Below are 140,207 nucleotides of genomic sequence, written 5' to 3' on the forward strand. Positions count from 1 at the left end.
TGTGAAGCGCGTGTCCGCGATATTCTCCCACATGTCGGGAACGTCGTGAATTAACCTGCAACACGTCAGCTGTTTGGGAATTCTTCAGCGCGTGTGCAGAAGATAACACGTTTGCAATACGCAACACCTGCAAGGAGAAAGTAGGGTTTGGAGGGACGACACCAAAAACCAAAATCAAATTTTTTTTAGTGGATGTGAAAAGCGTCACCCGGATCGTTGCTCTGATTGGTTGAAGGACTATCCAATGCGCCCAGAGGCATTTGAGTGGCGTCCGTTGGTGACGCCCCTCTGGAAATGAAATGTCAATGAACCTTTCCCAGACCCACTCTCAGTTACAGCTGAGAAGGGTCTGGTGTCAACCAGGCTAGATGATGTTATGAACAGCAAGCTGTCTCTTTTTACTTTTTTCCTCCCTCCCTCCACCACTGTTGATTTCAGGTGTGTACTAAGCATTACAGGAGGCCCAGTGTCCATCTGATGTCTAGAAGTACATCTGTTATAAATAGGTCATTTAATCAAAATTAGTTTTTATCTTACATCACTGCCCTACGACCTACGGTATACATCTACAGTATGTCGAGTTCACAATAGGCTACAGCCCGTCCTCACTGCCAGGTCAATGTGTAACAAGATGATTTGTTTCTGAATAAAGTGCCGATCACAACATCATACTCTCAAAAACTGAATTAAAATTAAACAAATTTGGAAAAGGTTTTGCTCTCTTTTTTATTTCTTAAGAGCCCTGTGAATGATAACTTTAGCTGAGACTCAACCTATTCAGTCGGTGTACATTAATATAATATATAACACTCACAAGTTGAAGCCTTTCCACTAGCATCACCATAACATTTTACACATTCATGATGCCCAAGACAAGGCCCAAGGGCAAACTCATTCCATTGAGTTGACTCCGTGAGCTTTCCTCTAGCGCCATCCTCTGGCCGATTTCTCAGCGTTGTCCCCAAGAAACCTCATGATCTAAAACAGCAGATTCAGCACATTAAACTCCCACGACTATAAACTTTAAGAAATCCATGCTCTTTAAGCCTCTACGCCATATTTTATTTTCATGCCCTGATACCAATCTACCCTTAAACTTAATTTCTGAGAATTTATTACTATAATTTCATAAATTTTTTTCTCTTTGCCTCAATGGATGTACAGTATGTTTGTGTACAGTGTGTATGCATACCTGCCTCGGAGTACAGATAGACAGACAGATAGAGACTGTGATTGTTTAGAGCGATGAGCTGCTAACAAAATGTGCACTATGTAGATTTCTGCAGCTGCAGTGTTTTGTATGAGCCTGCCTGTCTTTATAAAAATGTGCAAGTATAAAATACTTCTCTGGCACAACATTACTTTAACTATTTGTTGTCTTGGGGCAAAAGGCATACCTGTTTAAACTGGCGAGGTATGTAGGTTGGAGGAATCTTTGCAATGTGGCATGTATCTGCTTGCACCTGACTGCTTCCATCTAATGAACACTAATTCATCTCCTCATCATCATCACTCCTGGATTCATATTTGGAGCTGTGCAGCAGACATAACATCCTGCAGAAAGTCGAGAACTCACACACAAAAGTGACAATAAGATCAGAATTACAGGCAAACCTGATTGTATTGGAAAAGTAAAAGTAGTGGCATCAAAATATACTAAAGTATCAAAAGTAAACATACTCATTATGCAGAATGGCATGGGGCTACTTTAAACTACTCTATATACTGCTGGGTAATTTCATCTATAATAATACATCATAATATATGTGTTATGTAGTATGTATGTAGTATATTTTGTATCAATAATCTGAATCTCCAAAGTAAATAAAGCTTTAAGATAAATATAGTGAAGTACAAAGTACAATATTTCTCTGAGGTGTAGTGGGGTTGAAGTATAAAGTAGCAGAACATGGAAATACCCAAGTAAAGTACAAGTACCACAAAAATGTACTTAAATACAATACTTGAGTAAATGTACTTCGCTGCTTCCCACCAACAGCTAGGCCCATAGGTGAGATGTGAGGTTGTTGATGTTTGAAACTTAATGCGAAAGCAGTTTTCTTATTTCCTGTGAGGGAGCTGCGAGCTGCACACAGAACACATCATTATTTTCTTTCATGTCCGTAACTCATGTCATTTTAAAGACCCTAAAGTTTCCCAGGAAAGCATTTCAATTCACCCCATAGTGATGCATGATTAGGAATCCAATCATGCATTTGTGTTGTCTCTGTGTTATACTATCACAACTGCTGACGGATGACTTTGATTCTGTGGTCTCTGCCACAGAAAGCACTGGAGAGCAGCCGCTGCCTTGTTTACCACTTTTGGTTACTGTGTTTTTACTGCTTAATGCTCACAAACGGGAGGCTTTAAAATGAAATAGCTTTATCACATAAGGCAATTTCTTTCCAACTTTACAGTAACCATGTAATAGGGAGGATATAATGTCAAACCCACTTCTTTTTCAGGTTATGTAGTTTCTCTCCTGCTAGCTCTCTACTGTCATGTGTTCCCTCTCTCACATGGTTGATTGAATTCTGCCCTGGCAGGACTAAAAGCTTACTTTGTGGCTGTGAAACAGACTTTTTTTTACGTGTTTGAACCCATCCCAGCTCCAGGGTTTGTGTGTGTGTGTGTGTGTGTGTGTGAGGGAAAGGGTAAACTCACTCTCCACTATATAAAGGGTTGTCAGCAGAACTTCAACAACAGATCTTCATCCACATTCTCTTCCATCGTCGTTCCCGCAACTAACTGATCCTGCTCCTCAGTAGCTATGACTTTACTGCTGCCAGTGCTGGGAGCCGTGCTCTGCTCCTTGACGGTTTCTTCTGAAGTCGTTCCCCAGGCAGACTTCAATATACAGGGGGTAAGACACATAACTGAGTGAATTATCAACAGTATTTTATCTTCGTCACAATATTGATTTATAGTGCCTCTATGCATTTGTTAAATTCCTCCCCACAACGGACTTATCTGGTGGAACAAAGGATTCTGCAGGCAATTGCCACGTGTCGATTATTAAATTGGAAGTTATTTGAAGGCATGCATAAGATTAGACAATGAGTATATGACTTTGTCTGGTGTTGTATATACTTCTTGGATATTTGTAAAAAATATCAGCTGTGTACTTGAATTTGTTGTGTATTTGCCACATTTTTGCAATAAGTAAGGTGACGTTTAGGGAACAATATATGTTAGGAACCATATTTTCTAAACTTGCCATCACATTCATGTGCACTAATGGACAAATGTGTGTATATTCTGAACTTGTTCGCTAGGTAATGGATGAACACACTTAAAAATAAATTTTAACTTCAATGTGCAACTTGCTATTACTTAAAACATACCTTTTAATGTTTAAATGCAGGCCACAGTGTTACTGTAAGTATGGCTGTTATGTTTGCCTTGTGTGTGTCCGCAGATGGCAGGGAAGTGGTACCTGATTGGATTTGCCACTAACGCCCAGTGGTTTATCAACCATAGAGCCAGCATGAAGATGGGCATGGCCATGTTGACCCCAACTGCTGATGGGGACCTGGAGATATCCTACGCCAGTCTCAAGTGAGTGTGAGAGGAGGGAGAGAAAGAAGGAGGTTAAAAATCATTGGTGTTAATAATGTTTCAATGGTGTTCTTCTTTGCAGCTCTGATGGCTCTTGTTGGAGAATGAACAACCTGGCCAAGAAGACTGATGTGCCTGGAAAGTTCACGTACACAAGTGAGCGTGAGTACCCCCCAGCAAAAACACACACACACACACACACAAATACGAAACAAAAACAGGCATGCATGCATTATCAACAATTAAACCACCCACAGCATTTCTGCTTTCATATGATCTCTTTTTCCGTCCTCCCTTTATCAGACTGGGGGAATAAAAACGACATGTGCATGGTTGATGTGAAGTATGACGAGTACGCCCTGACTCACACCATTAAGAACAAGGGGAGTCTTACCACCGTTGTCAACAAACTATATGGTAAAGCTCTCACTAGCCATGATGCTACCCTCTGTCCTATGAATCTAATCTTCAGTACAGTAATGAATACTGTAGCAGATTAACATAATGTGGTCCGACAGGCCGTGGAGTGGACCTCAGCGCTGATCTGATGGAGAAGTTCAGGCAGTTCTCCTTGGAGACTGGCATCCTACCGGAAAATATTGCTTTCCTTCCCAAAAATGGTACGTTTCCTGTCAGTGGAAAGGTTGTATGTAAAAAGAACCTGTGATTAAGCGTGATGTTATGCACTACTCACCTTACTTTGTTCTTTTTAATCCTTCTTTAGCGGAGTGCCCAGCTGCCTAGTTTTCTGCACCGGCCATTGTATGTCAACAATGCTGTCTGAAGACTTAAATGTTTATTATTTTACATCTATTGAAGAGCCATGAACTCAATTCAGGTTGTTTACTCTGCTCTTTCAAACGTATTAAACACAGTTCCTAAAAGCACTAAACATGATGTGAAGTCTGGTTTCAATACACACTTTGCTTTTATCTACCAAAATGATGCTTGTACGTACTCCTACTAAAAGATCTTCTTAACACAATGTGTTTTAACGAGTAACACTGACTGTAAACATAACTTTTGTTTACAAGAAAACTACCAAGGGCACCTTTAAAGTCAGATTTTGGGTGACCAAATGTTAAACTTAAAATTACTTTGGAAAAAGCGGTCTACTGTGAAAAACTGCACAATATCCAAGTGAACTAACAATAAGCAAAATATGTTTGAGTAGTAGGGGGCTTGAACAGTGAGGGTAAATAGAAGACAAAACAGCTAAAATACTTTGCTTTTATTAACTTTTTTAACAAATACGTTGAGTACATCCATAACAACACAGTTCAGATTTTCTTTTTATCAAGTGTTCACATCTACACGCTTTGTACAGATTTGTATACAAAACAATAATTTACGTCCCATAGAAGTCTAGTTACACTTAACTATACAACAACTTGTAAATGAAATAAATATAAAAACAGAATAATCACAGGTGATAACAAAAATGTAAAAAGCCACAGTACACCACCAGCACCTGTCTTCTGAAGTTGCATCTAAAAAGATAAACACTTTCCCTTCTTACTGGCAAAAGTACATCTGTGAGGGCGAAAACAAAGAGTTCAGTCCATAGTTTCATAACAGCCGCACCAGTTACACTGTAGGATTCCTATTTTGGCCAGACCATTATATTGGGACACTGAACTTTTTCTTTAACCCAGCCTAATATGAGTACTAATTTCATCCTGATACTTGCAGATTATGTTTTTTCTGCGATTTAAAAGATGCGTCAATTAATGAGAAACAAGTTTGTTTATAGAAAAAGAAAATGTGAAAACATACATTTCCCTCATCTATCTGCTTTTTTTTTTTTTTTTTTTTTTTAATTAATGGGATTTTGCTCTCCAGGTAGCATTAATGGATTAAAATTACAGTCAGGGCTTCATCTTTACTGCTTTGGGCACTTGTTCTGAACAATTTATAGGACACTTACTGACTTGAAACTGAAATATCATAGGTGTATGATAATCAAGTGATGGGGTAATGATCGCATTGTGATATACAGTATGTGCATATGTGAACCTTTAGTCAATACCATGACAACCATTTTTTTTACTGTGTACTGTGTGTTAATTCAATGATTGATGACCACTGTGTACAAAGCTAAGAATTAATGTTTCTTTTCTCTGAGTGCTGTACACAGCCAGCCTTGTGTTTTTAACAACAACAAAAAACACTGTTACAGAGTGGTGGGGTCGGAGCACCTGGAAGCACAATAGACACCGTTTGTCATTTACTCTTCCTCTCTCTCTCTCTCTCTCTCTCTCTCGCTCTCTCACACACGTTCTCAAAAATTCATAACACACATGACTTGATTACTGCATTCATCATGATCTTTACCAAGATGGCAAGTGCTACTGGAAACAGGTTGCTAATCTATACTGCTGTGTTTAGTAAATTTTAACAAAATGATGCAAAAGATTAGCAAATTACACTTCAGTTTGAGACAAATAATTAGGACCATTGTGATTGACGACTGATTTCTGCCTGCAAAATTAAAAATGTATATCTACAAAGAGACATCTGCACAATCTGCCATGCACACTGTTACCAGCAAAGGGACATGCAGTTAAAAGTGCAAGTCTACGGAGGGGTTCTGTTGCCAACTTGGACAAAGCATTAATGTTATGTACATGTGTATACATTTCTGAACAAACATTAGGATGAGGATCAAAAAAGAGCAAAACAGAACAGACTAAGTGCAGCACGTCACATTATTTCAATATGACTGGTGTTGTGCCGAGGGTGCAGAGAATGGGGTGTGATGGTTGCTTTAACATTGTTCTTTGTTGTGGCACAGGATTTGGCTCGGTCAGAGTCAATCTGCCTGCACCACGTCCTTGTGGTGGCGCATGATATGCTGGTTCTTCTCCGAGGGTCGTCGGAACCCTTTCGAACAGATCTCGCAGCGGTGCGGATAGTCTTTTGTGTGAATGGAAATCACGTGTCGCTTGAAACCCGATGCGTCGCCGGTGCTGTAGTCACAGTACTGGCACTGGTAAATTCTCCTCTCTTTTTGTCCTTTGCCAATAACGACAGTGACACTGCTGGCTAAGCTGGCTGCACTGACTCTGCCAGGCGGGCCAGAGGCGCTGGACGCGCTAGGTGCAGACTTTTTAGGTGTCACAACGGGAGCATGCGTCTCTGTCCTCTTAGACTCACTCTTTTCAGGAGAGGCCTGTTGCTCCTTTGTGTGGACAGACAAGATATGGCGACTGAGAACAAAAGGGTCTGCAATTTTGAAGTTGCAGTGCCGGCATTGATGGAGTTTCTTGGTGCGGTGGGATACAGAGTGCTTCTTTAGTTCAGACGGCCGGTGGAAGCCTTTACCACAGATGGCACATTTGTGTGGATAGTCCTTGGTGTGAACAGATATGATATGGCGTTTCAGGTCACTGGAGTTGGAACTTTTGTGATCACAGTGGGCACAATGGTGGGTCTTATTCTCCTCGTGTGTTAGTCCGTGCTGCATTAACTCCTCCTCCTCTGCAAAGGTCTGGAAACAGCGCTCACATTTGTATGGCATCTCTTTGCTATGCTTAGTCTTGATGTGCGTCTTGAGATTAGAGGAATCGGCCGACTTGTAGTCGCAGTACAGGCAGGAGTAGGGCTTCTCGCCCGTGTGCGTGCGCATGTGTTTCTTCAATTCTGAAGGGTGTCGAAAGCCTTTTCCACATTCCACGCAGATGTGGGGGAAGCTTTTACTGTGAACTGCCAACAAGTGCCGATTGAGCAGTCCTTGCTCAGCTGTTTCATAGTCACAGAACTTGCATTTATGCATCTTGTTGGGCGTTGGAGGCGGCTGGCTCTTGGGCTCTCGGTGGTGGTGCTGCAGTCTGTGAGAGAACAGCGCCGCCTGCTGGTGGAACTCCTTGCCACACATTTCACACTCAAAAGGGGCCTTGCTGCTCAGAGCGTGCACCTCCATGTGGTTGTGGAGGCTAGCTTTCTTGTTGGTGGTGAAGTCACAGTCTGTACATTGGTACTTTTTCCTTGTCAGAACATCCTGGTGATGATTCTTGGTGTGGCGTTTCAGGAAGCCTCGTGACTTGAACTTTTTACCACATAGCATGCAGGGGTAAACGGTCAGAGGCTGACCATATGGACCGATGATGATAGCTGGAGAGAAAAATGACAAGAGGGAGACGGAAATGACAACATGCCCATAATCTTGTTTCTAAACTTTTGGTCACCTTCCATTTTGGTGTTGAAAAGGTGCAATATGTAATACTGACAGCTAGTGTTTAAAATAGTTACTGCAGTAGAAATTCAAAATACTGGAGAGAGTTGTCTCCCCCGCCCCCTCCTCCCCAGATTCGAAGTTCACGGAGGTTGCCAGGCAGCATCCACAACAATGTTGCTAGATGCTTGTCTCACATAGCCAGACATTACTTCACAGCACAGCGGAGTAGCTAACGTTAGATGCTGGCTATATTGACAGTCATAAAAGCCCATGCTCACGCGGAACTCTGTGACAGACACTTCCTCGGCTTAGAATTATGGTAGGAACCGCTTAAAATAATACTACCTTGCCATCCTCTCCACTGGCTGGAAAAACTTTATTGGCTTAGAATTATGGCAATAATTCCATCCCGATTTACAGCCCCCCCTCTCTTGGCTTAAAATAACCCACCATTGTTGGCTACGGTCACTGAAAAGGTTACATGTTGTAAACAGCCATGGCTGACTTGCCTGGTCCTCTGGTATCATTAGCAGTTAGCAGGGTTAGCAAGGCCACGTTAGCCAGGACCGGTCTGGATCACTTTACTGGCTGTGTCTCAATTGTTTTTGCGAGTAACCAACTCGGGTACTCTAGCTAATTCAATGTGAGTACACGAATGTGGAAATGACAAAATGCCTGTCCCTTGTAGCTGTGATAACTTAGCCTGAAGCTAATGCTTAGCTACCTGTTCAGGAGGAAATTAGCCAACTCTGCGTCCTTTTGGGCTCTAAGCTGTCTCCATCTTTCAAATACATCTCCAATATTTACCCAGGGTTTGTAACGTATCGGTTAGAAATATGCCGTTTTTTTAGGTCGGGTAGAATCTATCACCGTTGATCCCGTTCATTTCTTTGCTGCTTTCATAGCTGTACTACAGCTGCAGCGTGCTGGGTTTACGTTTTTACAGGTATATCTGGCAACCCGGCCTGGCTGTCAAACTGGGCAGTTGTTACCAACACACAGGCCAAAACACAAAGACATTCCGTCACAGAACGGAAATTTCAAAAAGAAGAAAATACTGGCATTAGCATTGTTGTCAGAAAAGATAGTATTTCAACTTAGCATGTTTCCTTGATCCCTGATGATGCATTGAGGTCATTTTTGGATTTATTACAGTACATATTACATATTGGACAATTAAATCCATATAAACTCAAAAAAACATTTATTTAAATAAAATTGTTATATCAATGAGTTTGATTTTAATGTATGGGGAAGAAAATTATAAATAAAATAAGCAGCATCATTATTGGTGCGTACATAATCTTTGAGGTTGTTCAAACAAGTGGGACTGCAGATATGAAAGATTACCATCTGGAATCGGGGAGGAAAGAAAATTGAAAACCAAGGAAACATTTGTTCCTCGGGAGTGTTTTAATCAACATCGTACCGACTTCCTCGCCATTTGTTCTCGGCTAAACGCCGTAGCTGTATCCCTTCTAGCCACAACTGTGAATAAGACGGACTCCTGTGCCACATTGTTATTTTAAAGCAGGGCCATCTGCACAATATTTTTCTGAATAATCAATAGGATGAAGTAGTGGACGGCATCCGTAGGGCAGGGAAGGCAAATGACCAACAAATAAGCCCCTTAAACTTTGGTTGGACTGACTGGAGTCGTGCTAAAGTCACAAATTGCCACCCACAACAAATGCAATGTGTTGCTTTCTTTTCTTTTTCCTATCAATTTAAAATTCAATATGTTGGAGTTTTGACTGATGCTTAGACTGCAAATTTAAAATCACTGGGTTCTGATGACAGGCATCTTGCATTTGTTACTGATCAGTTACATCAAATATTAGCAACTTAATAATGAAAATAATGCAGTTGGATCTTTCATTCTTAATAAACAGCTCCACTGTAGCATTTATGATCTAAAGGGCTTCTTCATGGAGCGATGAGAGAAACATGAATTGGAATTGCTCTTACCTGTCTGCACCTGGCGAGGCTCCGACCGCCTCCTGCTCTTGTTACGTTGTCTATTGATTTCATCAACCCCGTCAGATTCATCGATGTGCAGCAGTGCGCTGGCTGCACCGTTTCTGTTTTCACAACTCTCGCTATCCTCCGCACCTGTGAGACCGACAGAATGTCTTTAACACAAAAATAAACAAAACCAGCATCTGTAAAGCTTAAGCCAAGACACTCAGAGACGTGGTTGATGCACAGGCTTCCAGTGTTGTTTTAAAAGCAATTTAATAGACAGGGGGGGCTGACCATAAGCAGCTGCCCAGGCCACAGGCATGAAGTCCTTGCTTAGAGACACGCTGTCATACGAGCGGTCTTGAGTTACTGGCTCTTCGCCTCCTACCACCACCTCCATATAAACCTCATCAGTCACCTTGGACCCACCTGTAGATGAGCCCAACATGTACAAAACCAAAAAAAAACTAGTGATGTTTAGTTTCATGACAGCCATCCCCGCTCGTCAGATCCGAACGACTCACCATGGTTTCCTTGATTGTGATGAGAGTCTCCGACAGACATGTAAACCATCTTCTCTCTGAGTGTTTGGCCTGAAGATTCCGTTAACGCCACACTCTCCGTGTCTCCATCGCTGATGTCAACTGATTCTGCTGCAGAATTAAAACATTTTAAATCTTCCACTTTTTGGCAAATGTGTCACAAATTCTTTGTCAACCTGTGGGAAACTGAGCCCTTAAAACTTGTTCCACGGCTTCTGCAGGGTTTTACCAAGTTACATTTAAAACTGATACCTTCTTAATAGTATCTTTTAAAACTTGTTTCACAATCATATCAGCCAAAAGTTAGTTAAGTTAGTCTTAAGACTATCTAAAAACTTTTAGAGGGCCCCTTTCTGGACCTGAATTTTTAAAACATTTTAAGATACACAAGAACAGAAAACAATACATTTGGCCAATAACCTCCAAAATTAAGGTTTTTGCAAAACAAAGAAATATTCCATATAATTATTTATTGTTTTTTTTCAAAGAATGTTCTAAGTCAATATGAAAGCCCTTTCAGGAACAACACCTATTTATTATTGTGTTTTGTGGCAATCACTAGGACTCAGGCTATAATTGCACTCTTCATTATTCCTAACAGAGGTTTAAGCTCAACTGTTACTCACCCATGTCATCCTCCCCAGAATCAGCCTTGAAGATGTACACCTTTATTACTTCCTGCCCATCCTCATCCTTCTCCACTTCCTGGTCCTCAACAGCTCCCTCCACCGTTACCTCCGTTCCATCCTCAGACACCATTTTGCCAGCTTCATCCACTAGTGAAGGGGACACACATCACAATTCATTAAAGACGTGCAAGTGTGGGGCACCCTGGTAGCTCACCTGATCAAGCGTGCACCCCATGTACTAAGGATCAGTCCTTACTGCAGCCCTGGTTTGATTCCAACCTGCATCCCTTTGCTTTAGGTCATCCCCCCCCCACCCCTCTCTTTCCCACTTTCCTGTCTTCAGCTGTCCTATCCAATAAAAGGCAAAAAAGCCCACACATAATCTTTAAAAAAATAAACAGGACGTGCAAGTGTGTGCGGCCTGCCAGCCATTAGCTGGTGACAGACAAAAAAAAAAAAAAATCTTATTTATGTTTTGTGAAGATGAAGCTCAGATATAGTTTCACCATTTCAGTACATCTATAAAATCCATTTAATTTAACACAATTAATACTATTTCCATGCTTGTACATGCTCAACACTACAGAAAATCTAAACTTAGTTTAAAGTCTACTATTTCTGTCATCTCACCTGTCTGCATGTCCACTAACACACTAAATTCAGATGAAATCCTGACACTTAATGGCAATGACATACCCATCTTTAGACTGTGAACTAAGTGCCACTTACAGTGGGGGCAGTCAGCTCTTCATAATTGCTGCAATTATTGCAGAATCAAAAGGAAACTGGCTGCTTGCGCTATGCATTTCAAACTATCTTCAAAGTTGGTATAAGCAATCACATTTTTAATCCGTCTTGAATGCTTCTTGGATGCATTTACACTTTGCTTTTTTGAGATCAGATAACCATCTCAGGGTCTAAGTAGGCTTTCCAGAGGAGCAATGACACATTTAAATCCAACCTCAGCACAGCAGAGATGTAAACTTACGGGATATCATGAGATAATCTCCACAACCGTCTTGGTCGTCGTCCTCCTGCTGCTCTGGGTCCAGCCCATCTTCAGGGATGTCTCCCATGGCAACACCTTCCTCCTCACCTTCAAGAGCCATCACGCAGGTTTCTACTGCAACATCGTCATCGTCATCCTCGTCTTCATCGCAGTGCACATACTCAGAAACCACATCTTCAACAGCATCCTGGATGACTAGCTCGTCTGGGGCAAATCTGTGAACTGCCATGCCTTCCCCCTCGCCTTCTGACACCAACACAGTCTCTTGAAGCTCCACAACAAACTCCTGTCCGCCGGCACCACCCTCATCTGGAAGAAGCAGGATTACCCAGTTAATCAATTATTGTGTATGAATGTTTTAAATGGCAAATTAAATTTCCTTATTTCCTACTGACATCATGCAACAATAATATTGTTTCAAACACGTTAGTTAAGTCATTTAAATATTTCAGGGCTACCATGTTTATCAGAACTCTCCCATACCCAAAAACATACTTTGTGTAAATAAAAACACACTAATTTAAGCATGGCTAATTACCCGATCCGTGTAATATTATTTTAGGCTCTTCAGAATGTATTGCAAGCCTGGTGACATCCTCATCCATTGTCCTCGCACTGCATTTGTTACTGGACAGCTGAAATAAAATGATATCAAGTTTAGATATTTTGTGACCAAAACTGTTGGAAACAAAAGAACCATGCAAACCCCATTAATCTAAACGATTGATAAGTTATTAATGATGCTGTTACTCAACAAAGTAACTTAAATCAGTCTGTAACTACATCCTCACATATTATTTCATACATGTACAGTAATTCTTTTTCAGTATGATGCTCACCTAGGATGCTGGATAAAGCCCTGCAGGTCACCCAAGTAAAAAAATATAGAATATGTATTTAAAACAAACAGTCTTGAAAAGGTTTTGTTTTTCCTTGCGCTGTGTGCTAGAACTATGAATCTCAAGCAATTGCATCTACACTCACACACAAAAATCATGCATGTTCATGGTCATTAATGTGATTTGAAATTACTTGAAATTTTCCAATGAAAATGAGAAAAACAGATTATGCAGGCCATCAACATGATTCTAACGGCGTGTGTTAACCTTAATTAGAGATGGTCTGGTATCGGTATCGGCTCCGATACTGCCTAAAACGGTGGTATCGGGAAGTACTGGAGTTTATGCACCGATCCGATACCACGTAATAAAGCCCTAAAGAAAATCTACATTAAAGTAGTTTATTTATGTTCTTTTTCCGTTATAACTGACTGTCAAACTGGATAATAAAAGAAAGTTCTGTGGCATTCATTGTTTCTGTTTGTTTATGTTTCACAAAGAGTTTAACCTGAGGCAGACAGACAACAAAGCTAGAAATAATATCACATCCATACAGGAATAGTAGTATATAGTTAGTAAACATAATAAAATATATGACACACTGGTAACGCAAGTTCAGGTATCAGAATCGGTAAGCAAAAAATGATATTGGGCCATCTCTAACCTTAATAGAATCAAGTCATGTCTTTTCCAGATGTGGCCAGGAAAAATTACAATAAGCTTGTCATACTTTGCTTGTAAAAGAAAAACATAGGCTAGTGTTTGCGTGTTAATTTTACATTTTAATGTGCTTCACATGATAGTAGAGCTGAAACGATTCCTTGAGTAACTTCAATAATTTGATTACTAAATATCCTCGATGCAAAATGATTTGCCTCGAAGCTTCGTTTAATTAATGTTACCAACGTTGTATTGCTCACGGCGTTTCCCACACGGAGGATTATTACCGTCGCACACCAGGCTGACGCTGCTGGCAACACGCCATGAAGACAGACGGCAGCGTAAATATTGAGGGGCTAAGAGAAGAGACAGGCTGTAGAAAACGACAGAACGTGTCCAAAGTTTGGAATCAGTTCAAACATAATTAAAACCAAAACTCTGTACAGTGTGTCTACTGCAAAACTGAACTAGCTTACCACAATAACAGCACGACGTCAGTGCTTCAGCATCAACAGAAAACATGAGTCTAACTTAATCATCGATTCCACGAAGCGGACCCGACAAAAGTAAATCAGTCGTATGGTAGGGCTGGGAATCACCGGAGGCCTCACGATACGATATCATCCCGATACTTACGTCGCGATACGATATTATTGCGATTTTAAACATATTACAATATTCTGCGATATATTGCAATTTATTACCTTTTTTTATAAGTTTTTCCCAATTTCAAATGATGTCCCTAAAGGACAATTTTGTCAACATCCGTTTTATCTAAAAAGATACATTTCTGTTTGTTTATCTCACTTCAATTGTATTGCTGCAAAATCAGATTGTCAAGCAGACAGAATGACCAACACATATAATAATAATAATAAAAAAATCGATACTTGGCGTCTGTATCGATACAGTATTGCCACGAAAAATATCGCAATACTATATCGATTTTTTCCCCCACCCCTATCGTATGGACGATGAAACTACATCAAACAACTAACAAAATTAAAGACAAGAAAATACATAGTGGTGACCACAATTTGACTAAAGAGCCAGAAAAACAGCTAATTGTTGGGCACCATTTTCTCTCGCTCTCTCTCTTCACGGAGAAACAGCTGATCAACGATTTACTAGCATAAGTGTAACAGAGCTGTGTAGCATTGTAATCAAATATATAAATGAAAATAGGTTGAGTATTACTAATATTTACATATAGGCCTATATACAGATCAGTCTCCGGTTGAAACTTGTAGTTGTGAAAGTTAAGTTGCACAACTTAAGGTAATGTTTATGTATATTTAATGCATGCCTTAGTTTGATGTTATTGCATTTCAGAAAATGTTTTCTTTAAAAACAATGTAATATGGCACTTAAATGCACTTAATGTTTAGTTTTTTGAGAGATGATATTGTAAGCAATGTAGGCAATAAAAATGTAGATTTTTCCAAAAACTATTATAAACCAAACTATTGTATATTATTGCTCTTCAATAAAACAAAAGTATTTATCCGATTACTCGATTAAGTGATTGAATAATCTGTAGAATACTCAATTACTAACATAATCGATAGCTGCAGCCCTACATGATTGATGACTACTGGCCTGTTGTTGCACAATTATTGCAGCCTGAGCATCGCCCTTACAGCTAATAGGCCTACATTCCAATCCTTAAAAGACTTGTTGAGTAATTTTGCAGTAAATACTGTATTGTATTAGGGGTGTGAATCACCAGAGGCCTCACGATACGATATCATCCTGATACTTCACCACGATACAATTTTATTGTGATTTTAAACATATTGCAATATTCTGCGATATTGCAATTTATTACCTTTTTTCCAACTTCAACATTTTTTCCCAATTTCAAATTATATGCCCAAAAGGAAACTTTGTCAACATCTGTTTAATCTAAAAAGATCAATTTCACGTTCATCTCACTTCAATTTTATTGCTGCAAAATGGGATTGTCAGGTAAACAAACGCATATAATAAAAGATAGATACTTGTCGTCTGTATCCACACAGTATCGCAATACTATGCAGTATCAATTTTTTCCCCCACCCCTAGTATGTATGTGGTAACCTTGTGAGACCGTTCTGATCTCGTGAGCTCCAGTTTTCCACTCGCAGATCAGTCTGGCATCTTGAGATATAGAAAATTTGGAGCCGTTCGCCAAACGATCGACCAATCAGCGCTGGTTTTGAGGCGGGTTTAGGTGTGACGCAACGAGAAGCGTCTATCACCAACATAGGTGGTGATAGATGGTTTATCCAATCAGCTAACCAGTATTTTCAGACAGCGGTAGCCCTAATTCTGTTAGCTGCTCGCTAATGCTTTTTTTTTTTTTGGATCCTTCTTTTGGAATATGAACCGGGAACCTGAAATGGTGCCTTTTATTTCGTAAATTCTCATTACACAAACGGCAAATATCCTTTACTGACATGTTGCTTGCTTGCTGAGCTAATGAGCTATGCTTTGCCTGCAGCAGCAGGGGAAGCCTGGCTTGTGGTTGTATTTTCATACACTTTGTTGATCTGGCCCGTCTATCAACATAGGTGGCGATAGACATATGGTTTATCCAATCAGCTAACCAGTATTTTTGCCCCTTCCCAAATTAGGTTCTTCAACGGTAAGTTCCCAGATGGATATGCCGAGCAAATACGAAGCAATCTATCTGGCCGAGTCAGGTTACGTATGTGGTTTCATTTGGGCTTGATAAACATTGTGCACACGTGATATTTTCTATTAGAAACAGGGCTGTGTTACAAACCTCAATACATTTGGTAGCGATCAAAATATGTCCAACTCTGCAGCACCATGTATTGGAAACTGGCATTGAAGGATTCATTTTTAATTTGCTCTTTGCAGTACTTAACTGATTCAGCACTAGGGCTGTCAACGAATATTCTAAATTCGAATATATATTCGAATAGTTTTTAAAAAACAAATTTCGAAGGTTAATATTCGAATAAAAAAAAAAAGTGGAAAAAAAAACTTGCGGTAGCAGAGGTTGTCTGGCTGTCTGCTTTGCGAGTGGACAGCACAGACAAAGCAGACTGAAATATCGGTTTCTAAATGTTTATGCCTGTACAACAGGTAGGTGGGTATACTGATAAGTATTGACTAATTAACTAATCATTGAGGGTTTATTGTAGGCTAGCCTACTTACAGTAACGAGTGTAGCGTTAGTTTATCTGCGCCAGCCGAAGTAAATAATGTATAATCTGTAGCTATCGTTTCAAATCAGTTGCATGTGCTGCGTGAAGTAACGCACACACATCGGCTCTGCTGTGTGTGTGTGTGTGTGGCCTCACAGACAAATTGAGTAAATGTTTAAGCGAATCGGTTAAATTACTAATAAGAAGATAAGTTTTGCAGTGTTAGCTTGTGTCTGCGGCAAAGGACAGCAAGTGAACCGACCAGTGGCATAATTGCCATGACTGCATCACTATCTCAGCTACAAAAAACTAAACAAATCTCACATTACAATATGCAGTATCTTCATCATGGAGATGAAGGTGAGGTAATGCGCGAAAAAAATATCTCCCTGTCACACACACACGGTGATGCAGAGATGTAAACAGTGGTGTGGACGATGCAGCCGGGGTGTACTTTCCACTAAATGTACCATCCCCCACTTCCAGGTGGAAAATGATGACAACGGTGTGTGGAGAGTGGCGCACAACAGTGCATGAGTGTGCTGAATGATGCTGCAAACACATTAAAACCTTCCAGGATGATGATCGGACTAACTTAGCTACTCATTCATACCAGACTAAACACAGTGTAAACCCCCGATGAGGGGATTAACGTTAACGGTAATGTCTTCAACTGACCACTGGAGCAGCGTTAGCACTGATTACACACGCAAAGTGCCGACTGGCACGGCCAAAACACACATTTAAGAACAGAAGATTGTACCGACATGCATGCAACAAGACAAAACTACGAAATAAAGTAGTATGGTTATGTTAGGTATACACTGATGCCACTCTGTAGTAGCCAGCTAGCGAGAGGAGGGCTAAACACACACACAAACAAACACACATTCTACAACCGATTTTGTAATCACACTAGCGTCCGCCATTTTGTTAGCTTGATGTCTGGACAAATGCTACCTTTAACACTAATTGAAAATACGCATTGGCGACGAGAACGTGTTAATTGCGCTTCTGTTGAATGCTATAATGCATATTAACGGTTATATTAAATCACAAATAACGTCAGCCGACGAGGAGTAGCGACTACAAAATCCCTCTCATTTTAGCAAGCTAGCTAGCTAACTGGATAGGCCTGAATTACCAATAACGGCCTCTATTGAGGCCCGGGCCTGAGAAGAAAAGGCCCAGCCCTTTGCGGCCTCTCAGGGACAATGAAGAAATAAATTAAAATAACACATGCATGCAAAAACAAAGAGACACGGACGCGCACAGATACAAGCATAGCTATGCAAACAGGCGCCCAAGAGCAAAAATGACCCGCGTACCAGATTTATGCTGCAGGGATGGCCTCCGTCCGTACCTCGGCTTCCCAGGCCGCCTGGTTCCCCCAGACTCGGGCAGGATTCAGTCGGGAATTTTGTGTTATTTGGGCGGGCCGGAGAGGAGCGGAGAAGGAGGGGTTAGGGGTTGTTTCTGGAGCTCCGGTGAAAGCAAAGCAGGACGTCTGGAGCCAGATCTTGTCATACTACAGCCCCCCGCTCCTCCAGCTCCGAGGCCGCCGTCAGCACGACACGTCACAGCCCGAGAGCAGCAGGAAAATGCGGAAGGGTTGTGGTGGAAATCACACCGACAGGCACCAAACAGGCCATAAGCTGATGACCGTTGTTCAAACGGGTCATGTCAAAACGTGCACTGTAGTGTTAATTTTAATTAGTTTATGCCCTGAGGTTGGTGTAGATAGTAATGGGCTAAGGACAGCTTCGGTTCCACACACAGTAGACTTGTTGTATGCAGCGGAGAGGTTGACAACAAAAAGTGATTTTAACGATGACCTCCACACGGAGAGCATCTAACATTTAAACAAACCGCTGACTAGTTTCCAATAAGAACCCCATGTCACAGTATCGTTTCATCCCGAGTGTAAATAGTCTATGGTATAAACCCAATTGTTTATTCACAAAAACCTCAACCTGCTGGTCAAAAATAAAAAAAAATAGTGGACTGTAACAATTTAAGCAGTGGTAGAATATAATTACTCAATCGTGTAATTTAATTTGATGTAGGCTACTAGAATAATTTGGGGGTTTTGATCTTGCTATTTTTACTTAAATGATCTCAAAACTTCCACCACTGATTTTAAACTACATATGGCACATAATGATTATGGTCTTGTAACATGGTATATTATGGTATATAACCAAAAGTTAATTCCTGGGTACCCTTTTTGGATTTATTGAAATAGCAGTACAAAAAAATATATATTATTATATATATTTAGAATATGCAAAACTAAAACACTCTCTCTGCAAATTAGGCTACTCCAGTGCTCCCAACCTGCAGGGCCCAACAAAGAGTCTCAACATGAAACGGAAGTCTCGAGATGATTGATACAATGGGAAAAAAGAAATGCTTATACACAAAATCATGTTTATTATTTGTGACCTTTCTCAAATCTTTAGAGAATTTCACCATTACAGGCCTTAGTAGTTGGCATAGTTATTCCCAAACTTCCGTGCTTTTTTCACTAATCAGCAGGTCTTTCTAAATTTCAGATTAACTAAAATAAGCAGAACCAATTTATTATCAAAGATAACAGTTTTTTGTATTTATTAAGATTGTGCCAAATCAAACAAAACATGAGTATTGCTATCACCAACAGCACTCAATAAACAGTAAACTCTATTTGGCAGTCATTTTCAGCAGATCCTCCTTTTCAATCTCAAAAAGACGCCAGCCCTCTTCAGATGACAGATCAGATGCTCCTCTTCGCTTGTAGAACTCAATAGACTTTGTGTTGTTTTCTGCTACGATGAAGTGCATGCTGCTACAGCGAGTCTTTACTGCCGTCTATATGGGGAAGAAAACACAAGGACATACTGTGTATAAAGCGGAAAGTATTGAATACAGATGAAATTAAGCTGTATATCTGTCACCAAAGAATCTTTAACTGTACATTTGGTACCATACCTCACTCAGAACCTTCAGAATTTGTGAACCGATGCCCAAACCTGGTGAAAGATGAAATAGTACAATTAACAGTTAGTTCATGAGAGTGTGTGTGAAAAGGTTCCTCAGGACTTTCTCTGTAACTTATTAACCTTTACCACCATCATATAACAGCACTTGTACACAATCTTACCACGAAACCCCTGCATGACATAGAAGTCTTCCAAGTAGAGCAACTTCCCAATCCAAGGGTCATATGTGAAGTAGTACATGGCAAAGCCAATCACAGTGTACCCTTGAAGAAAACACCACAAGTTAGGGGTTACATTTTAAGGGTTGAACTATTTCTTTTAAGGAATAGAACTCTTAAATTGTAAAGACATGTTTTTACCTTCTGAACTCTGCTCTTTTGGGACTTCAGCAACTAAACAGTGGTAGAATGGATGATCTCCAAAGCCGTCATTAAGTAGATCTACAAGTGGGACATTGACTTTATAAGAATGTATGAAGATTGACAAAACATTTTTTTCCTGGTAAATATTTTTACAAAATGTACGCTTATAGTTTAACATCAAGTGGGTTAAAGCACCTTTCTCGGTCAGCATGACCTTCTCTTCCATCTCCTCAAATTTAGCAAGTTCCTAAAAGGCAAAAAAAAGAAACAAGAAAGCGAATAAATTAGGCTTTTAACAAGAACTACAATTAATAAACAGATATAATGCATTTGCGATCAAATGGCCCAAATGCCCTATTAGTTGTTAAAATATTAGACTTTGGCTTACCTTTATGAGTCGCAGGATATCGGACACATCATTGGGTTCAGCTTTCCGTAATATAAAACTGGCCATTTTCTCTTTTTCCCCTTTTTCCCTTTCCTTACTAATCCTCTGAATGTGAATAAAAGCAAAATTTGTTTCGTCATTCGCTCCTCAGGAGTTCATCCCCCGGCAAAGAATTTAGAAACACAGAATACATTGGTTGTGTCACATGAGTGGTACAGCAGCTTCAGTGACTCCCCTTTTATATATCCCTGGCCTGGAGGAGGTAAACCTGTTCAATAATCCGTATATGGTCAAACACTCCTTTGCATCCTGTTTCTTTTTTTCCTGATGACTCCTTATCTTTGTGTTGATTACTGTACTTCTTTTGAATGTTGTTTAAAAGGTAAAAATTAACCAGACCTGGAAAAAAAACAAGACCAGCGCACATAATGTCTCTAGAGCTGAGTAATGAATAACCCATGTGTAAAAATCAATTGTCAAATCTGTACCAATAGAGTTGTTGTTCTGTAAGTCACACTTTCTTTCGTTCAGACACACAGTCAAACAATGATATGCTTTGCTGAGATCAGAATTTTTTTTTTTTATTGATCTAACCATGGTCCCATTTATATAATATGTTGTTAATGGGTTTTACCGCCAATAAAAAGGAAAATGTGTTGGGACATTTGAGGTTATTAACAGCCAGGAATGAGCAGGTGACAGATTAATTCTTTACGTGGTCGCATAGAAACAATATTTTGATGTGGTGACATCTTTTGTGTGATGATTAACCCGGAAAGCATCTTTAAGTCAAAGTTTTACGACTTTGTATTGATACTCCAGACGGCCTCACACAGTGCCTTTTGGAAAGACAAGAATATGCTAGCTTCCCACAAGATGATATTCTCTGGTGACAATCATAGACATACTGGCCCTTCAGCGTTTGGTGTATCAGGCTTGATGCAATTGTGTTTGGTTGACTTGCTTAAGAGCAATGTTTCTGCTACTACGAACAAACCACAAACCATATCACAAACATGACATTTCAGTTACAAGGCCTGTCATGTTCTTTTAAAATGTTAGGTCATTTCTTATTTGCACTATTCTAAAATGTAGTGCACCTGTACTTAACATCCAGTTCTTTAACTTTGCAAAATACCACACAATGCTATTTTTTTCCCCCAAGCTATCTTAGCCATTAGTCAGCCACATGCAAAAACTCAGCATGGGCATGTTCTTTGATACATTTCACACTACACTTTAATTCTCCTGTTTCTTTATGATTTAGGACAAAGCAGTAACGTGCTGTTGTTGGCCAACTCAGTTTCTCTTGAGGTGATGTGAAGTATGTCGTTTACCCAGAATTTGCATTTTCCCCCGAAGACCATTACCAATGTACTTATTGAATCCTTTGGGTAAATGCTGGAAGTTGTCTTAACTAACTGAGCCTGGGGATACTTTCCAAGGCAAGTGTGAAGGCTGCTGTGTTTACCGCACATTTACATTCTAGCAAATACAAAACATACACCATAACTGGTACATTAAGTATGCTAATGTCTCTGATGACTCTTTGTAATCAGTTGCAAGTAAACATCTGGCAGCCACTCGGTGAATTCACATCAATAGACAGCTGTTCATTCCCAGATTCCCAGTGTGAACAGAGCTAAAACTGCCATTGTGTGTGGTCACTCAGTCAGATGAATCTTAAAGAGCAGCCAGACAGCATTTTATGAAAACGCATTTTATTTGGATTTTCAGTAAGTGCAGGATGTCACAGACTGGGACAACAGGAACACAGATCAATTGAGTTTATCAAAATACTTCAGCTTGCCTGAAGGGTCGGGAATGATCTGTGGGAGAGAATTAATCAAATTAGTGCACAATAAGTATTTATCATAATAAGAAATACACTAGATGATAGAAATATACCAGAAAATGCTGTAAACCAGCCTGTGACTTATGCAAATCTTTGACAACAAAGTAGTCTGCTTGGGTGTATCCTCTATTCTGTCCTGTATCCTGTATTTATTATGTTCCCTGTATTGCTTGGTTTCCAACTTCACAATAAAAAAATTAACTCTAACAATATGTGTTATTACACTAGCTGGATGCAGACAGACTGATTAGTAAATACATATCTATCATAGAACAAGTGACCAAGGATCCAAATCAGTCGTTGCCCCAGTGATACTCACTGTGTCACTGCCTGGCTTCCACCCTGCTGGACACACTGTAGAAAAAAAAAGACATAATTTCAGTCAGTAAAAGAAAAACAGCTCAAAGAATCTACTCTATCTACTCTCACTTATTAGTTTTCCGGTACTGCAGTATAAATTAACTCTTCGTACCTTCTCCGTGTTTGTCAGTGTACTGGAAGGCCTGCACAAGCCGCAGAGTCTCATCCACAGATCTTCCCACCGGAAGATCGTTCATGGTGATCTGCCTCAGGATGCCCTTGTCATCTATGATGAAGAGTCCTCTGAGAGAGACACGGACAGACAAGTGAGATTCAAACATGACTTACTGTTAAACTTCTACATAGTTGTTAAAATAACCAGCTAGTTATGACTTTTAAACGGTATAAAGCACATTATAGAAGCATCAAATGGAATTTGTATGCATTTTACTGCTCCACGTCTTTTGTTTACTCCTAAAGCACCTCATAGTTGCATAATAGTGTTGATTGCCTATAAAACTTTGATAACGTTTGATAATGGCCATTAATGTAAATGTGAAAGTGTACCTTAGTGTGTGTCCCTGGTCCTCCAGGTAGACTCCGTAGTCTTTTGAAATCTGGTGAGTGAGGTCAGACAACAGAGGGATTTTCATTTGTCCAAGTCCACCCTGCTTCCTGGGCGTATTGATCCTGTAAATAACAAGAAGTGTGAGGTAAACACAATGCTCGGAGTGTACTGTTAGCAAAATGATTCACACTCTTAAGAAAATATGTTGCAAAAGGAAAATTTAAGTAGAGATCTAGGGCACAAAATAACAAATTGTCAATGTGGGTAAAACATAATACAAAAAACACCCACTCCCCATATAACACTTCAGTCAGTCTACTAAAGTGTCGATTATTGGATGTCTGTTAGGTTTTGTCTTAACTAGGCCATTCAAGTCTGAGAGCATCTTGTGGGTGAAATGGGGACAGCGATCTTACCAGGCCAGGTGGGTAAACTGGGAGTCGACAGAACAAGCGACCAATTCTGTATTGATGGCTTGAAACTCATGCACACGATCGCTGAATGCAATGATCTCAGTGGGGCAGACAAATGTGCTGCAAAGGAAAAAACACATTTACATAAGAATAGACTCGGTTGTGCAGCAACACAAATGTAGCGATTATGTAATGTGTGTCTCAAATGTTACTCACAAGTCCAGTGGATAGAAGAAAAAGACAAGATATTTGCCTTTGTAGTCGGACAGCTTCACCTCCTTGAATTCACCGTTAATGACGGCTGTTCCTTCCCAGTGTGGCGCGGGCTTTGAAACTTATGTAGGAAGAAAAATACATGGATTGATGTCCCATATTGCTCCGCATTTCATATCCCATATTCTGTTTGCACTTGAATTACTATTCTATTTACTATAATACACTAAAATGCTCTTTGTTTTTATTATTTTACTATGCCTACATGTGCTCTTTGAAATGTTTGTATTATTTTTCTTTTTGTTTATATATTTTTCTCTATTCTATATACCAGTCTATGGAGATGATAAATATTTAAATCTTTACAACCCCTGTTCATGCACACCTGACATAATATACCGTCAGTAATATGCCATCAGTATTCTTCTCACAAGTGGAGCAGAGCCCATGTGTGCTGGTGCACAAACACTGTCGGGGACTGTGGCATGGGGTATAGTCTCACTCAAAAGTGATGACGACACATGGCATACAGAGACAAACAGGGGCCATAAGTATAATTATATTTGCTTACAAGACTACATATTACTCATAGATGCCCACGTGAGTTTTATGGCCATGCCTCTGATAGTTTCTAAGTGTTTCTGTTATTTTGTCTAACCCCTGTTGTTATTATAAGGAGTCATGTGTCTAAGGGGTGGAGGGAGGAACACGCAATCAAATAAATTTCATGCAATGACGTGTCCTACAACCCCCCCCCCCCCTCCCCCACCCAACATCTGATTAAAAGTTCGGCCTCATGTGTTATTGACACAAACATCTAAAACGGTTAACTGTCTGACTTAAACCATAAGACACAGCATATTGTGAGCACAAGCTGCAGGCGGCCACTGTCAGTTTGTTTCTATTGTCCTGACAGCAGGATCACCCATAGACAGTATGGGATCACCGTGCTGAAGCTGCAGCAGCTGCTGCGTTTGTCAGGAAGAAAAAAAACAATATCACTGCGCACGTTCAGTATGCAAAATACTAACTTGCCACCTCTGGATGAACTCAGGAGAGAAACTCACTCTTGGCTTTGCTGAGGTGCAGGGAATGGTCAGACACAGGCACGCGGAAAGCCTCTCCAGGATAGACGTTTCCTCCCGCGTAGTTGTGACACTGGGTGCTTTTTACATTAGCGCCTTCCTCTGCAGATGTTGTGAAGAGGAAGAGGAGAGCGGTGCAGAGCGCACGGAAAAGCTCCTTTTTTATATTGGTGTGCAAGAGAAACTCCATTGTAGCGTCCCTTTTGAGAGCACCCAACCACTGCCTGGCGACGGCAATGTGTTTCAGCCTTTAGGCAGGATTTTAGGAGCCAGCCTTCGTCCTCTTCTTCTTCTTCCTCCTCCGCTTCTTCTTCTTCATTTACATGTTGCTCCAGCTGGCATCCTTATTGTTGCATTACTGCCATCTTCTGGAGATAATTAGCTCCTGACGCCCACTCCACTCACCACATTCTTTCCTCTTTAACACAGTTTCCTTAATAAAATAGAAATACCGCTACCTTGCCATAATTCAACATACCCTTTCTTTCTTAGCTACATGTATGTCTCCATCAAGCCGACCTGATCTACTTTGAAATTCTTGACGTTCAGCCTGGGTTGCTAAGTACTGTAGGAGTTTAACATTTGGAAGCATCTTTGAAATCATAAAATTGTTTCCACCCCCAAAGAAGTTATCTCTTCTTCACTCTGCACCCCTCCACAGCACATCATCCAGCATAACATGCCTCCACACAAGACACCTATATTGTAAAGATTTATGAAGGCAAAGTCATAAGCATTAAAAGTCACACCTTATTGAATGTACAGACCATTCATGGATTTTCCTGAATAAAGCTTATTTTTTAATAATGAAAATGTGACAGAAAAGTTTATAATCTACAAATTTCCTTTTCGTCAGGTTCATCTGGTTCTTTGTCGGAATCAATTTGCACATTTATTTGCAGTGTTAGATCAAACTTTTCATCCCACAAGCAAACAACTTGATTTGCTTCACTATTGTCTCTAAAAGAAATGCCTTGACTAGTGACTTTACCATTTATCAAATTCCCTTGACATGGGACTAAATACTCTCCCTAAAAGCAAATATTTAGACTATCAAAAAAGAGCCAGTGCTACCTCTACTGGTACAGTCCTACAAAATGAAAAGGTATTCATTTGAAAGACACGCCCTATTGCATTTATAAACCAATAATTACTTTGCTATAAAAAGTAACAGGAGTATGTTTCACTGAAGTACAAGCTCACAGTTTGGGAGAATTAATCCACATACATACAAAGAGGAGTACACAAATACAGTATCTTAGTCTTTTTATTGCAGTGGCGCACACATAAAAACAATGTTTCCATGGAGCGCTTCTCTGCATCATCTGTCACCCTCAATGTAACAGTTTATTACAACAAATACTCACACTGTGTGGGTTGTATTAAGACAGGTATTGACATTTAAAATTTTAGTCCGTCTTCTTATTTGACTAAACAATTTTCACGTTACAGAGACAAGGCCCTTCCCTTCTGGTACCCATTAAAGGGTTACAAGCTCTTGTTACAATATTTAGGAATACCAATGACTGAAAACTAACATGGTAGCTCGCTGCTAGCAGTCTTGATATGCAAGTTTTTATTTTCCTACCTAGTGTAGTCATTTTCCTTTTTAACAATAATGTGTTCATGTATGTAAAAACAGACTGAAATTTAAAATGTCCATGTAAACCTGTACATCTGAGCCAATAATGTACCACTGCTGAAGTGTTTAAATAGCACTAAACACCTTCTGAGCAAAACATACAAGTAGCACACAAAGCTACTGAATCAACAATACTTTACTCTTGGGAATACGAAGTTTAGCTGATGAATGCACTCTGACTATAAGTCATCATGTTAACATTCAGAGTTGTTTCCGCAATAGATGTTTCAGCTTGTGGTCATTTTTGAGTGTAAATATTTACACACCTGTACATCAAAAATTGAATAAAACCTTTCCAAATACATGAAAATGAGCGGTTTATGTTTTTGTCATGAAACTCGAAGAAGGCACCTGAGCACCAGAATATCGGCAAAATAAACACATGAAAGTTAACCCACTGTGAACCCGTCTTCAACCATCTGACTTTTAGACGTGTTAGCATCAGCTGCTCAGCTCGGAGTGACACAAACATGAGACGACACATCCATCCTCTAAACAACATGAGACCTGCCAGGCACCTTTGGTTTGGCAAGATAAATTAAAATATTTCAAACCTTTCCATTGGTATTCTTCACCCTCTCTTACATTATATTAAAAGAAAAACATTGTCTATATATTGAGGAGGTTGATAGTAACAACAGACTTTACCCTGCTGCCTCTTATGGTTCTTTGTAACAGGTTAAATAAAAAAAGAAAAAAAGACTAAAATTGAAAACTGAATTGATATATCATTCTCTTAATGAGATGAACAGCGATGGATGGACATTTGCTTTCTTACACCTCAACAGTGACCCAAGATCATCATCAATCAAGCAAATTTAGAATCTAGTAAATATTGGGGGGGTGGGGAGTGTACTATATATTATTGGAGGGTGGAGGACGTGATGAAAAAGAGGGCATGAAAATACTTTAGCTAACAGACTTCAGCTTGGCCCATGGGTTTGTACCGCGCACCTCCAGGGCTGGATTGTTGTAAAAGATGTGATTGCACAATTCTTCCAGTGGGGGTTCAGGATCTGTGGTGGCAAACTGAGCAGCGTCTTCAATTTCCTTCCTCACCGCCACATCAATCTCCTACAGACACAGCACAGGTAAGACAGAAGGTTATACTAGTTTAGAAATAATTAGAAAATTATTTAGAAAAAAATACATATATAAAATCATATATATAAAATTTTAATACATTGGACGATAAAGTGTGTTCAGGAATATTTTCAATCGGTCTTAATCACTGAGGCACCTGTAACAGATAACATACATTATACAGCAGACAAATGTGTCTTACTAAAAACAAATATTGTATTTTTGCCATTTTCTTAATGAACGGAACTAAACTAAAAACACTTCCAAATGGTGCTCTGCACTTCGAGTCCTCTGTTTGCCTGAGGCCAGCTTGTCATCTACAGTATTTGTGCTGTGGTGACTTCAGCTGGGATCACAAAGGACCAGTGAGACTAGCCCTCTCGTGTTCAAACAATGCACTGCAGCGTTGTGTGTGAATGCTTAATCAATATCCCTAAACTCCATGTTAATGTCATTTTTTTTAAATGCAAAATTCTGTCACACACGTATATTCACTACTCCCAACCAGTGCATACAAACAGCTGAAGGCATGGTATTGTGCACTTGACTCTATAAAACTGAATCTATTGCTATAATATTGTATTGCTTGTGTTTTCTAGATGCATGCTATGTAGATGTCTTGCACCTATATGTTGTTAATGTGGTTAGATGCATTCATGTCCACCTCAGAATGTTCGGTTTATTGGTTTGGTAATTTGTGGTTTCAATCTCATTACCCCAAACACACATTAGTTCCAGCCATCTTCACAATAAAATATGCTTCTTTCCCTTCGTGTTAGTCTTCTTTTACAAATCAACAACCGTGTTGAAAACACATGGTGGGACTCTTGGATTAATTACGCTTTCAAAATCTAAACTAAAAACAATATTTAAAAAAGTGCTATGGATGATACATATATGTGAATTTATCAGTAAACAACTCTCTGTAGCAGCATTCTTTTCACTTTAAAAACTGAAAATATTTGCTACCTTGAGCTCCTCTACGCTGGCCATGTTGTTGCTGAGCATGCGGTCCTTCAGCATGGAGATAGGGTCACTCTTACCGCGGACCTCCTGGATCTCCTCACGTGTGCGGTAGCTGAGAAGGGAGAGATTGGTGCAGGGATGTTGTAGGGATGCACTAATACAATCTTCTTTTTTAGAGCCGACACCAAATCCAAGTGCTACAACTTAAGTATTTATAAATCTAGATTACCAGCAATACATTCCTTTTACTAACCACTATCAATATGAAGATAATTGATTTGGGGTCATTGCAAATAACCATAATAATCCCCTTAATACTGGTGGAGGGATCTGGTATTTTTGTTTCAACAGAACAAAATTCAGCTAACTTGGCTCTGATTTGTGGTTTGTTTACATTTCTCATCCTGTATTATTGAAGCCAGGCATTCGTTTGCTACAGACAATAGCAATATTAGAGTCTGTATTCAGCCCATCCCTAGGCTGTGGTCTGGGCATTGCAAGGCCACTACAGCAGGAAGGAGGGTACATAAAGACTACTGTGGGACAGTGGCAGAAGCAAGGGGCATCGGCACAGTGGGGATAACATTTTTACGTCAAATTATTATTAATACATGAATAAAATGATTTTTATTCAACTAAGAAATGTGCTTTAAAGATAATATATGTATAGCAATCAGTTACAGCAAACATTTAAATTGTAATGAAGTAAAGTTTAAAAAGATCAGGAGCTGTGATATATTTTACCTGACACCAGGATCGCTCATACTGTGTCCGTGATAGCGGTAGGTCTGAAGCTCCATGAGCATGGGACCCTGATTAAAAGGTAGAACAAAAATAACTTAGCTGAGAAACTGACAACCACATTTCCTGCCATTCATATTCAGTGTTTTTGACTCACCTTCCCAGATCGGCAGTGATCAGCTGCAAACTTGGTTGCTTCCCGAACACACAGAACATCCATTCCATCCACCTGGACGCAAAAAAAAAAAAAAAATACCCCAAATTTAATTTATCATGTGCCTCTTTCAAGAAATACATTATAGGAATTTCTACTGAACTGATCATATGGACAGCAAAAGGACAACACTCACTAGCAACACCTTTTTATCAAGTTTCACATTACAACAAAAATTGCTGTTGACTAAATACATGAGCAGGGCTACTGAGTATATGGGGTACTGTATTGTATATCAAGGTTTGAGTGATACTAGGTATGCATCATATTACATTACATTACATTTATTTGGCATATACTTGTTCTCACCACAGATATTTTGCTAAAGCTGTGCAAACATATAGAAATAACATATGAATTCTATTGTATAGTGTGTTTAATCAGTGGGGGGAAAAAAGGTTCAAAGACATGAGTAAGGACAGTACCCTGAGACCAGGAATGAAGTCTCCTCTCTTGTAGTAGTCTGTGCTGGCTGCAGCACGCTCCACTGACGTGCCCATGCCATACCTGTTGTTCTCACAGATGAAGATGGCGGGCAGCTTCCAAAGCGCTGCCATATTGTAGGATTCAAAAATCTGACCCTGTGAAGTTCACAAAGGATTTCTTTTAACGTGGCAAAAAGATATGACTGTTCTTTTTGTTAGGTTACAATAGAAGTATAGAGCAAAGTAAATATTATACAAGTCTGTTTATGTAAACAGCTTGGGAAGTGTCTTATTTCCTTTCAGTTAACAGCAGCCTAGGTTAGCTCAGTTACAGGATGTCTATAGGATCAGTAGCAGCTCTGATTCAAAAGTAGAGAAACAGACTATTAGGGCCCTCACAAGTAGACTTTATATTTCACAATTATTGTTTTTCGTTTATAGATCTCTACATTTCTGACCACACTTGAAGGCAGCTTCATTTTATGGCGAAAGAGAGAAAAAAAAAAAAAAAAAAAAGAGACTGTGAATGTGTTTTGTTGTTTGGAAAACAGTCAGCTGTTCCACAAACTCCTGGCCAGTTAAGTGCTTGTGTTTTGTTTTTACCCTCATAGGGTTATAAAACTTTCTTGCGGCATCAATAGAGGCAGTGATGTTTCCTGTTTACTGTACGGGACTCTCACACCGCCTCAAAACGGACTGACAAGTTGTTACATGATTGGCCACCGCAGGGTGACGTTGGGTTGTGTTTCTCCAATAGTTGAATATCTGGTTTTTTTCCGCCTCCGCCCTGCAGCCCCCACTGCTGCATGGATAGATATTTATGAAGTATAGTAGCAGTAGTTAATAAAGTACAATAGTATAAAACCTTCATTATTGGAGAAATACTGTCCCCTACTTTGAGGACGACGTCACACAAATGGCCCGTTTCATTTACACTCCGACCCGCTGAAAATCACCGGATCACTTTTCTTGTTGTGGATACCCACTAAAACCTCAGGGATTTCTGGACTATACCTGATTGGCAGCACCATCACCATAGAGACTGACACAAAGCTCGTTGTTGCCAAGATACTTGCAGGCCAGAGCAACACCAGCACCCAGGGGAACCTGAGGAGAATTCAGAGATGTCTGGGGTTACATTATATTAATCTTGATGTATAAAGCGCTTGTTTAAACAACATAACAAGAAGCTAGTCACAAAGTGGAGTCTTATGTTGTTACGATTTGTTTGGCACTGACACAATGTCATTAGTCCGGAGTTCAGCGACAACTTATGGCTCGAGAAATCAGATAATATCAATAATTGCTTGTTCTTCTTGGTTTCTTGCCATAATATTTCCAGCAAAACGGCAGCACAAGCCACGCCGTCATGGAATATGCAGGCAAACATAAGTATGCTTGTGACCAATGTCACCTTTCTTTAGATCCACTATATCAGACCCACCATGCCTTTTAAGACATATCACAAGTACATCAAACTGACAGCATACTGGTAGGATTTATGTTTACACCCATAGCATGTGAATCGATTTGGTACGTTCCAATTTCATCATCACTCCAGCTCAGAGAGCATGTGACACAAAGAAACAATGATAAACAAATCAGCTTGCTAATGGACTTCACTAATATACCTGAGCTCCGACAATTCCATTTCCTCCATAGAAGTGTTTAGTGTACATGTGCATAGAGCCTCCTTTGCCCTTTGCAATACCACCTCTTCTGCCTGTAAATTAAAAAACAAAAAAACATGCTGGGGTAAGAAAGCTGAGGTGAAAGATAAACAGAAATATTTGCATCTCAAAATCAACTGTGATTGGAGCTCAAAATTATCTTGTGACGGAAAATGTCACAATGTGTCAGCATTGCAGACTCACCGGTGAGCTCAGCCATGATCTCCTTCACAGTCCCTCCTCTGGTGTAAGTGTAGCCGTGGGCACGGTACGCAGTGATCAGGTGGTCTGTCAAATTAATTCCCGCTTCGATTCCAACTGCACAGGCCTCCTACAAGGAGAAAAAAAAAACAGCTTGAAATGGTTTTTGGAATGCATTAGATTGATAGATTTAAAAAGGTTTTGCCGTCAGTAGAGTTTTAAAGTAATGAATGATATCCGGTTGTATTAGAAGCCAGACTTTACTTTATGTCATTTGATATTTTTTTCCACAGCAGCAAACTCATTACTATAACATTGAAGTGAAACTCTTTCTATATTTTTACTATAGTTTAGGAAAACATATAGTGCACTCAACCTGGCCGTCATACAAGTGGCAGAATCCTCTGATGATCTTCTGCTTATACAACTGATCTGCTTTCAGCTCCATACGCCTTATGGTCTGCATGGTGCGGTAGTACTGCAGGCCCTCCTCACGAGTCATAACCACCTGAGTGGCCGGGGCCTCGTCCAGCTTGTGGATGTCACATTTCTAGAGAGAAGAAAATACCCACAATAACGCTCAAGCTGCCATATGCATTGATCGGTTTCGTACAAAATTCAACTTGGTGTTTGAAGCTTACCTTTATTTCAAAGGTAGCCTCGGCTGTGAAGTCAGCATATGTGCGTGCTGACACGACTGACGCAGCTCCCTGGTGGGAGACAAGATATAAAAAGAAATAAATAAAGACAAATCTGCTACGGTTTGAAAATGTTCAATACAACACCTGAGTTTCAGTAGCAATACCAAAGCAATATTTTTTTTCTTTCTTTAAAAAAATACAGGCATGTTTTTCAACAAAACACTTTTTTTTTCCATTTAACAAAATAAGCCAGAAGTTATTGATATTAATTATATTAATGGTTGTCTAAAACACAACCTGCTGTCCTAGTGTGAAAGTATTTTGTTTTCGCCGCATAGTGTACTCTGCTCTCCGGCTTGAAAGTGGTGTGACCTATGTTGACACCACTTGTGCTATTTCATTTAGATTATTTTCCATTGGATATAGAAGTGCATAAGTGTTTTGGCATGCCTGGTCGAGTAGCACTATATCCATGGTATTGGAAGGGGGACTTAATTCTTGCATGTTTTGTTTTGTTGTACATGATCAAAAAACTAAACTGACATAACTAACCTTAATTGTTTTAAGTAGGAAACATATAACGTTATATCAAAGTTGACCACAAGTATTACACATTTTAGGGATCTCATTCTGTTTAGCAAGAAAACTAATCAGAATAGATAATGTACAGCTCCTGAACCCATATAGAGAACAAAAGAGTTCAACTACGTCAAATATAACGTTATACACTGCATATTGTGCAGATGTTAGCTGAGTTAGCCAAAGACAGCGAAATTCAGGAGTTAGCCAAACAAGCTATCATTCGGCCCTACAAGGTCAGAACAACGATGACAGTCTTGTTTTGGGTAAACGTTGGATGTCTTAGAGGGAGACTGTAATGCTATGTTTGGCTAAGAGCGTCCATAGTTTAAATTTAATATACTTACATTTCTCTGAGCACAAGCCCGCAGCACATTAGAGATATTGGTCAGCATCCTTAGCTAGCTCACGGTTCCGTCCTTCTGCTAGGCTCTGTCCTTCCGGCTCCGCTCGCTCTTCTTCTTCTTCTCTGTCTTCAATAACGGCCGAAAGTACTCTGCTGCCACCATTTCTCCTCTGGTCTGTATGTGGTAACACATGTTTGAAATAATATTTTTTGGATTAAATAAATAAACAATGATAATACCTACGTATTAGTATTACCGTTACAATAATTTTTATTTTTATTTACATATTTTGACCTAATTAAAACCGAGTATGTAGGAAAGTATTGAAGTGATCATCCTTCCTTTGCCGCAAACTAAGCTCACACAGTGATGATGGTGACAAGACACATAAATGACCATAAAGCATTGCTATTACACTAAATAAGGAAACATGTCACGTTTTATATGTTTTATAGGCAATGCATGAACAAATTATATTTTGGTTTGCCAAACTCTATGCTTTCCATGGGGACTTTACTTACTTACTTACTTACTTACTTACTTACTTACTTACTTACTTACTTACTTATGTTGTTGTTGTTGTTGTTGTTGTTGTTGTTGTTGTTCTTCTTCTTCTTCTTCTTTTATTGTTTGCTATCTAGACTAAGGGATTTACAAGTGAGATGTAAGAGTGAGGGGACATTTTTGTCAGCCCCTGAAGTCTGAACATGCTATGTGATAGGTTATCAATGGTTAACCTTTTGTGCATTATGATAAAATCAAGTAGGAAACAGTTAGGCTAATTGTTGCATTAATATAGGCTATGGGTGCAAACTCGGCTTTCTGCTTCTGCGTGTTGTCCTTCTGCCTGTCATTGCATTAGAGCCAGCTAAATTTGGTTAGGACCTGGCTGAGCTGTGTGCAGAGAGGAAATCTCCCCCATCTACCGGCAATGTGTTGATATCAGGGCGGGCTTACGCTGCGACGCACAGTGTGGTCGGTCGGTATAAACTCGATTGTGTGCGCATCATCATCTCCGCTCCAGCCCCAGCATCTCTCTCCTCCATCCATCCATCCACAAAAGACTCTCCTGTCCTGCCTGTCATTGCCTGTCCTGCCTATCTCTCCAGCCTTCATAATGACCTTCTAATTGAATAGTGTGTGTTGTTGTTGTTTTTGTCCGCTGTGGCTGCGCTTATTGCTGCTGACGTGAAGGGAAACGGATAGGCTACCTGTGCTGCATTGGCATCACCGCAGAGTGTTTTGGGTGACAGCACGTCCATACATTTGGGGGTTTTGTGCCTGTGACATCTACCATGGCGAAAACAGTCACATCGTCCAGTCCAATAACAGGTAAGCTTGATGTAACGTTTGTTAGGCTTAGTTTAATCACGCTTTCGGGCTCTGTTCAATGTGTTTGCGCCGCGATTTAAAGCAGCATCATGAATGACGCAATTGACATTCCCAGTGCTTTATGTGCTGCTGGATGTGCGGTCATGATCGGGCTTCACTGTTTTGTTTATTCGGGGAGGCTCACTGGTCTGTTTGTTTTTAATAGGGTATATGCATGTCTATAAGGTGCACATTTTTTATTTTCTTTCAAATTAACCCAAATCACCAGGCCTTATGGTTTTTATTACGGGTGAAAGTGTGACAAAACTGGTGTGCCTCTTTTGTGTGCTTTGCTTCTGTCATTGTATTACACTTTCTCTTACATATTTAATAAGTGTCCCGTCAAAGCTAAATCAGACGTGTAGCCTTTGTTTTTGTTTTTTTTGAGTGATGACGCCACTCAATCAGATAAAAGGGTTCAATTGGGTGTTGAGTGAGGACACTGGATTGCTGCCTCTGACACTGGAGGACAGACCCATGGATTATAGGCTACTGTGTACTTTTTATGAGCATCAAACCATTTCCTCCACTCCCTAAAAGAAGGAAAATCTTCCTGCATGTCCATACATTTGACACAATTTATAGAGTGACTCTATACTATTCTAGAGAAGAGAAACATACTTTCCCCTGTCACATTAGTTCACTGCTTCATTTCACTTTCTCATATCTATATGGCAGCATCATTGTTTTGTTTCTGCAGCTTGTATTTTTACAATCACGTTGGATGTTACAGACTAATGTCTGCAGCACTAATAAGACATAGCATATGGGCGGTATTCCCCTCAGAGCCATAAAAGCTAAATACACCCAGTTCATTTGAGGTAGACTACCAGTGTGGCCACTGAAGAAATCAATGCAGTGTTAGCATGGAAAATGATAAATGTTACAAGTTAAGCATGATGGATGTGTACAGTAATATGTTTCGTTAATAACATAAAAGCCTAGGTCAAGTGAGAAAGTAGCTCTCCTGTCTGATATCAGCCAGACTACATTTAAGAGGGCCTCAGGGTTGTCTGCCAGGTTTCAGTATTCACAATGAAAGCCCTGACTGGAAACAGGGTAATTAATTTGATCAAGTGAAGCGACTGACTTTGTTGGCAGTTTAGCCGACAATGCATATATTGATCAGTGAATTTGTGGAATTAAACGTTTTTTTTTTTACTTCTGGTTCACTTGGATTGAGAGGCATGTTCAAGATGTAGTTATTTGGAGACTGTTATCAACTGATATCCATATTACATAATATATTTATCTAATCATTATTTATTAATTTTTTTATTTTAAATATACTGATATATTACATCTGCTTAATATTAGTAGGCCTACAACAAAAAAAGGTATCACATTTAAAATATTTACCCCAATTTAGGTGCCTATACTATATTACTCTATTGAGCCTGTGACTGTGGTTTCTTTCAAAGAATAATAATAAGAAGAAGAAGAAGAAGAAAGAATAATCTTTCTCTTCTCCATTCAAACTTTTTACAACCATTGTGATAGTGATGTGAGAATAGCAGCTTGCTGTTTAGATCAATGCTCTATGTATCTTTTTATTTGTTTTGTGCGTTAGGTGTAAAGATGGCACCACCGTCCATCACTCTACTTCCTGACAAGAGATCTCCGACAAATGGTCACAGCTCTCCAGCCCGAGCTGGAAAAACTAGTGAGTAATACTATCTGGCTTCTGTTACATGATGCCCTCTTTCCTTCCAAGTGGTTTCATCCAGATAAAAATCACTGACAATGATTAGAAATATTGCACAATAAGAAACATTATAGAATGCATGATATGAGTAGACCCATACATGTTAGGAAAATGTGTTTCAGGGCTGCTCTGTTATTAGCAGCAACTACCAAAAGTGGCATTCAGCATGTGTGGAGTGACTATCCATCAAGGACAGCCTCCTCCCCTCTCCTGCATATTGCTGCAGTTTGCCCTTGGCATGGGCTGCTTGGCCTTTTTTTGCAACACAATGCATTTAACACAGAGCAGCCCCAAACAGAGCTGAAGACATGTTTCCCTCTGCTGGTAACAAAGCAGCACTGCAGGTCAGTAGTGTGATGCTGATGGTATTCCTCTTTAGAGAAGTGTGCTCTCTTTCCTTCTGTCATGGTGATCCCAGCTCCATCTAACACAGAGAAGAAGCCACAAATAAATGGACACGCATCCCCTTCACACTTAGCAGCTAACATCACTAACAACAATGCAGGTAAACAAAGTAAGTATCTACGTTTAATTCTATTAAATGGCTTTTTCTCTCTGCTCTCACTGTCTTTTTTGTTCTCTGACATCTTCATTCATCTTACAGATGTGGAGGGTTATATGAAGACGGACGACAGGATGCGATTAGCCAAAGAGAGACGTGAGGAGAGGGAGAAAAGCCTCGGTAAGTGATGTCCTTTTCTTTTTGCACAAGTGCAAACAAAGAGGTTGATTTTTGTAAACTGAGAAGCTCTAAAATGTCTGCAAGTTCCTACTGAAATTATTTGTCAGTGCAGTTTCCCTGCAAAGTTTTTTCGTCATGACCTTTTTCTCTCCACAGTATAATTGGGTATGGAAGGGCTTTGCTAGCCAGTAGAAGTGGAGTTCACTGGATATTTGATATGATGAGCTATGTCACTTGAGACAATGTGACAGTAACATAGAATTTTCCAGAAGTAGGTCAGTTAATCATGCAGCTCCTGCAGTTGCCTCGTGATGACAAAGAATTCTATCTTCATGATAGTCTCCAGTGTGGATTGACGGATACAAATTCACATAGAAGTTCACGTAATACTAAAAGATTTTGTAAGTGTGTAGTTACATGAAAAGTACACTATGTGTATATATTCTGAACTCTACGCGACCAGCTAAGTAGTAAAAAGCCACCGGCAACAACATTGGTCCATTAACTCAGATTTTTGTCCATGGAACCTGGAGCAGAATTTGTCTTGTCTCTTTCAGCGGCCCGAGAGCAGCTGATCAGGGAGAAGGAGCGCAGAGCTCGGCTGCAGTACGAACGCACAGTGGAGGAACGCTGGAGGCGGCTGGAGGAGCAGAGGCAGAAAGAGGAGCTCCGCAGAAATGCAGTGGGAGAGAAGAGGAGGCACCAGCTCGAGGAGGACAGGGTCAGCTGATTAAACAAACAAAAAATCATAATCAATATCTGTCCAATCTAAGAATGCATCTAATTTGTGGTTGTGTGTGTGTGTGTGTGTGTGTGTGTGTGTGTGTGTGTGTGTGTGTGTGTGTGTGTGTGTGTGTGTGTGTGCGCGTTCAAGATACATACAATATGCATTCATGTGACTTATCCCTGGCAGTGTGTAAAAATGACAAAGAAACAAACCAGTAGAGGGTTGACAGAAGTGAGGTGACAGTGTTAAATTAAAGATTAGCTCTGCTGTGTTGCATTTAGGAGCGACTTGAGGCTCTGATGAAACGCTCTCTGGAGCGAAGCCTTCAGCTGGAGCAGAGGACCAAACGCTGGAGCAGAGGCTGCTCTACAGGACCAGGTAAGAACACAGCCTGCAGATGGTTTTGAATATGAGAAGCATGGATGCAATGCGTGAATTATCTGAAACTGAGAAGTTGTAGGATATGGAAGAAAAGTTTTTCCTTTTCCAGAAGGATTGCATTTTGCTGTATTTCTGTGAGACATCATGACACAGTACAGGTTTGTGTGTGTGTGTGTGTGTGTGTGTGTGTGTGTGTGTGTGTGTGTGTGTGTGTGTGTGTGTGTGTGTGTGTGTGTGTGTGTGTGTGTAAAAGAGAGCCTTTCTCTTAAACTGATCATTGCCGACAGCCTGGCTGCTGAAGTACGCATGAGCAGAAATGTGTTCCTGGTTTCCCAACAGAGATAGCATGAAGTTACATATCTGCACTGGAGTCCGTGTAGCAATAAATCACACCTTTTTAAACTTCTGTGGATGATTGAAATAATGGAAATGTGAAAATATGACAGAAATTATGTGTGCGCATGGCTGTCTGCCACAGTGGCATTTTTGATCACAAATGGGAAGTCACCACAGTCTGAAATTTTCATAACCTACACATAATGGCTTTAAATCAGACAAACAAATAAATGCCTGTTTTGGTTCAATTACATCAGGACATTCCTGCTGGTATGTTAACTTCCATCCAGGTCTCTACAGTTGGATAAGGAATTGCTGAGATAAACTGTTCATAATGCTATGTCTGCTCTGCTCTGCTCCGCCCGCTGCCTATAGGTGACAGTGAGAATGCCCCACTCCCTTTCTCTGCTGCCTCCGCCTTTTCCCATGGCATTGCCTCCCCCCTTCCTGCTGTCAGCGAATCTGGTAAAGTTAAGCCCCCCTTGCCCTCCCAAATGTATCACCCCTCCTGTTCATCCAACAGTTACCCTGTCTGTGTTTGTTTGCCTTTTGGCGAGCTGAAACATCAACTCAAACCAAACGCAAACGTGTTCCTCCTCTGATGCATGCTTGTTAAGCTGCTCTGTTGTTGAACCTCTGTGCAAATGTGATAAAATATACGTCTGCAAAGTAATCTGTATGTTCTCTGTAGGCTTTGGTATGTTTGCTGTGTTGTGCTTTGCTGCAGTGGCTTTCCTCTTTGAGTTACCGTCACAAAAGCCAATGTGGAAGCGCAACACTGTGGAGACGGGCTTCAGGGGTGCAAATTAGCAGGAAGATGTTATCAGTGCGGCAGCATTTCCTGGCATATATCCAAACTGGTCTTATTATTATTTAACCTAATTTTCAGGTAGAACAAAGCTGAAACATTTCCATCCTCCTAATGTTCTCGAGGGACTTTCATTCTTTCCTCTCTTGTAGAGGCAAACTGCAGTATGACAGCAAACGGACCACCATGCAGGAAAAAAAGAGGACAATAAGAAAATGCACCAGCATCAGCTATTTCATAGACTGTATAAATATTGTTTTCCTCCATTAATACGTCCCTTTCAGCCCAGTATTCCTATGTGCCACATTTGTTTTAAGGTCCCATATTATAAAAAATGGGTTTTTCATTTCTTTTTGGATTATGAAGCAGGTCGAGGTGCTACAGCAGATGCAGAAGACCCAGGTTAAACCCATCTTAAAGAGACAGGTGCTAAAATGAAGCGTTTGTTACAGTGTGTCAATACAGGTATAATCAGACAGACAGTATGAGAAAAATAATATGTTCTAGTGGAAACCCCAAAAACAAGCATGAACCTGAAAATGTGCAACATAGGTCCCCTTTAAGTAAACATGTGTTTAGTATGTACAGTTCTCTTTTATATTTCCCTAGAAACCAACCTACGGATTAGTTTTCCCAGAGTAGTAACCTCTCAGTAATTACAAACAGGCTAAAGGATACTGGATCAGAATGACTTAAAAATCTCAACGATCTTAAACACTAGAGGTATTATTTTCACAGTTTGTAGATGAGTTAGACGTATTTGTTTTGATAACATGGCTTTCAAAATGAAAGCAGCTAAGTGGTGCTGACTTTAGGTCCCTAGGTTAGACTGTATTGGAGATTAATTGCACATGACCTAGAATAGAAATAAAATAGTCTGAGAGAGCTGCACAGAGATTACTCTACAGATGGTGACAGATGGATGAGAAGTTACAAGAGATGGCAAGAAGGCAGCTTCTGGTGTTGTTGGATGTGTTCGATGTGTAGGGTCTTTGCTTTTGTGATTGTGAGTTTGCACATAGTCCGTGTGTGTTTTCATTTGCTGTCATTGTTTTGGGAGCGGCAAAGAGAGAAATGTTGGGAATTGGGTTCGAGATTATTTTTCACAGCCACTATGCTGGCATGTGTGTGCTTGTGTCACACTGCATAGTAGCATACAGACTCAGGATTAACAGTGGCATTAACACACCATATTATGTCTGACTCTTGGCTGCATCAGTCACACAGGCAGTTGAAAGACAAAGGCGCGTTCAATATCGTACCCTCAGTCAGGTCAAAATCTAATTTGGGGAAATCAATAGCCTCTTTTTGGCAGAAACAGAAAAAGAATGTCCAATAGGACAGAAGTGCTGACTGGGATGCTGAGAAATATTTTATTGTTTTGTAAATTTGCAGGTTTTCTATCCAAACAAAAAACTGATTACCACAACTTCAACCAGAGAAGAAAAACATATCATTCAGTGAAACATGGATGCCATAAATCCCTAATACATTTATATCTTGTGGCTTAAAACGCAACAGACCTGCCAACTGACTTTGGCTGCAAAAATGAGTCTGTAAGCTCTAACTGGGTGCAGCATACAGTGTCCGGTCAAGCCCTCCCCTGGCAACTGTATTAAAAAACCCGGTTGTCACTTGTAGTTTGCCATAATTTAATTTGATACGCATGGTGTTTGTCATTATGTAGCACCCTGCAGCCCTCACAGGTCACCTTTCCGCGGCTCGCTAAACCCTGCGGATCACAACAGAGCTGGACTTCAGGGTGGCTCTCAGTCCACTCCCAATACCCCTAAGGTCAGAACTCGTACATACTCATGTGCTGTACCTTGACATTAAGTATACTTACATAACATCTGCCAGAATCAAACATTAATGGATACAGCAATCTTTTGTCTTAAATCACACTGCTTACAGAAAGAGCGGCTGCGCAGGGAGAGAAGAACTGCATCTCCAGGTTGTGGATCCCCTGTGAGAAGATCGGAATCCCCTGCAAGTGTCACAAGGCACTTGGCTTCCCCTTCTACTTCTAAGTGAGATTATTTGTTTGGTGAATGGTGGGCAAATGTGGCTGTCAACAGGGACCATTAGCTTGTTCACACAGCATTATTTAAAAAAAAATTTCATTCTTTAGGGAGACACTATTGGCTAGACAGTTTTTTAATGCACTGTTCAATTTTGAGGTTTTGGTTATTTTGCATCCATAACATGTCTTCTTTCAGACTAGTGAAAAATACACATCCAAAATACACATTTAGGTGTTTATTTAACTTAAGTTAGCTTAACTAACACTTCTATCTACTTCTAGCTAACTATCTATTTGTGCCTGTAGATTTTTCCCAAACTCACCAAAAGTGAGCATTAGATAATGCCTCATTTGCATATTTAGAAATTAAATTTCAGAAAACTTCTAATACAAAAAAGAATTGTCTTAATGTAAATAATCAACTGGGTAAATTTCACGGTGATATCTCTTGGTTACATTTTATAGCCCTATTCACCTGTAATGTCCTGCAAAATGTTGCTATATATTTTTACAATAATCTTTAAAGACCTGAGACCTTGAGATCTTTTCTCATACTCTGAGCCAGAAATCTCCATTTCAGTAGCACTTACATACACCAAATGTAATATTTTCATTTCTATCTATATTCTGAAGGTTTTTACAGAGGAGTTTGATCATATATCATAGCCTTTACATTTATATTACTAGGGAATTTTCATGGTGCTATCTATTAGTTAAAATCTTTACCCTGTTCACCTGTAATGTCTCCCCTTAAGCCAAACATCTCTATCTGTGTGCAGGCTGGCATCTAAAATGCGTGCCCAGTCTCCCAGCAATGCACATCAGTACCATAACTCTCCTACAAGACATCGTCCAAACCTGTCACCTGATGATAGGAAAGCAGAAGACAAGAAGGTGGAGAAACCCAGTGAACAATCCAAAGCAGAGAAAAAGAATACCGACATCAACAGCACAAATCCATCTTCACAAGATGAGAAGAATGTGGTCAACACTGAAATCATTAAACCCAGATCTTCTAAAGGTGAAACCTTGGATAGACATTTCAAAGGTGACACATCTGAAAAAAATCAGTCCCCTGACAGAAAGGACCACATGTCCCCCAAAGTGGATTCCTCAGAGAAGAAGACGCAGAGCAATGCTCAGGATGGAGACAAGAAAAAAGGTGGACTTTATAGAAATGACTGTATTTGTAATCTTACACTAAATCAAGTTTTAGTAGTGCACTGATCTTACACCAGTCTTTCTGTGTGTTTGACAGAATCAGCACCATGCTCGTCCACAGGGAAGGTAGCAGCTGGCACAACGAATGCAGAGGAGGCTACCAGGTTGCTGGCAGAGCGTAGGCGTCAGGCTCGGGCTCAGAAAGAAGTGGAAAAGAAAAAGCGTGAACAAGAGGAAGAAGAACGGTGAGTTCATTGAATAAATCATGAATTAAAGACTGCACTGAAAAGTCTGTGGGATTTAAGTCTTGAAATGGTTTTAATAAGTGTACGCACCTGCCGATCAGACTAAGGAAAGAGCAGCTGAGGAAGCAACTCGCACAGGAGCAGCGACAACAGGAGGCAAAGGCTCAGCAAGTGAAGCAAAATGGGAAAAATGAGGAAGATCTTCACAGGTTGAAACAAGAAGAAGACAAACAAAAGAAGGAGGAGCAGGAGCTACAGACCCAGATGAACAAAGAGGTGAAAGTTCTTTATAATGTGACAGGCAGTTGTTTTTGCCCTGTTGTTATAAGTATTGGATTTAGATTTTTGGTAAATTTCTTGTGAATTTCAGGAGAATTTTTGGCATGTTGTGTAAATTGTGCTCGGTCTTAACAGAGAGAAAAAGTCCAAGTCGAGGCTCAGGTCGACACAGCGCGTCAGCGGCAAGACAGAGAACTGCAGAAGCAACAAGAAGAAGAGGAGAGGCAACTGAGGAAAAAGGTTATTTTAAATAGACTCAGAACAAACACGTTTGCATGCTGACTGCATGTTGCACTTGGAATATTTTAAACTCTGAATTCTGGAAAATGTACACAGTGATTGAATGTTGACATGTTTTTTTGCAGAGAATTGAAGAGATCATGAAGAGAACTAGGAAGGGTGAAGCTGACTTGAAGGTACTGTAAGAGACGTCCCCCGTTCTCGTACAGTAGTCCCGCCGCCTTTAAGCACCTGCTGATTATGTGATTTTTCTACTTTAATTTATTAAACCTCTGACTTTCGGTTGTTTTTATCTTTATTAAATTTTATTGTTGGTGATACTATGGTTTTATGTCCTGATTACCACAAATGTTGACTTGATCGTCTCTGTTCTGCATTGAATCAGAAGGAGGAGCAGGTGGAGACAAAGCCAGTCTCACCACCAGGTTAGTACTGTATGTTATACAGTCGCTCTGCAAAGACTTACGTTTGCTTGCTGCCCCTGCTTACTCTACCCCTCTCGGTATGCCTTGCAGCTGTAAAAATGCAAACAGGGCATGCATAGTTTATGATGTGATTCATTTATTATCTTATTTGAGCATGCGCAGCGGTAATGTTCATTTTTATGAGTGGGCTTGTGTGAAATCTCAATGGGGGACATATGCCAATATTTTTTTCCAGCATTCTTGTTATTGTCTTGTTATGCAATAATTCTGAAGCTTTGGCTTTAGCTATTCAGAAGAATGAACAGATATGATCCTTGTCTACATCAACCAAGCAATTTGTTCTGTGGGCCATTACAATTAAAACCACTCGATGGAGTATTGAGCAGCAGCCAAGGACTTTCCTCTTGGTGCTGATAGGGCACTTTTTACTGTAGAGCAGAGCCATGGGAGCTGACTGTCAAATTAGCTGCTCTTGAAAACGTCCTTGGAAGATTTATTCAGAGACTGCTCTGCGCAGTGTGAGCTCACACTTTATTTGGGGTGTCCGGTGTTCATTTTCAACTCAGTTGGGTTTTACAATTGAGCAAATGTCAATATTCAGGCAATATTTAGTATCAACTTGTCCAGTAAAACTGTTGATATGTGACATCAAGTCGACACAAAGAAATGAATTTGATGGAAATGGGACAGTCCAAATAAAGTGAAGCCCACTGTGATGTTTTTCATCCTCCACAGGTGAAGTAAAGACTGTTCACACTAATGATCAGGTGAACGAGCAAGCAATCCAAAAGGTTGATTTTCAGGTTAAAGAGCAGGTCTCAGTCAACATGAAGGAATGTGCCGTGGTGAAGAAAGAAGCAGCAGCAGCACAGATTGACAATCAGAAGAGTTTGCAAGTGACAACAACACGCAGTGTTCCTGACAAGAGGCCGGACACCAAACACACCACTGAAGAGCATGGCGGCCATCTTACCAGAGAGGGAAAAGCCTGTATCCTCAAGCAACAGGGAAGAGAGGAGGAAATTAATATAAACAAGCAGCACAGAGCACATGTTAAAGACCAAATAAATAAAGAGCTGACAAAGCCAACAGCAGATGCCAAAGTCAACCAAAGGGAAGGTGGTATGATGAATGGAGCAGTAAAGGGTGAAGTAAGCGCCTTGAAGAGAAGCCATCTAACTGCTGAGGTAAACAAACAACAGAGCCTGCATGTGTTTGCAGCTGCTAAAGGAGGGTCCCAGATGGAGGTCATTAGACCCTCGGTGGCACCCCTGCCATTGGGACACCTTTCACCTCCAATCATCAAGCTGGCGCCACTAAATGTGAAGGGTACAGGGTCTTGTGATGAGGTGCAGTCCATGGAGGTCAGGTGAGTCATCAGGTAACCCTGCAGTACTGTCCGCATTACACACTTGGTCTTCAAGGACACCAATATTATGAATTTTTTTAATATATTTTTTTATTATTACATTACAGCCCGGCTTCAAAGGAGGAACTGATTTCCATCCCAAAGTTCTCGCCAGTCAACGAAATCCATCACAGCAGTGTGAGTAACACCCGTGCTCTTGAAGACCTGATGGACCTGACAGGCAGCTTCACCTACCCCAAACTGTCCTCTGGGGGCAACAAAGGCGACTGCAACAAGAACCTCATTGAGGGTGTTGTTAGTCCCATGTCAGACTCCAAACTCATTGGGATGTCCCCTCCATCCTCAAATAAACTTAGCATCCAGTAGTCCATTAATCTCTCTTTTTCTTCCTCTCTCGCTTGCCTTCTCTCTTTTCCCTCTCTCTGTTACACACACAAACACTCACGGGATGTCACATCTTTGAGCGTGTGCCCCCGTGTCACTACATTTATGGGAATTGAGCCATAGAGATTGACTTAAAAAAAACTGTAAACCATGACTTGCAATGTAAAGAAAACACATATTATATTCTAATCACATAGCAACTGACCATTGAAAATAGGCCTCTGTGTCAAATACTCTATCTACCATGTCTGTGTGCGCAAGATGAGCACATGTGAAAAAGGATCAGGGAGAGGTTTGTCTGGACTGCGCGAAATAATGACAAAAATCAGGGTTTTAAATATTATAGACATTTAGAAAACACACTATTGCTAACGTATGGTAATTTTCTCTGCATAGATTCCTCACTGGGGTCCCAATTCTGTCCCAGTAGTACAAGAGTAACAATAAAGCCTTCTCAGAGCATTGAGGACTACATTTGTACCTCTGTCTTTCCACATGCCCTCTTAAGCCTTTAAATCTAATTCAGTGTGTTGCTGGAAAAGGCATGACTATTTAATTTTCCTGATAGCCTAATTTAATAATATTTCAAAAATATTCATCCCATGTTATTCATGCATGTGTTGATTATTGATTCGGCTCGAATTTAATGGATTTATCTGGCAAACTAAACCAAGCAGGGCTCCTTTACTCTTCCTATCCCAGCGTGGTCGGGCCATGGGATTGTTAACATTTTATATTTAATTGCAATGAGATGATTCCCTTTATGTTTTTTAAATCTTTAACTGGGACTTTCTAACTGCACGTTTAGTGAAGAGGATGATTCCAAAGCTGTCATCTTGAATGTTATCCCACATTGAGAAAATCATGGCATCAATGCAAATGATGGCACAGACCTATACTACATGTTTGTTGCAGACTAGAGTTAATTGCTAACTTGAACTCTACTGCGATTATACAGTAATTGCATTCATGAAGCTGATTTAACTGGCAAGACGCTCATATTTTTAATGATTCCACTGATGAGATGGATTTCCTGTGATGAAAATAATGACAGCTGAGCAGCTTCATGTCGTTTAAAAGGTTTTCTGTAGGTGTGCCTTATATGTAAAGGGTTTCCAAGGCACAGCGCTAATAGCTGCATTAATCTTTTCGACATACAGTAACGTAAATAGATTCTAATCAATAGGTATCTGGCTGTTGATGTGTAAGACTGAATTGCACTGAGGCAGGAATGTCTGCATAACAATCAACTTGTGAGTGTGCCCTGTAGCTATAAAAGATGCTGTTTTTCTCCTTCCATCATGTTGTACGTGTGGTCCTGTGTAGGAATTATCCAGTGGGCTCCTTTAACTTCTTGAGCAATTCATGAAATGATAATTGCAATGTTTCATTTTCTGTCTCTAAATGTGATTTCAGTAGAAATGCCTTATGATTAGTTAGCAAATTTCTGTGCAAATCATTTAACGGTCTTCTGGCTGTGTAACTTTTCTGTTTGCCCACTGGGGTTGTTGCGTGTGACCTGTAATACTTGAACCTTGGTTTCAAACGCTTCATCTCTGCCATGCTGCAAAAACAACTATGCCAACAGCTTATATACATTATTATGCCATTTATAAAGTGACTTTAGATTATTGTTCTGCGGACAATACATAGCCTGGAAAGACAAAGGCTTTTTTAATTATCTTATGTGAAGTAGCCATATATGTATGTAACATATAGTATTTGAAAGTTATGATTTGATGTAGGCCTAAAGTTTGCATAGTCAAACATTGCAGTTCCACATTGACTAAAATGACTTTTGCAAAGAAGATTGAAACAACAAATGAGTGTAAAGAAGTTATACAGTATATACAACCACTTAAAAAAAGTATTCAAGTTTGCTCTTACCCATATTTCAAAACAAATCACAGTCAGCTCAATTCTTTAAGTTATGTAATTACTGTAGACATTGTGCATGGTTAGCATGATCATAACATTGTTATCTGAAACAATAAAATCTACAACTGGGAATTTCGTGTTTTTGTTTGTGTGTTTATGTGTGTGTTATCAACTAACATAGGGAAAGGGCGATTATATCCGGAACACAAAGGGAAGAAAGAAATGGAAGACTTCAGAGAAAGAGAATGAGATGTACAAAGAAAGAAATCACACAAACAGATAGATTGTTGTTTGATAACAGCTACAAAACATACACACAAGTAAAACCAACACTGTCTGATGTAACAACCCCGCAATAAATCCTGCAGCAAGTTCCTGCTTAACTGTTATAGGGAGATGTTGTTTTAAACTTTATTGTCCTTTTGGAGGGTGTAGTTTCTGGTGCGGTTGAATCCTAGTGGGTTATAATGAGAGGTGTTTCTAAACTTCAGCCTACCCTCGCTAATATAAACAGGTTGGCTAAAATATGATGAAGTACACCCTCAAAAATGACCTTGAAACTGAATCAACATCCAAAACAGATTCAACCTAAACTGAACATTATAACCTTCATGTAGGCCTATGTGGGATTGATTGCAGGGCTGTTTTATTAGACTGCATAAGTTAAGTAAATTAAAGAAACTGTTTTTGTAAACCCAGTAGGCTACATATAAGTGTACAATAATATCTAGTAGAAACACCAACATAAAGCACTTTTGGAGTTACACAAATAAACAAGAAGACTATAAGACTGTAAAGCCAAAACATACCAACAGGCATCTATTACATAAAAACACTAAAGGACATACACACACATAGGCCTATATTTTTTGAGAGCTTTTTCTAAAACGTTTTCCTATTGGTGTGTTAGCTTGGGTCCAAAATGGGAGAATTGGTAAAACTGACATTAACAAGATTTTGAAAAGCATTGTTATTCCAAAGGAATAGTTTCCAAAACGGTGTAATATTCTTTAGGAGTAATAGAGAGCCCAAATTTACTGAGAAATTCCTTGCAAAACCCATAAACTGTTAATATTAAACTTTGTTGTTGAAAGGCTGATTAATTTATAAGATAATTCCAACCAGTTCTGAAATATAAGGAATTATTTTGATCCAATAATAATTTTTCCAAATAAAATAACAGTGTTGTGTTAATAAGTTAATGTTCGGGATAAAAGCATTTGTTTTTTGAAAGATGTTGAAAGACAAGACAATACACTGGCCATCCAGCAGTCTGCGTAGCTATGTAGTACATACTCCGAGGCAGTAGGTGGCGCTTCAGTTTGGCTGACATACGCCGTGTTGTGTTGAAGGGCGAGGGCCGAGCGATCTATTTGCTTACGACGAAGAAAAGCAGCCTAACTGTGTCGCAGTCGCACGCACTAGCTATCTTTCATCTATACGACGGTTTGTCTTTGGTAAGTAGTTAGCTAAATTACTGAATTACACGTATTGGTAGTTAAAGTATGGCGTTTGGTAATTTGTTTAGTTAATCTTTGTCACTAAGATATACAAATGACGCACAATGTGAATGTCATTTTCCAAGAGCTGCCCCTTACAAACTAACCCAGGCTAGCTAAGTGGCCTTAGCAATACGATAAGGTTGTAAGCGTTAGCTCGACCTGCATTCCTTGTTGCCAACGATAGCTAAATCCAAACCAGCACGAAACACTGCGGTAATGTTACTATTCTAGCGTCAATACTGTGCTCGCCACTACATTGTAGGGTTTTGTTTTTTACCCTCAGAATAGCATATGTCTGGGTCGTGTTATGTCTTTGGATCTGCCAGTTGCTAATACTATAAATGGAAGCACGTCCTGCCCAGATCCCTCAACAGATTTAAGGAGACTGAAACTGAACCCACGGCGACCATAGGAACATATTCAACCTAAACACGAAGCCACTTTTAATAAGCAACTTTATTTGGTTACAATTTTGATCTTGTCATCTTGTTTGAAATATGCGATATTAAAAGAATAAACTATTAAACGTGCTCGTACAGTTTCCACCGTGCTCTTGCGTCTGAAAAGGTTAGCTAAGTTAGATCCGTGTCTTGAATAAACTGTTAGGCTAGCTAGACCGATCTACACTGAGGGCGTTTTCACCATAGACAGTATATAATGGACCAACAGACCCCGTTGCTCTGGACGGAGACCAGTGAAGGCTATTAAACATAGACAGTATATAATAGAAGTACTTTTACGGTGAGCGCTGAACGTTACTGCGCAGCCTCCAACTGAGAGAGACAATAGGCTCGTTCGAGATGAGCCAGATCTGCGCAGAATCGATAGATTAGATTTGTGTCTGACTTGATCCCGACTTGCTCTGACGTCATGCACACGTGGGCAACGATAATCTCACGAGACCAAGGCGGCCGCAGTTCTGAGACGCAGGTAGCGCAGTTGCTGTCGGTACACGACCCGTTCTGCACATGCGCAAGATATTACTGTTTACGACCTGCACGATCTGTTCCACGCTAGCCTATGGCTAGCCTCCACTGGGAAGCTAACGTTAGTTTAGCTAACAGCTAATTCGGCTAACTGCTAGCTGACAGATAGATTCAGTCTAAAATCGATCGAACAGCTGATTGGTTCAGAATCGACTCAAAATGACGACGTTTTATATAAACTTTTTATTGATTTTGAATCGGAGGGATTTTAACTGAGATTTGTCTGATTTAAAAGCTTATTCTGAACAGAACACATGTTGTGAGGCTGATAGTTACATTTAGAAGTCAGAGAGACTAAATCTGTTCAGATCACGGATCACGGTGTGTTGTTAATTAAAATCAGCAACAGATCACATGTAGAGAATTTTGACAGCTACTCTGTCATAATGAAATCAACTGGAGAAGGAGCTGTAGGAGCTGATATATGGGTATGATAACATTTTATTAAATCTGAATCGGACCACAGTGTCTGTGTCACTTCCTGTTCAGCCTGAAGGCTGCTGGAATCAGCTGGAAAACTGTCTTGGCCGCCATAAGAGCTACGCGTTCTGAAGAGAAGCTTACCCCCTTGGTTGTCACGTTCAGAGTTCGATTGCTCTAATTAGAATCGGTTGATGACTAACGTTATGTAAACTTGGGGTGTTTTCCCCTTGGTTTCGTTTCACACAGAAAAATCCAAGCGAACCAAAATCCATCACGTGAAAACGTTTAATTCGTTTATTGGTCAGATGTAGGGCTGTGACGATAACCGCAATACCGGCGATAACGTGCCACTGCCATCACCGCATTTTATTTTTTTTTTACTTTTTGCTGCCGAAGGTTACAGGAGAACACATGTCGTGTGATATTAAATATTATGAAAGCAACAATCATTGTTTAGTTATCCTCATCGACAGTGTAGGAGCCACATAGTGTATGTTGTTTATGGTCTCATTTATATTATTTATTGATTATTGTGTTGTGCACTGGTTATTGTAGGTGGTGGGCGTTTTCATCGCGGTTTGAGCGGAAGTTATAACATATTTGTTTGCTTCACCTGATCACCTGGTGAGCCTGGGAGCGAACACTTTCTGTTGACCAGTGTTGCGGCTGTAAGCGGTCCAACATAGTGCTGCCGCGAGGGACTAAACACTGAGAGATGCATAAACACACTGTGACGCGCTCAAGGATTGTATTGCAAGGATTTATTCCGCCACACTAACACGCAAATTTCGACTCACAAAGTAACTTTACATTTGGTAACTGCAGTGCTAGTTGTATTTTACGTGTGGAGGAATAAATCATTGCAATACAATCGTGAGCGCGTCAGTGTGTTTATGTATCTCTCGGTGTACTTTGTTGTATTCTCTCCTATTTGAAGAGGTTATGGAGAGAAAAAAAAAATGTATTATTGATTTTTATTATTATTACTACTACTACTACAGGTAACGTTTAATATAATACACAGTTGGTAAGGCAAAGACATTTCTCTGTTCTCAGCAGAGGTGGACATACCGCTGCAGTGTTTACCATTGCACTTTAGCCTAGCAGCTAGCGGAGTTTCCTTCTGTTTATAGATTAATCCTGACAAAACCGCACGGTTAAATTTCAGCCTGCATGCACGTTTTGTAGCCTAAATAGAGCAGCTCATGTTGGTAGTGAGAGCAACAAGTTAGCGGAGTGCCGAGTTGCCCTCTCTGCTCTCTGTCTGCTCAGCTGCTAGACCGAAGTGTCTGCACTCGCCATTGTCTGCTAACAATTACTTTATTTTTAACTTTATCGACAATAGAGCTTTCTGAACTGTCTGTGGAATAGATCAACGGAGAGGAGAAAAGGCAACGCGGCCTTAAATGACAGCAAGGCACAGTAAAGACTCTGACATTGAGCTGAAATGGAAACACTGCAATCTTTTTATACAGTCTATGACTGCAACATATGTTAGGACTGGGCGATAAAACGATAACGATATGTATCGCGATAGACACATAATCAATATCAATAGAAAATGCGGTTTGATAACTTGTTTTTCTTCATCAGAAGAAACCAGAGGTTGTGAATCAAGTTTGGTTGCATGAACAAAGGCCCTCACTCTCTGGCAACCTAGCAACGTGGGGAGTGACACTCTAACAGCCAATCATGTAACAGTATCATGTTTGGTTGCGCCACATCGCTGTCTCGTGTTCTTCAATAACAGAACCGGCGTGGAGCGGAAAGTGAGTGCTGCAGCGAGCGAGGAAATCGTTGATAAAACAGGAAAAGTCAGTATGGCAGTTTTGGGGATTTTATAAGTCTGACCGTAGTCAGACCAATGTCGTCAGACCAACACTGGTAATACCATAAACTTGTTTTACCACTTTAGCCGCGCTCACACTTTGGAGCACAGCCGTATTCGCCATCAACGTCCAACAACATCTGCAGCTGCTACACGGCACAAGTAGCAGAGCACCATGGAGAGGTACTCTGCATCAGCGCCTTACTAAACGCTACAAAGAAATAACTGAGGCAGACATGCTGAGCACTGTCCAGAAGCCAGGTTACCAACCTAGCACTTAACCTGTAGAAAATAGTTCCTTCTCAGGTTTCTTATATTTAGCTAACACTTTGCACTATTTTATGACAATTTATTAAGCATTTCTTATTCTTATTCTTTAATTTTGCACCTTAATGTTAAGAGATAATTGTTAAGTGTTCATTGTGATTTTAGACCATTTTAATTATTTGAGTGTTTTCATGGTTGTGTTGACATTTCTGCTTTTATAACTGAGGGGATTATAATCAGAGCAGGGTTAAGTTTAAAATAAAAATGTTTAAATTTAATATATTTTTCTCCTGGTCCTTATTTTAAATAGGTCATAAAAAATATCAATAATTATCGATATAGACCAATATGAAAAACTTATATCGTGATACAGTTTTCAACCATATCGCCCAGCCCTAACATATGTTGTATGGTTTAAGCCAATGCTTTTTCGGGGGTAACGCTATTCACTCTACTGGCAGTATTGACAACAGATAAAGCCACCATGTCTTGAGAAGCTTGTTGTTTTATTGTTCACGTTTAATTCACTTTACATCATCTTTTATGTATGTTTTATGTCTTTTACAGCTGCACTCGTACACTACTCTCCGTTACCGCTTGCTCTCCTTGCGCAACCACACGAGCACTGACATCACACACTTGCACCCTGCTATTCTTGCTCTAACTTACGCTACTCTCTTAAGGGGGTTGCGGTTAACCGCCATACCGCGGTGATACGTTGCTTCTTCACCGCGGTAAGAAAAAAAACTATACCGTCACAGCCCTAGTCAGATGTGTTTATTTGGTGCAAAAAAATATATACAGGAATGAGGTCCTGTGTTCTGGATGTGAATTTAACTTTCCTTGGATGGCGAAGGAATGTCTCTCCTCTCATTGGCTTACTCTGTTATTTTTACTCACTCCTAACTAGGGCTGGGCGATATGGTTGAAAACTGTATCACGATATAAGTTTTTCATATCTATCGATAATTATTGATATTTTTTATGACCTATTTAAAATAAGGACCAGGAGAAAAATATATTAAATTTAAACATTTTTATTTTAAACTTAACCCTGCTCTGATTATAATCCCCTCAGTTATAAAAGCAGAAATGTCAACACAACCATGGAAAACACTCAAATAATTAAAATGTAAACAGGTCTAAAATCACAATGAACACTTAACAATTATCTCTTAACATAAAGGTGCAAAATTAAAGAATAAGAATAAGAAATGCTTAATAAAGTGTCATAAAATAGTGCAAAGTGTTAGCTAAATATAAGAAACCTGAGAAGGAACTATTTTCTACAGGTTAAGTGCTAGGTTGGTAACCTGGCTTCTGGACAGTGCTCAGCATGTCTGCCTCAGTTATTTCTTTGTAGCGTTTAGTAAGGCGCTGATGCAGAGTACCTCTCCATGGTGCTCTGCTACTTGTGCCGTGTAGCAGCTGCAGATGTTGTTGGACGTTGATGGCGAATACGGCTGTGCTCCAAAGTGTGAGCGCGGCTAAAGTGGTAAAACAAGTTTATGGTATTACCAGTGTTGGTCTGACGACATTGGTCTGACTACGGTCAGACTTATAAAATCCCCAAAACTGCCATACTGACTTTTCCTGTTTTATCAACGATTTCCTCGCTCGCTGCAGCACTCACTTTCCGCTCCACGCCGGTTCTGTTATTGAAGAACACGAGACAGCGATGTGGCGCAACCAAACATGATACTGTTACATGATTGGCTGTTAGAGTGTCACTCCCTACGTTGCTAGGTTGCCAGAGAGTGAGGGCCTTTGTTCATGCAACCAAACTTGATTCACAACCTCTGGTTGTGCTAACACTTGGACAACTGACTAAGCTTTAGACTACAATAGTTTTTTTTTTTTTTTTTTTTTTTTTTTTTTATATATGAATCTAGCATTATATCTGCTTAAGGCTCATTGTTAAAACTCCAATATGGTTTCTTTTTTATCCATAGATTATTCACTCACGTCCAAAGATGGTTCGACCACAATTTGGACCACCACGTTTGAAGCCCAGGTAATGTTTTGATTATGTGAAGTTGCACTCAGATCCTTTGGTGGTATGTTCATGATTAAATCTTTTGTCATGAGTACTATTAGGGATTTAAGCTATATGCTGTCTCCTGTTTTTGCAAAATGGTGTGTTTAATGTGGCATAGTATGTTTTGTAATCCGCAAATTTCTTTTTTTTGTATCTTATCAGACCTTACGGAGATGGTCATGGCATTGGACCTAGTGAAGGGAATTACAACACTAACTCCAAAAGTCGAAGAGATGTCCAGGGCTACCCAGCAAAGGCCCCTTTTCACTGGAGGGATTCCAGAGGTAGAGGACGACCCCCAGTTGTCAGAAGAGTACCCCTGATGGGAGAGCAAAGAGAGCCACGTTTCAATCACTGGAGGTCCCAAAATCAGGATTCCTTTCAATCACACCCTCCCAAAATGGAACCACATCATAGCCAGAGGAGGCCTTCTCCATCTCGGCCAAACCGCCCCCCCCATGTCCAGCATCAGTCCTCCCCTCGCAGTCTTGCTCAAGGATCCGTGAGCCAAAGGGGCCCACCTTTCCATGGCCACCCCTCAGGTCAGAGGTCACCCTCCCCAAGACATTTTCGTAACCACCCAGCCGACAGGAGGCCAGGCTCTACACCAGCCTACCAGGGGTCTTTCAGGGGCCCCAAAAGGCAGTCAGGTTTTCAGCATCAAGAGCAGCGGAGTCGAGGCCCTCGTGGGAATTACAGTCCTAGAGATAGGCCCCATGAGCACTCAGGTCATGGCATGAAGCGCTGGAACGAGGCTGGAGCGTTCTCTCATCCACACAATGGAGAACATGGGCCCTCTGGGTCACAGAGGAACCCCAGAGAGATGCATGGGAGAGGCTCATGTCCAGAGAGGTACAGGAGTGAAGCAACAACCCCAGCTGGGTAAAATTATTAAAAAGGAGGCCTGAAGCTGGCCCAGTCCTCCCAGTCACTGGGGTCGTAATGATTACTCCTACTCTGCCCCAACTCATAATTATTAGAAGGGATTAATGGGGTCTGATTAAATTTGGTTTCACCTGCCATTGAGAGGAGTTTTACATCTTTAATTGCTCTTTGAAAATGTACTTCTCCTACCTGTTTCTTTCTGTCATGGCATTATGAAGGGGCTGCATTAAGATAAAAGTTAAAAGTTCCACCTCCCACTTAAAATGGCAATGGATCTATCATTGTAATGATTTCTCTATTGTTTGATGGATGTGCAGGTGGTCATCTGAGCAAGACTCCAGGCGGCAGCGTGGTCCAGTGGAGAGGCAGGGCAGCAGATCCAACAGTAGAGAGAGGGCTCAGGATGTCCCTCACCTGCCCCCTTTCAGATCCCCTTCATGGAAAGGAGGTCCATCCCCGTCATCGTCCTACCAAAGGGGCCCTCAGGAGAGGCAGATGGCAGGACCCCGTAAGAGGAGGATATCAGGAATCAGCATGCCCTCCTCAGACCCTGCACTGGAGCATGGCAATCCTAAACACCCCAGGAGAGAGAGGCCTCAGCTGCTCAGTATTCCCAGGCCATTTGTTGGTAAAACTTTGTCTCTTAGGGATAGAGGTTTCCTGGTTAAGAGCAGACAAGTCGGAGCAGAGTCTCTCATGGGGCTCCGAATACCTCCATCTGTGAAACCCAGGCCTCATCTGGCTGACTCTGCCTCACAAGAAAACTTCAGCTCTGTTCTTGCTATCAGGAAGAAACGTTTCCAGTCAAATGCAGTTCCCCTGAAAAAGCTGGAACCAAGGAGGGGAAAACCACAACAGTCACCCCCCAGAGAAGAAGGCAATGCCAGCAAGTCTTCAAGAGACTCTGATACAGGCAAAGAACAGGTGGAGTCTCGCCGGTCCTTGAACACACACAGGTACGGTATATTCCTTCTAGCACTGTTCGCAGGGGCTTGATGATGATGATTAGGAGGTCAAGAAAGAATGTCTCAATGTGAAGGGGGTGCCAACTGTGGAAAATGGAGATGTCGTGATGAGCTAAATGTGCAACACTGATTCAGTTGATGAAAAACGGCAAAGGTTTTCAAATACCTCCCTGTCTGCGTGCCTTTGTTTCAAAATATCTTCCTATGATGTGGGCCGAAGATAAAGTGCTAAGTTATGCACCATATCGATAAAGCCAACCTGTTTTAAACCTGACAAATGTTTAATACCCTTGATGAAGCGTGTGGAAAAATTAGTAGATCTGTGCTGTTGAAGGATTCCCCAGTTTGTCAGCATTACACTTGAAACGAGTGCTCTTCAGCAGGTTGTGAAGACCCCTTCATCCTCTTTAAAGAACAAATGCAATTTGAAGCTGAAGTTCCAACATGTATTGTCAAACTATATCTGAAGACATGAAGAGGACTGCACCTAAAATGCCTAAACTGAAAGTGCTGTGCTCCCCCTTTGGAATTATTGGCAGCATGGAACATGGGAAAAGAGATTCTTTAAATGAACGTCCAACAAGTATCAAGTTTGATCATGGGATGTACAAAACCAAGGCTGGTCTGAGCTGTGACACTTTGTTTTACTTTAAATATAATCACAATGTCAAGATGGATGACGGTGATTGTTGATGACAACCAAAACAACGAAAGCCAGAAAACAATGAAGAGGAATTTCTGTTGAAGGACATAACTGGCCACCATCCAATATGACCAAGTGCACTTGCATTCATGATAAATTAACCAATACAAACTCCGATGCAGATTGATATTTCTGACTCCATTGTTTATGCACAGCAAATTAACAATAATGAAGCCTCTTTTTTTTTTTATAAAGTCCCAAAGTGGTTACACTAGACTTTAAAATTTGTTTAAAGCCAAGGCAAACAATTGATCTTTTTTGAAACTACTTCAATCCCCATATTCAGGATCATCATAGACCCGGAGAAATGCCCAATTTGTGTGAGAAATTTGGAAGTGGAGATCTTGTTCTAGCAGTATGCAAAGTAGATTAACCCGGGAAGATTGGCTCAGCAGAGTAGAATACACGATTCTGCATTATGTGACGTGTGAAACCTTGTTGATGGTCATCATTCCCATTCAGCAGAACGAAGAGGAGTCAAACTACAACTTACACTTCATACAGTGTATTTAAATAGTGGGGATTTTCTGCTTCTCTGCACTCATGAGAACTTCAAGGACACATTAAGACATTCATCAAGCATCAACCTTGCCAAGTGTTTTGATGAAATGCACCAGAGATGGTAAAGTCAACGTTTGCAGAAGTCAAACCTGTGACCGTAAAGCAACTATTTTGCCACCTCTATTGTAATCATATTAACAATGCCTGCAGTAAAACAGGCCTTGATGTGCCATTTTTAAATCCCTGGGAACAGATAATATATTAAGTTGCTGAGAACACGCAGCTCTACATCCATCACAAATGACGAGACCCAAATGGGGAAACAAGATGAACCTGAGACAATGGATTTCAAAGATCAGAACAAGAAATAAGGAGTGGCCAGAATTCCAACTTTATACTACACGGGGACAGAAGCAAGACCAGTTTGGTATCACCTTGTTATATTCTTAATGTGAATTAATTTGGTCTAAACCCACAGGTCAGCATATGCTTGGGTCATTCCTATGTCTTATCTGACGTGCGACCTAAATGTAATAATAAGAGGTGCGCATCATCAGCCTGAGTGAAATCAGAATATTGAGTAGCCGCTTTACAAGCCAAAGTCCACCCCACCTAAAGTCTCTAATCCGAACCCTGCATACGTCAACCTGCATTGACATTCCCTAGTATGATGGACAAAAGATTATTCTCAATCAATTCCCGGCACTTAATCCTACTACTAACTTAAAACTACTACACGAAGAGGACAGTGCTAGCTGATACTGCTAGCTCATTGACTGTGCAGGACCAATCAGAGGATCATCTTTGTTAAATCCCTGCCTATTCCTAAATCATGCCCAGCGCCCCAGATGTTGAGAAGATCAGGAGAAGTAAAGGAATAGAAGTCTCACTTGTGGGCACTGCAAAGCCATTTGTCGGTGGCCTTGAAACCAGCACTTGTTTGTGGGCAGACAAATACTGGATCGTCTCTTAAAACCACTACACAGCTATGGAGAAGAAGCTGTAAAGCGGACATAATCACCAGCCTGGATATGTTCAGCCATTCACTTCAGAACTACAGGTGTCTCCCAAGAATTAAATCTTGTGAAACTCTTTGGATGACGATGATTGCAGACCACTAAAGGACCTAGGAATGACCCGATGAAAAAACCTTCTGAAGTACAGTCCGACGGTCAAAGCAAGACATTGTGCTTCTGAGAGAGGGATGATTGAAGATTTGGTATCTTAAAGTTGTCGCCAAGATTTTCCTGCTCACTTCGATCACTGAGTAAATGAAGAGGGCTCAGATTGAATCAGGGTACAAAAATAGGAGTAAAGAAGCATGGACATTCCATGGTTTTTGTAAGTACCCATGTGATGCGTGACTTTGTGATCATTTGTCTGCCTGCAAAACAGTGCTGTTCATTACTGGTTTAAAATGTATTATTTCTAAAAGTTGACAGGGTGATTATATGTTTTTACTTGCAATCTGTTTTCTTTTAAACACTGTGATAACTTGAATGACGTGATAATGTATCCAGGTCACATTAAGATGTCCATACACTGACATAAGCCTTACATGACACTGGTACAGGAATGCTGATGGCATTAACACTGCTTCCACTGATCTCTCCCCAGATCTTCTCCCATAGAGAAACGTGACCTTGTTATTTTGTCCCACTGGCCACCTGGGCCGAGCTCCTCCTCTAAGGACGGCTCACCTACGAAAGAGCGCAGCCCAAAGCAAAAGAATGGTAAGTCAATTCTTTTCTTGCGTTATTATTTTGTAAGGGGAATCCAAAGGCCGGTATCTTTATATTACAAATTGTTTTTGATAACACATAAGTTTCAGCTACGGAGGTTTATTATCTTATCTTTTTTTGTTTTGTTTGTAGAACGCAGTTCAGGTCAAGGTGCCACACCAAACAGCCGACTATCAAAGACGAATGATTCCAGATCGTTGCCTGAAGACCGAAGACGGGGCTTTATGGATAAGAGGGTGTTTAGGTACATTTCATACAATCAGTGTTCCTGTGTTTTAAAACAATATTCTAATTCATTAGCAAGTGCAGTGTTTTCCAGTAGGTCAAATGCAAACTTTATGCAGAGTGTGTCCTGTTTTTGATGTTCATTTGCTCTTTGCAGGCCATTTAATACGATGCAGGACAACCAGAGAGCCGGGAGGCCCTTTAGGAGACCAGGACCAGGACCCATGCAGGTGAGTGAAACATTTATTGGTAAGGATGTGCAGAGCTTGTGCTCTGTATATCAAAATTCACAAAGAACTACTGCCGTAATTGTGGTCACAAGCAAAGCCTACATATTTAAAAATTTGAAAGCTACAGTATATTTCAGTTTTGAAATGTTTCATTATATTGAAGTAAAGCAAATATGACTAAATGACTAAAATGTCATTGGAGGTTTGTTCTAAATCATAATATTTTGTACGGTGGTTTTTTTTAGCTTCCTGGATGTGTATTGCCTTAATAATTAGAGCCGTACAATCATGGTTGAACTCATTACTGTGATTAACCACTCAAGTATGTCAGCTGGCTTGTTTTGTCAGATGTAATATATTATTATTTACATCTGCACTGTATTGTTTTAATTTTAGATGGAAATGGAATAAATGAGGTTCATTGCATACTGTATGTACTTAGCCTTCATCGTTGTGTTTTACAGAGACCAAAGTTCACCGTTGGTCCAAGGAAGATGGGCCCTGAACCGTCTGGAAATTTTAGAAGACCACTCATGGTAAGCATACCGTCTTCAGAGATCACTCGGTTCTTCTGGAACATGTGAAATGGCTCATTGACTCTGGTTTCTTAATACCGTTTTCATTTCTTGTGTTTTATAAGGAGAGCTTAGTGCCACGACCCTTCCCAAATCAGCGGCCAGTATTCAGGAAAAGTCACAGTATCATGTCCAAATACCGCACCATGAGAGTAATGCGTCAGCGTCCACCATACAACAGAGGGCCCAACCAACAACGCTGGTGATAACCCCTGGTAAGTTTTCATGGTGCGTAGTTGTGAGGGGGGCAGTATGACAAATTAAATTTGCATGCAGTGTCTTCAAACCGTGTAGTATTGTCCATCTTCCGTCCAAAAGTAGGCTTATTTGGTACTTCGTATGAGTCAGCTGTGTAGCTGCACTTGTGTAGCAATCTATTATCTACTAGGGCTGCTCGATTATGGAAAAAAAAATCACGATTATTTGGGTCAATATTGAAATCACGATTATTTAACACGATTACTCGTTAACCTTTGGATATAATGGATAGTGTCCAGGGTATAATCTGTTATTGTCCTTTATCTCACAGAAATAGTCTTTGGATTAGAATAAATTCTGTTTTGTGAGTCGGTTCAGCTTTACAGATATCACACATAATTTACACAGCTAATGAACAATTCCAGATACATAACACAATGTGCATCTCACATCACATTTTCACTCACTATGACCACTACTAGCCTACTGTCATTACTAAACATTGTGCCAAAAATAATGTCGCCCTCAGTGGGCTTATTTACTAAGGAAAAATCCAGCACATAGGCGGTACCTTTACGTGAAACAGGTGATTTAAGTTTAACAACAAAATTAAATGCTGAGGGAACGTTACTATGTTTTTTCATGTTGTTTTTGGGCAGTATGCCTATATGCACGCCACTAAGCTGGAACAAGTTTTAAACGGTAAGTGAATACAGCGTGTCGGGAGAATACAAAGTTTACTACAGCGGGGAGGCAGTGGCAGAGGGACCACAGCCGCAGGGTTAGCTAACGTTAGCTGGTCCCAGACAACAGAGTTGGTTTTGCTTTTTTTGCTCACCAAAACGCTACTGTGGCTGCTCTCCTTCTGCCATCTTTATTCGCGCTGAGTTTTTAAATTCCAGCGGATGAAGCACACAACTTGCCAGAGAGTTTATGGCTTCGGGAGGGGCGGATGTGCGCATGCGCGTGTTATTCAGACCACAACACAAAATAAGAGTGTTCTTGCAAAACAGAACATGGCAAAATAATCGTTTTTTCTCGATTATACTATTTTGGTGATTGTTGGGAGCCAAAATTAAAATCGAAATTCAATTAATTGCACAGCCCTATTATCTACTCAACAAGATCTTCAAGAAATGTTTCAAAGTGAGTTTTATTTATTTTTTCTCTTGATCTTAGCACAGGTCTCACATTCTGCAGACACAATTCTGGAAAATCTCATCAAGATCTTCTCTGCTGGGTGGACTGCACAAACCCTTCTCTCACTACAATCCCATCCTGCCTGTATATTGTGGAAGTGTTGTTGCTTACAGTTGTTTTCTGGTACAAATGTTTGACTTGCATATAAGTACTGCAGTACTTATGTTTTAGATATTTGTAACGTATGGCATTACATGATGCTGTCCCGTGTAATTATTTAAGAGTTTCTGCTTGTGATCTTGGCAGTCTTGATTTTACTGAAATAGATTTAGCTTTTTCTTTGTTTACCAGCAGCTATCGTTTTTAAGTTTGTAAAGTCCAAAGAAACCTTTGTAAAAGACTTATCCCATAAGATGTCTCCTGTTTGATTAATCATGGTTGTTTTGATTAGAAACAGCAGTTTGTCTACTGACACTTAGCTACTACTTGTAAAACTTGTATAATCACATGTCAGTTTATTGTTTCAGACTTGAAATAAAATGAAATTTAACAAACTCTTTTTGAGTTGTTTTTTGCTTGTAGATTTGGACAAAGGACAGAATCACTTTGTCAGTTATGCTGTTTGTAAGAATCATAAAACCTAGAATCCCTATTTATTTTCATCCATAGACCTAATCGTTCGGATAGCTTTATTCCCTAACTTAAATTAAATCTGGCTTCACGCTGTTTGAATTTTTCTTGATACACAATACTTTTATATATAATTAAATTAGGGCTGTCAAAATTAACGCGTTAATTTTTTAATATTTAACTCGTTAAAAAATATTAACAAAATTAACGCAGCTGTGTTTGTTTACTTCATGTGGCGGCTGAGAAACGTAATACGTCTACATAACAGCAGGTGGCGCTACTCTGTATTGTTGCCCAAGTAATGAAAACCGGCAGCTGATTGGACGAACGCATCACATGGGTTTGTTTTCTCCGGAAATCCAAAGCCAGACTGTCATGGCAGCCGTTCAGAATACGATCTTATATTGTACTAAAATAGTTCACTGAAACATGTTTCTGAAAACATTTTAAGCAAGAAATAGGCCGTGCAGTTGCTGAATCTGTCTTCATTTCAGAAGATTTTCGTCATATTTTGAGAGACTAGTCACCTCATTCCGCTCGCCATTTCCGGGTGAGTCCCGACTGCCCTGCCGCCGACTGAAAATGGGCTCGTTGGAGATGAACTGCGCCTCGCCTGTAAAGTAGACGAGAGCAGGCAACAGCAGCCGGGGACGGTGACAAAAATCTGCTCTCAAGTCAGACAGTTTCTAGCCGTTTCCAGCAGCCTTCAGCAGGACTAAATAAGCCAAATTGTTGCTGCTGTTGTTCTGAAAGATATTAAACATTCTGAACTTAGCAGAACCTTTCCTTGTTTGGTTTTTTCTTCATATTTGCAAAGTTAAGTGATTTAGCATTTAAATATCCATTATTATAAGCTTCAGTCTCAATTTAAAAAAGCGATTAATCGCGATTACAGCAAGTTGTGCAATTAATTAGTTTATTTTTTTTAATCGATTGACAGCCCTAAATTAAATGAGAAGCGATTTCATGATAATGCAGAATTACTTGAATGTGTTTAAAGTTGTACTTCAGCAGTTTAGAATTTCCATTAAGTGGGGGACTCGAAAGAGAAGCAGCAGGGGCCACGACTTGCAGTCCCTAATGTGGATCAAGCTTGCTGGTTCTTAAATTTCCCATGATGCAATTCAATAGTCTATTTCTTTTACCCATTTCTTTTAAAGGTCCCATGGCATGAAAATTTCACTTTATGAGGTTTTTTAACATTAATTTGAGTTCCCCCAGCCTGTCTATGGTCCCCCAGTGGCTAGAAATGGCGATAGGTGTAAACCGAGCCCTGGGTATCCTGCTCTGCCTTTGAGAAAAGGAAAGCTCAGATGGACCGATCTGGAATCTTGCTCCTTATGAGATCATAAGGAGCAAGGTTACCTCCCCTTTCTCTGAATCCCCACCCAGAGAATTTGGCCCACCCATGTGAGAGAGACATGGCTTTCAAACGAGTAAAGCGACAGTTTGTCAAGGACACACCCCCACCCTCCACCTTGCCCCCCCTTCTCTCCTCCTCAATAGCTACAGACACAGAAACGGCACATACTAAGGAAAGCTCATTGTGGGACTGGAAGGAAACACTTCCTCAGGTTTCACCATAAACAAAGTCATCATCCTTTCTGCTTTTCTTTCTCCCAATACTACAAACATCACTGTTTGCATAACTGCGCTCCAGTTCGTTCCTTTAAACACACCCCTCGCCCTTCAGCCTGTGACGGCCTTCGCTCTGCCCCAGTGATATTTGTGAGCGGAGTGGAGCTAAACTTAGCCCTGACAGTAGGCTACCATTCGTCATCACAACATACTCAGCAGACCACAGTGGGTTACAATGGACAGTGTCGCGTTACCACAGATGCTGCTGTATCTCACTGGTGTCGCTGGCCAAACAAGGTTAGTGTGTGCCCCAGATCCTTGACTGTAACTGACAATAATGTTGTAATTTGTTTACTTTGTTTACTTACGATTCTACAATATAGTCTGTCACTGTGCTCCTTTCTGTGCATTGGCTCTAGCATGTATTGCACATTTGTTCACTACACTGCTGTGGCATGAGATAAACAGCTGCCTCTAGTGTACCACCCACATTTAGTTCCCTCCACTTTGATCTCAGTTTTAATGTACAAACTGAACTTGGTTATTATACATTTTCTTAAGATGTAGCATGATGTGTGACTGCACTGAGCTGACTGGTTTCTGTTGATTTCTGCTCCACTGACTTGCTCCAATCTGTCATTTGTAGATGTAGACTTAAAGACTGCAGGCTTTTCTGTCTTTCACTCTCTACACTTGTATTCCTCTCTGTCACGATGGGCAGCTATAGCTCAGCCCTCATTCCTGGTAAGCCTCGCAACTATTATTGTTACAACTATCTGTTGCAACATACTTTGAAACTCATGCTTGAATGCTGCATGTTGAAAAGGCAGAATGTCAATGCAGGCTTTGGAATCACAAAGATGTGGGTTTATAACTGTGAAAATGGCCTACATTCTGTATAGCGATGGGTTTAAATTAGTTCTGGTTCCTGCAAGTGTTGTAACATCTATTCTCCGTCTTTCACTGAAGACACTGAAGAGTTTGATTCAGTTGTGTCGATGGCAGAGAAGCTGAATGAGCAGGTAGCTCATGTTGCAGATGAGAGGTTACAGTCAGAGCTTCAGACTCTGGGAAGTATACACATTTTTAATAATAGTTATCTAGAGTTGTTATATTATCCAGTTAAACACTACTATTTTAACTTGGCTCACTGTGTGAAAGTGTGTCTGGTGTGTTTGTGTCCTATCTGTCCTTGTGATAAATTTAACTTTTGAGTTGCCTCATACACACAGCCACGTACACCAGCTTAAGATATCTACTTTAACTCCTTCTATAAAACAAGGTTAAAAGGTACTTTGCCCTGCAATGAATGTGAGCTATATTTTCAGAATTGTACTTGGATTAAAAACCTTTTTTTTTTTTTTTATACTAACATTGGGTGAACTACCTTTTAAATGCCTTTTACTTAACAGATGTCTCAAACTAGATTTAACTTACAGGTAACACTCATGATGGAGGAGGAAAGAAAAGAAAACCAGAGTGAAGAGCCGGATTCTTTAACACTTCAAGAAAACTCTCAGGAAACAAGCCACAATGGGTGTGCCCTGCCTGTAAATGTAAAAGAGAAAGTTATGGTTTTACAGACTTTAAAATTCAAATTGATATTTCACATTTGTGTCATGTTGTCAGCCAGTAATGTTGGGTTATTCTCCACAGGCAGCAGCATCCAAAAGTGTTCCCATGCAGTCCTTCATCTCCCTGTTACCCAAGGCTCTCTCTACTGTACTACATCCGACGCTGCCCCTACACATCAACTCCGACCCCCAGCCGAGCAGAAATCCACCGAGCCTGCAACAACTGCAGACAGACCTGAGAGACCTGAGGGACCAGTTTGAACTGATGAAGAGTCAGCACAAGTATGGCTTTGTCAATGGGATTTATGTTTCTAACCTGCCCTCGTGGGTGCATGACCATTGCATCCCCGCATCACTGCCTTTGTCATATATGTTTTTCTCACTAATCTGACAATATCTTGTGTTCCAGCAAAGAAATTAAACTGCTGATGAATGAGCTTGATGAGGAGAAAAGGATTCGCTTGACTTTACAGGTGCGGCATGAAGAAACAAAGGAATTCATGTACTGTAGCTGCAAGGACGTGCTAAATAATGTTATTTTGTTCTTGTTTGCTCTTTTGTATCTCTTTTTTTATAATATAAGAAACTGTGCAGAATTAATTTAACGTGACAATATTTGCACTCATGGTTTGATTTTGTTGTTGTTTTAGATGGAGATTCAACGTATGAAGAAGCACATGTCTAAATGAGTGGAGAACTTCACCATCATTAAAGACACATTTTAAAGGTCCTGCTGTATACTTATCTGATAAACAATATTTTTCTAAGTTTTAAAAAATCATCCTCACTCCTGTTTGATGAAAAAGTATCATATTTAGCAATTTGATTTGCTTTTGTTTTTGTTGGACCGGCGAATGCGTCGGCCTAGAGGACCGAATGTTTTTACTGAGTCATTGCTGAAAGTTAAAAGGTGAGGTACAGTGGGATCAGACTCGATATAAGAGAAGAGTATCTGTTGACCGTTCTCTCTGGAAATGAGCAGTAGACGGCCCTGTTATACATTCAGTTTGTTTTATTTCTGTAGATGGACTTAATAACTATGGCATCTTAAATCCTGTAGTGGGGTAAATGTTTTCCAAAGTGTATTTAGGTTTCCATGAAGAGAATTTTTTCGTTTCCCATAGCTGTTGGCCTAAATATGTGTTGGAGATCATCACTGTTGAATTGGTTTTCTAATCATTTTTCCTTTATCCGGCCATGTAGAAAACATCTGACAGTGAAACAGAGAGGACATGTAATAAGAGCCAGCAGCTAATCAGCTATCATTAGTTTATAATAATGTGATGTGGAAGCGCAAACTTGAAGCTTCTATCATATTTAAGGTGCATATAGTTTTCAAAAATATATGTTTGCCTTTTTATCGTGCCAAACATTTACTGACCAAGATGTCAGTGAATTCATGTTCATGTTGTTGATGTGTAGGAGCATTGTGAATTCATTAAAGATGTTGCACATTATTGACTTGACTTTTTATTAATAATTAAAGATGCATCCATATACACAAATAAATATAAAGTGATGTCATATGTTAAAAGAAATTGAGGAAAGTTTGACTCAGGAAATATCTTCTAAAAGACTGAGAGCAGACGAGAAGGGGAAAAAAAAAGTCCACTATTCTTTTAAAACCAGCCTCGATTTTTTTGTTGCAGTCACCACGTCCATTACTGAGATAACATTATGTCATTATGAGATACATTTATTTTCAATTGATGAACAAAAATTCTAATTCATCCTACAAGTGAATTGCATATAAATTCCCTTTTCAGCCAATATTCTTCTTACAAAAAACATATTTTCTCTTAAAAACCCATATACCCATATATGATATATATTATATCACATATCATTTTTAGATCACAAATGATCACTAAACAGCCAGGTTAGCACTTTTGATATGCTATCTTTGAGTCCTTATTGCTTTCCTGCAGGGTTATCGGACTGGGGGTGGAAAGGGGACTGAGTACCCAGGGCCCTCATGTGTGGAGGGCCCAAAAAGATGCTAGAATGAATAGCTGTGGATGCAGAGAGGGGGCCAATGGAGAATACCTTTCTACAGGGCCCAGAATTGTGTGCTACGCCCCTGCTTTCCTGTACAATCGTTGAGAAACTGAAGAGACGGCTGAATCTCTTCCAGTATGTTTGAATCTTTTGAAGCGGAGTCCGATTTTGTTTCAGAAATTGGATTCTTCACAGGAAATTGGCCTGAAGGTAACCTCTTTGTTCTCCTCGAGAAGGATGTCATATCGACAGAGAGGCCTGTGAAGGACATAGTCAACATTGCTGAAGTGAAAACAGCTATTCAATGTGAAATACATCAAATTTCTGAAAGATATTACACATTTTTAAAAATCAGTATGTGTTGCATACCTCTCCTTGCGTTCCAGATGTCTTAGACGGATGCGGAGAACACGGAGCTTATATTTGGGCTTGAATACATTCCCAGTGGAGAATTTGAGAGACACCTTTTCCACTGACTGAATGTCTTTGTCAAACTGGGCAAACAAATTGGTCTCTGTGTACTTCTTGAACTTGGATGCTGTACTGATGTAAAAAATAGAGATGTTAGCAGTAAGCAGTAACAGGAGGACAAAGAGAAGTCATGGTGGAATATTTGCTACAGAACTTATGATAAATTAAGTGAAGACTTACTGGTCAATGGTTGCCACTGCTTCTTTACCATTACCGTGAAGTTTAACAGTCATGTAGCCCCAGCGTACATCCTTGTTCCATATCATCACCTCCAACCTGTAGTTTGTCACTAAAACATTCAAATTCATATTCACAAATATGTTCACCATTTTGAAATTAACTGATACGCCCTCTTAGAATTGATAGTAGACCATGGAATAGCTTTAATAGCAGTTGTCCACATAGAGTTTAATTCCAATAATGTGGGACAAAACTGCATTCAGTGAAAACACACTCCACAGTTAACCCAAAAAGCACGATGCGGTAGTTATTTGAAAAAATTCACTGTAGCTTTTTTGTGTCATGACGCAGCAGAATCAAATGAACTTTTTCAGATAAACTTTGGTGTTAGGAAGGGATCTTAGACAGAACGCTGATACAGAACTGCCTTGTGATGCATTTCATGTTCTGTTTTCTTTTTACCCCCTGGCCTGGCCTGTTTTAAGAGAAGTTTTAAACATTTGCAACTTTAACCATTTGAGGGGCTAAATGCTCACTTTCATATCGTTTGCATCATTTAACAAAATTATGCATTTTAATGTGAACCACATTGGGATTAACGGTCTATACTATGTGTTTCTGTCTGCTTATTAAGGTTATGATTGTGAGTATTAGTGTTGTGTTACTTACTGCAGAACGGAGAATCTGCATTTGTGGTGAAGTAAGTTTTTGTCTGGCCCAGCTTCAACAGGACCTCTTTCCACTTGATGACATCATAACCTGGATTTGAGTGAAACAGCTACATCAGGTCACATCCATTTTGAAAGAACATCCAATTACTTTGAATTTAAAAAACAATTAGACCATCTACATTAAATAAATGCATGTAAAAATTATATTAAAAAAATATATATATATATATATTATGAGATAATTAAAGTACCAACCAAAGACAGGACATCCAGCAGGACCAAAGTGGTCACAGTTCAAGCAGTTACCATCCAGAAAGTCTTTGTAGGAGGAGCAGGGGAAGGCCTTGCTGACACACGTCCTATTCACAGAGTCAAGGAAGAGGAACACTGATCTCTGGTGGTCGCATTTAAAATAGGCTCCTCCTGCACAGGGGTAAGTCATTATTGTTACCAGTGCCTGAAATGGGCCAGTACTCACAAAGTACCGACATTCAGCAGACATTCAGCACCCTGATACAGCCCGGATGGAATGATCCTTTGTTTCATTTCACACGCTTAATTGTCGACTATCCGGGGTCACCCCTACAGGATAGGCCTATACGTATGAATATAAATATATCTAAGACATATGTAATGATCGTGTCATCCAACTGCTGAATTAGGGTGCTGTACTGGCACCTTTTTTGGACCAATTCAGGCAGTGATTGTTAGCATGCAGCATTGTTTCATTTCTTATTATACAAATAATCACATGTGATTATAAATCCAACATTTTGTACACAAAGATTATTGATCAACAATTTGAGTGTTTTCTTCCCCCATAAATTAAATAAGAGACCTTACCAGAAAAGATGGTCTTTGGGCAGCCGGGTTGGTCTGTTCCACCATTAGCATAGAAATCGATGTGACCCAGAGGTTCCCTAAAGCCAAAAGCTGTGAATGACATGCCAATAACAATAATATTAATAACGTATATAGCACATTTAAAACAATTAGAAATGACTGAGAGAATAATATAATATAGTATTTCAGTTTAACTGACCATCTATGTCTGTGTGCAGGACATCCACAAACTGGGCGTCTGTGGGGTCCAGTCTGCGCTCTGGAGGAGTGCCAGTGAATTTAGGCCCAGCTGGATCCAGAGCTGCAAACATCACATCAGTAGATCTCAGTAGAGCTTCAAGTTTATTCTCAAACTCAACATTAGCTAATGTTAATTTTCACCTTATTGTAATGATTTAGGTATGACTGAGGTATGACCCAACCAGTATTGCTCTTTTCACACAAAAGTTTTTTGATGCCATCATGTCTGGTTTCTGTTTTATATGATGTCTGGACCAGTTTTTCTTTTTGTGTATACCCGATACTTCTTCACAGCAGTGCTGAACTGGATATCTGTGGTCTCGCACTTCAGGATAATCTCTCAGTAGGGATTTTGGGTGGAATCATCGAAACAGTGTCAATTGTTTCATGGTGACTACTGCCCAGATGGCCAAAACCTGAACTGTGATATGTGGCTGCAACTCCACAACTCCACCTTCATATACTCTGCAAAGTTTGACAAACTCTTTGTCAGCAAGTCACCACTCTGTGTTATAAGTTGCTTGTGATGTTAGCAATCTAGGAAATAAAGTTCCTTTACGTGTCATAGTTATCATGAAATGTCCTCGATAAGCATCTCACCTAATGTTTATTTCCTGATGCAGAAAATAAGTGCCCAAAGGTGGTGTAACTAAATAAATTGTGGTGGCAATACATGCAGTATTGATTTTACTTAACGAGACATACAATTCTTCACCGATGTCCATACTATGTTTGCTACTTTCTGTAAAGTTTAAATGGACAGAAATGTGAAGCTGTTTTGTATTAAAGTATGACTGATTATCATTATTATTATTGTGCTGTTTGACAATGTACTATGAACTAATTTGAATTTGAATCTTGGGTCTGAGAGAAATATCTGAATTTGAATATGCACACCCTTACCTGTAATTCTTCCAAGAGACCCATTCAGGTTAGCACCTATTAAGCCTGACATATGAGCCCCAAGACTGATTCCGATTATGTGGATGGAGCTCAGAGAGGCACCATGTTCCTGAAAAGATCGGTCATTAGTGTGGTTACACACAACAGCAAGACACAGCAGAGATGGTCACAGAGAATGTCAGATACATCTCATACCTGCAGCATTGTAATGAAAGCAGTGAGGTTCTTGGCTGCGTTGTATGTGTTCTCCACGGCCTTTAAATAATTCACATTAGCAGCTCCGTGGTTCCAGTCCACCACTATGACATTAACGTCTTCCCTGGCCATCAGCAGCTTCGAGATCTGCTGCAACCACGCAGGTGGAGATCCCGTAGGCCGATAGCCATGAATGATGAAGGTGGTTGGTTTGGACAAGTTAAACTGGGGATGGGCAGACAGGTCCGTGTGGGACACGAGTGTACCACAGGTGGCATTATCCCTGGTGTACAGCAACAACCTAATTTTGAGGCTGGTTCCAGTGATTGCGTGACTGAGATCTAGATCTGTAAATTCTTCACATCTCTGAGCTGAGAGGGATGGCGAGAAAAAGAGGAGCAGACAGAGAAAGGTTTATTTGGGTAGTGGGAGGATGACAAGAAAGAATAAATGACACATGACCATTTTGACCTTAACAAGCATTGCTCAAGAAGCCTTAATATTTTTATTGACTTCTCATCCAAAATTCTTGCCATCATCAGTCACATAGTCCCATATATGAGTCAGTGTGTGGGTGTAATCAATGCAACACTAAGTGAAACGGTTTTCAAAACACAGCTTGCCCACCAGAGAGACGCGTCATGAACAAGTTTGACTGGGAAAGCAAACAACTTAGCAACACTGAGTTATTTACTTTATAAACTTTGTCAGGAGTTTGTGGACCGATTCACCCAAAATATAAGCAGTATGCAGACAATTCACATCATCTAGATCACCAATACATATAGTCAAAGAGCCTTTTATAGACTAGCAAAAGATCATGACAGAGGTTATGACAAACCGTAAGTGCATCCACAACCAATAATATCTGGAGGTGTAGTGAAAATGTGGCATTTCATTATGACTAAATGCTGTTTAAATAACCCAACCAATTGGGAATTGGGAACGAATTTTCATTTCCTAATAAAAAACTTCACACGATGAAGAGCAAATGGAACAACAGCTTCATGAGAAATGCCATCAGCTATTTTCAGTAAGTGTTACACAATAGACGTGGCTTTCCACATAGGCTATTAAATCACATTTGCATGGATGCATCAGCTGAGAGCCGTGGAGCTCTACATAGTGCCAGTGGTTTTTGCAAACCACAGTGAAGGCCCTTTGGTCAATTATGTTGGTTTTCCTAAGAAATGTAGTGCTTCAAATGTTGCTTGAGTGTCTTTTTTCCCCCACAGGAGTACTTTGATTTACACTTACTGACAACAGTGACTGTGTGTGTATCAGGGTTATTATGAATTAAAAACTGAAACCTTCCAAAAAACTAAAACTAAACAGAAACTATATTATATATATAATAAAATAAAAATGAACGTAAATCATTTCAGTTTTAGTTTTTTAGCTATCACTACTGAAAAAAAGGAGACAGCCTGAATTTCCGTCAACTCTCGTCACATTGACCCACAGATGTTAAAGAGACTTGAAATAAGATGGCACTGCGCTGTAATCTTCACATACTGTATATGGCTGTAATTGCTTCACATCGGACACTAAAGTAGCGCAAAGATTAAACATTTATCATCATTGCTATTCTCCAACTATGTATTTTGTAGGTGTAACTCTGAGATGTTACACCTGGCCCTAATAAAAACAAACTATAAACTGTGTGTGTGTGTGTGTGTGTGTGTGTGTGTGTGTCTTCATTTAAATTCAGAGTGTTATGCTTTGAGCTTTACCTTTGTATATTTGAACAGTCGTCAGCAGGAGCAGTGTCAGATATTGCCACAGGAACATGCTTTATACCAGCACGTGTGAATGATCTGTACACAGAGTCAGGTCACATAAAAACACACCAGTCAGACATTTTCAGCTCATAATATAATTAACAGAGCAAATCACATGTGCACAAACACAACAGGCACAGCAACACAAGGAGAATACTGTCCTAACCCTTCAGATGTTTCTCTGACACTCACTGGACCGAAGCAAAGAAAATAAATGCTTATCTACTTACGTTCCAATGTCATGAATGAGTGGAATAAAACTAATTTATGTTCAGTGCCATTTAAGTAACTTTCAGGCTGAAAATCTGTTTTCTCGCCCCAGCCACTGTCATTAATCTCTACCAATGACACTGTGATTGTAAGTGAAACTAAAATCTGCAGAAATCTGTCTGCAACTAAGTTCTTCTGCTACAGTAGACGCCTCATGTTTACAGCGTGTCAGTGTTCAGGGTCTTCCTTAGATGTAATTTAAGAAATGTGACAACAATGAGAAAGCACAACATGTCATTCTTATCAGATTCTTACCTTTGCCATAGGATAATATTTCAGACATTTTCGGCTCATAATATAATTAACAGAGCAAATCACATGTGCACAAACACAACAGGCACAGCAACACAAGGAGAATACTGTCCTAACCCTTCAGATGTTTCTTTGACACTCACTGGACCGAAGCAAAGAAAATAAATGCTTATCTACTTACGTTCCAATGTCATGAATGAGTGGAATAAAACTAATTTATGTTCAGTGCCATTTAAGTAACTTTCAGGCTGAAATCTGTTTTCTCGCCCCACCCACTGTCATTAATCTCTACCAATGACACTGTGATTGTAAGTGAAACTAAAATCTGCAGAAATCTGTCTGCAACTAAGTTCTTCTGCTACAGTAGACGCCTCATGTTTACAGCGTGTCAGTGTTCAGGGTCTTCCTTAGATGTAATTTAAGAAATGTGACAACAATGAGAAAGCACAACATGTCATTCTTATCAGATTCTTACCTTTGCCGTAGGATAATATTTCCTGGTCTGGTGAATCAAAGGTCCAGAACCTTACAGGTCTGTTTGTATCTCCACATATTTGGACAGCGTTCACTTCAGGAAGTGAGAGGAGGAACAGCAAAGCAGTACTACTCCCGCCTTGCATTCTTCCAGGATAACCACACCCCTTGTCCTAGGTCATTGTGTCCACAGGTGAAACATTCTTGTGAAGTCACACCTGGTTAGTGTGTACTCAAACCGGTTCTTGTGTCTCCATTCTACTTAATTTTGAATCTGTGAAAACAATGTAGTCTCTGTTTCTTTGCACATCCTTATTCATTTTCAAGCAATCCAGAGTGAAAGTGAAACATGTTGTAGGCATTTCCAAGAATTTGTCCCTTTTAGCCAGAAATTAACATTTTTTTAGGACTTACTCACCTTGAGTCAGTACAAATTCCAACACATTGTACTCCATCATTTAAACTCAAGATTTACATACATATATATATATATATATATATATATATATATATATATATATATATATATATATATATATATATATGGATTAGTATGCAGTAAAATATGATTAACCTAAGAAGTTGTAATAGCATTTCCATCCATCATTATTTATTGCTCATCTCTCTTAAATTTGTTTAGATGAGGTCTTTGCATAGCTTTTAGCTTTCTACCTCTCCTCAAGGTTTTTTTTTCTTTAAATCCATATAAGTCTGAGGATATGTATAGGTAAAACTGTGTCTGTATATATATGTGTGTGTGTGTGTGTGTGTGTGTGTGTGTGTGTGTATTTGTGTACATCATATGTTTATAATAATGTTTTTTTATGTACAAACTAATGAATAGGCATGGTGGGGGTTGATGATGTCACTTGGTCCTTAGGTTTTATTTGCTATGGGTGTTGAGTAAATTATTATTCATTCATTTTTTTTTATCTCTGTCACTACCAAATGTCTGCAGCTTGAAAGGGACTTGAGAATGGGGAGGGTTATGCAATCGTTTTGCTGGAAAAAAAAAGGTAACTTTTTGTCATACAAGATTTATAATTTATTTCAGCCAAACCTTGTGAGATTTATTGTATAAAACATCTATTAGATATTTTTTAAGCTCTATGGCCACATGCATAGGAAGGCATTTCATTATTTTTCCTAAGTCTAAGAGAGGGTCTCACAAGAATATTGATTACACTTTTTTATAAAATGAAAGGTTTAACCTCCCTCTCCAATTCTCTTCAATATGTTCATAATTACAATGCTGTAATAGAAGTCTAAGGGAAGAGCCGCAGGCTCGAAACATCACAAGCATTAAAGCTATTTGTTGCTAACATGCTGATGTTTAGCAGGTATAGGTGTGAGGTTTGTTTAGAATGTTGTCACGCTAACATTTGCTAACCAGCACTAAAATCAAAGTACAGTGGAGGCTGATTGGTATGTCATTTGCATATATTTGCTCCTAAACCATAAAGTATTGGACAAATTAAAATGTTCACTTGATAATCGTGATAGATGAAACATTATTATAAGTTATTATAATTCACCCTGATGGGAACCTGAATGTAATGAAGCCACAAATGTCAAGTGGTGTCAGAGGTAAAGTCAGTGAGCTTCATCTTCTGGGGATCATAAATATCTACAAAAGGTCTGTTTTGAGAGGGCAATATGTAATTGATTTCAAGATATACCCAGACTGTAATCAGCTAATGTAATATCCAGCTGTGTATCCACCTGGGGATACTTGTCACAATGTTGAAACACAATGTCCCTGTTTGGTTCCAAAGGCTGCCAATGTAAAAGCTCTGGACGCACACTTAACTTTAAAGTTAATCCTATCTAGCTTCCCTGTGCACAACATGTTTCATTAACAGCAGCCTGTCCATGTCATAGCAGCTGGAAGGAAATGTGAGAAATGTTTCAAAACCTGAGCATTCTTCACATTCACTTCTAACTGGACGGTTACATATAGTTTATGGAGTTTACTAATAGTGAAACATTCCCAACACCATCCTGTTGCTACAAGTTCCATGTTCACACATGAAGAAAGTCCTCACAAGCTCAGTATTGATGTCAAGTGCAAGCTACATTTCTAAATATCTTTACCAGAGTGGCTTGAACTTTGCTCACTACAATCTCCCGTCATCAGGGCCAGGCAGGCTGATGAGATGCACACTTAAAAACACACACAGGCTTAGAAATCCTCCATGTGCACTGTACAAGCTGAGAGGAGCAGCAGGTGGTTGCAGTGGTGTTGTTAGAAGACAAGGAAGCAGAACATCTGGGATGGCTGGAAAGAGACGAGGCCGAGGCAGCAACGTCCAGCAACAACAGGCCCCGCAGAACCAAAGAGGAGGCCCTCGCAGGGTATGTCCAGTTCTGTAAATAATGAAACGTGGCCACCATGCTTATTCTTACACTCAATAATAATCATATAAGAACGTAAGCGTCCTGTGAAGGACAATCTGGTTGTCCTAAATGTTGATTTTTTGACATTATTTAGTGAAGACACTGGCAATAAGAACATAGGTACAAGTGCATGACAGTACCAGTCAGATTTTATAGATTAGGTAGGGTTTTTATGTGACAGGCTTTAAATATTACAGAAGTAATTTGTTTCCCCTGTTGTTATCTGAATTGTGCCTGGGTGTGGAGAATTAACTGAGTAGCTAGGTGAGCCATGAATCCTGTTTATGTCATCAATAAAGTAGAGCAATATATGATAATTCTCAAGTCATATTAAGTAAGCCCTTTTTTGGTATGTTAAAAAGGTAAATTAAGTCTTTAACATATAGTAATTTAATTAAATAATGTATGAAAGAATTGTGAGTCATATACTGTAGTATAGAATCAAGTGCATGAGGTGCACATTAATACTGTAGCTAACATTTGTGTCTCCATTATGGAAACCTGCATGCATGTTGACTTCTTACCTGAAGTGGCTAAATCATGGCTAACTATAAGGACTAAGAGACAGAACGCATAGATGGCAAAACTTATTAGAATTCACTAAGTAATGATGCTTTCAAAATAAAATGTAAGCAGGTAAATTAAAGAGTTAAACACAGCACAAGAATCACCAGACATTTCAGTAGACTCAGAGTTCAAAGTATACCTTACAACACAGCAGATAAAGCTGCGTATATGTATCAACACAGCACAAAGTCCAAATACTGTATGCAGACGCTCATTACTTTGGTGTGCTGAGATCATTCACATCTGTCTTGAAGATATCATCGAAGCATAGCTGGCTTTAATGATATCTTCTTTTGTTTTGTTTTTTTATCAGATAAAGGGTGTGACAACCTGCAAAGTTATAATACTTTATAAATGCTCTGTTAAAATTTACCTACAGTATAACAGCAGTTAAAATTGCTTTGCTGTAATTCTAAATTCTGCAATAACACTGTTGCTGTATTTTGTCTTCCTAAAAAAACTAGTGTGCCACGACCAGTAAACCCTTTTCCTCCCACACTCCAAACTGCAGGTTAGCTTGGGTACCTACCTTTTGTAAACTGGAAACTTTACAAATGCCCTATCGCATGAATGCAAGTATGAATGTGTGTGTGTGTGCGTGCGTGCATGTGTGTGTGTGTATGATGTCAGCTTATTTAGTTTATACTTTCCCTGTCACTTAATGATGAGACCCTGAGCAGGATAAGTGGTTTCGAAGATGGATGAACTTCTACAGTTATACAGCATCTGATAAAACTTAACAGGTGTTTTTTTTTTTTCTCCTCCGTTCTCTCTGTATTCAGGCTTTGCGGGAGCCAGCTGCTTTTGCCAAGTCTACAGGTTGTGATTCAGAGATCCCCCAAGACAAGTTGACTATTGCCCAAGCACGGAGGGGAACACCAGGTTACACTTCTCAGTAGTTTTTGTTTCCATTGCAAATGAATGTCATGCAACTGAGAGGAATAAGGGAAGACTAGTGGGAGAATTACTAACTGCAAATGCTTCAGTATGTTGGTATCAGTTGATATCAGCGGCAAAAAGTCATTTAACTATCAGTATAATATTGTTTTACTGCTAGTTATCTGGCTGATTGCAGGGTTGGTCTTATTATATCATTTTCCATTTCTCCAGATACATGTCACGCTATTCGACAAAGGAGTTAACAAGGGATTAAAAGTATGAAAATCTTTAGTGGCTGATCAGATATCGGCATCAGCTTCAAAATGTCACATCAGTAAAAATCTTTGTAAATGATAGAACAAAAAGTGAGGTTTTGTAATGTCATGTTGTTTTTTACAGACGTGCTTTTGTATTTCTTATCTTGTAGCTCATCGTCCGGTGCGAGTCTACGCTGATGGGATCTTTGATCTTTTCCATTCGGGGCATGCTAGAGCTTTGATGCAGGCCAAAAATGTGTTCCCCAACACACACCTGATAGTAGGAGGTAAAGGATAGATCTCACTCCTTTTGCAGTTTGTAAATGAATGGGCTTTTGATAGCTAAACATGAAATCCTAATCTTAGAACAACATAGCCTTTAAATGACCAACATTCAACAACCCTAACAACACTAAATCTTCTAGTTTAGTAATTCCAGATGAACCCTTACTTCCATCTTTTACGTCTCTGTCTTTGTGACCCTAGTGTGCAGTGACGAACTCACCCACAAGTTTAAGGGCTATACGGTGATGACAGAGGATGAACGCTACGACGCCCTGAGGCACTGCCGTTACGTTGATGAGGTGGTGCGGGACGCTCCCTGGACCCTTTCCACAGAGTTCCTCCAGAAACATAAGGTTAAAGGTCACGCAGTCACTGGACACACAGCTTCTCACAATGTCATTCAGTGACAACAGCAAAGATACCTGGTGTTCAATCAGTCTGAACACTGTAATGTTACACTCACAGATTGACTTTGTGACCCATGATGATATCCCTTACACCTCTGCTGGATCAGAGGATGTTTATAAACACATCAAGGAAGCAGGTGAATATGAATGTTCATATAATAAATTTAAGTCCTGTCATTTCTCACATGACTTGAATTAATTACAATCATTTCTGTTTTAATGTCAGGGATGTTCGTGGCCACTCAGAGGACAGAAGGCATCTCCACATCTGACCTGATCACTCGTATCGTCCGTGACTATGACATCTATGTTCGACGCAACCTGCAAAGAGGCTACTCAGCCCGAGATCTGAATGTCGGATTCATTAATGTTCGTGTATTATATTTAATCTCATTAAAACAACGGAATATTGATGTTTTTGTAACAAACAATACAGAAGAAAATCACAAATATACTGATGGTCACTTGCTTTGTCTTTCACTGACAGGAGAAAAAATACCGGCTCCAGGACCAGGTGGACAAGATGAAAGAGACGGTCCGTACGGTGGAGGAAAAGTCCAAACACTTTGTCTACAGAGTAGAAGAGAAGAGCCAAGACCTCATCCACAAGTGGGAAGAGAAGTCGCGAGAATTCATCAGCAACTTTCTGGAGCTTTTTGGACCTGACGGAGCCTGGGTACCTTCACTTTTACATTAATCCACATAAACATTACATTAGGTGTGTTTGTGTTTAGTGGCACATCAATATTATTTTGATAGATCAGAAGTGATATATAATTTTGTTGGTTTAGTCGTCACCTTGTGGTTGCCAGGCAACCAGTGGACACTCCAGTAAGTCACAGCTTCTGGCCATAAAATAGTCACATGCACATGACCCCCATAAAACCATACATTGAAATTGTTACACTTATATAGGGACATAGGCCTATCACAGTTATAACTCAGTCAAATCTGAACTCAGACACACACACTCCTGGAATCAACACAACTTACACTGGGGTAACAGGCTCTCTGATGGTTTTTCCTTCACAGACGCATGTCTATCAATTAACCCACAAATCATAGAAAAAAAAGATATTCTTTTTCAGATCTTGCTTCAGAATCATCATGTTTTGTTGTTTTCTTTGTTATTAAAAATGTGATAGTTGTCCCTCCATAGTTTCAGTGCAATCTGAAATTTACAGAGGGCAGCAAAGCATCTGACCACCACTGGCTTATACAGTGGAAATTATACAGTGGAAATTAAGAATTCAAATGATTTTAACACAATAACATTGTTGGCAATTCTGTGAGCAATGCTTAAAGGCACTCTGGGTAATGTGGGAAATACCTGACGTATACCTATGGCAGGTTGGGTGAAAATGAGTACAACAAACAGCAAAACACAACATTACAACATAGTAAAACTTTCTTTTGTCTCTGTCCTTGTTTAGCATGTGATTCAGGAGCGCAGTGGGCGTATGCTCCAGGCCCTGTCACCTTACTCTTCACCCCGTGGCTCCCCCAGCAGCAGTCCCACCAGAAGACGCTCTGTTTCTCCAGACTCCTCCTCTGCCTTTGCCTCTTCCTCCTCTCTCTCCCCTCCTTCCTCCCCCTCCTCATCTAAAAAGGCCACACGCTCCTCTCTTAAAGATGCCTCCACATATGTACAATGAGCTCATCATGATTTGATCATTTTTGTTGGTCTTGCAGACTATTGGTCATTAATCTGGTACATAATATGTCCAAAGAGGCTATTCATTAAAATGAACGAATAAAAAGGAAATAATTTATTACTGGTTTATTCAAGTGCAATATATCATAATGTATATAATATTTCTTCACTGAAAAGAAAATATAAAAGGAATAGATCATTAAAGTATACTTGGATGTTATTTGTCTTCTGTCATTTGTTACTCTTTGATATGTTGAGTATATAACACATACTCAAAATGCCTTTAACCCAATAGTCCTTGTCTTTTAATGCAGGGGCAGTGGTGGCCTAAAGGTTAGAGACGCAAGCTTGTGCCAGACCGACAGGATCAAATCTGGGTGGGGAAAGTGAAAGAGCAGCGCTTGTCCCGCCCTCATTATCACCACCGAGGTGCCCTTGAACAAGGCCCTTAGCCTCCAACCGCTGCAGTGGAGCTGCCCAGTGGCCAGCAGATCAAACAGTGGTTGTAGGCTACTGGGAAGCTTCCAGGTATGAATGTGTAACTGTGTGTATGTGATCAGGGCGTTCCTGCAAAAGAGAAGCTGCCTCTCAGTGAACCTTCCCTGAATAAATAAAGGTTAAAAACACAGAAACGCACTTCCTGTAAATATGGGAGGTGGGTAAGTAATTCTAAGATAATGTTATAGGTCTAAAGGAGATGTAGTATCTGGACTTCTAACGGACCTTTTATAAACTTTGTCTTAAGTTTTTGGTAACAAAGAAACTCGTATGAACTTTAGCCTACATTCGCTGGACACTTCTCTGGAAACATCTGGAAAGAATTAGGGATGTCCTTGTTGGCTTGGTTCCAAAAGGATGATAGCCATTGGTCAAAGTATTGTTTCCTCCCTCATCTATGTTACACACATTATAGAATATATACCATGTTCAAACAAAGAAAGTCAGAGGACCACTGGAGAACTGGGAAAACAGGTCCTCTCCGAGCTCTGCAGGGCTTGTCAATTGATGCTGATTTCTTTGATGTAAATAAACCTTTATAATCAAGAAACAGTGTTGGCGGATTCCTCTCCACACAATATTACAGCATCGCTACCAAATACATTACAGAGACAGGCCAAATGGGTGCTAATACAGTTGAACGATGTAGCCTACCGTTAGTAATTTCGAAGCAATATATTCCTGGCTTTCCTCAGAATAAACAACTAGACAAAGTCTGAATGATAATATGGCCATAAATCCTTTTAAACAGTCCATTATAAATTTTTTTATTAAAACAGTAATGGGTCGGCTATAATCCAAATTTGTATAATATTAATGCAGGCTATCAAATGTACACAATTTGAATTGTGAAAGGGATCCCTCATAGATGAACCAAGAGATAAATCACCCAAATCTGCAGCTCCCCTCGGCTTCATGGATCTTTATAGCGAGTTTCAGCTCATTATTTAGCTGTTCATTCAGCAAATTCACTGAAATTAAAAACTTAAAGTTTCTCCGTAACTGCTAGATTAATTGTTTGCTAAAAAAATTCCCCATATCAACACAAACGTTGATGATATGTCAACGTTGTGTTCACAACTTTCCGAGGCCTCCAGGTGGCCAAAAAGATCAGTTATTGCTGGTTTAAAAGCTGCTATAATCAATATTATTTTAACAATAAAATAGATCAAATGACTATTTGTAATGTGAAAATGTTATGTAGTCATTAACGAAATTATTTTTAGCTCTTTGTTTTGGTATTATGAAAAATCAGCTTTTATTTCCAGCAGCAGTAGACAGCTGTTTTTAGCAACAAAGCTCTGATAAACCAAATATATGTCACTTACCCAGCACCAAACAGGGGACAGACAAACTTACTGACAGATGATAAAAGCAGCAGACCCAGGAATTGGTGGAGACCCAAACAGCACTAAATGGAGTGTATATTTGACTTACATTCATCAATTAGCTAGAAACCCGATTCCATATCAATTATAATGTGTAGCCTACAGTACGGGTAATTGTGTCACAGTCTATGGTGCTAACACATCGGACATAACATGATATAACATAGCCTGTTTTACAGTTCTGCGGAGGGAGTTACCCAGTTCTGACTGAAGGGGATGTGAAAGCAGTAACTAATAAGGAAAAGGCAGAGTTGATGGCAGTTACATTTGTTAAAGTGCATAGCTCGGATAATTTGTCTGTAGCTGAGAAAAGAGGTAGAGGAAAAACAAAAGCGGACAACATGGAGGCTCTATGCAGGAAAGTTAAGTGGGATGGTGATGGTCTGAGTGTCCCTTTCAGTATGAGGGAATTGAGGAAAGTACTGGATAAGTCGGGTATGACTGCGCCTGGTAAAGATGAGGTTTGTTATAGTATGATAAAGCATTTAAATTCTGATGGCTTGGAGAAATTATTGTTGTTATATAACAAAGTTTGGGAGGAGGGTAATATGCCAGAGAGTTGGAAAGAGGCGTTGATTGTACCAATACGGAAACTCCAAAATTATATAGTAAAAATTTTTCATTTTCAGTATGGGTGTAGTCATAGATGTCCTCTACTCAAATATGTCAGTCATTTCCAGGAACTATGGACCAAAGTCTTTTTATGGCACCTCAAATTTCATATTATGACTCGTTTTACAACAGAAGTATCAGACTTTGTTTCCAAAAATCTCCAAAATTAAAGAGTAAAAATGTTTGATTTTCAGCATGGGTGTAGTCAAAGATGTCCTCCACTCACATATGTCAGTCATTACCTGGAACTATGGACCAACGTCTTTTTATGGCACCTTAAGTTTCAGATTTGATGTCATTTTACCCTAGAAATATGGGACTTTTACTTCCTAAAATTTCCAAATTCATACCGTTTAATTGCTTGATTTTAAATATGGGTGCAGTCAGAGGTGTCACCTGACAAAAATCATTGTCTGGAATTATTCCTTGATAAATGTTGTATTCTTGTAAAACTCAAAATATACATTCCTTTCACAATTTACTTATTTGTTTTGTATAAAGGGCAGGCACAGGTTACATATATTTTACTTAAGGTGAATATAATCCATTAATCTAGTTTTAAATGTATGTTGTATTAACACCTTATTTTGAAAACCGGAAGTATTCCCATGTGTATCATCTCCCTAACTTCGCTACTCGAGCTGGGCCGTTTGAATGCATTTACCACGGTACCGTTATAAGAGCGCATTACAAATTTAGTGTCGGCTGATTTGACCACGGAGATCCGAATGTCGGCTGGCTTGACCGCAGTGGTTTTTGTTATGTTAAATACAAAGCTAACTGGCTATAGTTAGCCTACATTAGCTAACGTTGCCGAGACAATTTGAGTGTACTCAAATAGTTAGTATAAGTACAGAAGTGCGCGATTTGAGACACACCAAGTGGCAGTAGAGCTTCGGCGAGCTATCCAAGACAGTGTTATGGCCCTCTCGCCCACAATCAACCTCTGCTGCGAAAAACAATCAACCTGCAGTGATGTTTTGAAACTAACATATCGTACCTTTTCCCAGAAATCCTGGCCATTATTTTAAGGCATAAACCAACCATAAGGGTACACTCAGGAGTAACCCCGCTGCTAACACGGGCTATTACATTAGCCTAAAATGATAATTATAGCCATACATATATATCACAGTAACACTGCAAAATTAAAGAACGACAAACAGATCCAACTAAAATCATGTTTTATTGAGTCAGCAGTTATATACAAACAATAAGGAAAGCTTAAAGGAATACCTACAACTATAATAATACGTACGCCACCGGAATGCATGTCGAAATTCTAGCAGCGATGTTTCCCCATTGGAATGAATGGCAAACAGAGCTATAGCTAGCTTCTCATAACGAGAGCTCTCCAGCTCACAACAAATGATTAAATTGTAATCGGTCAAAAATGTTAGCTTTGTAAGACCATAGAATATGTGTTATATAAATACCATGACGAAATTCAAAGTGTAAATATATGCAAAGTATGTCGAAAGTCTAGCCGCGAGGTTTCCCCATTGGAATGAATGGCAAACAGAGCTATAGCTAACTTCTCATAACGCACAACCATAAAACGGCAGGTGATAAGAGATGTTGAGTTTTCAGCTTGTTGTGGAGTTCTTCTGTCCCCAAGTGGCCAAAATAGGCAATAAGTGCAGCTTTTTAAACTGAACTCTTTAAACTAACCTACTTAAATCACTTAATTAAATAAGAGCATTTTCTACTTACTATAAATTGAGTTGTTCTAATTCTTCAGAATGTTATTAATACAAACATAAAAACATAAAAGCATGTGATTCAAGAAAGAGTTTATTTACACAGCCAAACAAAGATAGTGAGATACAAGATGTCCAACTTGTGTATGACAATTGGTTAGTAAGTTTAAAAGTAGGCCTACTTATAACAGGGTGTCACTTTGGTCTGTAATTGTTTATTAGCATCTCTGTAGTCAAGTCAAAGCAGTCTGAGTAGAATGTATCAACCGAGCATTACAATTCTAATCAAAGTACACACTTGAGAACACATCTGCGCATGCTGCACATGGATGCTGCGCCTCAGTTAAGTATCTTGCTCTTGTAGCGTCTTTGGCTCGAATATTTAAAACCATGAATATGACGTCACCATCAGCTGTCCCACAGATTAAAGATGGCGCCCTCTCATGCACTAAAGTGCTGCACACGGGCTCTGAACTGGGTACCTGTCCTGTTTATAAACCTTGTTGTCGGTTGGTCTTATTACGCTTATGTTGTGGAGCTCTGTGTCTGTAAGTACTCTCACTTTTCTAAGTGTTTAGCTATCGCGGGGCAGATATCTGCTTGTGTTAACAGTGTCAGGGTAGCCAACTTTGATAAGCTAGTTGAAGTGAGATTTAAACTCACCCTGGCTGCACACTGTACACCTGTTTGAACCTCAGGGCAGTATTCCATTAGCTAGGTACTTTTGTTTGTGCTTGTTTAACCGTTGACATACATGCTATGTCCTTCATGACTATAACGTTAATAATCGCGCAAACCCTTTCGGTTGGATTGGGAGATAAAGACTTCTTATCCAGTCATCAAGGACAACAAAGTTCCTCGTTCATGATTGATAGATAGATTGATAGATTGATAGATTGATTGATTGATTGATTGATTGATTACAACTTGTAATGCACCGTAACGTTAGATATTACAAAGCCAGTTAACTGGAATGTATGTGCAAGAGATAGTAAACATTTTTTTTTTTTCTGTTTTAAATATGCACTGTATTGTAAATGAATGGACAAGTTAGCTCTCTCATTTAAAACCTCCTTTACATGATAACGTTACATTGTTTTCACGGTTTTAAACATTTAGTTAAATTATAAAGGGGTCCAAGTTATTTCCTGTTGTTGTTGTTTCTGTATATATCCCGCCTTATTTTGACATATACAGTATTGTATATTGCATGCATTTATTTTGAGTTTATATTTTAATTGATTAAGTTGACATTTTACAAATGATACTGATAAATATATTTTTTTTTATTGTTGTTTGAGCGATAATGGATAAACCTTTTGAGAGCCAGCTGTAAAATCATAACGTTAGCCAATAGCCATAATGAGGGATGGCTTTAATTTAACTACATGATGCATTAGGTTATTCAATGTCTATGGGAAGCTGTAATGATGGCCTTCTGTTCAACTGTTCAGGAGCAAGCTACCAAACCACCTTCACCTAAACACTAGTAGTAAAAAAAACAACAAAAAAAACATGTTGTGGTCATTAATTTTTAAATAAATTAAGTAGACGCAGACAAAGACATAGAGACAAATTATTGTTTCACACGAAGAGATTAGAAATTGCATCATTAGTTTCACCACTGTAAACAGACTCATCATTCAGCAGAGGATATGGTTTCCTTCTTTTCTCTCACAATCAAATGTGATTATCCAAGCTTAAACAAGCAGGTCTGAAGCAATTCAGCTTACATGAGTATTGATGGTATTAGAGCTGCAAAGATTAATCAATTGGTTGTCAACTTTTAAATTAATTGCCAACTATTTTGATAATTGATTTTTTTTAGGGAATAAAAAAGTAAAAATTTCTCTGATTCCAGTTTCTTAAATGTGAATATTTTCTAATTTCTTTACTTCTCTACGACTGTAAACTGAATATCTTTTGAGTTGTGGACAAAACAAGACATTTGAGGATGTCATTTTGGGCTTTGAAAAACACTGATAAAATTTTTTTCACCATTTTCTGACATTTTATGGACCGAACAACTAATCAATTATTCGAGAAAATAATTCTTAGTTGCAGTGCTAGATGGTATTTTTCAGCAAATATATATTGATCAGTTGTGCGTGCCATGACATGCGCTGCCCCCCACCCCACCCCCCGCACTCACAGTAGGTTTTATAGTTTGTTTCGGCCTGAAACTGCTGATACCACGATCAGACTGTAGTGATACTGTAGTTATGTCTGTAACTCAGCGGCTGTGCTCAGGACAGGGACATCCCTGCTGCTTAAACAAAGCTCTCTGTTATGGGTGGGTCACTGCTGGCCGTGCCAGGCTGCTGCCACATGGTGTGAGAAAGGGGTGGTGTGTGCGTTGGGGGATGTGTAGTCATGCTTTCTTAGGACTTTCATTACTGCTTAATATATTTTGTCTTTGCCTTATGTAGATACAATCCCAAATAATGCAGAACGAAGTAAGTGATAACCACACTTCTTCTCATCATTCATAACAACAATTATGTCAGAGATGCCAATTTAACTGCAAACCAAACTTTTTATTTTTCTCAACAGTCAGCTATTTGGTCATCTTTCACATTTTCCTTGCCATGTTTATATGGTCCTACTGGAAAACTATCTGGTCCAGACCAGCCAGCCCCTCAAAAGCGGTAAGCCAACAAAAAAGATGAGAATAAAAGTTTTCCCATGAATACTTCCTATTTTCATGTTTAGAAGGTGAGATTTGGTAAATATGCATGTATAGAAAACTGTCCATGACTGTACAATAGACGTTTACAACTGTTTATTTGTCAGGCAGTCTCTTATTCCAGTGTTTTCTCCTCCTCTCAGTTCGGTCTGCCCAGAGCAGAGAAGGAACTGTATGAGAGAGAGGAGCGAGCCGAGATGCAACAAGAGATTCTGAAGAAAGTGGCAAGGAATTTACCCGTGTATACACGCACAGCAGGAGGAGGTGAGGCTTTCACCAAAGCAGCAAAACGCACTGGTTGGCTTCGGATTTAAATGCCCAGTAGTTGCTTTAAAGCAGATCAACAGGGAACATTTATCTTGTTAAGTAACTGTTTTACCATTGTCAACATTGCCTCAAAAGAAATTGCATAAATGTGTTGCTACAATATCTCTTCCCCTTTTTGGATAAAAGTGCAACACTGTTTATATCTTCATAAAAGAAAGTAGTCTAGGATCCTCTGTGCTAATGCATAGCAGGCTCATCAGTATTGTGTTTACTGATCTGCATGTATCAGGAGGTGTACTATACACCTGGCTCTTCTACTCAACAATCATGATCTCACCTACTCGGTCTCACAGAGACATTTCAAAAGAGACTTTATGAAAATAGTGCCCTCATATTTATAATCAGCCTTTATTCAACTTATAGAATTAATGAGAGGGAGAATTTGTGTTTGAAAAGAGCAGGACATTTCTAAACAAGAAAAATGCACCTGGAATTCATATTTTGTTTAAGTATCTGCTACCTCACATACTCCATGATAGTGTACTTTAATAATTATGCTTACATTTTCTCTAAATAGCCATTCGATACTGCGACCACTGCCAGGTTGTCAAACCTGACCGCTGCCATCACTGCTCAACCTGTGAGATGTGAGTGTCCACACTGTATAATTAAGGCTCATCATTTTAATTTTTTTACTGTTTTCCCCAAAGGGGCAGATATGTTGATTTTATGTTCACAAACATTAACTGCAGCTTCTTGTAACAGAAAGTGAAGAGAAAATACAAATGTGTTACTGTTGAGAACTAAGACAATGGGTTAACAGAATGTTTTTCTGCTCATGCATTGTGAGTGCTTCTGGGTAACTGGATCAGCCAAATATCTAAGATGTTAACATCTTCTAGATGGTACTAATAGGATGTATGTTTTCTTTATTCTCACTCTTCAAGGTGTGTGCTGAAAATGGACCATCACTGCCCCTGGTAGGCTTTCTCCTTTTAACTATTAATTTCAGATGTTTTTGATTCCATCATGATGAAGTTTGCTTGCCCTGCTGTCTGTCAGCAAATTATCTTTTTTCTCTGAAAGAAAACGTAGAGCGATAAGCATCACTTTCTGTCTCATGTTTCTGTTGTGTTCTCTTTCAGGGTGAATAACTGTGTTGGATTCTCCAACTACAAGTACTTTGTGTTGTTCTTGGCATACGCCTCACTCTACTGTGTGGTAATTTGTGCTACAGTCATGCAGTATTTCATCAAATTCTGGACCGTGAGTACAGAAACTTTTTTTTTTTTTTTAAATCGACATTCTCGTGTGTGTGTGTGAATGCTTGTTTTGGTTGCAGTTTGTAGGATCTTTTAAGTCCCATTTTACTCAAAAGATCGGCTTGGGTTTAAAAACAATTGACTTTCTTGTAAACCTAGACATGTTGCCATTTTGAACAAAAATCTAATTAATTCTGAATGACAATGTTGTTAATTATTGAATTAAATTCTAACATTCAGTGCAGTCCGGCTGTGGTGAGGCATGTGATGATTGCGTTGTAAGATATCGACAAGTTGGTCTACAAATGTGTCACTGTATTGCACAAGTGTGTCATGCGATCACTTATCAGGAGATCCTCTTCAGCATACTGCTTAGCATGAGACAATGGCTCCTGTCACGTAGTCCCAACAGTGAAGGAGTATATTGTGTTCTAGAAAAAAATAAAATAATACTACACATATAATACTGTCCTGTGCAAAAACAAGATATTGCAGCGAGACCACAAAATAACAATGACATGTTTTCCACTTTACTGCAGTCAGTTGTTGGGTAAGCATGACTTGATACGAGAACAGGAAATATTCTTGCAGACTGACACGACTAACACTTTTGTTATTTTTCTTCCCCTCTGAAGAAACAGCTGCCTGACACGCATGCCAAATTCCACATCTTGTTTCTGTTTTTCGTGGCTGCTCTGTTCTTTATCAGCATCCTGTCCCTTCTCAGCTACCATCTGTGGCTTGTGGGAAAGAACAGGACCACTATAGGTAGCTATAAATAAATGCTTAATTTAATTCAACTGCTGGTTATATAATTTAAAAAGTCACTACTGACTATATTTTTTACATCCATTTTCAGAGGCTTTTAGGGGTCCTGTCTTCGCAAACGGTCCAGACAAAAACGGGTTTTCTCTGGGCTTTAGCCGAAATGCAGCTGAGGTGTTTGGAGATCAAGGGAAGTACTGGATGATTCCTGTTTTCTCAAGGTGAGTCTACTCTGAGCTGATATAATTGCAGCTATCAATCACCGTAGCAATCACAATGATGCAAATAAATAGCGCTGCTGTATGCACTACGGTCTGTCTAAACTGTGCTCGAGGATTTTCTCTGTATTAGAAGACTTATAAACTCCATTTCTATCATTACTGTAGAAGCTATTTTAAATGGAGTGAAGACTTGTCCCAAAAGTACAATTCACCCTGAATCCATCCAATGCTAACATGTTTACTAATGCTGTCCTTTATCTATTTTTTATCAGTCTGGGAGATGGACATTCCTTTGTTACCAGATTGGTACACATAGATCCTGAACAAGCAAACCGTGTCCTCCAGCAAAATGGCAAAAGGCTAGTATTGTTTTTTTCTTTTTTCAAATATTGAATCGTTTTCCTTTTTGTTTTGTTTGCTGGTTGTTCATCTCTAATGCGACTTTGATTGCAGCCGTGCTGATGGGGAGGCCAACACTTGTGTACTCGGTAACAATATACAATGCGCAGCAGACAACAGCAAAGAGAAAAGCGGTTAGTTGTTGATGCCTTTTCTCACGTTTTTAACTTTTTTTTTTTTTGCATTGTGGCTCATATTTTCAGTGTTTTTGTAAATACTTTCCTGCAGAAATTAACCCTTTAACAGTTCCTGAAACATCTCTTGTGTCCCTACTTTTTTCAGACGGAGGCCAGATAGCCTCGGTGACAATAGAGAGTGAGCCGTAGCAGGTATGTGAACATGACATGAATACTGTAAAGTTTTGCTGGTTTGTCCTACTGTGATTATTTGTACCTTTTGTTGGCTGTTGCTGCAGGTCGCAGGTACATCAGTAAATCATAATGCCTTAAACCAGGAGCATCAGCACCTCTACAGGAGCCATCCTCCACCATCATTTTGAGTTGACAGTGCAGCCTCAAGCCACATGTTTTGTGTGTACATTATGTGGACCATTGTTCATCCAGCGTGCTTTAAACCAGCATCACAACAATACTGTTCTCATGTAAACAGGGACTGTACTGCGACCACGTAGACTGCACCCGTCTGAAGCAGAGGTGATTCACAGGTTTTGTCTTTTTGAGCCAAAGACATTCAAATGTTTTGTTATTATTGCATCTGAAAAACTCTGGGACTGCTTTTTCCATCTTGAGACAATGCATGTCTACATTGTCTGTGTTTTATATACATGGATTAATCACATTATACATTCTGACTAGAGAATCCTCCTTGTCAGTATTAATCAAGCATTAATAACTAAGAGAAACCAGTTGGAGCCATTAAAATGTGTGTATAACTTATACAAAAGGCTGAGACCTTTCAACACTGTCAACAGTGTGCATGATATGTCTCATCAGTTAACTCCAAGCACAGTGCAATTAAGACCAGTAGTCAATTACCAGGTCTAATTTACAGTTTACATGATTTAAACCATTTATAGGTCTTTTTGTTTACACTTTTAAGATATTTATTCTTTACATTTCAAATGTTATGCTATGGTCAATACATACTGGTGATATAAGCTCATAATGTGAGGACCAAATCAACTTTAACTATAGTTCAAATGGTATAGTGGTTTCATCTCATTTCAAATAATTGTTTAAGACACATAACCAATAGATCACAATGAGATGGCCATTTTCATTACACTATAAATATTTGTAATTTATTTGTTTTCAAGCTTTTAAAAATGCATTGTCTTTCAGTGTCTATTGATTTAATTGAAATTGATTATTTGTTGTATTTATATTTATTATTTAAATGGGCATTGTCCTTTTTCACAGAATGTTTTCACTTTTATGGTCAATCCTTTGCTACAGTATGTATTAATTTTTAAGTTGATCAATCTTGAGTGTTAATGCCAATGATTACATCTGTAGTCTTTATTGTTTTTTTCAGTTTAATAAGATTTGTTTGAAAGTAAAAGCACACAATTAAACCAATAAAACTGTTAAAAGATGTTGTCGGAACATTCAGTAACATTTCAATCCACTGTGTCCTTGAGCCTGACCCAGGATAGATAAGGTTGACTTTTTATACCAGTAATTAAAGAGTAGGCTAGTGTCATTGTAAGTGCTCCTCCCTGTGCTCCTGGCAGACGTTTAATTCATTTTAGGGGAAATGATGCACAGCATAGTGTGGCGTTTGCCTGAGTGATCACTAGACCAAATAATTGTGTGTAGATGGTACTGACTGATTGCTTGCCTTTGTGTGTGTACTCACAGAATCTCAAAGTAGTTTAACAACTATCTTTACTGAGCAAACTTGGCTTAATGCACCCCTAGTTGTAGTTAGCCCTGTAAAAAAAAAAATGCAGTTTTTTCTGTAACAATAAATGCAATGTAACCATACGGTGTGGTTTTTTTCATTTTAAACAATGGTGTGCTGTGATTTGTAACAAATTACAAGAATTTAAAATTCTTACTGGACTGTGAAACAGAGGCCTGACTGTGGATTGCAGCCAAACCTCTTTAGATGTTTATCAAAACCAGCTAAAACTATGGATTTGTCCAGATGTGTTTGATATGACATATGGTGATTCTGCCTGAGCAATGCAGACTCTTCACAAAGCAATGCAGACTCTTCACAACCTTGAGTATTAGTCATCAAATTGGGGTTATATCTGCCTTTTTTCGTGATGGAAATCTATATGTGTGATGAAAATATGACCCTATGAAAAATAGGTGCATTTATGATTAATTTTGAAGCATATGTGGCCAGTTAGCTCAGTTGGTAGTGCAGGTGCAGATAGAGGTTTATTCCTCGACACAGAAGGTCCAGGGTTTGAGTCTGACCTGTGACGGTTTCCTGCATGTTTTCCTCCTCTCCCCTTGAATATCTCAACTGTCCTGTCTATGTCTTTGTTTGTACTCTAAACATAACATTCATCAGACTTGCACAATATATTGAACAATATCTTTTGCACAATATATTGAACAATATCTTTGGGTAAAATTTCTAGTGATGTCTTAATTGTTTTAGCCACACTAGTGCTATGGTATTAATGTCACTTCAATCCAGACTGAAATATCTCAGTATTGGATGGATTTCATAGCATTCATGGTCCCCAGAGGATGGATTGCAATTTGTGAAGAAAAGTATTTCACTGTGACAATTTCTATGGTAAATAAACTTCAATTGTTACCTCAAACAATTGTAGGAGAGATGCTGAATGAGGAACACATGGAACAATACCCTTTCAGATAGTTAGACATGAGAGTGCGCTCTTCACTTTTTCAAGATCGTTAAAGTTGGACAGTGATGAGTCTGACATATTCAGGCAAGCGTTTCATACTTTTTTTCAACTTAACATGTACATTAATTTAATTTTATGTGACAAATAAAATTGATTGACGATGGGTGGGGAACAAGATTAGCTGGGAAAAGGTGAATGACCTCAGTGCCATTCACCTCTCCACAACAATGCAACAGATAACATAAACCATTTATACCTTTATAGGCTGCTTATAAAAGATTATCCAAGTTTTTTAATTATAGATCTTAAACTTTCTATTTTAAATTTGTATCCATTTAATTATTTACATTTAGTGTCTCGTGGCCACTTTAATGTAATACTGACATTCTTGATGGTGTACTGAGCAAAAGGTTAAAAACGTATACATTTTTCCTTAACTCCAGTAGTGTTAGAAGGACAATGTCAGCAACACACACATTTTCTCAGAGTGAAGTCAATTTCTTTTGCTTCTCCAACTATTAGTGATTATTTGTGTGTAAAATGTGAATCTTTCAAACTGTTTTCCCCCCATTTAAATAAAATTCTTTAATTTTTCTTTCAGTTAAACCTGATTATAATGCCCTCATGTCCCAGACATGCATGTTGTCTGACCTTATCAACCTCAGCCTGCATGGGTAAATAATTTAAAATGATTCGGTAGTTACATCCTGAAGATTCAGCAGAGAACTGGTGGACATGATGTGACACAATAATGACAAACCAATGTAAAGAAAATTATGTCATTTGACTTAGAAGTGCTGTGTGTGGACTGAATGCACTGACATATCATAAAATATATATTACTCATTGAGCTTGAAATGGCTTTATCTTTTTATATTCTTTTATGTTTACTGGGTATGAAACAACACACCTTGTCAAAGTTCAACTCTCCTGACACACTTAATGGGTCTCCCTTTTAACTCAAACTCTGACCTTTGTGTTATATTACTGTGTCTTAAGTCTGTGAATGAATGAGCAACAGTTAGGACGGAGGTATTCTTGTAAACTTAAGATGCCATCCCACCATTTCACTCCTTAAAAGTCACCTAAAGAGTAAAGTACACTTGCTGTTAAATTTGCTACTAGAATGCACAGCAGACACTGCAATGTCAAGGGCAACACACTTTTTTAAGTAGAACTTTTTTTTTTTACAGGTTTTTAAGTCATTTCTACAAGGAGAAAAAAAACAGAGTTCAATTTAAAGATTTATTTCGTCTATTAGGAATATCTGCATGCCATGGAGGAAACTCAACTCAACAGCACCATTGATCCAGCTTGTTTACAAGAGCCCCCGCTGGCTATCGACGTGATCAAGCGTAAGTGACCCACATTCCCACATCCTGCTTGCTGATAATGTTTCCTTATCAGAGCTAATGACATTAACAGCTCACTCAGCAGTGTCACGCATGCAACTGTGTGTTTTAGAGTCCATATGATATTGATTTCTTCTTCTTTATTTTTCTCTGTTCCAGAAATATAACAATGTCCCACACCTTCTGTGTTGTGCTGTTTGTGTGTGATTATTTCACATAAAGTGTCTCATAAATATATGTTTTGTACTATGAAATAATCTGATCCCCTCTCTGTTTTACATTAGAGCTAGATGTGTTTGGATTGTGCCTGTACTCCATGCTCACCTTCATGTCCAGCATCTCCCTGCTGCTGTACCTGGAGCAGTGTTTCTACATTTACAAAAAACTGCCCTACCCCCAGAAGACGACCATCATTTGGATAAATGGTGCAGCACCAGTAAGCATTCGGGCCTGTTTTGGGTTATAATATTGCTGCTAATTCTAAAACCAATAGGAAAATAATCATTATCAACCACTTTATATTTGTAAAAAAAGTTTTAAGAACTCGTGTACAAGGCCCCCTTGAAATACTACATGAAATCAAAATGTTTGCATATTATTGTGTTACAGGTCATTGCCACCATGGCTTGTTTTGGGATGTGGATCCCAAGGGCAGTCATGGTCACAGACATGACGTCCAACTGGTGCGTTTTCTCTCAACTCCACCTAAATTAGTACACATTTTCAGTTTTACAAGTCTTTCTTTCACTGATATTTCTAAAAAGCTGAAATATGATATTGAATCTGACAGGAGTCTGTATTTCCAGATGTTCTCTCTTATCTGCACTTACTTCCTGTTCTTACTTTAAACGTCAAAAACTACCAGTGACCAGCATTTATCTGTTTCATAGCTGGTATCTAATAGCTGTGACTGGTAGCTAGATCTCACTTCGCAGTGAACTCACCACTACTGTTATCTTGTTTGACATATCAGCTTCCAGGTTATAATAGAAATCACTATCTTCCTTTGTTATGTTCTCCTCCATAGCTTTATTTGGTTATTTTTTAAGCTCAACAGCCTTTTTGCCTTTGTAACAGGCAGGCTGTCATTGTAAATAATTTAATGCAATTAGGAAAAAAACCTTCAGTTTCGGTAAGTTATTTGGTAGCCTACTGTATGTAAGATTTCATCCAATAGTGTTATTATTTGCAAGACTCTGTCCCTGCAACCGTTCAAGCATAGGCTACTAACTGTTAGGCATGACAACTTTGTAAGCCTTGTATGTATTAGCTTAAGGTCACAGCATATTTGGAACACTCGATTAATCATTAACCACACAAAGACTATGCCACATCTCCAGCCAGCATGTGCTCAACTTCAATAAAATACAGGAAATCTTTATAGGCTTTTGCTGCTCGCAGTGATACATTTTATTTGCTTTCTGATTTATGTACATTACATACAGTACAGCATGTTCAACAGCTGGTGTAAATCCATATACAAGGGCTCTTTGTTATTTGTCCTCATGTGTCAAGAGGTGTGTTTTTATGAAATGAATAAATAAATGAAAAATGTAATTTGTCATTTGGCCACAGAGGGATTTTTGAGAATTATTACATACCTGCTCTCTATAAACCGGCCTAAATCACTTCTCCTTCTCTGTGTAGTTATTTTGCAGTGGTGATGTATAAGGTCTTGGTTCTGATTATCGAGGAGTTTGGAGGCAGCAATGCTTTTCTGAAGCGGTTTTCCGGTAAAACCTTTAAGATCACCACAGGACCCTGCTGCTGCTGCTGCCTCTGTTTACCCCGCGTGGCGATGTCACGGTATTTACACGTGTTCATACAAATACATTCTGGGTGTTACTGTTCCGGCTCTAATAATTGAATCCTGTGTTCTTTCCTGCTAATAAATTGAGACTTTTATGGCAATTTAATCCTGCTCTTATTTATATTCATACTTTGTATATATTGACTGCACATTGTGTTGTGATTGTGTACATTTCTAATGTGGATCTTTCTTTGGATGGGATCATGATCATTCAGGCGATTGTTATTCTTCCTGAAGTTGGGTTCTCTTCAGTATGCAATCCTAAAGACGGTGCTCTCTGTCCTCGCCATAGTATTGTGGACAAATGGCAACTTTGATCTGTCTGATGTAAGTGTTTGAAATGCTTTTCTACATATCTGATTGTATTGAGAATAAAATGACATGAAATTTAATTATTTCTTTGTTTTTTTCCCCAGCTAGAGATCACTGGTACAGCCATTTGGATTAACCCATTCATTGGCGTTCTCACCATCATCGCCCTTTGGCCTGTTGCCATCATCTTTATGAACACTAATAGCTTTCTACGCAGCCTCAAAATTGTACCCAAGTATGCCATCTACCAAGTGAGTCAACACAACCAATACCATATGGTTGCTACAATGTCAAAAAAATCCTTTTTTAACTTTTAGTACAATTGCGTGGAGTGAGTGGGAGCCTGGTAAAAAAAATCATCCTATTCAGCGAAGCAAAAGAAAAAAATTATACACTGAAAGAGCAACAGGGCTTATAGGAAATTTAGTTTCAGTTTACAGAAGCACCACACATACCACTGGTAAACTAGAGGTTTAACACCAATCCCCTTGGCTGTAGTTGCATTTGTTTTTTTACATTTCAATGTTTTTTATACAGCACCTTGGTGCTTCTTTGTACAGCACTTTGGTCAGCTTAAGCTGTGTTTAAATGTGCTCTAGAAATAAACTTTACTTACTTACTTACTTACTTATATTTATAGATGCCAAGCAGTGCACCTTTAACTGCATGTACACTGTATGTACAGGAACTAATCAAGTATTGGTTTTCTCCTTAGTTAATACTTGTACTGAGTCAGCTGCAGACATCAATCATTAACATCGTGGCCTTGGATGGAACCATCGCCTGCGCCCCTCCCTTCTCTTCTCAAGCTCGTGGCTCCAGTAAGAACCATCTCTGAATGTCCGTTGCTCACATGTGAGGTGAAATAATTCATCTGAAACCCAAACTTTCTTTTCTCTCTCTCTCTCTCTCTCTCTCTCTCTCTCTCTCTCTCTCTCTCTCTCTCTCTCTCTCTCTCTCTCTCTCTCTCTCTCTCTGTCTTGCAGTGCTAAATCAGCAGATAATGATCATGGAGATGTTCATCCTCACTCTGCTCAATCGGTGTTTGTACCGTCGTACATATGAGACACTTCCCTCTGAGGTATATGACAACGACCAGAATTCTAAAGTCGCCCTGCAGACTGCTCTCGTGGAGCATGACGTCTAAAAGAGGAGACGTGATAATTGAATGGAAGTCAACACAGCTCTTTAATGAAGTATCAGATAATCTATCATCAAATGTGATATGATATAACATTTTGCCTCATTCTGTCACTCAAATGTAACAGAAGAGAACATCACTACTGGTGACTTTCAACCCTTTTTTTTCTTTGACCTTTTCACACAGCACTCACAGACCTTTGTCAAAATCCTGTAGGTCAGTGGTTCCCAACCTTTTTGGTCTGAGGTATCCCCACAGCCCTGTCAGATGAACTCACTTCATCGGTTCGCAATGTATGTTCCAAATGTATAACACTATTCATTATATGAAAGTGGATATTGTTAATTTTTTCATACTTGTTGAACGATCAATATTTAGGTTGGTTTGGTCAGCAATCATACTACGACTACTGGCCTACTAGGCTACTTCTACTTGGAGTGAAGCTGAATGTTTCAACCATTTCTCCAATACTAACTCAATTTTAACCATCTTGACTACTTTCAGCTATCATTTGAACTGTTTAGTCCTTACTTTTGGCTATTCATTTCTACGATTTATTTATTACTTTTAGCTAACTGTTCAAATTTCTGTACTCACTTGCTAACTAGTATTCACACACTTACATAACTGCAACATGTAGTGTTTAGGTGTTACAGTTGACTAGTACCCCTTGGGGTACACGTGCCCCTGGTTGGGAATTCGTTTGATTTATTTAGCACAAAAAAGCAACAGCAACAATGATACATTTAAGATACATTAAATAAAAAAGGGCATGCGAAGGGAACCCAGAAACTATCAGGGGGCTTGTCATGTTGGGTTCCCTACCATTATTCAACAATACATAAAATGAAGACAATACAGAATGACTGCTGTAGGTAACAAAACTCACCCAAATTACTACTTTCTGCCTGAGGAATAGTCTCTCTGAAGATTGTCTACAGTGAGCTTTGTTGGTTGTCCAGAGTAGATAGGACAGTGATTCTGGAAAAAGATGTTGGCTGTTTAATTGTTTACATGTTATTTTAATGTTTTGAGCACCAAAATTAAAATGTAATGTACTGCCGTTGTACTGGAGTGGAGGCAAAAATTCAGAGATGGATACCTCAAAACTTGTGCAAATGAGCCATTACTATGTGATAGATAGTAGATAGAGAAGGAGGATTTTTTTTCATTTTTCTGATTTAAGTGAATTGACCCTTTAAAGGAATAGTTTGACATTTTACGACATTTTTCTTATTCCTTTTGATTGATACCACTGTCGTGTCTGTACAGTAAATATGAGGCTATACTGCCAGTTAGCTTAGCTTGGCATAAAGACTGGTTTTACAGGGGGTTATGTGCAGGGAATTTTCTTTGCTTGCAAAATGACTTTCTGGGGTCTTGCTAATGCATCTCATACATTATTTACCATACAGATATGAGAGTGGTATCAATCTCTCATCTATGTCTCTGCAATAAATCATGTATGAATATTTCCCATAATGACAAACTATTCTTTCAGCTTTACTAGTTTCAAAAGACAAATAAATATTAGAGACATTGGGGGTTAACAGCCTGTAACTAGGATCCATCCTTACAAAATACAGATATGATGTACAGAGAAGTGCAACAGTGTAACTGTAAAGTTAATATATATGTCATACTGAAACAAAACAGAGTGGACAAAAAGCGTAACATTTGGATTGCATTGGTATATGAATGTGTGTGTGTGTGCTGAATACAACATTTTTACATTTGCCCATGAAAAGTAATTAAAAACACCTATTTATTTGTGGTAATGTGTGTGTTAGTTAGTTAGTGTGTGTGTGTGTGTATGTATATGTGTGTGTGTGTGTGTGTGTGTGTGTATGTATGTGTGTGTGTGTGTGTGTGTGTGTGTGTGTGTGTGTGTGTGTGTGTGTATGTATGCGTGTGTGTGTGTGTGTGTGTGTAACCACAATACTGGTGACTTTGGCCAAGGCGTGGGGATGTTCAAATGAGGCCTAGATTAACATCTGATGTATTTTCTTGTACTAAAGTTGGCAGTAAATGCTTACAAACTACAAAGTATTCAGTTTTTTGTGTGTGCACTCATTACAGTACCCAGGTTGCATATATTAACCTATACTGAGAATCTAAGCACCAAAATATGAATGTATTTGATAAAAAAATGATGTTCTCTCTATTGTCTACCGAGCAGCATGTACAGGGAATTTGTACACTGTACATTTTTAATTTGGTTTCAATTCGATTTTAGTGTGAATCTCACGTCAATCTCTGCTGCAATAATGTATGCTCCCTGTAAAAACAGACATACTTTTTACTAATGAATTTATTAATGAAATCAAATCATTATTTGCTGTCCTCTTCAACTGCGTATCAGTGTGACTCTACCCATAAACCTCCTACTGTGTTTTAACCTTTTATATACAGTCTATGGTCTTAACACATCCTGAAAACAGCCAGATTTGTTCAAAGATTGCTGACCTACTTACTCAGACTTATTTGGGACAAGGAATGCATGCGGATGAGACAGCAGCTTTATTTTCAGACTCAGTGCACTTAACAGCCATCTACAGTCAAACTGTGCCACGTGTTGTTTCTTAAGCAACCACAAGAGGCTGTGCTCGTTCCACCCCAAAACCAGTCCCCTCTCCTTAACTCACATGATTCATTTATGTTGATTATTTGTTTTTAGTGCAACCACAACAAAATCATAACATTTTAAACAATATATATATATATATATATATATATATATATATATATATATATATATATATATATATATATATATATATATATATATATATATATGTATATATATATATATATATATATATATATATATATATAACAATAAGTTCCTTATTTTAAAAGGATTACTTAAAGTAATTTATAAATGGTTCTCAAGTAATTTGTATATGGTATTTATTTCTATTGACTGATTAATAAGATTCCTAACAATGTTCACATCAATCACCTGAAAAGGTGTGAAAATAAACAATGGCTTGAGCACTGTCTCGATTAGAGGATTGCATTTGCTGTTTTCCAAAAATCACATCTCTCTTTTACTGAATGCTAGAATTGTAAAAAAATGCTCAAATTAACATTTAGAAATAAAAACATTGGCAAAACCAGACCAAGAGAGGTCATATTAACACTACCATTCATTTACAAAGATGTAATCATTGTCAATGGCTTGTTTGTCTTCAGGACTCTGTTAAGGTTGTTAAAAGGTCACGCCCTCCCACAACATTGATCCCTTAAATTTGATTTTATAATAGAAACGTCAACAGTTAGATAGATAGATTGACTTCACTGATCCCAAACTGGGAAATTTCTGAACTTCACAAGAACCATTACATTTGTTTCTCTAATAGGTGTTACAATTATGCATTTTGAAATAATATGCAGCATAGTGGATAGAAAGAAAGATGAAAATGTTGTACATATAGGAATATACATGTAGGTCAATGTGCTAATTACCTACCAAACTTGAATGTGATAAATGGTTGCACTTTACTGCAGTAACTCTTTATAAAATTTAATTCTTTTTGCAGACTGGTGTGAGTTAATGTAGGTTGCTGTGACACACTTGATGTGAATAAGACCAGTTTATTTAGAATAAAAGCAAATCTGTTCCATTAAAAGATTATTAGGCTGCATATAGAGGTACATTGCATTAATCTGGATAAGATTTTTTATATAAAGCCAGATCATTCAGAATTCAAAATTTGGCTCTATTAATGGAGTATTTGTCTTTGCTGTTATGTAAACATAGTCATCAGACAGAGAGGAAGAGAGGAAGGGAAAGCTGTGTTCAGGGTGGGTTGATGACAGCCCCTGGCTCTGCATTGCTGACGAAAGCTGCTTAGCTCCTCAGTTGCTATGGCAACCAGGGAGAGCAGCCAGACAAAAATGAGGCAAAGGGGAGGGGCTTTTAAGGGAGAAATAGAGGAGAAAGGGCTGGATGTGAAAGATAGACAGAGGGAGGGATACAGACAGCCATTAAAGAAACGCACTTAGAGCAAAAGAGGTAAAGCAAGGCTACAGACGGAGATAGAGATAAGGTCTGGATATAAATGCTCACTCCACTGGCAGGGGAATAATAACTGCAAGTGACTGGAGGATACAGAGAAAGGGGGACTCAGATAGAAGATGGATGTACAAACGGAGAACATGGACCCCCCGCCTTGTGAATCCCAGTCGAGTGGAAAAATCAGAAAAGGATTCAAGCTGTTTGGCAAACGCAAGCCAGGTAACATCTTTTCTATTCGAAGCAAAGGGGATGGAAACAACAAGTCACCTGTTATCAGGAGCACTACCATAGATGGATTATCTGAGACCGCTGCACAAGATTTAGAGCAGGAGCTGGACAGGGAAAAGGGACAGGAGGTGAGTCAAGGAGAGAGGGAGCAGGCAGAGGAGGAGCCGCTCGGTGAAGATGGCACTCTGGCTGCTGCCCCTGCTCGCGCCTCCATTTCTTCAGCCAGCTCAGCCAAGTCCCTCAGCTTCCTGTCGTTGCTGAGGGGTGGCCGGAGAGGAGTGGGGGACCGCAGAGTTCACACCGTGTCCCAGCCAGTGGGTCGACATCGCCGTGGGCTGAAGGGTCTCTTTGACAATGTTAGGTTCCGATCAAAAGATAAAGAGAAGGAGGAAGCCCCTCCGAGCCCTCTTCTCATGTCGTCCCGCGCCAACAGTGTGGAAATCATCAAAGAGGACCTCACCCTTACCCCTAAATGCCAGCCTCGCTCTCTGGACAGCCCTGAGACTGAGAGCTGTGATCCTGAGAAGAGCTTAACAACACAAGACAGTGCAGCCACATCCCCATCAGAGACCATAACTCCCCAGGTGACGGCAGGCAATGTGAGTAGAACTAATGAGCATGTGCCGCCTTTACCCACCTCTGAACCACCCTTGGTACCCGGTGATAACAGCCTGAGCTGCTTGCTGGCAGACATCTCCTCTCTTCTGACCTTTGACTCAATCTCAGGGGGTGGTGACATAATGGCTGATGTGGAGGCAGAGTGGGGGAAAGCCAGCAGTCCCATTGGTTCTGTGGTGACGGAAGTCACGCCATCATCCACATCTCTCTTCTCTAAACCTACCATCTCAACTCCACTGACCTCTGCCTCTGTTAGCACTGCTGCTACGGCAAAACCCTCATCTGTAGCCGTCCCCACGACAGCCTCCACCCAATCCTTTACTCCTCTGACAAAGACACCTTCAACCTCTTCTCCCATTGCCAAGCCCAGCTCCATCATCACGACGTTGACCAAATCTTCTACTTTGACTACTCACTCAGTCAAATTGAGTTCGGACTCTACTCCAGCCTCTGAGCCTTCTGCTAGCATTAAACTTAAATTGACTACTATGGCCATTGCAACAAAACCTTCAACAACCCCTATAACTTTAACAGGCCTTTCCGCTCCAATAATGTCTCCCCCTTCTATGACAATTAAATCTGCACTGAGCTCCACCTCTACTACTACCGCAGCTCCACCAAACACCCCGGCCGCTGTAGTCAAGGCTCCCTCAATTAGCCAAACTCTTACCTGTAAGGCTAGTAAATTGGCTTCAGAGATTGCAGCACCTCTTCAAATGATTGCTTCAGTAAGTAAACCTATCTCTGTAACCACTCCAACTCCTGTGTCAGCTAAACCTCCACCAGTAACCCATAGCCCTCCCACCCCTGTTGCTTTCACCCAACCTTCACCTGCTAAATTGGATTCAGCTAGCAGTTTGAACCTGCAAACTTCCACTTCCTACAAACTTTCCCTAAGTTCAGCTGCAGGAGAATCTAAAGCCCCAGTGAGAGTATCAACGGCCTGTGCAGTTACAACCAAACCCTCCTCTCCTGCACCAGTTATCCCCTCCAAGATGACAATGGTTCCCACATTAACTACGACCTCAGGCTCGGTATCTGCGTCCCTTTACATACCTACCCTTACCTCTAGCCCAATGGACTTAAATAAGACCCCTCCCTCCCTTGCAAGTGTTCCAGATATTTATCCTTACTCTCCCCCTACTCCCAGGACTAGAACCCAACCCAGTGCCGCTGCATCTCTCCCAACTCCATCTTCAACTTCCTTAGATAAGATTCCTCCCACGACTAAACCCACTCCTGCACCAGTCTCATTAGATAAGACGCCCCCTGCTCCACCATCGACTCCAACTCCTACCACTCATGCTGTTGTTTCTACAGCATCCACAACACCTCCTCCTCCGGGTCAGATCCAAGTCTCTCAATCTAAAGCCCCTCCAGTTCCTGCTCAAATCCCAATTTCTGTACCTAAAGATCCACCTGCCCCTGCTCAAATGCAAGTTTCTCAATCTAAAGCCCCTTTTGCTCCTGCTCAGATCCCAATTTCTGTATCAAAGCCCCCTCCTATCCCTGCTCAGATCCCAATTTCTGTATCAAAGCCCCCTCCTGTCCCTGCTCAGATCCCAATTTCTGTATCAAAACCCCCTCCTGTCCCTGCTCAGATCCCAAGTTCTGTATCAAAACCCCCTCCTGTTCCTGCTCAGATCCCAATTTCTGTATCAAAGCCCCCTCCTGTCCCTGCTCAGATCCCAAGTTCTGTATCAAAACCCCTTCTTGTCCCTGCTCAGACCACAATTTCTGTGTCTAAAGATTCGCCTGCTCCTGCTCAAATTCAAGTTTCCCAATTTAAAGCCCAGATTGCCCCTGCTTGTATCGCAGTTTCTGCATCTACTGACCTTCCTGCCCCTGTTCATATCCCAGATTCTGTATCTAAAGCCCCTCCTGCACCAACCCCTGGCCCTTGCCCTGTCACTTCTCTTCCTTCAACCCCTGCCCCTTGTCCGAGTGAGGCCCCAGCCTCTGCTAAAAAGAGAGGAAGTGGACAGGCATCAGTTGATGGGCAACTGACTAGTCCAAGTAGCACAAGTGCCCAGGGGGCCCAGACTGTACCATCCAAAACAGAGGAACTGCAAAATGAGTCACAAAAGAGCCTCCAGGGTCCCTCCAGAGAAAGGAGGATACCACAAGCAAAGGCATCAGGGCTTAGCAAAATACCTGTAGTAGGAGGGGGCAGAGCAGGCAAGCTACCTGTCCGGGACAGTCAACATGTTGACGATGAAGCATGCAGGGACCCACCTACTCCTGTGCGAGAAGAAGAGAGGCCCCATTTCAACTCACACGATGCAGGGAGCAAAGATAAAATCAGTGATGTTGAAGCTAATGTGCCCACCTCAAAACACACCCAGGAGGAGAGTCAGCAGCTTCCCCAGCCGAAAGTCCTCACCAGTTCACCGCGTGACTCAAAGATCCCTGTGAAGCATGGCGTACAGTCTCACACTGCCTCCCAAATCCCTCAAGCTAAAGAGCCCTCTCGCACCAAGATACCCGTGTCCAAGGTTCCCGTCCGCAGGGCTGGTAATAAACCTGCAGCTGCTGGTGGCAGCACCCAGATAAGAAAATAAAACACACAACACAGATTATGGCTTTGACTGCAACTTTTTTCCCAATATAACTACACAACCATCCTTTTTTCATATTTCTAGACTGTAATTCCTGGCTTCACTACACCATAAGTAACAGTAACAGAGTCGAGGAGGCCGACAGCACTTAAGCACAAAACATCTCCACAGGGAGCCGAACAACAAGTCTGGCTCTTTGGTGCTGAGCCAACTGGACATGCACTCAGGAAAGGTTCGGGGTCACACCTGAACACACAGCAGCATTGGTAACTAAGGATAAGCAAGATAAAAAGGTCTTCTGGGAACACAGTCACACAACATGGGCGAGTGCCTTTTTAAAGGGTGCTTTTCCGACAGACTCTCAGAATTAATCTTTTCTACAGTACTTTTAACTTTTGTTACTCCCATTTTTTTGTAGGAACCGTTAAATCTTTTTGTCTTTCTTTTCAGCAAGTCTATTTGATAATAACCTGTTTTTATTTATGTCAGGAGAAGAACATCAGGAGATCTATAAATTAATGCAACAACCAAATTTACATTCCACACCTATCTCTGGATCTATGTAGCAGAAAATGTGCCATTACATTTTGCACAAGATGTTGAACTGTACAGCGCCTGTGTGTCGGCCTGCTCATTTGTATCATGATCAGGTCTCACTGTGATCTCTGAGAAAGACTGGTTTTGAGGGAAGAATGGAAATCACTCCTTCCAATGAAAAGGACAGTGGACAGCAGCCATTATGAATGGCACTGTGGATGTTTGAGCGAGACAGAGAGGATGCTGAGAGATCTCTCACACACTGGCACATCCTTATCCTTATCCCACTTATACTCAGACGAGAACAATATCTCTGTGTATCATCTCATCTATGTTGTTCTGTTTCCTATATAATCAATAAAACATTATGAGTACTTTGCAAGATGAGATCTGTTTAAGTTGTGAATTATATCCGGCATGTTTTCAATATTTATTTTTATGTTGAAGGAAATTACATGAGGTTAATTTAAAGATCAGAGTAAAGAGATATGACAAACATTTTATATTTTCATGGCAAATCCCCACAGTGGCTCACGATCTTACTACAGCTGCGAGTGTCCTCATTCCAACATCATCCACATTCGAAGCTCACTGACCTGAAAAGCGAGCACATGAATATCAACAGAGCCCAGCCAATCAGCTGCAAGGGAAAACGCTTAACATGCATACCTTATTATCAGGAAAAGTGTTAGGGAATGTGTGTCATTGCTATTCTTAGTGTACAAATGCACCCAATGGATGTGCTGTATAATGCCTAAGTGGGTAATTGATATCATTGTAGAAACAAACAAAATGCAGAGAGTTACTCTACAGAAAAGGCTGTAGTGAACCAGAAAAGACTATAATGTTCTACAAAGACAGAACATGTAGGTAAAACACGCTGAAAAGCAACTCTAACAGTTACTAGGGGTGAGAGTAAAACCTCAGGTTAAGGATGGGAAGCTGATCTAAGTCATGGGGTAATGTTAAGAGGAGTCTGGTGTTAGGAATAAGGCGTAAAGGACAAAGGGTGAATTTCTTTTTTTTTATAAAGCAGTGCGGAGGTGACACAAAAAGACCTCTGTGTACTTCAGGAAGCCAGAGGCTGTAAGCTGAGTAGAGAAGACCATCATTTGCCCGAGAAAAACACGAGGATTTCACACCATCAGGTGCTGACACAGACTGCAGAGGGTATAACCATCTCCCTGAGAAAAGAACAGGTCCCCCCTGAGGCTCTGACACAACACAGGATTGCCTCTTCATAACACCTGCAGTTTGGCATTTAAACATTTAAAAATGGTCTTAAACAGCATGTCGATTTATAATCACGCCTTTTAGAGCAGATATCGAGTTGGTTACGAGGGCTAACATTGTGACATAGTGTGATACATTATATCATGCACTTCATTATAGAAACTGTTGTATACTGGAGTTTTAAAGAGGAATCTGAATCTGAACATGCCTGAAATTTAGTGAATACTGCCTTTTGTCAACATCCTTTCACATGATTTCCCAGCAGTCTTTTGTGCTTATAAGTGACAACAGCTTTAAGTGAAATACAACCAGGGGACATGTTGGAATAAGCCTTTGAACAATATTGCAAAAGCTGTCTCAGAGTGCCTGTTTATAGGTTGTATGGGTGTCTTTAAGGCCAGGCTCCTTGCCCCAAATATGTTACACAAATTACAGCACCTATAATGCACTGAGGCCACCCTGGCTTTCTATGGCCTTTAGAAAGCCAGTGTTTGTGTTTGTATCTGCTTCTGCCTTTAGAGAGACAATGTTCCTCGTTAGAACCTAATTTAGCATGCCTTATTCTGTGTTTCCATGCCAACCCCACTAGGTCAACCAATGAAAGGCTGCAAGTGTCGAAAGGAGGAGTTTAAAAACATGAGCGCCTTAATGAGCACACTCACAATATACAGTACATGCTAATAATTTATAAGTTATTACTTCTTACACAATTTTAAATGGAATTATGAAATTATAACAATTAAGATAATGTTGATAATGTTTCACAATTTTGAGACATATTTTAAATAAATTATCAATTTGCTTCCGAACTTTGTTTTTACATTGACCTGAGCCAGCCACGTTAAAAGAAAATCAACAATGCTGAATTTTCTGTCTGTGGATGCAAACAGAAACACCCATCCTACATGCCTACGAATATAAAACTTAAAGAGATGTGTTTAAATGTTTTGAAAAAGGCTGCACCACATACTATAGATAATATTACATTCCCAGAAAATCTTGTTTTTGAGATTCAGAGAGATTTCAGAATTTTTTCAGATATACTGGGAGCTGATGAATTAGCACAAAATGCCAGAGTTATTGCACTGTAAACCCAGATTTAGTTGTAATTCAACTTTTTAGTGATCACTACTTATTCTTTCATGTTCCTTTCTGTTTTACTGGAACTACATTGTTCTTTAAACTATACTCTTTTAAGGAAAAAATAATTTATAAATTTGATTTATTTCTACAGTTATGATAAGTAGAGCATGTTTCATATATATTATATATTAATTATTATTTTTAGTAGTGACTACTTATATGAACTTGATTTGTCTACTGCATCAAACTACCAGTCTGTGCTAATACAACTTGACCTGTTATGTTTAACAGGGTTTAAGGCAACGGGCTTCAACGCAAATTCCTAGTAAAGTCAACTAATTTGGGATAACAGTGTGGCTCTTACCTTGGCTATTATAAAATAAATAGAAGTAAAACTCCTTTATGATGTTTAAGGATCTAGTTAAGCTTCAATACAGGGGCATTGTGCAGCCCTATATAATAAGACTATCAATTTCCACGATGATACATTAGGCTACATAACAGTGTAAAACTAATGCTATGGTACTCAATATCCATGGGATAAAACATAATCTTGCCATGTTGGAATTTAAAAAGATTCTTTTTAGTGCTCTAACATACAAAGCAACAGTTCATCAAGGGTTTAGTGTTAGGGTTAGGGTTAGCAAGAGCCTGGATAACCTCCACTGTTCAACATGATCAGGTTTTTACAGCCCGTGAAACATAATGTTCACGTTCAACACACAAAGTAGCCATGACATTTCACAATTATGATTCATAATCAAAATTATTTATTCTTATCCATACTGAAACATATAAAAAACTGTAGTATAGAGTCAACTAAAATTACCATTGTTCATACACAAAATATTAAATGTATTAATATATATAAATATATATATGCAGTAATTTGTTTAATTTCAAGGCTTGTGTCTCATACAGTGGACAACAGTTTTCAGATCAGATGTTTACGTGACAGATACCTTCGTTTACTGAGAAGCATCCAGGAAAGGCAACAACTTATCTGCAACACTGTCAGCTCTGCAGCTTCACCTGCACTCTGCAGTGTGTAAACCAACAGCTTGGTGTTATAGTGGTCTTTAATTATCAAATACCGTCAGACTGTTGCAAATAGTCAAAAAAAAAACCAGATCAAACATATGTATTTTATAAAACATTCAAAACAAAATTTGATTAGTGCTTAAGATCCTGAACATCATTTCTGTTTAGCTTCCAAAAAACAAATCTGAAGCTTGATATGCATGTGCTTATACATGCACATATTTGATATATAAGCATTAGAAAACATGGATCATTGAGGAGTATGGACCTGAAGCAGGGGCATTACGGCATTTCAGTGCAATAATTCTGCACTGAGGACCTCTGCTGGTGAACAAACAGAACGAAATGCGGGTGACGCAGTACATACAGTACAGCATTCCTGCTGCACAACATGGCCTCATCATATCAGGCCTGCAGCCTCTACTATAGATAGAGGGAGCTAGCTGCACAGTGTTAGGCATGACACCCAGTACCATTGTGATTTGGTCAGATTTTCTACTTTTATGATTAGAATATCTGCCAACAATTACTAATAATTCATAACAATAAAACCTGAAAAGTGCCTGTAATCATCTCTCCTCCTGACTGAAGTTTGCATATGTGAAGAAAAAGCCCAAATTAAGAATCGTTGGAATGAAAGTGATGCAAGGAGACATGTATGTGGTTTGAAGGAAAACTGATGGTGGACATTCAGCCCTGCTTTAAATAAGCAGACAAGATGAGCTTATGCTTGTCATCTGGCAGCAGCAATAACATGCTTGAGTTAAAAAATGTAAAATAATACTCACACTAATTACATTTGAATATTAGTGATAATATAGAAATAATAAATCTGAGTTGAAATAAAAATGTGCATTCTTGCAAACACAAGTACAGAAGGGATGATCTTATCCGGGAAAAGATCGCCAAGAAGTTGTGACCCACTGATACAGCCTGACATCCAACCAGAAGTAGAGAGGAGGGTACGAAACAGAGGTGGACCTAGAACTTAAAATCTGGTTTGTACATGGCGGATACATACATTACCAAAGGCTAGGTTATAGAAAGCTGTTTGGCAGATATGCATCTATTATAGACAAGCAGCATCAGTATGTACCGCAGTTTAGAAGTGTAGCAGATCTCTCTAATCATTAAGAAGCTTCCCTGATCAAGTGTTGACTGAAGTATGAGATGGCAAAGATGTTGTTTAAGGAAGGATAAAGTTAGACAATGCCATTACTAAACTGGTGCGAGATTTAGTGACGCTTCAGCCTCTCACGGACCACGGTACATAAACAACTAAAGAAATAACTAAACAGCTTAATTATTAAACCTGTAAATCAATTATTTTGATCTGTTATATATGATTAAATTATAGAGTGTGTAAACAGAAGTACATTTTTTTGTTTGTTGACCTGATGAACATCAATCTCAGCCCTACACAACTCGGTGATACAAGAGAAGTGGCGCAAAACTTCTCATGTGACACAACGTTTACTAATGGAATTTAGTGGTGTGGACCCTGACCTGTTGGGATCAGTTACACCATGAAATGCATGTGTCCTTCTGCACCCGTAACCATAACATCCATCCAGATACGCATGGCCTCAGGGGACGGAGCCACCATGTAATACACCCGATCGTGGGTCTTCACACTGAACGTCAGCGAGGGGTTGGGGCTCTTGGGTGTGGAAGTGAATGTAACGTTGAAAGAAAAGTGAAATAAAAATAGAGGGGAGAGGGGTGAGATGATGCATGTGTGGGAGGGAAAAAGACAAACGGAGGGAGAAAAGAAGAGGATAAGCAGATGTCAACATTATTCAAAGAAAATGATCCATGTGTAGACACATGATAAATTCACACACACACACACACACACACACACACACACACACACACACACACACACACACACACACACACACAAACTGACTTACTTTGTGTGCACTCTTTAAATGGTCATAGTACACTTCCTCTATGGCTTGGAAGTAAATGACTCCTTTCATCTTGGTCTCATGTTTGTCTGCAGCGGAGAATAAAAACAGAACCGACAGCACTGTGATCAAAGCTCGGTCTTGGCATAGTTTAAGAGTGACATCACTGTTGCAGTAACTTTGTCTCACATCTTAAACTGCACATTTTCAACAGAGAACTGAAAGCACAAGTTACTCACCTGCATAGTAGGTGAGTGTCCTGCGATTCTGGTCGAAGACAAACCAGCGTTTCTTCCACGTCTTGATCTTGCCGCCCATTTTGACCAGAAAGCCTCGACAGGTTTTATCAGTGATGGCCAGATGGAAGCAGGCGTCTGGGTTGTGTCCAGCTGCCTCAATATGGCCGTGAAGATCAAAGTCATCTTTCCTTACAGGGAGGTAGCGAGTCAACAGCCGGGACTATGGAAAAAAACCATTGAAATTAAACAACAGATTGTTCAAGAAGCATTTGCACGAAGCTTATGGTGAAAAGAGAACATCAGATTTCAACCTCTTGTCCTCAGTTATTCTGAATACCTGTGATCTTTGTTTCTCCCTGAGCTTCACCTCTCTTTCTACAAGTTTCTGTCTTCGGCTTGTCTCCTCCTGCAGTCGTTTCTCCAGTTCCTCCCTTCTTCTCCGCTCCTCTTCCAGAGCATGCCTGCGCATCTCCATCTCACGCTCCTGCACATACAGTGTAAATTACATCCATCATCAAACACACACATCTATATACAAAGGATGTTTTGGTTAGGTTTGGCACATTACCCGATTCTCGAGGAGCTTATGCTTCTCAGCCTGGGCCTCACGAAGTAAACGCTCCATCTCCTCGATCTTTGCCATATTGGACGTACTGGCACTGATGAAACATTGAAAACATGAGTTGTCAAAAAAAAGAAGCAGATTTCTCTAATAAGGGGGGGAAGACACTCCTGTTTGTTGAACACATATTATCAGCTAAAACAATAAAAAAAAGGGGACCATCATTTCTGCAAAAGGAAAAAGGGGATTCTAATAACACTGGGACATCCCTGAAAATGAACTTGTAAGCCCCCCTTAGACAAGACAAATTGCCATGTACACCTTTACAAAGGCTGTGATTGAATGTGTATGTAACTGTTTGTGAGAAAGCATAAGGAGAGCTAGATATGTGGCTATGTTTGTCTCATCTGACATAAACAGAGATCATCACAGCCTCTTAATAAAGCATTTCCTCTTTCTGTTTGCTCTTCAGAATATCTCTCCTGATCATCTTTTGCAGCCTTTACTCCAATGTTTTTTCTAAAAAATACAACTCCTCCTCTTCTCACTCACACACACACACACACACACACACACACACACACACACACACACACACACACAACACACACACACACACACACACACACACACACACACACACACACACACACACACTCACACACACATATTTGCTCTATCTAAACTTTTAAAAGTAAACTTTCATCTCTACATCATTGTGTTTTCTCTCTTACCTGGAGATATTGTCTGGGGAGCAGGCGGAGAAGCTGGTCTCCAGGCTGTCAGAGCTGTCCACACTGACAGTATCTGAGGCCTGGCTGTTGTCCGGGTAGGAGAAGGAGTCCAAGAACACACTGGGCTCAGAGATCATCCTGCTGCAAAAATCACTTCTTCTCTGTCTGTCTTCATTCATGTTTGCACGGCTGTTGCCTGCTGACAGAAGAAAATATTACAGTAAGACAGTGGAAATACCTTCAGCATGCAGGATCTAAACAACAGGGTTTCAGTTCATTCATTAGTTGGCTAATTGGGATAGCATTGGGATTTATAGTTCTTTTTTACTTTTATGATAATTTTATGAAAATCTGTCTGCAACAACCGGGCCAAGTAACACTGATTAAACTGGACAAAGAAAGACAAAGGCTGTTATTTTATGTGATTTGAGTCAACACGACCTACTGTATGTCTACTGCATTAGGCTGTTAGTTTGTAGAATTGCTCTTTAGCATAAAACACTCAATCTTCTAAAAAGAACTTGAAGTCATACAAAAAAAAAAAAAAACGGTATGGCTATTGTGCTACAGTATAAAATATCATGCTTTCCTTAAGTAATAACTGCTGACAAGATCTTCAAACATGTTTCTCAAAACCTCATTACACATATCAAATGAATTATATATCGCCATTACCAATGAACATACTTTGTATGTGTTACAAGTTTTGAGCCAACTGTGCAAACAAGTAATTTGCCTCAAAATCACAAATTCTTATCTGGTATAATGTACAGTACTCTGTTGAGACAAACATGTCCTCTTTGATATCAGATTTGGACTAAATGTGTCTCTCTTAGTGGCACGCTACAGATTATTGCTTCAGTTCAGCATTTGCTATCCTACATGTATTAATGCCTGAGGTTCAAAGCCAGTCACACAGTTGTTGATTTGATGCAGACAACATGCGACTATCTGGCACTCTGACTCACTTTTGGGCAGGCGGCGGGTGCTCAGGTCCCTGGGGGAGAAGCTGAAGCCTTGTGAGATGACGCTGCCACAGCTCGAGCTTTGGGACAGAGGCAAGTGGGGCTGAGGAGGAAACAGCAGCACACATGCTGTTCAGAATCAGGCTCTACAACCTTCACCCAACCACGAACTTCTCTCATTCGCAAAGTATGAGCTGGTTTGGTGTTGTAAGCCAGACTGAAACTGTGAATTCCTGTTTGGGTGGATCATTCTCAAGGGACCACAAGTTCAAACATTTTTTCTATACAAATAATAAGGGCAGTGAAATCCCCTCTTTTGCATTCCAGAATCAGATCGAGCACCATTATTTTGAAACTTTTTTTCAATCTGGGTTATTCTTGCTGTAAGGCCTTTACCGTAGTATTACAGTATTCTTTAGATAATGACTGATTCTACTACATTTAGTGACTGCTAAGATTACTTTTGACAAAAAGATTATGACCTTTGGAGGAAGCGTGCGTCCCAGGGATCTGCCGTAAGAGGTGAGGAGCTGCTGGCTCCTCTTATGAGGTAGGTTGTCAATTGGGTGGGAAGAGTTTTCTTTGCTGCTTCTTCTCCTTTCCTTCAGAGAGTACTGCAGTGATCACAGAAATCAGAGGAATCACAAAGAATAAGATGAAAACAGGACTTTTAATCTGAGACATTAAAACTTAGGTCATTCTCTGTGTGACAGAGACAGACGAGCACTCTGCTGGTGGAAATATACAGTTTAATTGTGGCTGTAACTTACACCTACCTCTTTGATGGCTGTAGGGTTGTTGGTGAAGGTCTGCCCCTCAGATAACTCTGCATACTTTCCTTCCAAAGATGCCAGTTTATCTCTCTCCTGCAGACATCAGGTTAAGATCTTCAAGTAAATGAAATAAAATATTTACTACATTAGAATGCAAAGAATGTTCTTACCTTCTGAAGCATGATGAGCAAATTGTTTTTCTCTCTCTGGAAATTCTCTCTTTCTTGCTGAGCCTGTAACGTAATCTGTGAGGACTGTTTCTTCAGCGTCGTGAGTCTTTCCTGTGACAAAAAAAATAGCACAATATCAAGACACAACATCCTGCAACTTTATATGAAACAAAGTAATGTTGTCACATTAGCAGATACTCCATATGTGTTTTATTATGTAGCAGCAGCAGCAGCAGCAGAGAGCAATTTTCATTTTGGGATGGTAAATCATTTTTTTGTGAGATTTATTGTCCTACAACTACATCTTCTTTACACATTAATGTGATATTCTCACCCTGTTTCTGCCCCCTCTCTGTGGAATTGCCTTCAATTGAAAAATCAATGCATTCTCTTTGTCTTTATAACTATGCAAATAGTATTTCATGCTTACCATTGTTGGTATTGCTGTTTCTTGTAATTAGTTCATGCTTTGTGCGGCAAATCTCACAATTTTGCAGCTTTACTTTCATGCACAACCTGTGGTAAGATTAATGACAGACCACAATGTAGTAATTGAAAAAAGCCCCCAAAAATAAAATAAAAAATGATGACCACCAAAACGTTTTACGGGTTTCAATGTGCTTCAATTTTATATGATCTGGCAGATTAAGGTCAGAACATTTACATACGTAAATGCACTTCAAGAAAGTAGGCTCAAACTCTGCATTTTGGTTTTTAGGGTTACTGCAACTGACAAAAAGTCAACCACCATAAAACAATAAAACAGTACACATTTCAGATCTTGTGTAAATTTGGTTCCTTTATGGACACTGTTGGTGTGTTCTATTATCATGCTCCAAAAATACCCACATTAGTAATTGAACTGTAGATATTTCTGACTAAAAATCAGACATTTCAAAGTGATGCAATGCTAGCCCTGCCTGTGATGTTAAACATGCAATACATGCTACATGCACACTCACAATTCCTGACTCGCCTTACCTTGCGTGTGACTGTAAGACGCTGACACTCTGCAATCTCTCGCAGCAGCTCTTGGCTCTCATTTTCTTTACACTCATCCTGATTCATTTCTTTCTCCAGCTTCTGAAACTCCAAATCCTCCAAACTTTTTGTCTGCTCCTCAGCCTCCTGAGAAACAGTGCAGACGCACACACAACAATACCCCAATAATAATATAAAAATACATAAATAGATGAGAATGCCCTGCTTAAGAATTTGATCTACTTTGGGCACAAGTAACAAACTATAACTTTAGATAGATTGTGCATGTCTCTATGGAAATCCACGAATGGAAACAGTTTGGGTGTTTTTAGCAAAGTAATTCATCATAATTTGGACAATAATAAGTGTTACATCTCTTGTCCTTCCAAGTGATGTCAGGTTTTTAGGGGATTTTAGTTTTCCACCAAATTGTAGTCAGATGGACTTTTTTTTTTTACACATGGTAACTATTTGGGCCCCTTCCCAAATGAGGGTCTAAGGAATACCAAGGCAAAAACAGAAGTAGTGAATGTGATACAGGAAGTAAAAGAAGGGATCCAGGATTACAAAGAAAAAGGTCAAGAGAAATAATACAGGTGCAAAAAGAAACAAATTGGGAAGAAAAGAAAAGTAAAACAGACAGCACAGGTAAAAAATTAGAACTGAGATAGTTTTTGTGAGTCTTGGCGCTCACTGCTAACATGAGCTAAATCTGGAGAATACAGAATAAACCGCCATGTATTGTCCAGTTAGTTTAGGGGTTCAATCCAGTAGATTACCAGAAGAATACTGCTGCAGAGAAAGTTAGCTAATAGGTCTACATGCAGAAACACAGCACTGTTTAATTAATTTGTTTGGAGATGCATTTACATTTTCAGCTCTTTGTTCTCTCTTGCACATTTGGACAGTTTTAGGTAAATGTCTTTTAGACAGCCTTTTAAGTTACTGTGCAGATTCAATTTGTGATGAACCTGCTTGATCTGGTGTTGTAAGCATTTCCTCCTAATTTGTTTGTTTAGTTTGAAAGGAAATGTAACTGAACCCATGTTAGAGGAAGCTGTGGTTGAACCGAACTGATCCCTGAGAGTTTGCTTGAGCTGTGGCTTTAGTGTCTAAGAACCCGTGTCCACATACTATGTCTGCCAAAAGCCTATCCTGGCTTGAGCATTTTATATATTTACCTGTGACTTCTCAGTGTGGCTTGTCTTCTCAATATGCATATTTTTCTTAAGTTTGTCCAGAAGCTCCTTTTCCCTCTGCAGCTGGGCCATCTCCGACTCCTGTTCCCCCTCCAGCAAAGCACACTCCACCTCCATCTGCGGGAAACAGCAGCACAGAGTAAAAAAACAACTAAAAGTGAAACAAACTTAATTAAATAGATAATCAGATAGAATAAAATAAACAAAAGAGCAAAATGTGGGATTTCCGCAGCTCACTTCATCAGCTTTACTGTGATGAGCTTGAGTGATAAACGACTGCACAATTTATGCTTGAGTTATCAAAAAATCATCAGTTTATCTGACACTAGATGAGAACAAACTCTATCAATCTCTTCAGGTGTCAGTTTATATACTGCATTGTGCTGTCTACCTCTCGGACAGACTCCTCCATCTGGTTGTCCAGGTCTTTGATCTTCTGCTCCAGCTCCTCTATGTTGTTCAGAACTTGAATCCTCTCTTCCTCTATATGCGTTACTTCCTGTTTCAGCTGCACTCTCTCAAAGGCCTGTAGTGACATCAGGAATGCATATAAATGCTTGGCTGTACAGGAGACTTCACATTTTGTGAATACACACAGAACTAAATAATTATACTTAATGTACATTTACGAAATGCACATAAAAATCCTCATCATAATGTGTATTGGTAGTAGCTTCTCTTGGTGATTGTATATTTCATACAGAAAGTATAACATGATCATTTTTTTTCTACGCATACAATATGTGTTGTTAAACTAATTTGCCAGCCAGTAGAATACATTTTTTATGGATTAGACAACGACAGTGGCTGCTGTTTTAACTCATCCAAAGCTGGATCGCTGACAACAGGGGCAGGATTCTTTTCCACTTGGTGTAATGGAAATCTCTATCAGTGCACTCCACTGCCAGTCACGGCAAAGTTCTCCCACGTATTTAATCGTCTACCAACGTCCCACAAACACTCATTCATACTCATACGTAGATACATTTAAGAGATCCTTTATCATCAGGTATTCTTTATTTTAGGAGTCAGAAGGATTGTTTTGGTGGTCACAGTCTCATATGGCCAGCAGCTCTAGGATTTATAGTTTCCCAGGCGGGTTGTCAGCACTTTTCTTCCTGCACACACTGAGGAATGCAGATGGTGGAAGAGAGGGTTATTTGGAGTCTGTAAACCTCTGCCACAATTGACACATTGCAGAAATGATGGTCCCAACTTGGAAATAATTTATATAAACTCTAGGTGTGTTTTAAAATTGTGTCTTCCACATCAAAAATATTGAATACCTGTGTAAATGTGTTCACTACATTCTGACATCCACAAGGTCTTCCATCCATTTAGAGCCTCAGTATAAAGTATAAAGTTCAAAACATCTGGAAAAAATGCATGTCTTTGCCTTGCATATACACTAGCATTCTTCCACTCACACACACCCGCACACAGTTGTGCATGCACAAACACAAACACACACACACACACACACACACACACACACACACACACACACACACACACACACACACACACACACAATAATTCTCCTTGGGATAAAGTCATTTCCTGTTCCCTCGAGTTTGAATGGCTGAGTGCTGAAACAAAACTCGGACTTCTTCATTAAAACCAGACACACCGTTAGGTTGTTACTGCGCGGTGTGGAAAAAAAGCTGCACAGTAATTTAGCGGCACTAGGACTTGGAAAGTGGAGGAGTGGGGCCTGCCTGGGAGCTAAAATCACAGTATTTGATACATCCAATATATTCAATTTTGTAAATTGAACATGTTCATTAATTTCTCAGTATGTGTGATGAGGCCACTGCGACAACTTCCCACTGTTACACATTTTAAAAAGTTGATAGGAGAAAACATGAGGTCAAATCGTAGTAACATCAAAGCTGTAAGGAGGTCTTGTGCAACTGTGATTTCCCTGTTAACAACCCATATAAACAGGAAATGTACAAACTGATTGCACAAACTGTACAAAACTTCTGAATAAAAACCCAATGATTTTGATGAATCTGCGTCGACAACTATAAGTTTATATGTTGAATAATACTGTGGAAGACACACACTAAATTCATCCACCATGGATGTGCTGTTAGCATTTCTTTCAGAGCCTGCACAAGAGCTTCACGCCACACATGTTTGCACTTTTAATAGAGACAAATCCAGTTTGAACCAAATATAAGTCAAAATTGTTGTCAATGTTTGATGTACGATGATTTTATGTTTTTTGGACCACATTAACCCATTCAACCCTGCTGGTTGTTGCTTAAAATTTAGGGGAAATGGCTGCACAAATATATATATTTCGTAAAGATTCTAGATGTCTTGAACATAATTGTATACACATTTCCCACACAGTTCACGGACACATTTGATATATGGAAAATTGGTAGTCTGCACTAGACTTTGAAATGGTGTTCTGTGGAAATATGGAAAGGATTTACCCTGATATTACAAAACGTAAACAAACAAAGATCAACAAGCTATCAGCAGTCTGATAAACAGCATTCCACAGGAGGGGTGTGTCCCATTAGTCCTCACTACAGCTTGGTCCTCTCTTCACTCACTTTAACACTCGTTATGTAGCAGGAAATAACTGATAAAAGGTGAAGAAAGGATGGGAGGAAAGCAAATAGGAGGAGAACAAGATGTGAATATACTTAGGGCAGATGTTCCCTTCTTCATCAAAAACATTCAGGTGATGCAGCCTAATCAGAAACTTTACTTCCTGCAGCTTTAACAGGCCTTTTTCAAAGCAGACATTTTGACTTGTCACAGTAGGAAAAGAACATAGGACTCCAGCGCTGACACAGCACTGTGGAGATTTGTGATGGTCTGGCAATGCAAGACTATAATAACATTAACCATGGCTCTGATCAATTCAAATGTCCCAGTAACAGTTACAGAGAAAAACCTGGTAAACCCACTGTACACTAGCCTGTCCAGCACCAAAGTTAGCAAATCAGACAAAGTTAGTGACAAGTGAACATAGAGTAGTGAAGCATTTAGCCACTGATATTTTTGTCAAAGGTTCATGGAGACACAAACTGCGATAAAAATAAAGTGAATATTGGTCAAGAGGCCAGAGAAAAGACTCCAAATGAACGTTGTTTCCTATCTGCTGCCGGATAAGTAGCTGTTTGCTAACATGCTAGCTAATAGTGCACTATGGGAGTTATTATCTTATCATTGAGTTCTGTCCCAAAGTGTACCAAGAAAGTCAATTAATGCAGCTCTACTGTTATGAAATGTCAGTAGCTAGTTATGTAAGTTGAGTAGTAGAACCATGTACTTTAATGGGTAGAACGTATCCTAGTGGTATTTAGTTGCCTGTGGCAGATTTTACAGATTAGCAAATTCAGTATTCAGAGCTCAAATACTAACCAATGAAATCAGCTATAGTATTTGAAATTAAAACATGCAGACCATCTAAAAGCCATCTGCATGTAGTTAAGATGGTCCCTGGAGATAAATCAATGAATTTATTCAAAATGCAGAATGAGTTGCAGATTTATTAGGGCCCAAGCGCCGACAGCGGTGAAGGGCCTACTGGAATTGAAGGAATTATTTCAAATTAATTGCCTTTTTGAGGGGGCTTAACATATTCAAAAACTCACCAAAATTGGCGGTTGCATCAAGTCTGGTGAAAATTTACATATTTTAAGGGTTTCGCAAATAGCCGCACAAAAATGGTTCGCTAGTGCCCCCTACAAAGTTAATAAAATGGAGCCCCTGCAGTACGTTTAACGTAGACTAACAAAACTTGGTACACATATGTAACATGTCAAGACGTACAAAGAACGTCATTGGAGCCATACCCTAAACCCAACTGAAAGTCTGCCATTTTGAATTGAAAGTGCAAAATTAGTGTGATTTTGACCATTTCCACGTCATACTTTAACGAACTCCTCCTAGAGATTTCATCCGATCAACTTCAAATTTGGTCTGTACCATCTTAAGACGTTAAAGATGAAAAGTTATTAAAAGAAAAACTTTTTGTCATAGGGCATGGCCGTGGCGGGCTGGCCATTTTGTGTGTTTTGCCATTGAAACAGGAAGTGGGTGTAACTTGAGTGTACATTGTCCAATTGGCTCAAAACATTTCATGATTCATGAGACTCTAACTCTGAGGACATTTACCAGACAAAATTGACTCAAAGTCATAGCACCCCCTAGTGGCAACAGGAAGTAGGCCCAAAACTATACGTGCTATACTTTAACGAACTCCTCCTAGAGATTTCATCCGATGGACTTCAAATTTGGTCTGTACCATCTCAACACCTTAAAGATGAAAAGTTATTAGAAGAAAAACTTTTTGTCAAACGGTGTGGGCGTGGCGTGGCGGCCATTTTGAGTGTTTAGCAATGAACAAAGAAGTTGTTGTAACTTGAATGTACATTGTCATATCTGCCCGAAATTTCGTATTTCGTAAATGCCCGAGGACATCTACAGGTCAAAATTGACTTTTGGTCATAGCGCCCCCTGCTGGCAACAGGAAATGCGCCTTATATGACAAACATCATCCGATTTACATGAAACTTACAATGTGTGGTCTACATGTGATACTGAGCCGCACCTTATACTTTAACCATGCCCACTTACTCAGGCCACGCCCCTTTTCATAACATTTGAACCGTTTAAGGTAGAGTCTTGTGTGAGGTGTCATTGAACTCAGCAGAGACTTCCTTATTCATTGGTGATGGTTTGGCCCTCCCCCTATGCGTAAGCCACGCCCCCTTTCATAACTGGTGACCCGTTTAAGGTAGACCCTTGTGTGAGGTATCATTGAACTCAGCAGGGAGTTCCCTTTTCATTGGTGACGATTTGCGGTGTGTGACTGCCGCAGAAATGCACGGTTGCAAGGAGCAGCGTCTGCCAGTAACCCCAACGCGCTCAGAGGCGCGAGGGCCTGTTCAACGCTGCTTGCAGCTTTAATTCCTTTTTGTTGTTTTTTGTTCTGTTATAAAGCACTTTGAGGAAAATTGCAATTTATTATTTTGGGCTTTATAAATAAAATATATTTGACTTGTTTTTCTAATGAATCTAACAATACAATGACCCATTTATAACTAAATCCTTACATTTGAAGGTTGACTGGGATTTAATTTAATTTGTAATTCCATATAATTGATGAATATCCAATCTCGCCCTCCTGACCTAATGTTTATGATGACCTGTTGATAAGCATGCATTTGGCAACACCTACTTTGGCTCTGTGGTGGGTGGAGGGTGAGGGAGCACTGCTGTTTAGGCTGATAGCAGGTGAGTGGGACCTGGCCTCTCTGTAGCTGCTCTGCTGACGCTGGCTGACCTGCTGATCCTCAGCGAGTTGAAAGTCTCTAGCTTTGGCTCCAAAGCAGCTCTCTGGAGCAGCGCTGCTGGGAGAGTCAGAGAACACTGACTCATCCTCTGACACCTGCAGCTTCTCCAATTCCTTATTGATCTTCTGCAGGTCAGAAACAGCTGAGCCCGCCGGCTTTCTCTCCACATGGCCAAACTCAGTGCACAGGTTTAAGATGGTCTCGAGACGCTGGCACTCCTTTAGACAGGTGATGCTATAGTTACTTTACTATTAACTTTCATGCTTTCAAACAAGGTCAAACAAGGTGTTAAAAGGTTGTTTGAGTAGAAAAGTGGATGAATTAGGTTCAAACTGAAACTCACCAATCTCTGCACTTTCTGCTCCCTGAGTCGTTCATCTCTCTGGTGCTGGTGATAATCTCTAAGCTCCTCTTTGCCATTCAAGGAGCTGATGCTGCCCACCCTTTGTCCTGGACCCAGCCCACCCTTCCCAAAGGATAACCTCCTCTCTCCAAAGCCCAGATCTAAGCCTGTCCCGTCTATCTCTACACCCAGAGAGCTCAGAGAGGCCAGGCTGGCCCTCCTGGGAGTGCTGGGCATGCTGGCTGGTACTGTCACATCTGGTGGCTGCTCGAGGGAGGAGAGACTGCGCCGCTGCCCTGCTGAGCCCACTCCTCTGTGGGAACCCACTGAGTGTCGTGATGGTAGTGACAGTGCAGGGGGCTCTGCTGCGTTGTGAAGCCGTGGCAGAGAACGGCTATGTGTCCCCAGGCTATGGAGGGAGCCAGTGGAGTATTTCCTCTGCCGGGAGTCTTGTCCAGCTTTGCCCTGAGAGTAGAGCCTGCGGCCCATGCGAGGACTGGACGGCACGCTGGCTGCTCCACTTTTGACCCTGGGAGAACGAGGTAGGGGCTGCCCATAGGAGGAGAGCAGAGAGCTTCCATCTGCTGCGTAAGAGAGGAGCAGGCTGTCTTGTGACTGGTGGCGAGAGTGGGAATGACGATGTAAGCCGTTAGGGCTCAGCTGGCGTTCACCTTGTCGAGGTGATGGAGGCACGCTGCTGCTGCTGGTCATGTAGGAAAAAGTTCTGGAGGCAGACGGGGGCCGTTCGGTATTGCTGAGGATTGACGGTGGCCTTGTGGACTGGGATCCAACAGGTGAGGGCACGCTGAGGTACGTGCGGCTGCACTCAGCTGCCCTCAAACTGGCCTCCAGAGCACTCTTCCTGCGCTGCAGTGTCTCCATCAGGTCCTGTAGCTCTGCTTTAGAGCGAGAGCTCCTGAGCAATGTCCCACCCACTGAGCCACTGCCGCTGTGCTCAATCTTCACACAGTCTGTAGAAAAGAGAGTTGGTAGAGCATGAAATCCTGTCCCTTTTTGGACTCTGTAATAGAGTCAGGTTTATTGTAACCTACTTAATAAGCACCAGCTCAGCTAAGAGAAGTGCTATCACTCGTATGCTGAGTAAGAGGAGGGAGGGGGGGACCAGTGAAGAATGTATGCTCATACAGTTTTGAGCCCAATACAAACATTGGCTCAATCAGTGGTTAAGCTTCTTCTAAAAATGGAAGAATGCTGGTGGACCAAGACAAGCCAAAATGCATCATAGTCTCGACTGCAAGAGAAATCACTTCCACCACAACTCAAATATCTTAGCAAGCAGTGTAAGGACAGTGCCCTGAGTCATGGGTGGCTGGAAGCTGAGTTGTGATAGTTTAGTTTATTTTGTTTCACACACATAAATACAAATAAGAAGAAATATAAAATACATGTGAGGATGTGGTAGAAACCTGTAATGGATATAAAAAACGCACACCCAAAGGACATACCAAAGGAATATATGTCCACCTCCTGTACTTCTTTGTCACAAAAACTCCTTCACAAATTTGGGTTTTATAAATTAATTCTGGTTTGCTGCAAAAAAAACCTTGAATACTGTCATGCAAATATGTGACAATGATTTAACTTAACTTCTTCCTGAAGGACTAAAGCTTGTGTCTCCCTCTTTTAAAAACAGCTGTAGCTAAAGTTATCAGCATTTTGTGTGTTTATTCAGAAAATATATAGGCTATAAGCCTGTTCCAAGAGACATTTTTCTGATTTGATTAAAACCCAGAAGCCCTTCAAGTCTTGAACATGGACTGATGCAAAAAAAGCTGTTCCAGGTTCCAGGTTAAGGAAAGTTATGCAGACAACTCAATAAGCTTCATAAAGCATTTAACTAATCCAGATTTGCTTGATTTTAGCCAGTTAAACTAATCCTGTTTATTGTCATTCAGCTAACTCTATTCTTTGAACACAGATGGGGGATAGGTTTGATTAAAAGATTATAATGATATGCAATAAAATATTAAATGTGAAATGTACAAGTATGATATATAAGTTTACTGTAAGATTTGCAGCTCACTGGTCCAATTAAAGTGATCAATATTAGAAGATATGACAAGACAACTAAAACTTTTCTTGAATGTTGCCTTACCTGAGCTGTAGCCCAGTGTGGCGACAGTACTCCTCTGAGGAAGCATGCTGTTCATCACACTGACCTCCTTTCTCTGATTCAGTCTGAGGATGCAGGATTCAATTGGGCCCTACATGTTTTGTTCCCTGAGAAGAAGAAAAGGGAAGGGATCAATATAAAACTCACACAACATGAAAAGACTGCAACTTCTTGTATTCTTAATATTGTCAAAAGGAGTTATGCCTCATATATAAATTGGATACATCCTAATATTACCTATTGAAATTCAAATAAATACTGAACGTAACAATTGAATCAGTTTAACTCTCCTAACATACAAGTATTACTGCCACATCACACAGCAGCATTTTCAATCTAGAAACAAAAGATTTAAAGAACATCACAGGAAGTTGAATCCATGCCTTGCGGCCCCCCAACATATCCTCTAACAACTCTACAACAATAGCTCAATTCAAGCAGATATTTCAGATGTGCATATTTAAACGGAAAGAAAAAAATGTTTCTGAAGACTAAGTAGGAAAACAGATCCAGAGGAAAGTTTTTATGGCTGGCTCAGTGTCACCAATAAAATCCAAGTCTGAAAAGCAGCACTCTGCACCTTAATGTTTTAGCCCCAATCTCATGACCACCCCTCCAAAGTATTCCCTCAGAGCCAAGACAGCAGCTAAAGTCAGAAATTTGGGCTGGGTCAATCTAGACTGGACACACGCACGCACGCATGCACACACGCACGCACGCATGCACACACACACACACACACACACACACACACACACTGCAGAAAAAGACAGAGATCCAAGATTTTCTGCTCCTGCTGTCTGGAGAGAGGGCTTACAGGAAGTAGGGTATCCTTTTACACAGTCACACAATCAATCAGCATGAGTTCATTCTCCAGACCTCCTGAAAAAAGGGGGGTGGGAGGAAATAATGATGTAAACAGTTTGTGGAATGGCCATGGATAATCTGCTAAAATAAATACCTTAATAAGTCTCAGGCCATTGTTGCCTTACAAGTTTCGCTCACTGCCCAGACAAACATGTGTAATTCAATAAAAATTTAAAAAGAAAAATCAGATAGGACATATTAAATGTTTGCGAAATAAATTAGCTTCAAATCAATTAGGCCAGCAAATAAAGATTATTTTAAGTTCAATCATAGGTCTATAAAAAAGTCAGAAAATAGTGATAGCTCTTCCAATTTCCCAGAGCCCAAGTGACATCTTCAAATGTCTGAATTTTTCTGACCAACAATTCGAAACACAATATTCAGTTTACAACAATACAAAAACAGAAAAAGCAGCAAATACCCATATTAGTAAGGTTTGTTTTGGAGCAACTTATTGATTAGATCAACTTATTGATTAATCAACTAATCATTTCAGCTCTTAACTCAATGCAGCTGCTTTTACAATAAGACAACCTGATTCAACATAAGGCATGACAAGAACACACATGATGTAGTCAACAGTAGGCTACTAATAACCACCGTTGGCTGTCATCCACTTTTAATTGGTTGTGTCATTTTCCAGCAATGATAGCTAGAGTGAACCACCCCTTTTAGCCTCTTAACCAAACCAGATAAATGTGACAGCTCAAAATCAATTCCCTTGACTTTTAGCACATTTTTTTTGCCTGACTTACAAAACACACAATTCAGTTCAAGTAATTTGTCATTATATGCATATGTTCACATCTCTACATTTGGCAATAACTGTGCATGCAGCATGTAATAAACAAACCTACTTTAAGTCTGACATAGCGGTGTAATTAGATAAAGTGCAGCCGCGTGATTCTCCCGGAGCATCATTGTTAGTATCGACCAGGGCATTTACAGTAAGAGCAGAGTGAATCCACTTCTGCGATTAAAAGAAAAGCGACTAACCTTTGCTTTTTGTCCCATTCACATAGTTGCAAGTTTTTTTCAGCGTCTGTTGCTGCTGAAGCTGAACTCCTCTCGCTCCCTCCCTCCCTCTCTCTCTCTCTCTCTCTCTCTCTCTCTCTCTCTCTCTCTCTCTCTCTCTCTCTCTCTGAAAGAGCAGAGAAGTCTTCATATGACAAAGGATCAGACAGGATCCCACCTCCCACCTCAACTTTTAGCTCAGACTCTCCTCTCCAGAAGAGAAGGGGGCGGTGGGGACTGGGGAAAGTGTGTGGGCGTGTGTGTGTGTGTGTGTGTGTGTGTGTGTGTGTGTGTGTTTACTTTTCATCATCAGGCGCTGCTGCTGCCCCTCTCTGGTTAGATAGGGGATTGCTCTTATCTCGAGAAAAACAAAAGGCAAGAAGGAAGGAAATTAGGAATCATTAAAGCTGTTAGCTCTAATTATAAGTGTCAAATGAATCTGTATGTTTAATCCCCATTAGCACAGATTTTATTTTCTGTCTGATTCAGAACTCTGACCTCACAACGATCAATAAGCTGCAGCATCATATTATCATTATATCATATTCCAGCATGGAGACACTGGTTTGAGCGAGTTACTGCTAATCTGTATTTGTCATGTAGCAGAGTCTGATCTCCATTGTCATAGACTTTGCTCTCTACATTTCACATTATATTTGTAACGGCAACAGTTTCCTTGCTGTCCAGCCAGTTTGTTCCAAAAATATGAACTATTCCTGGTTCTCACACAAAGGCAAAAGTAGGCATTAACGTTCAACGTTGTAAAAAATAAATAAAGTCAACTCTCAGATTGTTGTTTCAGCCGTATGTGGAGGCGGGAGGAGGCCCCATCACTGTGTTTGAAACAGAGCCAACCTCACTCCCCCTACTAACTGTGCCTGCAAAGAGTATAAAAAACCCTAACAGTCGGAGACATTACCCACACTGCAACATGAAACAAACCAAATACTCTCATCATTATTTGATCTACAGTAATAGATTGCTTCTTATATAAACTGATCCAAACAGCATGCGGGTTCAGGTAGTAGAATGAATGAAACGTTACTTTGGAAAAATCCCCTGAATCCCACTGAAAATCTTGAATCATCATGCACAAAAACTCCAATTACATCATAGGGAGGGGGCTGCGGAGTGCAGCCTGGACAAGATGATTACTTCCAGACACAGAGCCGGGGTCTTTGTCATAAAAACACACATATGTGCACACACGCACAAGTCTGTCTGCCTATGGCTTTCTCTCTCTCTCTCTCTCTCTCTCTCTCTCTCTCTCTCTCTCTCTCTCTCTCTCTCTCTCTCTCTCTCTTTATCATTCCTTACAATTTCAGGAAAATAAAATTACACATAAATCCCAGGAGGGTCTCATTTGAAAAGTGGGTCACTTTAAATTTATTGCCAACACAAAGATTTAATTGTCGCTGGAATATTACTCCACTTCCTGTCCAAAGAAAGTTTTCAAAAAGGTAAGATTTTTAAACAACCACACCAACAGCTTTGCTGCAAATTGTTGCATGTGTATGCATTTTTTTTAATAATAGACTGAAACCATGTGTAGAGTGAATCTAGTGATTTTTATTGAAGTTGGTGGAAAAAAGCAGGATGGGGAGGAGAACGATGGAATAAAAATTGGTGTCTGATTATGGGAGTGGGTGTAGGCTACAATCAACTCTGGTAATTGTTGGAAGACTGAGTCACAGCGTGAAAAGTCTCAAGTGTCTCACCCAATCACAAGAGGCCAAAGTCAATAGGCAATTGTTGGTGTTAAATGTAGTTACGTATGGCCTTGTTGACTCATCCTTCATTTTGTCTAATCCAACTATGTTTCTCACCTGGTCCTAGATAAGTATATGTTTAACCCCTATCTCAACCTTCACACACCTGCGTCAATTGAAAGATGTTTATTTACTTACTGACAAGATGAGGCAGTCCCAAAGACGTTTTGGGAGTCATCCCACAGTCCATATCCATAAAGAAAATTAGCAGGATGTGGGCCAATAGTGAAGATAACCCACATCAAAGCTAATTGCAGGGTTTATCTAGATGATCAGATTCAGTTTAATTTGAAAATTGGCTTAAGGCCCACTTGAAACCACAAAACAAGATGGTTGAGTGTTTGTTGTGCCACTGAGCCTGTACTTATATGGTTGTAGTGTAATGTAGGTGGTGGTCTGGATATCTTTGGGCAGTGTCATGTTTGTAGGCAAAAGACAATTTAATCATGTCCCTATCTTTAGTGCCAATTTGTTCATAGTTAAAATCAAACACAGACCTTTTGTAGTTTTCTTGTGGGTTATTTAACTTTTGGCATGCAAGTAAGTTCATCCATTGGCTGGTTCAGTCTTCACAAATTAGTCACTTTGAAGGGTATAAAAGCAATGGCAGTGTAAGATACAGGAAAGCTTGGACTGGTAAGCTGCTGCTTTTCTGTATGCTGCTGCACATGGTGATATCATCACTCATCCTCCAGGAGAAGACAACAGCTGAAGTTAGTGGGAGGGAACTCGTTGGAGACATACAATACTTGTGCACTCAAATACACAAATAACACACAAATAAAGCAACCTGTTTAGCTACTTCTGCAACTTATGTTACTCTACTTGTCATTAACCATTCTGGCCAACTTTGAATGATTAAGATGTCAGATAGCAGAAAATAAATCTGTTCATTGCTTTCTGTTTATCACCGACAAAAAGTACGAAATTAGAGCACAGTACAGAAAATGTTGCAATACGTTTCTTTTTTTTATTTAAATGCAGGAAAACAAGCTTACACTCAATGTCAATAATAGTTTTTCACAGTATACGATACAGGTACTGTACACTGACGAAGACATGGCGAGGCACATGCTCTTAATACATTTTACAGAATCACATGTTTGATCTGGAGGTTTGTTGGAGGTTTATACGTGCAATATCCTCCACTGCGAGTTACTTGAAGTTCATGCTATATGAAGCCCAGCCTCAATGTTTCCACATCCATCCCTCTCCATACTACTGGATTGCAGCCCATCATTTCCCTCCACAGGTGGTCCTACTGGTTTTTCTTCTTGTTCTGTATTCGTACCTAGTGGTAAAGCCACAGAACAGTCCTCCACTGTGTTTGGTGTACTGCCTGCAAGTTCATCCTGTGCTTCAAACTGTAGTTGTGGTCTGTTGCCTTCAACTCCATGTTGTCCGATTATGTATGAAGCTGTGGCACTTAGATGTTTGTGAAGCCCACCTTCAACAAAACCTGCTCCATTGGATCTATCATGTGAGATGATAGATCTGGTCTCAACTGCTTTACCTGTATGAGAAAATCTAAAAGAGTTATTCAACAGCTAAAAGACACTGAGATCTCACATGTAATATTGAGCGATACTTAGATTAGATTAGATTGTTAATGGCCCCATTAGTTTGTTTATCTGTTAATTGGTAGTGAAAGGTTTGGCCATCAGCCCTGAAAACTGAGTTTTTGGTGCAGACAATGCCACCATCTGGCCATTTATAAAGCACTCATCTGCACTGCACTCTGGGGCGTAAAAGCAAAAACCTTTTTTTACGGGATCCTAGTGGTTCTGTCAACATAGGCCACACCCATTTCCAAATAAATACACTTTCTTCCAGTTTGCATTTTCTTTTTGCAAAACACTTTTACCTACACTCATACAAATGATTGTAAAAAATCATTTTCAACACATTGTGATTTTGCAGTTCCTAACAAACTCAAAATACAAGCTGCCCAGCAAAATTAGATATTATTTTCCCAATAGAGGCAGCAGGATCCATTCAAATGGTCATGAGTCAGACTCACTTGAACTCTTGCAGTCCAATCCCCCATAAATCTTGCTTTTATGCAGATCTGGATCAGGATGCAGTTTTACTTACTGTACTAATACCTTTTCTACCTAAGGATTATAGTGCGGCTTTGGCAGTGGTGGGGGTTTGTTCTCTCTGAATGCTTTCTCGTTCATAATATTGCCATAAAATACCAGCAGACTACGCTGCTAAAAACAAATAACAATTTTACAGCTTTGAACCATAGACATGTCTCTAAGCTACAGTTGATACATGCACTCACTTTTCATCACAAAGGCTTGAATACATCACAGAGTAAATATCTTACATACCTCTTTGCCTTACACATTGAGGGAGAGCTACAGTAATGGTGAACAAGAAAAAAGCTGCAGAAGCTGCAGTGCTCCACCATGACCTCTGCACACTCTGCTCGTCCTCACCTGCAGGGCAAACACGCCACATTTCTTTTAGTGTATTTTTTCTATTTTCTCTCCTGGATTCATTGAGTTTACAGAACAGAAGACTCTAATACTCACTTATTGATGCAACAGTGATGTTCACTTTGGTTTGAACAATGTGTCTGCTCTGCAGGCCTGAGATGGTGCAGGTGTATGTCCCAGAGTGCTCCTCAATGTCTGGCTTGTGAAGCAGAAGAGATCCATCTCCCAGGAGAAGCAGGTCCTGGTCCAGTTCAGCTTGACCCTCCCACAGGTTAAAGGTGTGTCTGGTTTTTGAGTCATATCTCAAGATAACTGTGGGCTCAGTGGACAAGGTGAAGGTCCAGGTGAGGGAGAAATTTTGAAGATTGTGTGGAGCGATGCATGGGATGGTCAGTGCGTGACCCTCTTCCTGTGTTATACCCTCTGAAAGATATTGGCTATTATTTGTCACAAATCATCCTCTTTATTAAACTACATCATTATGTAATCAAAACGCACCTCTGTTCTTCCGAGAGGCAGTCCACACCTGGGTCTTGTCAGCCGCTATGAAAGAGCAGATGTAGGTATAATTGGAGAGATTACCCAGAATCCTCAGTGTGCTCTCCACAGTGAGCAGACCCTTGTGGTCTGTTGATTTGATGGTTGAATTTTCTAGAGTTTTCTGGGCAGAGGGGGGATCTGTGGCCCATGTCACCTGAGGGACGGGGTAGATGTTGTGAGAGGAGCAGGTCACCATCTCATCAGTCATCTCCATGATCACTGACTGGATGAGAGCTGGGAGAAAAGCAGAAAAGACAACAGTGTGAGTATTTAATGGGGATATGATTACATTCGCGGCACTGGCTACTGGCTACAACAACTTTGTAAGTGTGATTCTCATATTCTTGTTTGTTTTGAAGTGAATGGGGTGCCAGAAACAGTCACGTGATGCGAGATGTTGTTCTCTCACTCATGTACCTTACAGTGCTGGCCTTTAGCTGCTCTTTCATACAAATCTCCTACAGATGGTGCTTTTCTGCTGCACTCCAAAGCCCTGGTCCACTCACTATACTGTACTGTTATAGTTGGGCAGATGGCTAAAATGGCATAACTAGTGCAGACTGCATCCAGACACTTGTTAGCACACAATGGAAGGTTTTTAAGTGAAAACTTGACTGTTAGATTGGACCTTGCAGTGTCTAGGTCACAAATTAAACTAATCCTTTTATACACCCTTTTTATGTGGATGTTTTTAGCACTAGTCTCCTCACAGGATTTGTTAGAAATCCTGCTAAAATGCAACAATTCTATAAATCTCTTTTTTAATGCATCAATGCTCTTTTCTAGTTATCTTCCTTAATGCCAGAACATTTAAACAATGAGCAAAATGTCCTTCCTGTCCTTAAAAAAAAAATACACTCAGTTGCAATGCAATTCAACAGCACCACAGTCTACATCCTCTAAAACGACCATAAAGTTGAATCAACACCTCTCTAAAACTGTTTCAACAACTAAAACTGAGTGTATAACTTCTCTATATGATAACATGACAGTCCACCATTAATTGCTGCTGTCTGCTTTCCAGCTGCTTTGCCATTAAGACACAGCCAAGAGCCTTTCTGCTGGGCAGTAGTGGGGGAAAAAAAGAGTGCGTAATGTTCCACCTTGTTGTCACGTCCCTGAGTGTAATTTATGAATGGAGACGCTTTAACACTCAAAGCTTTATCAGTGCCGAATTCCTTAGTTTTAGACCAAAGAAAAAAAGCCTAAAACATCTTGGAAGAGTAGTGAAATGGGCAAAATTATTAATACTGCAATGCCGTCAAATTGTACTCACCTTTCACCTCAAGGTTGATAAAGATCTCCTGGTTGCCCTTCCGTGTGCTTGTGTAACATTTGTACCTGCCCTTGTCTTGAACTTTGACCCTCCTGAGGAGCAGGGAGGCATTGCCGTGAGGGATGTGGGAGTTGAACAAGCAAGTCCTTCCGCTGAAGTGCTTGTTCTGGAGTCCAAACTGGTCCTTGTTGTAGTAGTAGCTATGAACTGGGATTTGCTGCTTGTACCAGTGGATCACCACAGTTCCGGTGGGTCTGAAGCTACAGGGCAGGATGCAGTCATCAGGGATGATGCAGGTGACGTTGGCATCTGGTAGTAAGACTTTGAGATGATAAAGCTACTGTTAAGATTCAAGAGCACTGCCTTGTTTATACATTTGTCCTTCTAATTTAACAGTTTAGAGTTGTGCTGATCAAAATAAACGTATTGCTACATCTGTTCCAGTTTTGTAATTTTCCTGTAAAAAAATTATATAGAAATATAATATGATTAGGATATATTTAAAAAAAAATTAATTGCTGGGTTAAAAGGGTCAAAAATCTACATTTATTTATGTATTTATTGTTAAACACTGCTGAGCATCATGCATTGTTGTAATATTAGTTTACATTTTTATATTCTATTAGATTATTACAGACAAACACTTAAGTTCCATTACTTAACCTTATCAGTCTGGTGTACACTGTTTACATAGACCTGTCGACTCTATTATTAATCACACCACTGTCACTTTATCATGTCATTTTTCTTGAAATATTCTTTCTTACCATTGTATTCTGTTCTATTTTAGTTTCTTTACCTCTTATTATTTATTTTTGTTGCTTTTCATACTTATCTGTATTTATTTCGGTTGTTTCTACTCTACTGCTACAACAACCGCGTTTAGACCACTTTGTCACTTTAGGATTTTAAGATGCACAATTGCCATCTACTGTTGTTTATGGTGTGTTGTCTTGTACTGTATGCCAGTGCCACATTTCCATTTATGCAAATCTAATGGACAATAACGTTATCTGTATCTGTATCTAAAATTCAGTATTTTAAGACATTTGTCTTTTAAATTTATTCTCTACGGTATGACAAAAACAAGAAAAGTAAAAGTAACTTAATAATTACACATTCTTGTAGGCATTTTTTGTAGGCTTTTCCAGCCACATCTGTGGTGTTTTGGGTTTGCAATTTCTAAAGGTCTGTAGTCAACAGACTTCACCAACAGTTTAGAACAACAACTGTCTACTCTGAAATCTGAGAAAATATATATATCGTGATTATTATTATTTCAGGTCACTGCTGCTGCACTGCTGATGCTTTCAGTATTTTTTTCATTTGACCTCAAAGACACATCTGCTGTTGCTGCGGCGACGACAAAAACAACAACAGCGTGTCAGAATTAGGAATCCTCGACTTTTGCATCATTTAATTGTGGTTCTGTTTCTGATATTTCATAACAGCATGAAAAGAAATGCAAAATTCTTACAAAAGAGTTTCTTTCCTCTGTGTTTTATGGTCTAATAACTATCTGAGCTGTTTTTTGCAAATAGTTGTTTTTTATCAGAGTCACACTTTACCCCAAATGATTGCTCAGTCCCCCAGATGTGTGCAGTTATTACAGCTGGGTAACGTGCGCTGAGGACACAGTGCAGCTGTGGAAATCAATGCAAACTAATGTTATCTGCAACAGCTGTAATTTTAAAGCCTGGTGTCATTCTTTAACACATACTTGACTGACAATACATTACACTAACTTCTTGACATATGAATTAGATCTAGTGTATATCCATGCAGTGCTCTTACTGTGGCCTGTCTGGCATTTACAACATTAATAATTATGTAAATTGATATCATCAGTGTATGGATGGGTATCGTAGCTTTGTGCTTTCTACAGTGAAAAACATACTCTTATGAAGTAACATGTATACTGTCAGCAAAAACAAGTATCATTATTTACCTAAAACTGCTTTTTCAATGGAACAAAACCTTATTCACCTTCCCCTTGTTGCAAGGATTTTTAAATATTTTCCAGAACTACAAAGAAATGTTTCCAATTTCAACTCACATTCACCATCAAATCCTTTTGATTTTGCAAATTTAAAATTAGCTTACAAATGATAATGATACCAAAAGAAATCTCAACTCAGGCATTCCACCCAAACAGTTTAGCATTTTCTTACATACTGCAAAAAAATATTGTACACAGCAAGCTATATAAAGCATCCTATCTATTTAATTCCCTTTGCTGAGAATAAATCACTCATCTGTGAACTGTAGGAAGAGCTGCTGAGTGTTACAATACCTTTTGTGTTTGTCAGTAACAATTTCTCCAAGATAATAAGCAGCGTAATCATTAGTCCGTGTGTCTCTGCCATGTCAGACGGCCTGCGCTGAGTTGTTAATCCTGTAACAGTGTTTGGGGTGCAGTGAACTGTTTCTGTGTGATTCCACTTTACATCCTTCCTAACACTTAAAACACAGACTAATTAACCAGGCAGGTAAAAGTTTAACCAGCCTCATTGTGAATGCTTCACTACACAACACCTCTACTGAAATAGTTCACAAAAACACCCACTGTAATATTATTTTATATTCACATTCATGAGTACATGCCATCTCTGCTGTCTGAAAATGTTGTTCAGTAATTTTATCTTGAAAGGAGAAGCTCCTATGAAACACACATCCTCTAATGACAGAACACAGTGACTTGCTGAGCAGAGATAAAGGAGGAAAACATTTAAGTGGATGAAAGGATGAAGGAAGTTAAACAAGACACAGTACTTTTATCTAAAAGGGATATATCCTGAAAAAAAGACATGCTTAGTATGTTATATGCACTTTGAACAAAAGCTTTTGTCAAAACCTAAAGATATCACTAGTTTAAATGGTATCACACTGTTACAAAACATTTCATTAATTCTATTAACCTGTTGTAAAATTATAGTGTTTAGTAAACTTAAACATTGTCTCAAACAGGATTGAAACACCCTCTTGTTTTATAAATGTTTCCCTTTTGTTCATCACCAGCTGGAAGGGCCTCAGTCCCATGTGACCCTACACAGGCAGTACAGAGTAAAAAATATGGATGGATGTGATGTATTAGTAATTTCAATTTGGCTCAAAACCAATTTGAGCAGTGGTGGAATGTACATTCACTCAAGTACTGTACTTAAGTACAAATTTGAAGTACTTGTACTGTACTTGAGTATTTTAGGGAAATATTGTACTTTTTACTCCACTATATTAATCTGACAGTTTTAGTTACTAGATACTTTACGAATTAAGATTATTTGCATACAAACCACATGCAGTTTATAAAATACGATGTTTTATTATAAATTAATCTAATTAACAATATATAGCTCTACAAGTACAACTTAAATGATTAGACAATTAAACTTAGAACTGTTTTGATCGTTTCCAGTTTCTAAAATGTGAGGATTTTTCTGCATTGAGTACTTTTACTTTTAATACTTTAAGTACATTTTCCTGATAATACTTACATACCTTTACTTATGTAACATTTTCAATGCAGGACTTTTACTGTTTTTGTCATTTAAAAGTTGGCTTGCGACTTGGTTCAATCACTGGCAGGATAAATCTGGCTTTGGAAAGTGAAAAGCAGTGCTCCCTAATCCCAACTGCTCCAGTGGAGCTGCTCAGCATCCAGCAGATCAGACTGTGATTGTACTGGACAGCTTCCAGGTGTGAATGTGTAACAGTGTGAGTGTTATCAGGGTGTTCCTTAAAAATAGTGAAACTCCCCCCTCAATAAATGAAGGTGAAAGAAAAGAAATTACAAAAGTTTGATGTCTTTGATAATGCCGTTATTTTGGTATAAACACATACATTTGGCTGTTCGTCAATACAAATGCACTACTGCAGGGATCTTTAACAAGGGGTCCGGGACCCCTAGGGGGTCCTCAGAGTCAATGCAGGGGGACCTCCAAATTATTGATAATTTTTGTTAAGTTTTTTCAAAAATTGAAGTCTTAACATGAATCAAACATATTATTAGCAAATATAAATCCCCACTGGTGATGGGCTTACTGGCCTATATGTAAGGTTCTGTAGTCACTAAGGTAACCATCCACATATACAAGTCATCCTAAGGAGTCACTGTGCCACATGTATGTTTACATAACATTAAAACATGACTTATAAAATCATGCCAACAATTATTAGGCAATTTTAATAGCTTAATGATATGCAAAAAAGGTATGTATAAAGGCTTTAGGCCACCCTACACGTTACTAGATACAGTTTATTATGCAACTTAATTTTGTACAATGTATGTAGGGAGTCCCTGCTCTGTCTCTTTCTCAGTTAAGGGGTCCTTGTCTTAAAAACCTTGAAGACCGCTGCACTGCACAGCTCTTAACATATTTTGACAGTTGATGACATCTAGAGGGCACCGATGAGATGTCACTTCCACATGAATGGCCGCCTGCTGTCCAGCAGCTGCAGGGTCACATGTACAAGAGAGCCAAGGTCCACGTGCATGATTCTTCAAGATTGCATTGCTCATGTCTGCCCTCAATCAATTTTAATCCCAGATTAAAGGCACCATGCCACTGCAATGGAGTCCCTTCACCTGTGTTTTGATCGTGGATACTGAAGTTTGTCTTTCTCTGTTCCAGGTTTTTATTCCTGATTTAATAAAGTATCATTAAACATGCTTGAGCCTATTGTTTTGTTTTTGTGATACTTGAATTATTAGAAATGCTCCATGCCCTCAGTAGTAGTAGTCATTTTTGAAATTATTAAAATAAGCTCCTTTGAGAAACATCAGTTACATCAACACATGTATACGCAGGTTACTCTGGTGTTATGGGCAAGATGGCAGCCCCCTAAACTTGCAGCAGTTGCTTTTGATCAGGGGTGGGGAAGGTGAAGAAACAGCTTTCCCCTTTCTTATTAACCAGGGAGAAGCTGCTGTGGCGCTGTCAATAAATGCCAGCTGCTTGTATGGGGCAGTGTCCATCAAGGATGTGATCATGAGGTGATGCAGTGACATGTACACTGGGGTTAAAAAATTGCATAATCATAAACATGTAGTTTGTCACAGAAGTAATGTACAGAGATGGACAAAATAATAGGAATACTATTATTCATTAAAACAACATTGCAACAAATGCTTTTTTGTCATAATGTTCTTGAATCAACTGTATGATATTTTATTATTTATTTATTATATTTATATTATATTATTATTTTTCAGTGTATATTTGGTAATTGAACTGGATTGCATTATATTATTAAACATTGCTTTAGTTTTTCCATTTTTTTATAAAGCAGGGGGTCCTGTGGCCTTTAACAAGATTTAAATGCTGGATCACAAAGGAAGGTGCAGTTTTGTGAATATTGTCAAACATGACAAAACACAATACACAACATATTGGTTGAAACCTTTCATGTCTAAGTTTATGATCTGACTCCATGTTGTGACTGATGTTGTTCTGCATGGGATCATAGTAGCAATTGTACTAACACTAACACCGACTTTATTCGTAATCCTTTTTTTCTAAAATTTAGATGAGGGGAAAAACAGTTCAGAGCCTCAGTTTTGGAATCATATTCTCTGCCATGAATGATATCTGCTCATAAGTGCAACATTTGCAGATGTGGCTCAGACATATGCTTGCATCAGTCTCCTCTGGATGGGATCCGTCCTCCCACCACTAGTGTGCAACTCGAGGGAAAATCCTGCAATGTACCACAGGCTTTTTATTTTTATCTGTTCAGAATGATGATGAAACTGCTGGTTGTATTATCCCTCTCCCCGCCCTCGGCTGCCTCCGGTTTGTAGGTTACTGAAAGATTTCACCAACCACACATAAGAAGATTAGAGAGGAATTAATGGTATTCCTTTGTCATTATAGGAATAAATTGATATTTGGTTTTAAATCTGTCAAGAGACGTAAGCGGAGGGATGGCACAGTGGCAAGCAAACTCAACCAGGGGGATGCCTTTGCATTGGATATCTGACTGATGTTCACCATGTTAGAGAAGATGAAACAGCAGGATAATGCAGAAGTAGCTGGGTGTGTATGTGGTGGGGCAGAATGAGTGCTGCTGGGACATGGACGTGCTAGTAGAGGACGGGGACAGCTGTGGCATTCCCTGGGCGAGACACTGACGCAGTGGGAGGAACGATTGGGTTCCTCTCATCTTTCAAGCTCCAGCTTAACCATGAGAGTGGCCCCACTGGTCCTAAGACTGATGTGCTTGGCCTGGTTGTGGACCGTCAGCCACAACAGCAGCCACTTTCCAAACAAGAGGAGACACAAGGAGCAATATGGAGAGAACACCAAACACAAGCATGGAGGGTAAGCCAAAGTGAGATATGTGTGTGACTCCTTGCTTTGTTGTGGAGCAGCTTCTGCCGTGAAAATGTACTTTGGCAACTTTATTTTGTGGCTTTATGGGAGTCTTCTCTGTATGCTTTAGAATCACAAATATGGTTAAGAATATGGACCTACAAATATGGAAAGTTAAGAGCAGGCAATATATCATGTGAGGTGTAAGGTGATCTGTGCATATCATTAGACTGACTTTCTCTTTTATTATAAAATTATATTTAGTCTTAGTCAACATATTGTTAAACATATCGCTTAGTAATTGGAAAATGAAAATGAGCAAAAATAATATCATTAAAGAGTAAATGTTTGGTTCACATGAATCTCGTCATTAGGAGTTCTATAGAAGACAGTGCAGACAGATTGGTCACTCAAAAAACATAAGCAATTCAGGTGCAAGGTCAAAGCATGAGAGAGACACAAGAGAGGCCCAACAATATGTCCGACCCAGTTACAATTGTGTTAGATCAGTAAAGAACTTTCATTTTCTTTATACCAAGGCCTTTGGTTGCAATCAGAGTGCTTAAGTCCAATTAACTATCACTAACTCCCTTGACCAGATGTCAGTTATGCTTCAAGTGTGTGTCTTGTGTTCGAAAGAGACAGATAGAGACAGAGAAAGAGTTTCTACGTTAAGCTGTTAATTGTTCTCTTTGGTTCTCAGACGGGTGGATCTTAAGATGAAAAAACTGGACAGCACCAAGTCTCTGCTAATTAAATCTGAGCAGCTGCTTCGGATTGAAGACCATGACTTTGCAATGCGGCCCGGCTTTGGAAGTAAGACACAAATCTAATCTATTCATCTATCTGTATACAGTAGAAATATTTAATTCCACTTCTTCTTCTTTCTTTTCATTTTAGTTTGTCATTTTTAAAGGCTGTGTGGTTTCCTGGCAACTCAGCAGGGTTATTGCAGGTTACTGTGCTGTCTTTGGTATTACGTCTACCAAAAAAAAAAACCTTTAGTGACCTAGATTGTCTGCCGTGTGAGACAATGACTGCAGATAGTAGTACAGATAAAATAATCTGAACTGCGTACAGGTTCTGTGGGGGGAAGGAAAGCCTGATGTTAGAGGATATAAAAAAAAAAACTAGTGTAATGTTAATTTTAATTTCCATATCTGAGACTGTAGAATATGTACAGCAAATCTATATACTGCAAACTTTGTATTCTTACTGTGCCTCGAAGCTCAGCACTGGATTTTGTTTTAATGTTTTTGTTTTTGCTATTAATTCGAGTAAATGGTGTACCAGAATCATTCATAACAGAACAACTTAACATTCAAAAAATATTTTCTGGTGCTTCAGACACTGCATGTTTTTCTTTTCCAATTTCACGTTGACTGACTCGAAGGCTTCTTTTCTCTAGTCAGAAAGGGATGCAAGTTCAGCAAATGGTTGAGTGGCAATCCTCAGTAAGGTTACACCATTCTTGAAAAGTAAATGCAGCAGACGCTCCAAATAACAGGCCTTTCTGAGTACAAACCTCCAAGGAGCTGTGACTCTTACCTGTCATTTAGCATTTTAAGAGCAGTTGTACCATATAGCCAGTTGTTTTTTTAAAGCACAGCAAATATGTATTCAGTACAAAAAACATTGTCCTGTGACCAGTTGACTATAACAGACCTCCTGTATGTATGTCACTGTGTCAACTCTTATGTCATCATGTTTTCTTTGCATAAGGTCTTAAAAAATCATCAGTGTGGGTGGTTGGCTTGATTGCACTGTAAAACCCTTTATTTCCTGTGTATCAGTGTGCCTACAGTATGATTTTCTTTTTGCACATTTGAGATCCTCGCACTGTAGCTCTTCTCTATCACATTTTGGTTAAAGAAATTACAGCGTTAATGGAGGTGAAGAGTTCACCCCAGTAATTTTTGACAAACCTTTTGAAGACATTTAGTCAATGAGACTGATTCCTAAACTCAACCATTCAGCTGTTACTGAATCATGAATGTATTTCCAGCTCAGTCAAAAATAATGTGTTGGGATTGTTTCCCACTGCCTTGCTTCTTGTAGTCCTTCACGTTTGCATTTACAGTCTTGTACCTTTGACCTTTCACTGCAGTCACTCTTTGTTGGTATTAGAGAGTTTCATGCCTATCTACATCATAACCCCAGTGACCTAACGTTGTAAAAAATAAAAATAAC

At 39.7% G+C, this 140,207-nt stretch overlaps 14 protein-coding genes across 18 annotated transcripts in view; 8 read left to right on the top strand and 6 right to left on the bottom strand.

Moving 5' to 3' along the window:
* Positions 1-2,732: 2,732 nt before the first annotated feature.
* Positions 2,733-4,376, top strand: LOC114567219 (lipocalin). The gene is made up of 6 exons (XM_028596203.1): positions 2,733-2,866; positions 3,422-3,561; positions 3,644-3,723; positions 3,865-3,978; positions 4,080-4,181; positions 4,286-4,376. Exons 1-6 carry the CDS (start codon positions 2,774-2,776, stop codon positions 4,303-4,305), a joined length of 549 nt encoding a protein of 182 aa, XP_028452004.1. The 5' UTR covers positions 2,733-2,773; the 3' UTR covers positions 4,306-4,376.
* Positions 4,377-4,777: 401 nt separating this feature from the next.
* Positions 4,778-18,364, bottom strand: LOC114566744 (zinc finger Y-chromosomal protein 1). Of its 2 annotated transcripts, XM_028595426.1 has the most exons (8): positions 17,863-18,364; positions 12,419-12,515; positions 11,860-12,189; positions 10,869-11,018; positions 10,225-10,353; positions 9,995-10,129; positions 9,707-9,850; positions 4,778-7,674 (listed from the first exon to the last, which is right to left on the bottom strand). In XM_028595426.1, exons 2-8 carry the CDS (start codon positions 12,483-12,485, stop codon positions 6,374-6,376), a joined length of 2,256 nt encoding a protein of 751 aa, XP_028451227.1. In that variant the 5' UTR covers positions 12,486-12,515; positions 17,863-18,364; the 3' UTR covers positions 4,778-6,373. The 2 variants fall into 2 exon arrangements, with proteins under 2 accessions (XP_028451227.1, XP_028451229.1); XM_028595428.1 differs by lacking the exon at positions 9,995-10,129.
* Positions 18,365-19,216: 852 nt separating this feature from the next.
* LOC114567082 (diamine acetyltransferase 1) lies at positions 19,217-20,445 on the bottom strand. The gene is made up of 6 exons (XM_028595981.1): positions 20,266-20,445; positions 20,073-20,124; positions 19,875-19,955; positions 19,677-19,778; positions 19,505-19,545; positions 19,217-19,384 (listed from the first exon to the last, which is right to left on the bottom strand). Exons 1-6 carry the CDS (start codon positions 20,329-20,331, stop codon positions 19,217-19,219), a joined length of 510 nt encoding a protein of 169 aa, XP_028451782.1. The 5' UTR covers positions 20,332-20,445.
* A 1,524-nt stretch (positions 20,446-21,969) lies between these two features.
* prdx4 (peroxiredoxin 4) lies at positions 21,970-25,034 on the bottom strand. Its single transcript, XM_028594833.1, has 7 exons — positions 24,682-25,034; positions 23,618-23,735; positions 23,405-23,521; positions 22,988-23,110; positions 22,593-22,723; positions 22,440-22,474; positions 21,970-22,094 (listed from the first exon to the last, which is right to left on the bottom strand). The coding sequence occupies exons 1-7, from the start codon at positions 24,887-24,889 to the stop codon at positions 22,044-22,046; spliced, it is 783 nt and encodes a 260-aa protein (XP_028450634.1). The 5' UTR covers positions 24,890-25,034; the 3' UTR covers positions 21,970-22,043.
* Positions 25,035-25,948: 914 nt separating this feature from the next.
* pdha1a (pyruvate dehydrogenase E1 subunit alpha 1a) lies at positions 25,949-33,373 on the bottom strand. The gene is made up of 11 exons (XM_028595608.1): positions 33,209-33,373; positions 32,283-32,351; positions 32,018-32,191; positions 31,645-31,771; positions 31,402-31,493; positions 30,785-30,877; positions 29,771-29,926; positions 29,289-29,360; positions 29,135-29,202; positions 28,394-28,502; positions 25,949-27,415 (listed from the first exon to the last, which is right to left on the bottom strand). The coding sequence occupies exons 1-11, from the start codon at positions 33,254-33,256 to the stop codon at positions 27,251-27,253; spliced, it is 1,173 nt and encodes a 390-aa protein (XP_028451409.1). The 5' UTR covers positions 33,257-33,373; the 3' UTR covers positions 25,949-27,250.
* Positions 33,374-33,940: 567 nt separating this feature from the next.
* Positions 33,941-45,326, top strand: map7d2a (MAP7 domain containing 2a). The gene is made up of 17 exons (XM_028595920.1): positions 33,941-34,540; positions 36,150-36,242; positions 36,703-36,798; positions 36,889-36,966; positions 37,524-37,687; positions 37,975-38,071; positions 38,786-38,875; positions 40,906-41,012; positions 41,133-41,248; positions 42,021-42,403; positions 42,500-42,647; positions 42,749-42,923; positions 43,062-43,166; positions 43,292-43,342; positions 43,552-43,591; positions 44,327-44,960; positions 45,068-45,326. The coding sequence occupies exons 1-17, from the start codon at positions 34,504-34,506 to the stop codon at positions 45,324-45,326; spliced, it is 2,673 nt and encodes an 890-aa protein (XP_028451721.1). The 5' UTR covers positions 33,941-34,503.
* A 3,207-nt stretch (positions 45,327-48,533) lies between these two features.
* Positions 48,534-61,985, top strand: LOC114566820 (serine/arginine repetitive matrix protein 1). The gene is made up of 10 exons (XM_028595593.1): positions 48,534-48,679; positions 54,181-54,242; positions 54,429-55,118; positions 55,469-56,107; positions 58,938-59,053; positions 59,195-59,306; positions 59,445-59,517; positions 59,982-60,053; positions 60,158-60,307; positions 61,470-61,985. The coding sequence occupies exons 2-9, from the start codon at positions 54,202-54,204 to the stop codon at positions 60,296-60,298; spliced, it is 1,884 nt and encodes a 627-aa protein (XP_028451394.1). The 5' UTR covers positions 48,534-48,679; positions 54,181-54,201; the 3' UTR covers positions 60,299-60,307; positions 61,470-61,985.
* A 1,819-nt stretch (positions 61,986-63,804) lies between these two features.
* Positions 63,805-66,628, top strand: LOC114567119 (SH3 domain-containing kinase-binding protein 1). 2 transcript variants are annotated; one of them, XM_028596042.1, is made up of 7 exons: positions 63,805-63,935; positions 64,285-64,382; positions 64,608-64,708; positions 65,078-65,194; positions 65,295-65,494; positions 65,622-65,685; positions 65,863-66,628. In XM_028596042.1, exons 1-7 carry the CDS (start codon positions 63,874-63,876, stop codon positions 65,899-65,901), a joined length of 681 nt encoding a protein of 226 aa, XP_028451843.1. In that variant the 5' UTR covers positions 63,805-63,873; the 3' UTR covers positions 65,902-66,628. The 2 variants fall into 2 exon arrangements, with proteins under 2 accessions (XP_028451843.1, XP_028451844.1); XM_028596043.1 differs by having other exon boundaries at positions 64,608-64,660.
* Positions 66,629-66,892: 264 nt separating this feature from the next.
* lipia (lipase, member Ia) lies at positions 66,893-73,711 on the bottom strand. The gene is made up of 11 exons (XM_028595897.1): positions 73,492-73,711; positions 72,447-72,530; positions 70,714-71,084; positions 70,519-70,627; positions 69,575-69,676; positions 69,376-69,465; positions 68,788-68,955; positions 68,531-68,620; positions 67,862-67,970; positions 67,580-67,753; positions 66,893-67,468 (listed from the first exon to the last, which is right to left on the bottom strand). Exons 2-11 carry the CDS (start codon positions 72,502-72,504, stop codon positions 67,384-67,386), a joined length of 1,356 nt encoding a protein of 451 aa, XP_028451698.1. The 5' UTR covers positions 72,505-72,530; positions 73,492-73,711; the 3' UTR covers positions 66,893-67,383.
* A 2,053-nt stretch (positions 73,712-75,764) lies between these two features.
* LOC114567032 (choline-phosphate cytidylyltransferase B) lies at positions 75,765-79,937 on the top strand. The gene is made up of 8 exons (XM_028595921.1): positions 75,765-75,845; positions 77,237-77,336; positions 77,761-77,877; positions 78,077-78,228; positions 78,341-78,419; positions 78,509-78,651; positions 78,770-78,958; positions 79,716-79,937. The coding sequence occupies exons 1-8, from the start codon at positions 75,765-75,767 to the stop codon at positions 79,935-79,937; spliced, it is 1,083 nt and encodes a 360-aa protein (XP_028451722.1).
* Positions 79,938-84,558: 4,621 nt separating this feature from the next.
* On the top strand, positions 84,559-91,680 carry LOC114566497 (palmitoyltransferase ZDHHC20). The gene is made up of 13 exons (XM_028595008.1): positions 84,559-84,682; positions 86,564-86,590; positions 86,688-86,782; positions 86,964-87,084; positions 87,665-87,734; positions 88,035-88,067; positions 88,233-88,353; positions 88,985-89,117; positions 89,209-89,335; positions 89,608-89,694; positions 89,789-89,868; positions 90,017-90,063; positions 90,150-91,680. The coding sequence occupies exons 1-12, from the start codon at positions 84,565-84,567 to the stop codon at positions 90,058-90,060; spliced, it is 1,056 nt and encodes a 351-aa protein (XP_028450809.1). The 5' UTR covers positions 84,559-84,564; the 3' UTR covers positions 90,061-90,063; positions 90,150-91,680.
* A 2,121-nt stretch (positions 91,681-93,801) lies between these two features.
* On the top strand, positions 93,802-97,146 carry LOC114567033 (organic solute transporter subunit alpha-like). The gene is made up of 8 exons (XM_028595923.1): positions 93,802-93,880; positions 94,162-94,313; positions 94,487-94,560; positions 95,525-95,683; positions 95,903-96,014; positions 96,104-96,250; positions 96,715-96,820; positions 96,986-97,146. The coding sequence occupies exons 1-8, from the start codon at positions 93,802-93,804 to the stop codon at positions 97,144-97,146; spliced, it is 990 nt and encodes a 329-aa protein (XP_028451724.1).
* Positions 97,147-108,243: 11,097 nt separating this feature from the next.
* On the bottom strand, positions 108,244-125,862 carry phldb2a (pleckstrin homology-like domain, family B, member 2a). 3 transcript variants are annotated; one of them, XM_028596139.1, is made up of 17 exons: positions 125,660-125,862; positions 123,779-123,903; positions 121,663-122,633; positions 121,205-121,537; positions 116,387-116,521; positions 115,978-116,112; positions 114,797-114,943; positions 113,816-113,926; positions 113,649-113,738; positions 113,355-113,486; positions 112,876-112,975; positions 111,908-112,103; positions 111,180-111,270; positions 110,949-111,095; positions 110,612-110,831; positions 110,376-110,461; positions 108,244-110,119 (listed from the first exon to the last, which is right to left on the bottom strand). In XM_028596139.1, exons 2-17 carry the CDS (start codon positions 123,831-123,833, stop codon positions 109,979-109,981), a joined length of 3,090 nt encoding a protein of 1,029 aa, XP_028451940.1. In that variant the 5' UTR covers positions 123,834-123,903; positions 125,660-125,862; the 3' UTR covers positions 108,244-109,978. The 3 variants fall into 3 exon arrangements, with proteins under 3 accessions (XP_028451940.1, XP_028451938.1, XP_028451939.1); XM_028596137.1 differs by having other exon boundaries at positions 111,908-112,106; XM_028596138.1 differs by lacking the exon at positions 125,660-125,862 and adding an exon at positions 125,521-125,600 and having other exon boundaries at positions 111,908-112,106.
* A 12,027-nt stretch (positions 125,863-137,889) lies between these two features.
* gabrr3a (gamma-aminobutyric acid type A receptor subunit rho3a) overlaps positions 137,890-140,207 on the top strand; it is an 8,053-nt gene continuing 5,735 nt past the window's right edge. The window contains exons 1-2 of the mRNA XM_028596112.1: positions 137,890-138,026; positions 138,721-138,833. Of these exons, the coding sequence (XP_028451913.1) occupies positions 137,890-138,026; positions 138,721-138,833 (250 nt within the window). The remainder of the gene's footprint in view (positions 138,027-138,720; positions 138,834-140,207) is intronic.

The sequence above is a fragment of the Perca flavescens genome, chromosome 13 (genome assembly GCF_004354835.1).
Source record: "Perca flavescens isolate YP-PL-M2 chromosome 13, PFLA_1.0, whole genome shotgun sequence".
In the NCBI taxonomy this organism is placed as follows: Eukaryota; Metazoa; Chordata; class Actinopteri; order Perciformes; family Percidae; genus Perca; species Perca flavescens.

What these genes read in the sequence shown, in the direction of transcription:
- LOC114567033 (XM_028595923.1), top strand. Translation starts at nt 93,802, where the DNA reads ATGGAGGAAACTCAACTCAACAGCACCATTGATCCAGCTTGTTTACAA. An exon ending in GGCTATCGACGTGATCAAGC is followed by an intron (nt 93,881 to 94,161) that starts GTAAGTGACCCA and finishes GTTTTACATTAG; the next exon opens with AGCTAGATGTGTTTGGATTG. An exon ending in ACAGACATGACGTCCAACTG is followed by an intron (nt 94,561 to 95,524) that starts GTGCGTTTTCTC and finishes TTCTCTGTGTAG; the next exon opens with TTATTTTGCAGTGGTGATGT.
- lipia (XM_028595897.1), bottom strand. Translation starts at nt 72,504, where the DNA reads ATGTTCCTGTGGCAATATCTGACACTGCTCCTGCTGACGACTGTTCAA. An exon ending in CCCAAAGACCATCTTTTCTG is followed by an intron (nt 68,956 to 69,375) that starts GTAAGGTCTCTT and finishes ACCCCTGTGCAG; the next exon opens with GAGGAGCCTATTTTAAATGC. An exon ending in GCAGTGGCAACCATTGACCA is followed by an intron (nt 67,754 to 67,861) that starts GTAAGTCTTCAC and finishes TTTTTACATCAG; the next exon opens with TACAGCATCCAAGTTCAAGA.
- LOC114566820 (XM_028595593.1), top strand. Translation starts at nt 54,202, where the DNA reads ATGGTTCGACCACAATTTGGACCACCACGTTTGAAGCCCAG. An exon ending in CCACCACGTTTGAAGCCCAG is followed by an intron (nt 54,243 to 54,428) that starts GTAATGTTTTGA and finishes GTATCTTATCAG; the next exon opens with ACCTTACGGAGATGGTCATG. An exon ending in AGAGGCTCATGTCCAGAGAG is followed by an intron (nt 55,119 to 55,468) that starts GTACAGGAGTGA and finishes ATGGATGTGCAG; the next exon opens with GTGGTCATCTGAGCAAGACT.
- LOC114567119 (XM_028596042.1), top strand. Translation starts at nt 63,874, where the DNA reads ATGGACAGTGTCGCGTTACCACAGATGCTGCTGTATCTCACTGGTGTC. An exon ending in TAGCTCAGCCCTCATTCCTG is followed by an intron (nt 64,383 to 64,607) that starts GTAAGCCTCGCA and finishes CTTTCACTGAAG; the next exon opens with ACACTGAAGAGTTTGATTCA. An exon ending in CTGATGAAGAGTCAGCACAA is followed by an intron (nt 65,495 to 65,621) that starts GTATGGCTTTGT and finishes CTTGTGTTCCAG; the next exon opens with CAAAGAAATTAAACTGCTGA.
- map7d2a (XM_028595920.1), top strand. Translation starts at nt 34,504, where the DNA reads ATGGCGAAAACAGTCACATCGTCCAGTCCAATAACAG. An exon ending in ACCAGCTCGAGGAGGACAGG is followed by an intron (nt 37,688 to 37,974) that starts GTCAGCTGATTA and finishes TGTTGCATTTAG; the next exon opens with GAGCGACTTGAGGCTCTGAT. An exon ending in AGAGGCAACTGAGGAAAAAG is followed by an intron (nt 43,167 to 43,291) that starts GTTATTTTAAAT and finishes GTTTTTTTGCAG; the next exon opens with AGAATTGAAGAGATCATGAA.
- LOC114566497 (XM_028595008.1), top strand. Translation starts at nt 84,565, where the DNA reads ATGGCGCCCTCTCATGCACTAAAGTGCTGCACACGGGCTCTGAACTGG. An exon ending in AAAGAACAGGACCACTATAG is followed by an intron (nt 89,118 to 89,208) that starts GTAGCTATAAAT and finishes ATCCATTTTCAG; the next exon opens with AGGCTTTTAGGGGTCCTGTC. An exon ending in CTCCAGCAAAATGGCAAAAG is followed by an intron (nt 89,695 to 89,788) that starts GCTAGTATTGTT and finishes CTTTGATTGCAG; the next exon opens with CCGTGCTGATGGGGAGGCCA.
- LOC114567032 (XM_028595921.1), top strand. Translation starts at nt 75,765, where the DNA reads ATGGCTGGAAAGAGACGAGGCCGAGGCAGCAACGTCCAGCAACAACAG. An exon ending in AAAGAGGAGGCCCTCGCAGG is followed by an intron (nt 75,846 to 77,236) that starts GTATGTCCAGTT and finishes CTCTGTATTCAG; the next exon opens with GCTTTGCGGGAGCCAGCTGC. An exon ending in TTGGACCTGACGGAGCCTGG is followed by an intron (nt 78,959 to 79,715) that starts GTACCTTCACTT and finishes GTCCTTGTTTAG; the next exon opens with CATGTGATTCAGGAGCGCAG.
- prdx4 (XM_028594833.1), bottom strand. Translation starts at nt 24,889, where the DNA reads ATGGAGTTTCTCTTGCACACCAATATAAAAAAGGAGCTTTTCCGTGCG. An exon ending in CAGTTTACCCACCTGGCCTG is followed by an intron (nt 23,111 to 23,404) that starts GTAAGATCGCTG and finishes TGTTATTTACAG; the next exon opens with GATCAATACGCCCAGGAAGC. An exon ending in GACCAGGGACACACACTAAG is followed by an intron (nt 22,724 to 22,987) that starts GTACACTTTCAC and finishes TGTCTCTCTCAG; the next exon opens with AGGACTCTTCATCATAGATG.
- LOC114567082 (XM_028595981.1), bottom strand. Translation starts at nt 20,331, where the DNA reads ATGGCCAGTTTTATATTACGGAAAGCTGAACCCAATGATGTGTCCGAT. An exon ending in AAAAGAGCAGAGTTCAGAAG is followed by an intron (nt 19,779 to 19,874) that starts GTAAAAACATGT and finishes GTTTTCTTCAAG; the next exon opens with GGTACACTGTGATTGGCTTT. An exon ending in TTCTGAAGGTTCTGAGTGAG is followed by an intron (nt 19,385 to 19,504) that starts GTATGGTACCAA and finishes TTCCCCATATAG; the next exon opens with ACGGCAGTAAAGACTCGCTG.
- LOC114567219 (XM_028596203.1), top strand. Translation starts at nt 2,774, where the DNA reads ATGACTTTACTGCTGCCAGTGCTGGGAGCCGTGCTCTGCTCCTTGACG. An exon ending in CAGACTTCAATATACAGGGG is followed by an intron (nt 2,867 to 3,421) that starts GTAAGACACATA and finishes GTGTGTCCGCAG; the next exon opens with ATGGCAGGGAAGTGGTACCT. An exon ending in TGCTTTCCTTCCCAAAAATG is followed by an intron (nt 4,182 to 4,285) that starts GTACGTTTCCTG and finishes ATCCTTCTTTAG; the next exon opens with CGGAGTGCCCAGCTGCCTAG.
- pdha1a (XM_028595608.1), bottom strand. Translation starts at nt 33,256, where the DNA reads ATGCTGACCAATATCTCTAATGTGCTGCGGGCTTGTGCTCAGAGAAAT. An exon ending in GCCACTTGTATGACGGCCAG is followed by an intron (nt 31,772 to 32,017) that starts GTTGAGTGCACT and finishes TTCTCCTTGTAG; the next exon opens with GAGGCCTGTGCAGTTGGAAT. An exon ending in ATGAGCGATCCTGGTGTCAG is followed by an intron (nt 28,503 to 29,134) that starts GTAAAATATATC and finishes CTCCCTTCTCAG; the next exon opens with CTACCGCACACGTGAGGAGA.
- phldb2a (XM_028596137.1), bottom strand. Translation starts at nt 123,833, where the DNA reads ATGAACAGCATGCTTCCTCAGAGGAGTACTGTCGCCACACTGGGCTAC. An exon ending in CCACCCACCACAGAGCCAAA is followed by an intron (nt 116,522 to 121,204) that starts GTAGGTGTTGCC and finishes ATGTCACTACAG; the next exon opens with GCCTTTGAGAGAGTGCAGCT. An exon ending in CACCCGCCGCCTGCCCAAAA is followed by an intron (nt 112,107 to 112,875) that starts GTGAGTCAGAGT and finishes TTCTTCTGTCAG; the next exon opens with CAGGCAACAGCCGTGCAAAC.
- LOC114566744 (XM_028595426.1), bottom strand. Translation starts at nt 12,485, where the DNA reads ATGGATGAGGATGTCACCAGGCTTGCAATACATTCTGAAGAGCCTAAA. An exon ending in AGATTATCTCATGATATCCC is followed by an intron (nt 11,019 to 11,859) that starts GTAAGTTTACAT and finishes CCCCTTCACTAG; the next exon opens with TGGATGAAGCTGGCAAAATG. An exon ending in TTCTGGGGAGGATGACATGG is followed by an intron (nt 10,354 to 10,868) that starts GTGAGTAACAGT and finishes TTAATTCTGCAG; the next exon opens with CAGAATCAGTTGACATCAGC.